Genomic DNA, 144179 nt, shown 5'->3' on the forward strand with positions numbered 1-144179 from the left:
CAAAGCGACCGTTTATTTTTGTATGATCTTCCACAGTGATTGGAGCAAAAAAATCTTGATTCATTTTGGTCTGAAAAAAATATCATTAATACTATATTTTTTAAATTAAAATAGTTTGTACATAATATTTTGTAAATAGGTAGCAATAATGTAAAATTGTAAACTAATAGCATACTGCTGTACCTATATAAGCGGCTATGCATCATACATTAATACACTTATAGACGTATTAAATAGATTGTATTTCAATTTACAATTAGCAAAACAAGATTTTATTATAGTATTCAGGACATATGGGTAGTATAAGTATAAGAGCCAGGAAACGAGTTTCAAGCCTTTAGTAATAGTTTATTTCAATTTATTTTAGTATTCTTACCTATAATTCCTTGTTTTATTTTATTCCTATTAGCGGAAATATTTCACAACATTTTTGTGTGAACTAGCCGCTGAAAAGTAAAGGTTAACTGTGACATCAGTAAGCTCGTAAACTAAGTATGTATACCTATGTTACTCTAAGCTGAATTATAATTGTTTGATAATCACAGTAACAATAATATGATTTGACAAAATACCTGTGAATACATTTCGCCCAAAATCCAGTGGCCAGAATCTAGGCCAATAACACACCACGTCCGTCAAAAATATTGAAGACAAAATGCTTCATCTTTTTTTGGTTAAATTAAAATACAAAAAATGAATAGGTACTTGTTACATAAAAAGTTTATTTAAGGTACCTTATACCTACTATAGAGTTTACAGCCTATAGACTGTACCATAGAGAGTAGACTTACCTATAATATTAAATATGAATAATTTTCATGTATCTACTCATATGGTTAGGTATATAATTTAATTATATATATATATCTATTAAATTTTTTTGTTTAAAAATATATATTTTTTATTCATCTTAAAAGGAAGTTACACAAGCATGATGCATGTGTTGTACTGTTGTCTACATCTAGATCGTTATTTGTGTTTAAAAGTCGGTTTTTTTGATATTTTACTTTTTAATCTAGATACAAGCACTTTTGATTTGTAATATTTTATACTTACCAATTCAATGTGGTAAAATATATAATGATGTTGTAAGGTACATATACGACAACATACAGAAAAATAATTGTGTAGACCTTTAACTATCTTAATGATATCGAAAAAAAAATACTTATAATGAAGGTGGGTTTGTGGGTAATAAATAATAATAATATTTGTAATCATAGTTCGTACGACTTCGCAAGCAAAGACCAATGTAGATCATAATATAAAATATAAATTATAAATGCTAAAAATTATAATTTATTCAACTGTAACAGAAGGAATACCAAGTGTTTTTCTTGAAACGTGAAATTTCCATTAAAAATACTGAATATCTACATGGTTACATACAAAACAGTCAGATGTAACATGAGTTAAAGGGTTAAGCAAGCAATATCTACAAATGTTATGATGTGTATAAGTGGATTTTAATGCAATAATAATGTAGGTATAGGTAGGTACCTATAGCTAACAATAGAAAGAAAATTTTAATTTGTAATGGAAATTAGAATTTATCCAATATTTAAATAGTAAGGTGTAAATGACTGGCAGTTACGTTAAAAAATATCAACATACATTTCCGTATTTAGTTATAGGTATTTTAGTCAATAACACTATATTTTATATCACCTACTTATAATATATATGTACTATTGTACTCTTATATGACTGAAATATGACATATCGAGAGTCGAGAATATTATTGGAATTTATTAACAAGATGTAACTAATAACTATACTATGGAGAGACGAAAAAAACACTGCCGACTGGCTACTGTCTAGGTAGGCATTTGATTATAATATTATATTGAATTGAGTAGGTATGATAATTAATGGCCATCATAATTATTGTGTTTTGCAGAAACGAGGGTTCAGATTTCTGGATAGTCGATAGTTGACGCGACGCGTATTTCTGTTAAGTAATTACTTTTTACAATTTTACCAACTTGTAGGTACGTTCACTGTCGACAACAGATCAAGATTATTGATTGAGTTCAATTTAAATTTTAAGTAGTAGGTACTTTTAAATAATAATAACGTTAAAAAATTAATTACGCCATAACTGTGTTTTCAAATTTTTTTTATTAAAAATAAAAAATATTTATAATCTCTCTTTTATACAGGTATACACTTAGGTACAGTATCAGCATATTCTGTATTGTAAATTAAAGAACAAGACACAGTAGGGCGATTGAAGTCCATAGACCATCGTCTATAACACTACTTAAGATAAGTTTGATGTATTTACCGTGATTCAAGTTTAAAAACTGTGTGATCAAAAGTTTTTTAAATTATTTAGATTTTAATAAGTTGAAGTATATGGCTATAGATATAGGTACTAAGTCAGGTAGTGGTGGTTCTTTAATACTTATCAAGGGAGTGCTAAAAATTTCACCAAGGGGGAATTAATACATTTGTAAGCTATGGAAGGGGCAGTAATTACCCCTTGCCTTTGGCACTTACCTATTTAATTTGAAAGACTTTTTTTATCGCTAAAATGATGAATGTTATAAAAGTTTTGTGTTATACATAATTAAAAAAATTATTTTACTATGATAAAGAAGTCAAAAATAAACTTGTATAATTCATTTATTAATAACCTAACTATATTGTTACTAACTACAGTATATAATTAGGAATGTGGACACATTAATACATTATTGTAATCTGCAGTCTGGACTAAAAATATTTTCACAATCTGGCTCAGGCGATATACCCTATTATTTTAGCTCGATTATCATCATTAGGATTGAATATTATAATATAATTATACAGTGATACAGTATTTTTTATTTACAAAAGAAAGGAAAAAAAAGAAAAACTCCTATTTAGACCCTTGATTTAGTATGTACCTATAGCATAGCCATTGTATGTACCACACTGAAATGTTAATACCTAAGCTTTTCATATCCATTGTAAACATCGTCTTGAATACTAATATTATACATAGGTTTTATTTTAAATTGTATTATAACAATTAACTTTATAAATAAAAAATATAATATTCTTAACAATAAATATAGAATACTATAGAATATTGATTGATATTAATTTAAGTTATAAAAAAATAAAAGATAGGTATATCTTAATAATATAAGTACCTCTACTTATATATGCACATATATTACCTATTATTAATCAGTACCATAGCTAGGGAGGGAGCTTCAAGGCTCCCCCCCCCCCCCCCGAAATATTTTACTTGCTATATACCCGGTGGTACCCTGGCCCTAGCAATAAAATATTGTAGCCTCCACCCCGAAAAAAATCCTGACTACGTTACTGTTATTAGTCATTAAATATAAAAAAAATATTATAGACTATAGACTATAGCCTGGTAAGTACAATAAAGTATAATTGTATAAATGATGCTTTACCTATAATAAAGAAGGTACATTTATACTTTCCAGCTATCAGAATGAAGTACAAGAGTACTATACATAATACATAACATATCAATGTACATCATGTACTTAAATAGCAGGCAATGACTATAATAATACATAGAATAATTTATTGCTTTAATGGTACTCAATTATTTCAACAGATGTCGTTGATAGTATCGTTTAATATAATTCAACTCGAATCTAAATTAATTAATCAATAATTTTATGAATTAGAACTAAATGTTTCTTCATTGATTCATTATATGCAAACCTTCTATGGCAAACAGGACATATAAATTTAGGTTGTACGCCACATTCAAATTTTAGATGTCTATCAATAGAGCATTTATTTTTGTATGATCTTCCGCAGTTGTTAGGGCAAAAAAATCTTAGTTCCATTGTGTCTGAAAAAAAAATGCAATTAATACTAATAACTTCTAAAAGGAAACAGATTCTTAGCGATATAGGTATTAAAAAATGCACACAGTATGCATCATAAACATAATAATGAAGAAATTACAGTATAGGATTTAGGAAAGGTATCTAGACATATCATAGACTTTCTATTATATGTGAATTTCAGAGCGAGTTATAAAATTAAAATATAATAAAAAGCATAGAGCCATAGAAGATGCGTTGGATAATAATCTCGGTTTTTATATTTTATAAGAAGTCAATTCAATATAATTTTTAAGCGAACGAAACTAAACGTGAATTTCTGAACGTATAATTTGGTATGTTACGCACTATTCAAAGACGGAAACGACAAATCAGTGTATCGTCCCCTTAGCATGAGCCAAAATATTTTGAAAATTGTATAGTGTATGGAAAATACTAATATTAACATAAAAAAAAAATTTCATGTATGTAAGGTAATGTTTTTTAGAGTTATATACCAAAAACCAAAATCGATTTTGTCGAAAACCGAATTTGCGTTAAAATTCCTGACTTTCCTTAATTGTTTATTGTTTTTCAGGAAGCTTTTGAAAACTACTGGGAATTTCAAATTTTGATCTCCCAAATGTACCAACTAGATTCACTTTTCCGTCGTAAAATATATTGAAGTTGAAAATCAAATCATTATTTCGACTATAGGTACTTATCGCGATACAAAACAAAAAAACATTCATCATTGTAAAATCTGTAAAATCAATATTTTTTACTGCTATTTCAACACGTTATGAGGAGTCTTGCATTAAATTTTCAAGTTTTTAAACCAAAATAGTATCATTTATAAAAAATTTTAGAATTAAGATTTGGTAAAAATTTCGTATCCGCGGTTATTCCTTTTGGAATTACAACAAAATAAAAAACCGTTCGGCGAGAAATCGTTAATTTACGGAAAGCCTATTTAAACTTACAGTATAGTAGACTGGTCTTGCGTGGGCCGATGATGTTATTTTATTTTATAATAAAATAGGAATAAAGTAAAATATAAACATGGTGTGAAAAATTGTTAATAATATAGATGTATGAAAATAAAATTTAAGGTTTTGATTATCCATCCCCCTCAGCCTCATCAACAATTTTTATTTATTACTACGGCGTGAATTTAATTCAAATATCATTTTTTCTAAATATTCTAAGACAGCGTTTCCCAAACTTTTTCTCTGCCGGACCCCCTTAGAGAAAATAAAAAAGATCGCGGACCCCTAAATAAAAATTTAAATTAAAGCAATAATAAATAATAATACTAAATTGTTTGCTTTATTTTTAAAATTAAATACACATATGTTTATAATGAAAAATTGAATTAATAAAAAAAAAATGGATAAATAGATATATTATTTTTATAATAAATAATTAATGCGTTTAATGTGATGGATGGTGTTGTTTCTTTAATACTAAATCTGGTATTTTAGGATCTATATTAGAAAGTTGAATACGTAAATCTGATTCTATATTTAATCAATTTCTATATTTATTTTTAGTGTACACATAAGCTGAAAATCCTTTTTCACAGAGATAAGTTGTTGAAAAAAGCATCAATGGCCTTAGTGCTGAGTCCGATATTTCTGGATAGTCTTGTCTTATACTCAACCAAAAAGAAGACAAAGAAGATTCTTTGAAAACCCTTTTTAAATTAGAATTACTGGATATTTCGATTAATTGATTATCTTGTGTTGTTGTTAAACCAGTTATATCAGGGACATCTGCATTAAAAGGGTCTACTACCCAATTTTTATTTTTGTCAGGAACTGGAAAATATTTTCGAAATGAATGTTTCAAAATTTGGAGGTGTTCAATAATTATATCTTTTGTGTCCTGAGGAAAAACTTCATCGGATGATTCTATAAATGCATAAAGAGTTGGAAAGTGGTTAAAATTGTTTTGAAGGGCACGTTTTCTCCATAGCTTCAATGTTATCCTCCGTGTGAAAAATATTGTCTTCTTTCCCTTGTAAACTAATATTTAATGAGTTCAGAGAATTAAAAATATCAGCCAAATAGGCCACTGTACAGAGCCATTCAAAATTATTGAAAAGATTTGCATATTTAGTAACTAATCTTAATTGCTTTTCAACGATAACTATTTCAACAATGTATTTATTATCAACAGTATTTCCCATGTAATACGAATATTGCATCATTATTTTCGTTTTATGGATAGGTATACTTTGTAAATTTTTAATTTACGTTCGCGGACCCCCTCCGGTATACGTGCGGACCCCTAGGGGTCCGCGGACCACAGTTTGGGAAACGCTGTTCTAAGACATTACTTTCCAAGCACAAAATTTGTATCGCAGACTTCGGAGAATTAAAAAGATCAACTTTTATTTTGAATTTGTTTTAACTTAATTTTAGTGAATTTTTGACATTTTTAAGTATTTGGTTTGGAAGCATTTTTTTTCCTTTAAAAAAATTTAAATATCTACTAATATTTATATTTGTTTTGTGCAAAATGTTTGCTCTTATGATTTCAGTTGACGTGGAACGAAGTTCCAAAAACCACACTTACCAATAAGGCAATAACCATCAAATTTTTTTACTTGTTTGCAAATATTAAAATAACATCTGATTAAATAAATAAAACACAAAACCGGTACGTATAACGAATGTAAACTTATCTAAATTTTTCATGATACTGTTTTAGGGTTATACTTTTTTACTGTTTTTTTTTTATTAAGATTCTGATTTTATCTATACAAAATAAATATTTTAAAAATAGTGTTTCCTTCATTTGCGGATCACTCGCATGTTACTTATCATTATTACAAGCGTGATTCTCTAAAACTCAAAATAAGAAGAAAACAAATTGAAAAAGCAAATGCATAAGGTATTTGTTAATACACGAGATTTCAATTTATAACTTTTCAAATATTATCTAAAGGTAGGTATTAAAACAAAAAGTATAATTCAATACTATTTTTTTTTTTAAATTCATTTTAAGTGATCTTTAAGGCACAAATGCATGCATATTTTAAGGTTTTTTAGGTATAGTTTAATTATTTTGTAAGTTCAATGTAAAGTTCCTAATTCATAAAAGTAACTATTAGATTCTGAGCGGAGCAACGTGTTGATTTTACAATGATACGTAAATGTGTTTTTTTTTTAAAATTATTTATGTTTGTATACACGATAAGTAGTCGAAATAATACTTCGATTTTGTATTTTTCCAGTGAGAATGTGAATCTATTGTTGGGGCATTTGAGAGGTCAACATTTTAAATTCCCATTAAATTTCAAAAGCGACGGGAAAAACAATCAAAAAGTTAAGAAAAACGGGAATTTTTACGCAAAATTGGTTTTCAACAAAACCGATTCTGACTTTTGTTCTAACACTGAAATAAATAACCGTAGATACATGACACTTTCACTGATTGTATTGTGTAGCAGTTTCTATACACTATTTATACTATTTTAAAAATATTTTAAATCATGTTGAGCTATTTTATTGGCTTATTGAAACTTACAATTATTAAAAGTTTTTTTTTAAAATTAATATCGATGAAAACATTTTGTAATGTAAAATATCTTTAAAATGTAATACAAGATTTAAAAAAAAAAATGTCAACCGGAAAGTGAAATTCAATTTTATATGTGTTTAAGTTCAAATTTTTAAAACATTAGATTACTAATTTACTCGATTTCTCATTAAACGATTCTTTTATTTTGTTGTAATTCAAAAACGAATAACTGTATATATTAGAAACTTACACGAAATGTTTGTTGTATCATTTACTATACATGAACAATTTGTTTAAAATGTTTTGATTTGTTTTAAGTTGTTTACTGACATTTTTAATTTTCAACTATTTTAGTTTTTTTTTTTTTTAAATGTCAATAATTTTGATCATAGGGTCAAAACACTTGACAATTTATACAAGAGTAATGATATATCGTTAGAATAGAAGTTGAAAAACATTACAAATACATAGGGACGATTTTTTTTATAAGGATTAAAACAGTCAATTTTAAAAGCCACTGTCTATTCTAATATTAGATTTGAATATTTGATTGTAGGTAGGTAATCAAATATTCAATAATTTCAATAGTTCAAATTATCTTTAAAATAACTTATTTGCAGGATAATAGTAGGTATTTAAGAAACAACAAAAGGTTTTTTTTAAATTTTATTGCCTTTAATAATAAAAAAAGAGTATAATATAATGTACTACAAAAAAATAAAAAAATCATTCATTTTATGAACTACAGCTAAATGTTGTCTTTTTGATTTATTGTAATTTGAAAATATTGTGGGAAAACTGGCAAATATAACATATACATTAAGGTTCTACTCATACTAAACTAAATATTAGATTTAAATATTTGATCAGACAATCATATATGCATAGGAATTACTTATTTTTAGGATAATTATCATTAAGAAACTAAAAGATTGAGATTATTTTTCAAAAGTTTAAAAAAAAAGAAACCAAACAATTAAGTAAAAAAAACATATTTAATTATGACATGTATTAACAGTTTTATGAACTAAACCTAAATGTTTCCTCAATTTTGAAATGTATGCAAATCTTTTGGTGCAAATATGGCATTTAAATCGTGGTTCTACCCCACATTCAAATTTAAGATGTTGGTTAACAGTGGATTTATTTTTGTATGATCTACCACAGTTGTTGGGACATACAAATCTTGAATCCGCATTATCTGAAAAAAGTAATTAATAGGTACATTTGTTGTGTTGGCACTACATGGGCACTGAACAATTTCGTGATACATGGCTTAGACAAGGCTTCGCCCCCAAACGCAATTAATATTACCAATATTCATAAAATGAAAATAGATTATTAGCAATGAAGTTTTTACAAAGTACACACGTCACACAGTATGGAATATGCATTATAAACATAGATAGCAATATATATTTATGTATACAAAATATTATAGTACAAGTATAAATTAACAATTTTCAAAACAAAGGACTTATAGAGGCTAGTATATGGACCTTACCAGCATCGGAGCAAAAAGAGGGGTTCTGGGGGGGGGGGGGGGGAATAAGTATCAAACCTAATATTTGATTTGAATATTTGATTAGATAATCAATATGCATAGGAATTAGGTACTTATTTTCAGGATATTAATCATTAAGAAACTAATACATAATATATTCAGATTTTTTTTTAAAAGTTAAAAATATAAAACAAACAATTAAGTATTAAAAAAAGTATTTAATTATGACATGTATTAACAGTCTTGTGAACTAAACTTAAATGTTTCTTCAATTTTTTAGCGTATGCTAATCTTATGTAGCAAACAAGACTTTTAATGTTGGTGGTATTCCACATCCAGACTTAAGATGTCGCCAAAGCAAACTTTATTGTTGTATGATCTTCCACAGTAGTTGGGGCATACAGATTTTGATTCCATTTTATCTGAAAAAAAAAGTTTTTCTTTTGTTGGCACTAGTGCACTATTTCATGGGCACTGAACGTTTTCATGATACATGGCTTAGACAAGGCTTGGCTCCTAAATGCAATTAATATACTACCAATATTATTAAAATGAAAATAGATTATTAGCAATGTAGTTCTTACAAAGTACACACAGTATGCATCAAAAACATAGGTACTAGGTAGTAATACGTATATGGTATATATTATTTATGTATACAAAATATTATAGTCAGGCGCGGACTGGCTTTGATGCTGGGATGCTACAGCATCCCTTGCCCTAAAATATATTTGCCACTATCGGTATAAATGTGCCCACCTAAAATTAATCTGAATTTTGAAGGAGAAGGTTAAAATTCTCTGATAAAATCGTAGGTAGATGTAGATCTATTATTTATGTAATAACTAATAAAAAAAAAAAATAAATAAATAAATAAATCATAAAAAAAAAAGAATACATTTAAAGTAGATAGCCAATAAGAAAATAGGTAAATTAGTTTGAGCAGCTTTTTATATACATTAAATATACTTTCTTAATTTATTATTAACACAATCTTATAAGAGGAACTTAGCTCTAATTTTTATGGGGCGGGGGTTGGGGGGGGGGGGCAAAAATTAATCACAATTTACTGACCCTTAAGTTTGCCGTTGCTTAACCTTGCCTTGCTGTTGTAATTTGGCACCTATTTACATTTTTAACGTATTTACAAAATTTTATTAAAACAAAAGAAAATGTTTAAATATTGTATAAATAACCTATTATTTAAAATTTGTTTTATTTGCCCTTTAAATTATGTAGCATCAGGCACCCTTTTTTACTAGTCCGCGCCTGATTATAGAATACCTAGGGATAAAATAACAAATTACAAAACAAATGACTCGTTATATTATAATATGATTTATAGAATATGTAAAGAATGCTTACCAGCATTGGTGTAAATTTTGGGGGGGGGGACTAAGTATCAAACTTAATATTCGATTTAAATATTTGGTTAGATAATCAATAAGCTTAGGAATTAGGTACTTATTTTCAGGATAATAATCATTAAGAAACTAATATATTGATTTTTTTTCAAGAGTTAAAAAAATAAAAAATTGCAATGATATGCTTGCACATCATTATAACAATTCAATAAAATGTAACAGATAAATTAATAACGTCCAGACTCTCGCACGTAGAAATCGAAAATCTCCAGACCCCAATAAATCTTTGTCACAGACAACAATTATAGTCTAGTCATACCTACTATCACGGATTAAGAAATCGGCATGTACCTATGTTTTAAACGGTAAAGCGTAGGGCGTGTGGGTTTCCTACATGCCACCAGAGAAAAGGTATGGTAAAAAAAGTCCTTGTTGCAGAAGAGAAATCTTCCTCTCGGTTGCACAAAACAACACTTTGATGAAGCTGCCTGTCACTCTCTGCCCTCTGGTCAGCACAACCGGGTCGTCCCTTCGCTAGTGCATATGTGGACCACCAGAGTAACAACCTCTCTATACCGAATCCTACGAGTGACAACTGGACTCCTTATAATGCAGTCAATAATAATATATTTTATATATTTTATATATTGTCTTACCCAGGGCCGTATTAGGGTATAGGCACTATAAGCACTGTGCGTCTGTGCCCAGGGCCTACGGACATTTTAGGGTCTACGAAAATGAAATGTATGGCTACGATTTTTCTGTAATATTTTTTATTTTAAGTTAATTAACGATCTGTAGATGTTAGCAAAACAAATAAAATATTTTCAATATTTCTCGTATATTTACACTCTATGTCCGTATCGTAATTCATAATAATTACTTATTGAAATCAGATTGGATAAACCATAAACCGATAAGATGCATACGGTATACGGGCAAACGACTGTTTATGATGGATGAAACCACGATTACTGTTTTGAGTATTTTAGGAAATAATAAAAAAATAATATCGTTAACTTTATATAAATAATTATCGACCGCAGACACACACACACACACAAATCGTACATTAATATTCAATATTATGTTGTATAATACCTAATAATAAGAATTATATGCGGCCATGCGGGACATGATCGGTCGACGAGGAAGAAAATGCAAAATGGTATAAGATAAGTTGTTTTTTATGGTTTCTGGCGATTTAATTTTAAATAATATGTTTTGAGTAAAATAAAATGTATTTTTAGATGTGTTAAAATTGTTATCAGATAAAGTTATAATTATAAAAGTTAATATTTGATTTTCATGTTGTAATAAAATATTTTCGTTTTTAAAAGCTTAAAACACTGAGAGTCAACACTACCTCTCCCAAGCATTAGGTTTCTTAATCATATACATATATACCGAACACTACAGGACCGTATTAGCACGTGGGTAATAAAGCCTGTGACTAGGGCAGGGATGGCAAACCCTTTGAACACTGCGTGCCCAAAATTAGTAATAACATTTTTTTTTTTTAGAGCGTGCCATGAAAAAAATATTAAAAATATTATATACTATAACTTGATTGTATAGGTAATTAATGTATTAGTATAAAAAGGTTAGTTTAGGTTATTATAGGTCCTATAATATTTCGCGGAAGTAATGCGAAAGTAGTCCCCACGGCGCCGTCGGTTCAAAACTGAAAAAAAAAAGGTCCTATAATATTATATAATATAAATTAGTAAAAATTTTCGCGTGCCTACAAAATCTTTTCGCGTGTCACCTCGGGAACGCGTGCCATGGATTTGCGGATTTGCCATCCCTGGCCTAGGGCCTACGATACTACGATAGTGTTAGTCCGGGCCTGGTCTTACCTGACTCGTACCTAGCTGTGTGCCTGTGTCTGGGTTCGGTGTAAAAGTTTTAGGTTATACAAATTAATTACTCAAAATACTCTAATTAAAATAATAAAACACTGATTATTGCTCATCATAAGGGGACGATTCAATTTAAATATTTGATTAGATAACGATATGCGTAGGAATTAGGTACTTATTTTCAGGATAATAAACATTAAGAAACTAGTATATTGAGATTTTCTTTCCAAAAGTTATAAAAACAAACATAAACAATTAAGTAAAAAAACGTATTTAATTATGACATGCATTAATAACATTATGGACAAAACCTAAATGTTCTTTCAATTTTGCATTATGTGCAAATTGTTTATTGCAAATAAGACATTTAAATTTTGGCTGTACTCCACATTCATATTTAAGATGCCGCCAAAGTGAGCATTTATTTTTGTATGATCTTCCACAATAGTTGGGGCATACAGATCTTGATTCAATTTTGCCTGAAAAAAAATAGTAATTAAAACTTTTTTTGTGTAGGCACTTTTATTAGAACTGAGCAGTTTTCACAATGACAGCTGGACCTCCAAATTAAATTAATGTTACCTACTTTTAAAGAAAATAGTTTATTAGCAATGTAGGTTTTACAAAGAACACACAATATTCTTTATTATATTCTTAATAAACATGAAAATGTACACAAAATATTATTGTACAGGTGTAAAATTAAAGAAACAAAAATCAAAACTTATTATTCTAGGATTTTGGGAAGATGTGAAAAGTGCTTACCAATAGGTAAATATAGCTAATAATGAAATCGATAGATAACACTTATAAATTAATTTTGGTTAGGACGATAATTTAAAAATATTTGTTACTTTAATATTATAATATATATATATTTTTTAATTTTAATTTTATTTAATAAGCGTAATAATGATTAACTTACCACGGAAGTCATTTTGATATAATTAATAATATAGTATAAATAATATAATATAATATAGTATGTTAATAATGATTTAATAATCTTTGAACCATGATCATCGAGATATACAAATTACATTAATCATGCTAAAACAAAAAATTATGCAGTGATGTACACACACAAGAGATAAGTAGGGTGTGTTCAAGGGTGAAAAATTTAGTTCTAAAAGAGGTGCTCTAAAATATGTTTAAAAAAGAAGAGAAGTTTTATATTGATAGTATAGATCTAAGATTTCGATTGGGTTCAGTATAATATAGTAACACCTATAGTAGGCACTAAGAGGGACCTCGTACAAAAATTTGTATCAATATCATACTTGTGAAATTGTTGTTTTAATTAATCTAACCTAACAATGGTAAATGATATTGCAGTTTGAATTATAACATTTATTTTTTTTTTATGGTCAAAATTTAAAAAAAAATTAACCATACAATTTTAGTGGTCCTCCGTGTACAAATCACAAGAGGGCCCCTTTGGAATTTTTTGACTAAACAACTGTTAAATCCGCCACTGAGTACATAACAATATTGTTGTACAATTAATTCTACACATCGTCCTTAATCTTAATATTTGACAAGATAATGTTGAATATGCACAGGAATTACATTTTAGGATAATAATGTATAAGAAAACCAATACATTGAGAATTTTTTTTTTAATTGTACTTGCTTTTAATAGTAAAAAATGAAATGTATAAAAATGAATTATGAAAAAACCTTATGAGTTAAACCTAAATGTTTCTTCAACTGTGTCATGTATGCAAATCTTTTGGTGCAAATATAACATATAAATTTTGGTTGTACCCCACATTCATATTTAAGATGTTGATTAACAGAGCCTTTATTCTTGTATGATCTTCCGCATTTGTTAGGACATAAAAATCTTGATTCCATTTTTTCTGAAAAAAATTAATTATTACTACCCGCTTTAGATTTTATCAAAACATCACATTTTTGTATAGGTATTTCATATTGGGTTTTTTTGTTGGTGGTTTAGTAATTTATAGGTTTATAAATTGTTTTGATTATCTCTTGATAATTGTAGGTACAAAATACAATATCACCTAAGAAATGAAAATTTTAAATAATTATATTGAACATTTTGTTTGGCCAAAAATTCCAATATATATATTTACGCTAAAATATGTTTAAAAAATATGAAATACTTAGTTCACCATCAAATTCAAGCAGAACCACTTAAACACTGATTATGATTACTGAAGCTGGTAGGTTAAGCAACAATAATTACATAACAATTGTCAATAACTAACAGAATAAGATATAATTTTATTGATACAATTGAATACATTAATTAAAATATAAAATATATAGTATTAAAGTATTTAAAATAGGTAACTATTAAGTATTTTTAAAGTGAAAGTAGAATATTATTCAATATATAAATGTCAAAAGCTGTTGTTATTTATCCCAAAATGTCTGTGAATCAGTATCACATGTCTCTTCATCGATTGTTTATCAGTAAATCTTTTGTAGCAAATAAAACATTTAAATTTTGGTTGTACTCCACATTCAAATTTAAGATGTCGACCAATCGAGCATTTATTTTTGTATGATCTTCCACAGGAGTTAGGGCAAAAAATTCTCAATTTTTTTTGTTCTGAAAAAATGTTATTAATTTTAGGTATTTATTAGATTAAAATAATTTATTAGCATAGCCGTGATATATTATGTACTAGCATATTAGTTTATTATGTATCATAAATTTGTAAACATAATAATATAAAATGAGTATTGCATTTAAAATAAATTTTTGAAACAAGAACACATTATAGTTAAGGCGGCCATTTAAGGATAGTTAAAGCCATCAATGTAATATGATGATGATTTATAACTAATAGGTATATGAGGTTAGAAAAAATAAATAGGTACTACTATATCATAGGTAGATTTATACCTATAACAATAGATATAAACCATAATCATGTATTATATTTTTATACATATTTACATAGCTATAGGTTATCTATATTAAATCCATTATGATTAGGAACTTGAGCTCGCCTAAATAGAATTCTGTAAAATTCTATTAGCATTTTCAATAATTCACAATTACATATTTAATTTAAAAATATCAATACATATAGATTATACTATTATAGACGCTGTTATATTCTGCTGCAGACCTGTTATATTTTATTCTGGAAAATGTTTATGAACCAGTATTGAATGTCTTTTCATAGATTGTTTGTTAGTGAATTGTCTGAAGCAAACCGGACATTCAAACATCGTTTCCATTTTACAATTGTATTTAAGATGTCGAACAACCGATACTTTATCTTTGTATGATTTTCCGCATAAATTGGGGCAAGCAAACCTTGGTTTCATTGATTCTGAAAAATAATAACTTTAATTTACATTTTTTGAAATATAATAATTAAAAACGATATAATTTATGGTCAAATTTTTATACAGATAAAAGCTTCCCGAGCTGCAGAAGTACATTGCTACTGTACGAAGCTAATAATAAAAACAAAACAAAATAGGTATCTTACTAATTATTTGATCATAGTTTTAAAATTGTACGTAATCTGTAAATACTATCCTGAATATTAATATTACATTCTAGTATTCTACAAAGATTTTTTGAGATTGTGAGATACAGCCGCATGGTAAACTGCAATTATATAAACGTTTCCAATAACATAGTCTTATAACTATCATTATATTGAATATCCAATTATTATATAAAAATGTAGATGCTGTTGTAGCCTATACACCAAAATGGTTCTTATTTTTTTATTGTAGAATATATTTATGAATAAGCTTCAAATATATATTTAATGACGACCGTTTAAATGCCTTTTTTATTTCGCAATTGTAATAAAAATGTCGGTGAACCAATATCTATATTTGTACAAATATCCGCAGAACTTGGGGCAGCCATTGAGCCATGTTTGTTAGGTTGATTAACGTATCTTAAACTTACATTTATTTTATATTACAAAAATTCATAATAGAATAAAAATATAGATTAATGAATATAAATAGATATTTATCAGGGCTGGAGGAAGAGCTCTCCGAGTAATTTAGTTGATAGTTTCTTTTAAATGGTCGTGGTTAATAAATGGTTTATCATTTTTAAGTATTATTTAAATGGAATATATTTTTAAACTCATAGCTCATATTACAGTGACGCACAACACCTATGAAATATATGGTTCAAATAGTTAAATCAATAGCCACCCACCTACCTGTACATCAATTAAACATTGATAACATATATTATTTAAAATTTTGAACTCTACCAAAGCCGATCGCTACGCTCGCAAATAACTTATTCAATCACAAAAATACCTTTAAAATCTGTCTTTCAAGTGTTTTAATCTAAACACACTTTTTAGTTAATTATTTAATAAGATGCATTGATGTACTAATAATCTAACTTTGGGGTACATTATTTTCAAAAATTGCAAAACAAAAATTATATAATTTTTTTATATAGTTTTAATAACACATCAATATACAATATACAAAAGTACAATAATACTTTATACAGGTTAAAAAATAATTTATGGATGTGTATTACATTAAATATTTTTTTAAAACAGTGCTAAATTCAGAAAAATATTTTATGACATGTTCGTTATTGATATTTACATCAGATTCACAAGATATGAACATCAAATCTTCCAAGCGCTCTTGGGATATTGTAGTTCTCAACCTGTTTTTAATAATTTTTAGTTTTGAAAATGTTCTTTCCGGTGTCGTACTTGATACTGGTAATGTACTCGCAATATGCAACGCATCATACAAGCACGGAAAAACCATTTTCAAGCCAGATTTATGACAAACTTAGAATAAATGAAGTAGTGTTCCCAAATTTTGTAAATGTTGCTTATTATCAACTATTGTTTCCCCTGCTTCTTCTCCAGAATTGTCTTCACCTTCATTGTCTCCACTATTTTCACTTTCATCATTTTCTACATGTAAATAAGTTTTGTGAAAACCTACCGATTCTTCAAATTCAAAAAATGAGTTTGAGTATTGGATGTATTCCTTTTTTAAATCAGAGCTATTGATAAATTTACAATAAACTTTACAAAATGTATCAAAGGCATCTTTGGGTAATGAACAATTATCTTTTTTTGTTTGACGGAGACGAAAATTTGAAAAAAGCGAAATATCTCTTAGTAAATGTTGTCCTGTTGAATGAAATCTTTCTTCAATTGCAATAATAGCAGCATCAATTATTGAAAAATATGTATTAACCTTAAAGTCTAATTTAGGATCAGTGATAACATGATCAGGATATGAGCCTCATATTATGGTTGATGATAAATTATAAATTTATAAATATGCAGAATAAATAAAGAAAAATATACAAATATTTATGGTAATTGTTTAATAATTATTATTCCGTTAAAAATAATATCATTTGATATTTATTCCTGGATATACACGGAATTAATGAAGACAAATAGATTGGTAGCCGGTAGCTAGATACATTAAAATATATATACTCTTGTATTAATTATTGTTGGTTGGAAAAAAGCTGATTTCGTTACCTTGGAAACACGTCCCATACGTCATCGTAAAGGGGTGAGATTTTCGTCTTTCAGCTACACCAAGGAACATTCAATTTTGGACCATTCGTTCTAGCCCACTCCCACTTGTCTCTTTCTCGAAGTTGCGATAAGTAGGTATTCACTACTACATCGTTTCCACGAGTTTTGAGAGTATTGAGATACTCGGCGCCATTTATTCAGACGGTTGATTGGCACAGTTGACTCGTCGATTTCTGGTATAGCGGTTAGAGAATCTCCTATAAGGAAGTTGCAAGGACCTAGAGGAATCAAATCATTTGAATCTGACGAAATAGGAATTAAAGGTTGACTATTTAAACAGGCTACGGCATATGTAAGTATAGTTAATAAGTTGGATGAGCATCACCCAGTACGTGACGCAATAAATACTTCATGGATTTTATTCCGGCTTTCCACAAACCTCCAAAATGGGGAGCGATAGTATAAATTTCCATTCAACGCCTAGAGTTGATCAATTTCAGCAGTTTTACTTTAATGATCATCTCATTGCAATAATTCGTATAGTTCTTTTAACTGAGGATTCGTGACTACAAAATTCGTTGCATTACCAGAATACATTACTAGACTTCTACAGCGTTGGTCAAAAAGTCGATTAAGCATGAGTAGAAAGGCGTCGGTACTTAACTCGCTCATTACTTCCAAATGTACTGCACGCGTAGAGAAACAAATAAATAAACAAACGCAAGCTTTTATAATTGGAGAGTTTTTTCGTGGTCCCGATTTTAATGAAAAAGGACCGGCATAGTCGATGCCACATTTCAGAAAAGCGTGACCGGTTTCAACTCCGCCTTTAGGTAGGGTGGTAGATCACCTATTATAGGCTTTAGGATTATTGAGCGTTGTTTAAAACAGATAACGCATTTGCAAATTACTCACCACGTTTCGTGTGACATTTCGTCCATTTATAGACCTATACCTTTCACGCATAGACGCTAAAACATCTTGAGGACCACCGTGCATCTGATCTTTTTGCTCTTCACGTATTAAATTTTGAGTAAAAATACTTTTAGCTGGTAACACTGCAGGATGGCGTTTAAAAGTGCAGCGTATTTCAGTATTCCATCTACAAGAATTATATCAAGATATGGTATTAATCCATAAAGTGGGCTCTTTTAAATAGTTTCTTTTCTTTTTTTGCTTACGACCTAAACAGTTTGACCTCAAAAGCATACAATATGCCACAATTCGAGACATCTTTTTTATGGACGAATATCTGTAAACAATCAAATCATTTTCGGATGTAGTTACACCACTGACACTCAATTTTTTTCTTCCGGCATATCCACGAGATCGTTTGATGTCTCTTCCTGTTGGATAACCGGCCAAAGTTCTTCATTTTAAATTAACCACTCGGGATCATGCCACCAAAGAGTATAGCGGAATAATTCGGTAAGACAGCACTCACGCGATATAATGTCCGCAGGATTTTTACTGCCTCTCACATGAAACCATTCAGTTAACGAGGTCTTTTCTTGAATCTCGCCAACCCGATGTGAATCAAAGGTTTTCCATTTTTATTGAAGTAGACTTTATCCAACATAAGGTCGAGGACCGTTTTCGGAAATAAATTTCGTCGGTAGATTTCCCGTTATCTTCTTTACCATTAAACCTTAAACTGGTATGTTTAATTCGTAACCGTTCACCCAAGATTTTATTTTAACCCCGCCGCAGATGTGATATTTTGTTTTAGCCTAAAACTGTGCTTGCCTTACTATATGACCCGTTTTCTTTTGTCGTAAACTTAAACTATTTACTAATTCAGTCGATATAAAATAATTGATTGTCCCATAATCCAATAACACAGGTGCGAACGGGGACTTACCGCACGTATTGATAACGCGTACGACAGCTGTGGCTAACTATACGCGCTCGTAATTACTATTCGCGTGAGCGGTCGTTGAACTCGTCACGTCTATGACCGGTTCGTGTCTATTTTTCATTTTCACCGTTTCTGAGTCCTTTCCACTGTACCTTCCGAATCTGAGACTTTTTACGGCTGTAGATGTTACAATGTGTTATGGGGTTTGGAACATTTGAAACAAAATCTCGAAAAACATTTTCACTCATATTTATGTAAACATATTTTACATAATTTTAGACATGCAATTTTCTCAATAAGACCGCTTATCAGCAGTGCGATGAATGTTGGACACTTACAAGTTCTGTGTTCCAAGTTGTTGTTGACACAAAATTTGATTAGTGTTTTCGACCGCCTTGTCCGCCTTTTGTGATATTATTTGTTCTCCATTGTTGTTTTCCTTTACCTGCTGCCGGCGGCAACGCCTTAATATTTATATCTCGAGAAGATTCGACCGATTCTAATATCCAAAATCGTTCCTCAATAAACCCTTGTTAATTCCCGAATCAATGGTATTTTATACTTAACCACCTGTATTTCCCAATATTTACGAGTTTCGTAGTCCAACTTCGCACACACGATATGTCGATATGCAATAGTAATGGGTGGGGGCAGTTTTCCGAAAAATGATAAGGAAGTTGATATCATGACTTATACCCACAGAATACAGATATGTAAAAATACTAGATAGACGACTCCCTATTCCTACAATGTAAAAATTATGAAGCCTACAAAATGGCCGAGATTTTCTTATCTAAGAGGTGAATGTTTACAAAATTTATATTATGATAAAATGATAAACCATACTAATGTTATGGCGGAAAAGAAAACTACTAAAAATGTATTAATAATACATCGTACACATTTAGATTAAAATTATAAATATAATTATAATCTTAAATTCTATTATTATTTTAATTAATTAATAATAGCAATAACAATATTATTTATTGTAACAAATGAGAAATACAATGTAGATAAACATGTTAAATAAAAAAGTTTTAAGCTTATCCAATACACACATGCTTGAATTCGGTTGATCTGAGTAAAATTAAATTTGGTTTTATTAAGAATGATTTTGATTAATAAATTTTTAGTTGAGTTACCCACGCTAAAATGTAATCGCTATAACCTATAAGTATAAATCAATTATGTAATACCGCCAAGACCTAAATAAATAATTATAATACCTAACTTATTAAGGATATATACTTAAAGATTGATGTATTATACAAATTTTTATTATCATACATTCATACCAATCTTTTAAAAGATGATGCACAATGATTAGCTCTCTTAAATAAGTAGGTCTATAATTAATACATTTTAGATTTTTATTGTAATGTGCCATAAGTAGTTTATTCTTTTAATAAAATGGTTTATTTTTGCTGTGCGTGGCAGTGCAACAGTAAAAGAGTTGCAAATTATGGTATCCATTTGTTTCATCATTTGTTTAAATAAAATGTCATTATCTTTTGATTTTTAGTTTTCCTTTATTAAATAAAGAAATAACAAAAAAGTGGATAGATGCAGTACAAATAAAAGGATTTGTTCTTACAAAATATAGCAGGGTATGCAGTAAACATTTCACTCACTTAGATTTTAAAAATATTAAAATATATTTACTTCATTATACCTAAACTAGGAAATAGTATTTCAAAAATTATAAAGTTATAAAAATCATGAACTTAGAAAGTCTGATATTCATATGATAAATAATAAATTGATAATATTGATATCCTATATCAGTGTTGTGAAAATGTAAACATTTGCCTCTTAGATGAGAGAATTTTGGCCATTTTGTGGGCTTCAAAATCATTTCCAAGTCGGCTATCTAGTATTTTTTATATATCTGTGCTTATACCATAATATACCAACGAGCCATCAGCGACTCCAAACTTGAAATTAATTACAGTGATGCCCACGTGGCCACTCGCTCGCTGCACTGCGTTTGGACTAAAAAAAAACGAATAATATCCCTCGACTTGATATGCAATACCACCTCAAGTTGGTCACAGAGTAACCATCACTACTTTTATCATTTTCGGACAAGTGCGTATCCATAGATACATGGATAGGACATTAGGGGGGTTGGCGTGTGCCTCAAATGAATACACGTTACCGCAATGGTTATGTCCGGTAACCTCAATGGTTTATTTTGATAAGTGATTACGCCAAAACATAGAACAATGGCCAAAATTAATAAAAACATTTTATTATCAATTGATATTTCATAAGCATAATCTATATGAAAACATATTTTTACCAGAACCACTACAATAACCACAAGTAACCACTGTGGTAACATATATTCTCTTCGGGCACAGTATACCGTGTGTCTAAGGCTTAGATCATATACACTGGATAGAGCTATGGTTTAAAATCTTGAAGCATAGCTGTTCGTGCCCGAAGTCATCACTGCGCATGAGCAAAGTATATGATCTAAGCATTCAGTACCTAATCGTCCTTATCACTATAACACATTATTGTTCCTTCCCCGTCCCGCGCGATCTATTTCATTTCTCACGCATGCGCAGTAAGTACTTCGGGCATGAACAGGTCTGCTTCAAACACGGACTGCGCGTGATATACGCTATAGCACTATCCAGTGTATATGATCTAAGGTCTAAGGTATAGGGTCATAGGGATGTCCTATCCATGTATATATTATCTATGTGCGTATCACTCTAAAAAAATTACAGATGTATAGTACAGAGACAGTGTTGGTGCCATACTTATAGAATATAGACAAATAATAAATTGCGTTGTTGCAAAGAGTAATAAGAATATAGAGATGGCAATTGTCTATCAGCCCATATGCTGTATTGATGCTACTTTCACCGCCATGTGTGTTTATTACCAAATACATATAAAGCTAGATGGTACAGCATTCTATTTATTATTTTAGATAACAATAGTACTTTTTATATCCAATGGCGATACTTAATAAGTAAAAAAATATTAAATAATATTTATTGTAATATAATAATATTACCAGACACCAGTCCGTGGCGGCTCGTGCTATGAAGCACAGGAGCACATACACTATCTACATTTTTTAAGAATATTGAATTTCTACACCAATAATTTTATTACTGTAATAATTAATTATTTTTGCTTTTAATAATTATTAACGAGTCACTAATGTGGTGCTTCGGAAATGAGTATTTCGCCTATACAAATGTTAATTTTTTTTAAGCAGGTGGTATTTTTATTTGGAGTTAAGTTTTTTTTAAGTTTTCTACAGTTCAAAATGAGATCGGACCTCGGCGGCCGAGTTGTGCGCATGGGCGTGGCTTTGTTCCGTGGCAGCGCCCGACATGCCGCTGTAGTGGGGACGGCGTCTGATCGCCGCGGAACGAAAACTGGTCGTCGCCGAGGTTTGATCTCATTTTGAACAGAGTATAGAACTATTCCATAATTATTTTTCTGTTAATAGTCACATTGCATCGTGTCTGTTTGCTACTCAAATTAATTAAACATTGTCACTTCTATATTATTCTTATTACTCTATGCGTCGCCTACACCGAACACGGATAAATAAGTTTTGAAGGGCTAAGCAGTAAGCCCCACCCCCGGGTTTCCATCAGATTGACATACGTTATTCATTATTTATAATTACTAGCCATTATTTAGCAGGAATAAATTCTTAAATAATTTATCAAATTTATAGCCCCGTAAGTTTAATACATCGTTTATTACAATTTTATAAGATAATATACACGGGTTATGAACTTATGGGTATTAAATATAGAAACATACACATAAATATAATTGATAGTTGTCTTATATTTATTATTGTTAAATTAAATATAATATCACTTTTAATGTTTGTTAAAGTACAATTTATTATTATAACTAGGTAGGTAATTGAATATAGGACATACGAGATTAACGCAAAAATAGTTTAATAAACGATTTTGTGTACAACATGTGGCGTCTTTCAAAAGCCGTCAAAAACATAATATGTCAGAGTCAGAATGTGCCACCCAGCTACGTAAGCTAGGGACAAAAAACCAAATATTTTAATTATTCAAAATTAGTTTGTATAAATTTACATTAATATTTTATTTTATTTCTACTTCAAAATATGAAAAATAGGGAAATTATAATGATGGATTTGTTTTATTTTATGAGTTTAGTAAGAATTTTTAATTTTTTTGCAAATACAGTCCTATATTATTTTAGAAGTTCTTAATGATATCATAAATTGCCATTGTAATTAAGTACTATTTAACAATGTTAGGTAACTACCATCTAACTAAAGTTAAAATAAATGAGTAATGATAAATATAATATTATTATGATAAATAATATTGGTCATGTTTTTGAATCACATGTTTTTTCATTGATTCTTTTAATGCAAATTTTTTGTAGCAAATTGTACATTCAAACATTGGTTCTACTCCACATTTGTACTTAAGGTGTCTACCGACTGATCTTTTTATTCTGTATGATTTCCCACAATTATTGGGACAAATAAATCTTAATTGTTTTGTGTCTGAATCTGAAAAAATAATAACATTTGTCTGAATTTGTATTCTCTCATACTGAAATATATCTTATTAATAACTATATTTTATAATGTTATTTTTACAAATCTTGACCAAGTTTAATCCAGGGTAAGCAGAACCTGTTATTTGTTTCATGATTTGAATTGCATTTTAAGAGTTTGTCATACATGTGTTGTATATAATTAACAAACATACCTACAACAGAACCAATGTTATGTTGTTAGCCTTAATATCAGAGTGAATAAACTTATTATAAAACTTGAAGTCTTTTACAAAAGTTTTTTACGGTACCTATTCAAATTTATAAGTGAGTCAAGAACACTACCTATCACATTTCAATTTATTCTACATCCAAAAACTAAACTTGCTTAAAAATTAAAATACCGTAAAAGTAAAAACTTCATATGCGAACATAGATAATGATCACAACTATTAAGTTGATAACAGATTAATCCACTGCAATAGAAAAAACTAACAATACAAAATTGGTTCTGCTGAACGCAAATTTGATATGTTTTATGTTGTACATGTATAACATAAAGACAACACACACGTGTGTACATTCCCTTAGTACTCACAATTTAAGTAATACTAAACGTAGATAACAATATAATTCTTTGAATCATTATAATTTTATGTATAGATCTTCATCCCAGATCATTCTTATTTTTCGGCCTCAAAAACCTGACAAAAATCATATGCATACCCTGGGCCAAATAATATAAAAAAAACTCCCTAAATAAAAATACAGTAAAAAAAGCCTGGGAAAAAAATCACTTACATCTCATTTAGTTATTACACAAAATACCATAAGTGAAAATAGTTCCAGGTGCAATTTTAGGTAAAGTATATAAATACACAATTTTTTACCTTAGATAGGCAGGTACTATATTTTTAATATAATATTGTCTATTTTCCTATTTTATATTTTTATTTTTATTTCATATGGTTTTCAAACATTTTTAATAATATTATATACAATTACATAAACATATTATATGACTAATAAAAACCAATGTTTAGTGTACTCATCTATTTTTATTAAATTATATTATATTAAGGTACAAACATGAATAGTTATATTAAAATTATTTAAAGCATGAATACATTATGTTGAAAACAGTGTTACATAAATATTAATTAATAAATAATATCAATCAATCTGATAATATTTATAGTAGTTATAAATTAGGAATTTATAGAGAATAATCATTAAATGTTTAGTGTTTGTTGGTATGTGGCTATTTACTGTATTTTTATTTTTGGGATTTTTTCCCTTTAATCAAAAATACAAATTATAATATTGATCACAAAAACAACATAAAAGTAATTAACATAATAGTTCTTGGATACTTTTAAAGTATTAAGTACACATCACATAATTTAACCAAATCACAAGCATTATTATACAATTAAACAAATATAAACCTAGATATCTTGTTGTGTGAAAAAAGTGTATAAAACAGTATACCTAATGAAAATGAACTTTTCATGATAATATTTTAGCTTAATAACTCTATACCACATTGGCATATTCTCATGAAAATGTTAACTAGAAACAACAAAATATAAAACAGATTTGTGAATAATCACAGACATCTAAATACAAAAACATATGGGAAAAAGGAAAGATTCTATAATTTTTAAATTAAAAAAAAAAATACATATAAAAGTAATAAATGTCAACAAAAATTATAATTTATTTATAAATATTATTATGTCAACAGAAGATGCTGAGAATATTATTTTAATGTTTAACATAGATGTATGTATTAAACCCGCGTATAAAGGGTGCTTAACATATTTGTTAATATACACATAAACTAATGTTATATTTTTTTTTTTATTAAATAGTGTGAATTGAATAAATGATAAATATGAAAACAATTATGTATTAAGATACAGCAAAGATTTTAATGTATACATACTTAAAACTGGAGTTACAAATAATTATTTCTGAACAAGTTTACATCGCTTAATAAATATCTATTAAATAAAAGTATTGACATTTTTAAATCAAAGCATATAGTTACTATTGCAAAAAAAAAAAAACTATTTTACCTGCTCAGAATCTAAAAATAAAGACAATTAACTTTTTAATAGTAATAAATAGCGTGCTTGGCGAGAAACGCATATAGCATATTTAAAAAATCATCCTGTATTATCTAACCAAAGGCCAAAATTATTTTTCATGTATTTGCAATTACTTTGTGAACACATATTACATGATTTTTCAAGTGATCTTTTCTTCCAAATGTTCGATAACAAATATTACATATAAATCGTTTGTAACCACATTCATGTTTCAAGTGATGTACTAATCTGGGCTTATGTGAATATCTTCGGCAACAATTTGGACATATAAACTTATATGGAATGGATACATTTGATTGACTTCTGTATTCAGATTGAAGACCTAAATGTTAAACAATTTATTAAAAATTTACATATAAGAACGCAACTATATTAAATAATAATAAAAATAATAGAGCGCTGACCGTGTTCATAAGGCATTGGAAAGATAATATTATAATTATGATATTATAAAAAAAGGAAATTTACCTACATAGGTATGTTGCATAAATATATGTCTAAATTATATTTATTCTGTGTAAATGACGTGCTGGTGATAAAAGATAAGTACCTATTGAAAAGGCAGGGGTAAAATGATTATTGATACATATCATGTGAACTACTTTAATACAAATTATAAAAATAAAGTGATAAATATGTAGGTAATAATAAGGATTATGATTGTAATTAAGATATTAATAATTTCAGAAAATAGAATCTGACACCCGATACACCCTTACCTCCTAGTAATATTGTGTATTTATTAACCAATTGTATGTTGTACATTGAAAACTGAGATTAATTTCTTTTTGATTTTATTCTGTTTAATACCTTACAGTGTAAAATTATTTCCATTATGCAGTATATTAAATACAAAACAATAATATCTAATGACATTACAACTAACTGTTTTTTTTCCGTGGGTAACTAGGTTGCAAAAGTAAATATATGATGGTATTTTAAATATTTTATTAAATTGTAAACATATTCTGCAACATTGTTAAATTAATGCCTAAAAAACACGCTAGGAAATATTAATAAAAATAAACATAACATATGCCAATTTCACAAATAAATTTGCATTTATTTACTTAAAATAATATACATTTGAAAAATTACGCTGTAAATTAATTGCGGTGGTTGATTTGTGGTTATTTAAGTGGTTATAGGTATTTAGGTCTATGTATACAATAATATGGTAGAATTTATAGGTTTAAATGGTTCAACATAACAATCAATCACACAGTACCACACAAATAACTATGAACAATACCAAGATGACTTTTTAAAGAGCCTTTTTGGCTAAACTTCTTATGGCATAACCAACATTCAAATTGCTTGCGACCACCACATTCATAATTCACATGATTGAAGTAACTACCTTTGGACTTGAAGATTTTATTACATGATTTATTTGGGCACGTGTAACTCCCAGTTGTTTTTGATTTAGACCCTGAAAAGAGATATTGAAATTAATAAAAATAAGTGTTTACATTTATTTGAATATTTTAACATTAGGTAGTTATAAATAAAAAGCTGATATTATAATATAAACTGATTTTTCATTCACAATTTTTATGTTGTGTTAAATAAAATATGCATACTTTATTTACATAGATATAAGTTTAAAAAAATATGCTTAAAAATACTAGAGTTTATTATGCAGGGATATATTATGGTCAACGATACAAATTATTTTATTATTTATTCTTACAATATTATACATTTTTATTTATATTCACGACTCGTGGGTCAGGACCCCAGTGTAGACACTCCCCAGACTACACCAATTACACGAGACTTAATGCATCCCTCCTTCCCGAAACACATGAAAAAAAAGTACTCACAACGTGAAACACACAATCAAACGAAAGAAAATAACATAGAAAAACTAATGTCCTCATTTTAACCAAAATTTAGTTACTAATTAACCCGCTAATCCAATTGCTTACCATAGTAATCAATAAATTAATTTCAAATGATGAATACTAATCTCCCCAACACTAAATCTTTAAAAATTATACTATGGAATGCAAACGGTTTAAAACAAAACGAACCAGAATTACTACACCTTTTAATCTAAAGTAAAATAGACATCGCACTAATAACGGAAACTCACTACACTTCTAATACTAATCACTTTTTCTCTGGGTTCCAAGTATACAGACCACCCTGACGGAATCCGCCATTTAGTTTCAAACCAAATCCAACACTATCCACTTCAAAGCCTCCAACTGCCGACAAAACAAGCAACACATATCCAAATCGTACTAAATCATATTAAAACTACACTATCCTCAGTTTACTGTCCTCCTCTACCGGCAATAACGCCCTCTCAAATCGAAAATTTCTTTAAGTCACTTGGGCGCTCGTTTATCGCCGGTGGTAATTTCAACGCCAAGAACACACAATGGGGTAGCAGATTGACAAACTCTAGAAGGAGATTATTTCTTGACAACATCCAAAAACTAGGCTGCTCTTCTATATCTCCAAACGGTCCAACCTACAGGCATACTCACCTAAATCGTCAGCCTTACATACTAGACTTCTTTCTCACCTCAATTTTAAAACACATGAGACATAAAATTCAAAATAGTTGCGAAATTTCATCAGATCACACTCCGGTCATTCTTGAAATAAACGGTTCAATAACCTGCAAACCTCCCCGACGCTTAATCGCAAAAGGTCCTGTCAATTGGGAAAAATTATCTACCATCTTAAAAAATAACACAAACTTAAAAATCTCTCTAAAAAACACCAGCGAAATTGAAATAGCATCCCAAGACTTTGTCAACTCAATAAAAGCAGCGATTTAAAACTCATTTTATATTCCTAATGACCTAATCCAAACAAACCACCAAATTCAAATCAATACGATTTACCTCTCAACATAAAAACCCTAATTATCGAAAAGCGCCCTGCACGCTCACGTTGGCAACACACTAGACTATCATCCGACAAAAAAAGATACAATCATCTGTCCAATACCATAAAAACAAAAATTCGGATACACAAATCCGAGTTATTCAAACACAAATACGAGTCCTAATGTTCTAAAGATGGATCCTTCTGGAGAACCACCAAAAATATTTAAAAAATAAAAGATCAACATTCCATTTAAAAAAAGCAGACGGCACCTTAGTCTTCTCGGACATTGACAAAGCCAACACTTTTGGTAAACACCTATCCGAAATATTTACTCCTCATCAGGATATAACTCCTGAACCAAGTCACTTAAACCAAATTACAAACTTCCTAACTAGCCCGCTACCAATGTCACTCAATACCAAACACACATCTCCCAACGAAATAAAAAACTTAATACAAAAGTTAAAAATCAAAACATCTCCGGGACATGACCAAATAACAAATAAAATACTTCAACATCTTCCTAAAAAGTCAATAATTCTTCTCACATACATTTTTAATTCTATGTTGAGAATGTCCTACTTTCCGTTAATCTGGAAACTATCTGTAATTATCCTTATACATAAACCCAACAAACCAAAAAATGAACCCTCCTCATACAGACCAATTAGCCTTTTACCAGTATTAGGGAAATTATTTGAAAAAGTGATGCTTAAACGAATTAGACCTATTCCCAAGTTCCACAAAATTATACCAAATACCCAATTTGATTTCAGAGAAAACCATTCCACAATACCCATCAGATACACCGAATTGTTGACGAAATAGCCTCGTCATTTGAAATCAAAAACTTCTGCCCGGGAGTATTCGTAGAAGTATCACAAGCGTTCGACCGTGTCTGGCACACCGGATTACCTTTAAGCTAAAAAGGTTCCTCCCGACTCCACTCTACTTGTTGATAAAATCATATCTACAAAACCGCTCATTTATCGTCCGCCAAGGAGACTCCCTCTCATCACAATTACAAATCTTAGCAGGAGTACCTCAAGGAAGTGATTTATCACCAGATCTCTACAACATTAACACAGCTGACATTCCCAACTCCGAAAACACACTGATAGCCACTTACGCCGACGACACGGCAATCCTTTCCCCATTCCGATTCCACAACAGCATACCAAAACCTTCAAATTCATCTTGATAACATTTCAAAATGGTCCACCAAATGGAGAATAAAAATCAATACAGATAATCCTTTCACATTCCTTTTATTTAAAGAAAAGCGGTTCTTCCTACAATCTATTTTCAAAACAATCCAATCTAAACCCAATACTTAGGTATAATTTTAGTCAAGCGTCTAACTTGGGGCCCACACCTCAAAATTAAAAGAAAGACTCTTAACACCAGACTTCACCTTTTACGGCCTATCCTCAAATCCAAACTCTCTATTGACAACAATATACAAATCAATGTTAAAACCTATCTGGGCCTACGGTGTCCAAAATTTGGGGATGTGCCAAGCCTTCCCAAATACGGACTATACAAGCTTTCCAGTCTATTTCCCTTCGCTTAATAACATCTGTGCCATGGTACGTCTTAAACCTCTCACTACATAAGGATCTTAAAATTGAAAGTCTCTAAAACAGCTAAAAACTACTACAACAATTTACACGCCAAAACAGCTAACCACACAAATTCATTGATTTCCAACTTGGCCAATGAGTTCATGCCTAATAAGTAATAACCCCCTACGTCGACTAAAAAGACACTGGTATCGCGATCTCCTGAATCCTGAACTGCACTAATTTAAAAAAAAAAATAAAACTCTCTCCCCCAAGCTAGAGAGTATCCACACTGGTGGGCCTCCCACCTCACACCATTCATGTTGTTCCTTTATTATATAATCAAATTTACTTATTGTGTGTATATAAATATTACAGATTGTAAATATTCTATTTTATCTAATAATAATAATAATAATAAAAAAAATATTCACGAATATACACAGAAAATAATTGTACCTATATTATGTGTACATACATTATACAATTGCAAACATTGACACAGTGTGTTAACAGCAGTGACATGAGTATTTAGATCAGGAAGGCATTGAAAAAATAAGTAAATAAGGCATAATGACAAAATTAATGATACTCATAGTCAGACAATATCACACCAGAAATAAATGTACAATAAACGAGTTTGAGGGGTCAATGATGTGACGTCAATAACCAAATAAATACCAATTACTTTAAAATATGAACGGCCAGGCCTACCTCATAACACAACAATAACTATCCACTCATGTTTCAATATCCCCTACACACATGCCTAGCAGAATCAGAAAAATCAACATTGATTTATATTTATTTACTGCACTTAGATGCTTACTTGAAAGGATACAGCTAGCAAATAGTCTATTATAAGAATACAATAGCAAAATAAAAAATATTTTGCAATATATTATTACATTACAATTTTTGAAAAAAAATATTTTACTTGCATAAATAAACCAAATCATCTATCAGTTTTCTAAGTGGGTACACAATGTTTAGTTGTCTCCTATAACGCTTTGTCACTAACTAAGAGTAATATAATACTTATAATTTAAAATAGATATTAAATATTATAAAATATAGGAAATATAATCATTACATAAGACAAATAAATAGATTTTTGTTTCTTGACATTAAACATACTGAATTTAATTCAATTTTATCTTATAACTTTATGGATTATAGCTAAATGATTTTTCAAAGTGACTTTTTGGGCAAAATTTTTATGACATAAATGACATTGAAATTGTCTTTGTCCTCCACATTCAAATTTTAGATGATTATTCAAGCTTGTCTTCAATTTATATACACGTTTGCATGACACATTAGGACAATTATAATTTCGGGTAGTCCCTGAAAAAAAAAATGTATTAATACTTACAGTCTGTATGTAAATACATCACTTTATAAATAAGATATTTAAAAATTTAAATTTTATATTCAAACTAAATAATTATAAAAGCATAATACAGCATAATGAAATATTAAAATAAGTAATACAATACATATCTAATTATTTTATATAGTTTACTCATTGACTATAAATAATAGGTATTTAATGATTAATTCCCTTATTATGAATCTGAAATTCATAGAAACAACATGTGAATATCCTTTGAATGTAATATTCCTGAACAGAATATAACTAAAAGTATTTCTTCCATAACTTTATACTATACAATCAATGGTATTATTTTTTGTTTAAAATCACTAAACAAGTTAACAGTATAACAATTATAAATATGCAATTTGGATACCTAATACTTCTTTTTATATTTTATTTAATAAATACAATTATAAATGGTTAAGCTAAGTATAAAAGAATAAATTATAATAAACAATAGTGTTTATAAATAGTAAACACAAAGCCCATTTGATAATATAAAAAGATATTTCATTCATAACGTATAAAGTTGCTTATAACATGTTTATATTGTTTTCTTAAATGATAACTATATAATTAAATGTAATAAAAGAAAAATAAGTTTAAAATATAATCACAATATTGGGCACATATATATTTTTGTTTGCTAGCATAATACATATCGAATCAAATTATATTTTTTGCAATTATTTTATGAATTATAGCTAAATGAGATTTCAAATTGCCTTTTTGCGAAAATTTTTTCCAACATAAATGACATTGAAATTGTCTTTTTCCTCCACATTCATATTTCAGGTGTGTATTCAAGTTCCTCTTAAATTTATATGCACGTTTACATACTATAGTAGGACAATAATAATATTGATTTGTTCCTGAAAAATAAAATGTTATTATAATGATACTTAAATAGTATTTTATTTTATCACTTTATAAATAGATATTAGTTTTAAATATACAAATTAGATTTATCTATGTATAAACCAAAGGCATTCAATCATTTTTATCACATAGGTCCTTTGGGTCTTCAAAATATTTTGACGGAATCACAAGTTTATTAATGATAAAAAAAAATAATAGTTATGAATGTATTAATATTTATTTATGTCATAAGACCTTTACAAAAAAATGTAGAAGTGAATAAGGTAGAAAAATTATATTCAGTGAGCTGGATACATTTCTAGTGATAACAATTATATGACTTAAGTCTAAGTACTTGAAATAAAACTTTAAATGACCATTTAATTAAGTGACAGCGTGTATTTTGTTATAATTTTTATAATCCTTATTATAATTATAGTTGATATTTATAATTATATTTTACATTGTTATTATATTTTTACACATTTTACCACTTTACCAGCCGCAACCCTTTGAATACCTCTGATATAAACTTTTAAATATACAAGCACAATACACCATAGTGAAAATAAGAAATAGTATACATATATTATATAATCATAGTAATAATCTAACCTTAGAATAATAGTTTATTAATTTACAAGCTATTTTTACATTTTATTTAGTAAATCAAATTATTAATTGTCATAACTAGTAGATATATATAAATTATAATTAACTTTGTGAATATGTATTAATTATAATTAAATGATATTAATATACATATTAAAATACATTGGCCCCTTAAACAATTTACACTGAGCCACTATTGGAGTATAGTATGATTTAAAAAATAGATTGAAGATACAAATTAAAAGCCAATTAACTATTATAAAAACCATGCTAATTTGAAATTGATAACTGCTTTGATTAAAATCAAATACTTATTTAAAACTTAGCAAATAGGTTTGTTCTTAACACCTATAAATAAAATAACAATAAGAAAATAATACATGATAATAGTATGGTCCTCTAGTAAAACAATAAGTTTAATCAATTAGCACTAAAATTATAATCTATTTATAATACTTAGCAAGTTACAAGGTTTTTAATAACAAATGTCATACAGCATGATTCATAATAAATAAGTTTAAAGCCAGATTAATGTATAAAATACAAGTAAACTTATCATCTTATTTTTATAATGAAAAACAAATATTTACAATCAGCCTATAGAAAACACAATATACATGTATGTATGTATTACATATGGCATGAATCAAGGTATCCAGTAACATTGTTTCAACCCTTCTTATTTAAAAAATAATGTTGAAAAATCCTACTTACAAATTTTTAAAATTATTTTTAAAGTTTTAAACAAAGCAAAAATTACAGTATTAATGCATTGTTAGATATACAAATAAGTAACTGCGTTATAAGCTGATTCGAGATCAATTAAATAGTAGATATCCTCTTAAAATATTATTGTTTTAATATTATTCAATCAATTTTATTTAAACATTGTGGTACAATGAAATTATTCTTGATTAATACTTATTGAGGCTCATAAATGTTATAGTTTAATCTGATTACAATTTTAATATACTATTCTAAAAATAGGTATATAAATAAAAAATATACTATTACAGTATTGCATGTACATGTAAAATATTTATTAATATAATAAATAATATCATATACTTATATATTTCTTTATTTAATAAGACATTTATGAATGGTAGCTGCATGTCCTTGCATAGCTGATTTTTGTCTGAAAGCCTTTGAACAGCACGGACAATGAAATTTCCGCAAATCTCCACATTCATATTTTATATGTCGGTTTAAGGTATTAGAAAATTTATAACTTTTACCACAATTATTAGGGCAAAAGTGACGAGTTTCTGTTGATTGATGATTATCATACCCTGAAATTAAAATTTGAATTAAATCCAAGTGATTTATATTAATATTTTGAAAAACATAGAATTTCAATATTTTTATCTGTTTTACTAATAAACAATATAACATTTTTATAGATTATTTATATTTATATTTGCATTGTTTGAAATCATTTAATCACAAGTGCACGACCTACTTGATTTATCCTAATAGTAATAATAAAGCGACTCATAATAAAATTTAATGAAAAAGCATAGTTTTTATCATACATTTTCCAAGTGATAATTACAAAAAATTGTGCTACAAGTTATTAATTGAACTTCAAGGTAAAAATGTACATATAATTTAAAAAAATAAACAATAGCAATATTAATAGATATAAATAGTATTATTCACTTCTGATTAAGTATGTACACTTATAATAACAATTATTAACAAATACATAATATTATTATTATAGAATATTTAAAAAAAAACACCATATTTTGAATTGTATTAAATTAACATTATATGATTGAAACATAATTACATATATTGTTTATATAATACACATATATATGAATTAATAAGATGATGCTTAGACCTATTACCTAAAACATTTTCTCATATTAAATGGCTTCTTGGATGAATAGGAATATTAATTTCAAATACAGTCCCGAGCATTTGGGTCTATTGATCAAGTGACTCAATAAGAGGAAAGGCCAAGAATAAAATATGTATGTATGTAAAAATAAAAAAGATATAATATAAGTTAAGTAGAGAAATTAGGCTACTGCCACTACAGTATGCATACATAAATATTGATTATTATTTGTTTATTATATATTTCAATATTTCATTAAATTTCATATTAAGTTATATTTTTTTATATTTATTTATGGATTACATGTAAACTGATAAATATTTAAACAACAGTTAAGATATATTAATGTTTGTTGAGTAAATTGGTAAATCGGAGACATTAATTTAATGATATTAATAGAGTTGGGATCCTGATTGAACGATTCAGTCATAAAATTGGACATACTATTATATATGATTTTACAATAGGAAGAAAATTAATAAAAATATTCAAAATTAAAAGTAATCTGTTAATTTGTGTATTATAACAAACATCATTAGCCGGTATATTGGGTTCAGTAGACAAATTATTTTCTATGTGATACTATGGTAATATAGGTGCATATTGGGATTAGTTTGTTTAAGAACAAACAATGAATGAAACAATAAACTGTGAGCCCAATAAGCACAACTACTGTATATAACAGAGACTTTCAACCCATAGTCTGTTTTTGAGATGAAAGTTTGTTTTTACATTACATAAATTATGGGCATATAATAAGTAGATATAAATATACTTATATTTAATATTGAATTTGTATTCATGGTGGGCCGCACGAAGACAAAAGGTTAGGTAATCACTGGTATAAAAAAAACAATAACTAACTAATCACTTTAGCTCTTATTTTAATTTTATCGTATCATTAATATTCATATAATATATTAAATGGTTTTCCAATGATAGAGTTTTGTATTCAACTATATTTAAAATAAAATACATATTTTAAACAATAATTAAGATATAATTTGATGTATTAATGCTAAGTGTGACTTCAGATTAGTGTTCTGTGAAAATTTTTTACTGCACAGGTTGCACGAGAATGTTTTTTTACCACCACATTCAAAAAATAAATGTCGCTTAAGGGTATATTTGTTTTTGTACGATTTACCACATTCGTTTGGGCACTTAAATCTTTGACCAGCAGCATACAAAACTGCAAAGAATAAATAAGTGTTTAAATCATTAGTCGATGAATATTAACATATAAATTATATTTAATCATAGATTAGATACAAACAAATCGAATATAATATTTTGTAATTAATACATATAAGTAGGGTTCAGATTTCAAGGCATTATGGATAATAAAAAAGCTCAAAAAATGTAAAAAACATAGCAAAAAAAGCATGTATAATGTAAAAAAACAAAAGAAAAATTTTAAATTAAATTTGTAATAGATTAAATTAGATACATTTTTAAATAAGAATTGTTTCTATAATTTTTGTTTAAATCCGAACCCTAGTAATTAAGGATAACTATATAACTAAAAGATCAATTTTTTTAACAAAATACAATTATAGTATAGGTAACTCAATAATTGATAAAGAAAACACTGATAAATGCAATAACCAATATTGGTTTGATTGTCTCATCATTTTATTTTTAAAGGATAGTCAATATTAAAATCCTATTTTAATTTTTGTTTTAGATATACCACTATGGCAATACTATTTAAGAATATATCATACCCAAATGGAATTCCTCCTACCAATTTAATTACCAACTGCATAATTTTCAAAACATTAATTCAATATTTAATTTAAATGTAAATTACATGTAATAATACATCGAAGATCGATATAAATCAAAAGGTATATAAAAAAGTATTTAAATATTAGGTTATTTTTAAAGGAACATACACATTTTTTCAACAGTCATAAAAATATAACAAATTATGGGCATTTTGAATTCCCCTGGCCGAAGATAACTTGTACATTTTGGCATCATATAGCAGACAACTTTTTATTGGTATAATTTATTAGTTAAAATATTATCTTAGTAGATAAGTAAATATTGGTATGAAATAACAACTGTTTACTGACAATATATTTAAAATAATTTATAATTTAAGCAATATATTATGTAAGAAATTTTTAAACTGTTATCATAAAACTAATTTACAATTTTACTAAATTATAATATGTTTTTAAATCTAAAACTATAATACAAATCTAAACATGAACATTATTCATTTCGAAAGTACCAAGTTATGAATAGTTTCTGGAAAATTAGTCATTGGCATAAACATATTTTTAAATTTTCAGATAATATCTGTATAATAGAATTTTAATTGTTTATAAAAAATGGTTTGTATGTATCAAATACATAAGCTTATTCATGGACCTTATGAATTAAAAGAACATGTCTTTTCATGTTAGTTTTTACGGTAAAACGTTTTGGGCAGTACATGCATTTGAATTGAGGATCAATACCACATTCATATGTTAAATGTCTCTTTAAACTTGATTTACGTTTTTTTCCCGTATAGTATCGACCACAATTGTTCTCACAGAATAGAGGATCTGGTAACAGATGTTCTGAAAGTACAATTTATAAATTAGATACAATATGCAAATCTAAGATACATTTTAAATTTTAAGCAAATAAATACAATTTCAAAGACATACATATAATACATTAATTTGTAACACAAATTATGATGACGATTATAAAAATATAATAATAATAAAATGAATATTGTTGTAAATACTGGGATATATAACTGAGTACTGATTAAAAATATTATAAAATGTAGCAAGCAAACACAAAACTAAAATACTATAATACTATAGGTTTATCAGGATTTGCTTGGTATTTTAACAAATGCTTTAAAATTTTTCGTTCTGCAATAAGATAAAATAATTTATCTCTGTTTTATTATATTATTTATGTCTTAACATTTGTATAATGCCAGTAGTATTATAGGATAAATATCAAAATTTAAGAGAGTAAAACTTAAAATGTAACATTAAAAAAACATTATCTCAATTTTAAGTACACCCCTACTACTGTAGTAATACACTTTATAATAATTCACTCCTAATATAGACATACCTTCTTATACCAATTAAAAATATTGAAAACAATAGAAATTTATAATGTTACATAATTAATTTAAGAATGATAAATATTTATCAATGAAGTAATTATGAAATAAACCAAAGATTCAAATTATATGTTCAAAATAAAATCAATATAGAATGATAAACATTCAAAAAAAATAAACATATAAAATTACATTTAAAAAAATTATATTAATTTAGTTAGTATTAATTAAGTATACAATTTTCATGTTTATTTAATGACAAACCAATTTATAAGACAAAAGTGCCTTACTTAAAATTTAAACATATTTATATTTTTGTTAAAAACTTTTGTTTTAACTAGAAAATATATTTATCTATTAATTCTTACTACTATTTACTATAATGCATGTTTACAGCATGTCTTTTCATACTGCCCTTATCGGCAAATCGTTTTTGACACTCAGGACACTGAAATTGAGGATCAACTCCGCATTCATAAATAAGATGTCTTCTGAGACTAGATTTTTGAAATTTGCCTTTGTATGACCTGCCACACAAATTTGGACATTCAATTGGATCAATGTGTTCTAAAAAAAAATATTTAGGATTCACAATAATTTTAAAATTATAAACTCAATGTAACAAATATGCTAAAAATAAAAAAATAAAATTTAGTTTTACCATTAAGAAATCAGAATAATACAATTTTAAAATGAACGTTTGTTTGTATAGATATACTAGTGTGATTCACCAAGCATGCTCATTCTCATTTTCCCCTTAATACCCATTAAATGATTATTCAAATTCTGATTTTCTATATTTTTAAGTACCGTGTACTCTTGATTATCCCTGGAATAGGGTGGCAGGACATCCACGGATAAACAAATTCCCCATTCACACCCTTATTAAAAATTTGTCTATACGGACGTCATTGTAAATGCAATACATTAAGTTGGGTAGGTACATACTTTGCTCATGAGTAAATAATCGAGAGTACTCTATATATAAGGATCATATTTTCAAATACTTGTTCAAACAAGTCCACTCTAGCTGTCAAAATTACTCATTTCAAAATTTGATTTGAAGACATACATCAACATTTTCAAAAAGTCAACTTCTTATCAATTTACAGGAGAAAGGGTTAAGTTAAAAAATAATAATCTAGTAGTGCTAAAGGGTACAAGACTTACTTAAATGGTACAAAATTCTCAGTACCTATTTGAAAATATACATCAAAATTCCAAAAATCAGAATTTGAATAAATTAATATCAAAGGTAAATTTGAAGTTGAGCATGCTTGGTTATTTACCTTGTATACTTAAATTATTTTTTGTTATATTTCATGTAAATATAATATAATATAGTATATAATATAATTGATAATTCACATAGAGTATAAAAGCAAAAGGAAGCATATTATGAATTATGATAAACAAAGGTAATATATTTATAATACACAGATCAATTGACACTACGTGCTTAGACAAAAGTATATATTGTACAACCACAATAATTAATAAATTACAGATAATCTACAACAAGACTTCCTCAATTAATATTTTAATGCTTGCATTAACTATTATACAATTAAAGTTGTATTAAGAAAAGCAAAGTTTTTAATAAATAATAAGATAAAAAGCTAAAATTAATAATTATGTTTAAAAAGTAACAAATTACTAAAAGGGGCTTTCAAGGTGACTTTCTTTTAAATAACAATTAAGTAGGTAACAATGTTCATATTAATATAATATTTGGTATTTATATACCCAACTTTTCATATTTTTTATTGGATCCAAAATACAACATCTACCTAAATATATTAGTTAAAAAAATCTAAATAATATATTACAACATACTAAAGTATTACCACCACATAATAATAACTTTTTTCAATTAAAAATAGGTACTTCAACAAAATATAAAAATTTATTTCAAATTTGATGTTTTGTTTGTTGTATTGAATATTTGGAGAGTAGGTAATATAAGTTACTTGTTACAACCATTAACCAGTTAAAATTAAATGATTAAAAGGAGGATTCTGAAGAATGTAATTAATACCTACTAAACTGTTATTTATTTTTACTCTGTAATAATTTATATTTAAATATTTTTTAATTTTATTCCTCATACCATTTCATCAGATCCTTTCATTTGTGATTATATCAATTCAAAAAGGTGTAATATTTATTCTTTTTCAGTACCTTTAATACTTGAAAAATTAAAAATATAGTCAATAATCCTTTAAGGGTACCTGTATTTAATATTTATATTTAAAACCCTCCCCCTTGTACACAGCATACACTGCACCTCTGCATTATGTATATGAGTATTAAGCAGTATTTGGCCATCATAATATACAATGTATTTGTGTTTCTCTGAAATATATAGAATTTTCAAATTATTCTCTATTTATTGTTTAAAAACAAGTCACTGAGTATTTAGCTTTTGGTGTACATTTTTCGGTCGGACACAGTTTCGAAGCAATATATTTTTAGGGTTCATAATTTTCTATTTTTACGTACACGCATAGGGCAATGAAAGTACTATCAGCATACATAATAGATGAAATAAATAAATTTCATCTATTCCGTGCTATGCACAGTGAAATACGCGTATACGGGATCGTGATAACTGATAACAGCTATCGCGAATCGCGATCGCACATTCACAACGGTTGTTTAAAATCTCTGTTATTATAAAAATATAAAATATATGATTTAAATCAATTGCTTATGTATCATAATTTAGGATTTATATTTAAAAAATCCAATTAGCAATTAGGTAGGTATTCACTATTCAATCAACAGTGGCGAGTACCCATGTTTCCGCAATATTACGGTTGGGTGGTATTTTGATTACGCACGTCATAAATGGTATATCATGACAAATTTATTTTAAGTGAATCTAACTTAAAAATGATTGCACTAAACGTATCAAATTCCAAAATCGATGAAATGCGGGAATTCGAAAAAAAATCGATATTTGTGAGCTCAAGTACTTACAATACATTCAAATACTGTTTATCATTTACAGTATTTGCTGAATACATTTGTTCCTTTCCAAATTTCCAATTATGTACTAGTATTTTACAAAAGCCAATTTTATACCTTTACGGCTAAACATTAAGGACCTGTTATGAATTATATACCTAATTATACCTGTGCAAACTGCGAAGTAACTATTACCTATCTATTACACAGCGAACGGCGTTATGAATAAAAGCGTACATTCCTAGGTCCAAATAATGTTAATTGTTATATAATATATTTCTATACTATATACATAATTATTAAAAATTGCCCGCTGTATTATAATGGCACGGTGATAGGTGACTTTTGAGCGTCTTACCTGGGAAAACAGCCAACGCGTTTCGTCAGACCAGACGAGCGAACGTACAAGACCTAACAGTCGGCCAAGACCCTTGTTTGACCGAATGTCGTCAGTATAGTTAAATAGATGGTTTCACTGCACTTTGATATTATTATATTTTATTACTAATCGTCCATTATCATACACAAACACGCAATCGGATTGACGATGCGAGTCGGGCAGTCGCTCGGCGCGTATCACAGAATAAGTTAAAATCTGAAATCATATTAATTATTAAGCGTATTCCCTGGTCATTCCGGTCGGCTGCTGCGGCAGCCACGTGTATCGGCCACTGGGTTTTAGAACTCCACAGTCCACACCAAATTCTACCGACGCAAGTGGTCGACCGGAAAGTTGCCGACGAAACCACGATATCGGGAAAACGTATGAGTATCTATCGAACGATTTGCGGTACAGTTTTTATCCAGTGATTACAATAATATACTACAGTAGTACAGTTGTAGGGTCTCGATAATCCGAACACCGGCTAATCCGAAAGACGTGGTAATCCGAACGGGCTTGAGCCTTGAGGATTATCTTATCTTATCTAATACGTACACATGTATTTATAAATAATATTTTCCGGTAATACAATTGTTCGGTTATGTTTATTATGATAGTTAATATTTTTATATATTCGTTGTCTTTTGAAGTTAAAGAGTTTTTACATGATTAATAACAGATAAAAATAAAATTTCATAATTTAAATTACAATAAAACTGATGTTTTTTTTCAAGCCATAGGTAATCAAACAAATCGCTAATCCGAACGATCCCTTTCTCCAATTTCGTTTATCGAGACTATTACCCTACTGTATAGGACATAGGTAATAGTTTAATTAAGAGGACGTAACACTAGTATTTGTTGTCTCCGTCTTACCAGTGCGTAATATAGCAAAATTACGCTCGGCAGAACACTTGTAGGCTTGTAGCTCCTTTAGTTTAAAAATTAGAGTGAATCGACCTATTATGAAACTTGATCTTGATGGTAAGAACATTATCTGTGTTTGTACTTTGGTTTTTTGCGATAATTTAATTTTTAAGTGAGTTATGATCATTTTTAATTTACCGTATATTATACTCATATAACTTACTAAAAAATTGAATTATCGTAAAAAACCAACGTACAAACACAGACGATGTTCTTAGTTCTTACCATCAATTTCATAATAGGTCGATTCACTCTAATTTTTAAACTAAAGGAGCTACAAGTGTTCTGCCGAGCGTAATTTTGCTATATTACGCACTGGTAAGACGGAGACAACAAATACTAGTGTAGTAGTGTTACGTTTTTATAGGTAGTAAGTTCATTTAGAACGAAATATTTTACTCGTAAAACAGTAAAATTGTAGATGCATAGAAATAGGATTAATAAGACAACCTAGCCGACTAACAAAAGAGAAAATCAAATTCCATTTCGTGTGGTGGTAGTTCGAAGTTCGAACTGTTCGAAAGTTAATAATAATACGGTTATTTGTTATTAATCGTTGACAATAAAATATTATGATATTTCAAATCAAAGACGACTAAACACTAAAAAAAAAAATGTTCCGATAGATGGCAACACTTAATTTGTTTTGGCATTCATATTGTAATACCTAACTATTTAATTTTTTTTACTGCCTTACTGCCAATGGGGTGACAGCTAATCTACAAAATGCCTTTTAATATAACATATTATGTTTTTGTGACTTGAGCTGTTTTGGTTCTATGCATCCAAGTTTACTAGTAACCCTATTCACACCCGTATTAAAAATTTGTCTATAGGGACGTCATTGTAAATGCAATACATTTAGTTGGGTAGGTACATACTTCGCGCATGAGTAAATGATGAAACCTAGAAAATAAATCATGAATGCTTTTAGGTGTATTTATCTTTAAAGGTATAGGAAAATTGGGCAATACATATTTGATGTTTTTGTGGCTTTTTTTATTCACTTGTTTTATCAACTATCAACTAGGTTTACAAAGCCATACAAGTAAGTCGCAACAGCGTCAATGATATCAAACCGGTTTAATTATAATTATTTGCATTTAAAAAATATAAACACAATAAATATGTTAAACTTGGACTGCTGCAGATGCTCATTGCTCATATATATAAATTGGTACTTTTATTATATTTATAATGAATAGTTATAATATGCCTTAGCATACATAATGTATATAAAACATTTGAAGTTATACTGAAATATAAATTGTAAAAAATAAGAAGTACCCACAATACAAGTTACAACAATTATATATTAATACATAATTAACAGGAAATTAACTCATTATTTTTCATATACTTTGTGAACAAAAATATAATGTGTTTTAAGATCATATTTTTGTGCAAAGCTTTTCGAACAGTAAATACATTTGAATTTTTTCGGTACACCACATTCGTAATTGATGTGTCTGTTAAGATTTCCTTTTCTTCTTACACCTTTGTAGCAGCGACCACAATTGTTTGGACAATAAACTGGATCGGGGAAGTAGGTACCTTGAAAAAAAAAATAAAACTATGTTATGATGTATGTTTGTGTAGGTATAGTGTATAAATAAAAAAAGTAATAACTGTATACAGCAAATCTAGAAAATAACATTATATCAACATTTCATGTTGTATCATAAGGAAGATTAAGCATTGCATAGAATACTTGTATATTATACATACAATATCACATATTATAAAAAAATTGAATTATTAATTGTTAGATGCTAGGTATTTGAAAACATTCATGTTCACTAAAATAAAAATAAAAACAATATTGTTATGAATAAAGACCATTTAATACACTAGTCATTATAGAAGCTGCAACAGTAAAATAAAAAAATAATAAACCTCAATAACTTTTTGACCAAATATTATTAATTATGAAAGGATGAAATCTTAATTGCTAGTATAAGTCTTAAATTTTCTCAAAATCATATTTATTAGTATAATAGTTGATTTTAAACGATAACAAAATTTATAAAACTATTGTACATTTAAATACATACCCACTTTTGTTCACCTTTCAGAACAGTAGAGGCCTACCCTGCAATAGGGAATTAGTGTTTGATGTATATAATGTAGTTTTAATAATACATGGTGTACAAATATTAATAATGAATACTAGAATATTTTTAAGAATCATAATTTATATAATGTTATTTTTTTAAAATACATTTTGATAAGAGTCTTATAGACATTGGCCATTTTTAACAGGTGGATTCCAATGGTTGTATTGATAAATTATTTAAATTTTAAAGATTGGTTGAGTGATAAGTCACGAAACAAGTACCAGGACACAGCGCTGGTTTACCAGGGCAAATAGAACAAAACACATCAGTGCGTTTCTGTCCAAGACCTCGAGATGAACACAGAACACAACGACGTCGTTTCTTTTGTCCTTTTTGGTTTTTTTCTACTATGTGCGGATAATGTAAGTTTAAATGACTTGATATATCAATCACATCTAAGATCACAGGACGTTTCACTAAAAGAAAAAAAAAAAATTAGAAAAAAATGTTTCATTATGATAAAAAAAAAAAAAAAAATTAGAAAAAAATGTTTTAGACCATCTACTGAAAGCATAATTATGTACAACCATTTCCTATTTGTTTTTACCTTAATGTAGAGGATACAAAAAGCATTAAGAGTACATATACACGACCCAACATTGCAAAAATGTGACTATGGGTAAAAGCTTTTTAGATGTTGTTGAAGCGTGTGAAAATTAAAATACCTTTGAATGGGTTGGACACAAAGTTTAATATTTTAATTAAAGTTATCATTGAATAATACAAGTAAACAGTTTACAGTTAATTAAAACAAAATAATAACAAATTTAGGAAAGGTAAGTTGATTATTTTAACTATTTTTTTTTTATCAAAGATATATAAACATTAACCAATATACACAGTGATTAAAATATGTAATCATAGTTGATCAAACAAAGTTGAAACAACTATTGCACCTGAAAAATTGAAGATCTAAAAAAAAAGTTACAGTCCTAGTAAAATGTAGTAAATGTTAATAAGTCAAAATATTAACTAACATAATTCAGGAAAATAATATATAGGTACACCAGACAACAAAAAATAATTATATAAAACATTAAATATTTGTTTATTCATTATCATTATTATTAATTAATCATACATATGAAAACCTATACATATATAATAATATAAAGGTATATGGAATGTTCAAAATAAAAGTTTCAATAAAAACAAATAGGTAATCTGTGTTTCCTGTAGAAAAAAGATTTTTTTTTACGACATAACAGAACATTTAACAAAATAAAATATTAAATAGCCATTATATATTATTAGTGCTATTAATAGGCATTTATTTTTAATAATATGCTGTGGTCTTAAAAAAAAAAAAATAATTTGAATACATGCAATCGTCATTAATTTAATATATAATACATTATTCTTTGTGATATTCCTTAAAACACGTATCAACACAGAGACCCGGTTGACCAGGACATGCTGCACAAAATACATGTGTTCGTTTTCGACCTCGTCCAGACAGTGCGCATAATTGGCATCTTCGAAGTTTTTTTCTTCCCTTTTCGTTTCTATCTACTACGCTTGGGAAATGCTCTTGTTGTTCATCAAAATATATCATTGTTCCAGAATGAATTACTATAAAAAAAAAAAAACAATAAAAAATAAGTATGATGTTTGGGTATTTTAATTAAAATATAATTGTAACATATCAAGCAGACATTTACTATTAAATTTGTAGCGTGTTATAATGTATACAATATATAAATATGTATATGAAAAAGAGATATAAGACGAATCATAAAAGCATCTTTAATTAAGGCCATTTCCAATTAATATATACATAATAATAAAAATAAGTACAGATACACTTATATATATATGTATATAAATATATATGTGTGTGTGTATATATATGTATATATACATATATAAATATGTTTTTATTATTATTTAATTGCTATAACAAAATGTATAATTTTTTTTATAATTTTAATAAAATAAAATTAAGGACATATTTTATGAATACTCAGAAGGTGTTTATTCATAGAAGATTTATGACGAAATAATTTTTGACAAAGATAACATTGAAATTTTGGTTCCACTCCACATTCGAATAATAAATGCCTCTTGAGATTTTGTTTTCTATAAGCTCCAATATAGCTATGGCCACAATCTTTTGGACAATACATCCTATAAGTTTGCACAAATTCTTGATCACCTATAAAATATATAACAGGTATTAATTTTACAAACATTTTAGAAATACTCTTTAGTTTACAATTAAACGTAGCAATAATATTATTCAATGTAATTAGTTAATATACATAAGAATTATCTATAATCAAATTGCAATAAAACTAAATCTGCATCTGTAGCTTTACACAAGGACATTTATTTATTTCCATTTCTAAGTAATATATGAATATAAATAACAGCATAGTATGTATTAATGAAGGTGTTGTTATTATTTATAAATGATTATGAAATTATCAGGTAAAAATAGCCTAAATATAATTTATTAAATTATTATCTTATGTACAAGCAAACAATGTGTTTTCATATTTGATTTTTGACTGAACCGTTTTTGACAAACTTGACACTGAAATTGTAGTTTCACACCACATTCGAATAATAAATGCCTCTTGAGATTGTATTTTCTGTGAGCTCCTATATAGCTACGACCACAAGCTTTAGGGCAATACATTCTATAAGATTGCACAATTTCTAGGTTACCTATAAAATATATAACTGGTATTAATTCTACAAATAAGTTTAGAAATACTCAATAATTTACAGTTAAATAAAGCAATAACATAATTCAATGTAATACATTAGAATTATCTATAGTCAAATTGTAATAAAATCAAATATAAATTAAACATGAACCTAAAATCTATTATAATAACTGTAGACCGTATAAGTAGCAAAATCAATCAGTGATTTACATTTAACTCCCAATTTTTCACATATAAAAATATACTACATATTATAGTCTAAACATAATTTATGTTTATTAGAAATTAGTAAACTATTTATCAAATTATCATACTATGTATAAAAAGACAATGTGTTTTCAAAGTTGATTTATGAGCGAATCGTTTTTGACAAAGATAACATTGAAATAGTGGTTCCACGCCACATTCATACTTAATATGCCTGTTGAGACTTTTTTTGCTGGACGGTCCTCTTTTAAAGCTGTGGCCGCATTGATTTGGACAATAAATCCTATTGGATTCTGCAATTTTTTGATAATCTAAAAGTATAATTTATTTTCATTAAATATATAAAATAAAGTATTAATATACTAATACATTAATGCACTAAAATGAGTTAAGTCTAATCTAGATTTTTATTATTTAAAATTTAAAAAAATGAAGACACTTTAAAAAATATATATATATATTTGCAATTATTTAATTTAAATTTTTTTAATGAGCTATAAACAATAAATGTTTTACTTACAATATAACTAACTGTTTAAAAAATATATTTTAATAATTGGGTTTTTTTTTACAACAAATAAATTGAGTTTTACAGATAAGGTATGAATATGATACATGCTAAGAATGTCATTACCAATTTATGTATACAAAAATCCAGCTAAAACATATGAATAACAAATTACAATGAAGTATATTAACAAATTTTTAAGGATTTATGAATAATACGAGGTTTGTAATTGTATCTTAATTGATAAATTAGAATAATTAAATACTCATTTTGCGTCTAAATGTTGTATAGTATTTTACTTTTTTATTGCACTTATAACGATCATGCAAACAATATATTATACTATTGATACAGTAAAATTAAAGATAGTATAAATATTATGTGAACACGGTTCCTGAAAACAATTAGAAAATTCAGATAATTGAATTTAAATAAAAAAAAAAACTCAAAGAAAACTCAACAGTATAAACAATATCAATATATTACATGTTATGATGTAAATACTGTAATATTTTGGTTTGAAAAATAATATTGTATTTTACAACTTACCAAATTTGTTCATAAGGGTATATAAAAATGAAGCAATGAAAATTGTATGAATGTAATTAAATTTTAAGTGTTTATATTGTAGCCATAATATAAGATATTTATACTATACTAGGCGATTCACTAAAATAAGATTCTCATTATTACAAAAACTATTATTGTTTTTGAAAATATTTTTGCATATTATCTTAAGATGTTAAAAAAATATAATTTTTACTGTACATTATTGAACATCATAATGTTTTAATTTTTTTTTGTTTTAATGAAAAACTGCATTCTTAATTTCTTATTCCAAAGCAGAATACTTTTTGGAGTACTTAATTTCTTATTTAAAAAAAAATGGACACGTAGTTTAAGTATTTAAAGTTACGATGAGTAGGATGGAGTGATATCCTAGTACCCTGCAAAATAGTGGTTTACTAAGCTTTAAATACTTATATGTAACTAATAAACTATTTGTCTGAAATTTGATTTTCAAAAAATAGTTGAACATTTGACTTTTTTTCCAAAAATTGTAATGTTTTCTGAAATAATCAGTGACTTCAATGTATCAGTTATTATTTCAAATGTATAAAATTTTATTTTTAAGTTTGTGTAGTTGATATTTATTTTTATTTATAAATATTTATGATTGAATTTGCATACATACAATTTAATATAAAATTATACTATTTAAATTCAGTTTACAATATAACTTTTTACTTTAACTATTGATTTCATAACACATACTGAGTTATTTATAAGTAAACATACTGAAGCAATGACTAAAATATAAATGCTTTCACAAGACAAGGTTCCTTCAAAAATCAATAACAAACTTTTGGTTGATTTTTGGGTTATTAACAGGGTTATTATTAATTAAAAAACACAGCCGGTGTATATATATGTATATAAAACAATGGGTGATTGTAAATCATAGCTGATCAGATATGTAGCTGATCAATAGAGAAATGTATTACCACTCCAAAAATACATTTAAGACAAATATTGATCACATTTTCTATAAATCTAAAGTTTGCCTACTGTTACAATACAAGTAGTTATGTTAGTTTAACAACAAATTTACAATAAAATCAAAGAAGAAGAATTTTTAACTATTCAAACTTTGTGCACAGTGCCCAAGTGAGTAGATAAATAATATTTTTGTGAAAAACGTCTAAAGCAAATGTTACACATGAATTTTCGTTCTACACCACATTCATACACTAAATGACGCCGTAAAACTTTCTTTCTGTGTATACCTTTATAACTGCGACCACAGTTTTTCGGACATTTGGCTGGATCATCTTTGGCAAAGAAATCCAAGTTTGCTAACCAGTACCCTATAATAACAATTAAATTATTTTAAAAGTTAGTAGATGCATTTTATATGTAAAATACATACAGAAGTGCAACAAAGCAAAAGATAACAATCAGAAGAAAAATGAATTCAAATTTAAGTACTACATCAAATACCCAATGTATAACCTCTTGTGTGACTTTAGAGTAGATGTGTTCTTAATTTTATAATATCTCTTTGCTGGAAAGAATCATCATTATATAAATTTGTGTAACATTGCAACATCAGCTTAATTTATAAACTATACTTATTGTTCACATTATATAAAAAACAAATTGCTGGAAAAAAGTTTGATAATACTTTACTTTAACCAATTGATCCTATTTTGATACTTACAAGTTGAATATTAAGTAATATTTAAACATTATTTTTATATTGGTATTTTCTCATTTAGAATTAGAGACATTAGGTGCATGTTTTATTTAATGAATTAACAGTTATTATGTGATTTACATGCAATGGGCATAGTGCAACTGAGTAAAAGTAGTACCACAAATACTTGTTATGGAAAAGTTTAATGAGTTATACATTATTTTTCCTTCACATCTCGCACATCTCAATGTCTTAAGAGTTAAGAGCATTATGAATGGTATTAAATTGAAAATAATTTATATTATTGTAGTTAAGTAAAACTTTGAGTGTGTTATTTGTGATTTATTGGGAACTATAACAACATTTGTTAAAAGCAATATTTAATGAACAAAATTATAATAAAACAAAATAAAATTATACATACATAAAAGAAATAATAAGATGAAGATGGAAACAATCATTATATACTTTGGGTTTTATTTAAATTATCAGTATATCAATTAATAATGTTTTAGACATAAGCAGGGGCGGACTGGGCCGGCGGGAAACCGGGAACTTTCCCGGTGGGCCGCTGTTCAAAAATAATTTGTTATTATTACATTACTTATTACTTAAAATAAAATAGCCAATAGGTATAAATTCAAATGATGAATATTTTATATTTTCATATTATCATTACGCGCGTGTATGAAAAATTGTTTACATTTGGTGTTTAAAAATAGATTTTAGGTTTTGGTTCGGCTTATACTCCATCAGGAGTTTGCGTATGATCAATAATTTGAATAATATATTATTTTAGTAATGCAAGAAAATCTTTGCAATCAACCGCAAATAAGCATTCCAAATGTAAATACCTATCTATTAGGTACCTAAAATTATTATTTTTCCCTAGTATTTTTTTTAAATAATAGGTATGCAATATATGAATATAATTTATTTACAAAGGAAAAATGAGTTAAATCTAGTTATAACTAGAGTTAGGATGTTGATGACCTAAAAAACAAACAAAAATGCCCTAAAAAAAAATGCAAAAAAACCCTAAAAAAAGTGCAAAAATGCTCTGAAAACTTCAAAAAATGACCTTAAAAATTATCTAAAATACTAATTAAGTAAGTGAAAAAACTTATTTATAAATAATAATTTTTATTAGAGATATGGGTATAATAATGGGTGTAATAGTAATTTAAAATATGAATTATAAATATATTAAGCATTTAAATAATTCAATATATAACACTCAAAGAGTAAATCTTATCGGAACGCGATAAATGTAATCACAACAAAAACCCCACAATAATAATATTAAAATTATTTTTTACTAATAGTCCAAATCCAAAGTTAGATTTTAAATAAATTAAATTTGTTTCCAAACTTGGGTGTAACATTTGCCCTAAAATCTATAATTTGTAAAAAATGCTCTAAAAGATGAAAAAATGACTTAAAAATGTTGAAAAATGACGTTAAAAAACAAAAAAATGCATTTATAGCTGAAAATGCAAAAAATGCAAAAAAATGCAAAATAAAATTAGAATATTCTGCATCAAGGGAGCATGAAACAAATTTTTAGCTAGGATAGCATTGTACAGAATAAAAGGAAAAAAAATGCAAAAGTCATCAACATCCTAACTCTAGTTATAACTAATAAAAGTTAATATACTACAATATAAGTGTCATAATATTTTATATTTTTACATAAGGTATTAAATAGTATTATGTTACGATTGAATGACTTTTACCAATATATTATTTATTTGTGAAGTACTTCATTAATATTAAACAAAATTAAAATTACATATTGAAACTATTTGGTAAGTTTAGTTTAACAAATCTTAAGTTTCACACGAGTTCCGAACCCAACAGTCCCAAAAACCCCTGGCTAATAACCTCTTAGTTGATGCCATAAACAATTAATGAAAAAAAAAAAATCTTAAGTTGTTTTCTGGGAAAATTGAAAATGTGTAAAGGCTGCATTCCTCATTGAATAAAACGTTGGTATATTTAAGTTTTTACATTTTTGTGATGACGAGAAATGGCAAGGGCCGGGTCAAAATATAGATTTCCCGGGCCAAAATGTTGCCCCAGTCCGCCCCTGGACATAAGAAATGCTTTTACATCTGTAAGTAAATCTTAAAGATTTAGATTAAACATAATTTAAATCTGGTAATAGTTTAACCAATTTTTCCAGTAAAAAAAAAAAGTAGGGATGGGTTCTCAAACACCTCAAACTTTGAGAAATTTAAACAGTTTAAAGTTCTAGAAAAATGTAAGTTTGAACAAACATCCAGAATAGTTCTTCAAGCATAATTTATTATTTTGTATGTGTAGGCACTGTTAATTTTTGAAATTTATTTTTAAAGCTACTAGTATAAAACTATGATAACTTAAAGAAATTCTTATTATAACAATATAAGTTATTACTTACAGTACTACTGTTACTTACACTAACAGTATTATTACTAATAAGGGATAATAACTAATGACTAATAAGAAATAATAATTTTAATAATTATTGTTCTTTTGTCATAAATTATAATTTATAATAGTAAACTTTTTAGTTTGTTATGGTAAAAAAATTAATATTTGATTTTTTAAAGTTTGGATGTTTGAAGGTTCAAAAATAGTTTGGAGAGGCATCAAGTTTGAGTTTGAGTATGAATTCGAATAGTTTGAGAAAAAAATTGTGCTTAAGTTAACAAAATCTTAGGTATGACTAATTCCTAAAAAAATCTTTTATAAAAGTGATGAAGAATTTTGAATTTGATGTTGCATTATAAAATAGCACAAATCTGTGCCAAGATACTCCTAATCTATTTTTTTAAGTTACTATTTGAATTTCAAACAAATCAATAAGATTAATCAACATGACAAGAAAAAGATATTTTGCTATTAATACTTTAGACTACTGCCGAGTTGCATAAAAATTGAATACTACACCAGGGACGGACTGGGCCGGCGGGAAACCGGGGACTTTCCCGGTGGGCCGCTGTTCAAAAATAATTTGTTATTATTACATTACTTATTACTTAAAATAAAATAGCCAATAGGTATAAATTCAAATGATGNACTTTCCCGGTGGGCCGCTGTTCAAAAATAATTTGTTATTATTACATTACTTATTACTTAAAATAAAATAGCCAATAGGTATAAATTCAAATGATGAATATTTTATATTTTGATATTATCATTACGCGCGTGTATGAAAAATTGTTTACATTTGGTGTTTAAAAATAGATTTTAGGTTTTGGTTCGGCTGATACTCCATCAGCAGTTTGAGTATGATCAATAATTTGAATTATATATTATTTTAGTAATGCAAGAAAATCTTTGCAATCAACCGCAAATAAGCATTAAAAATGTAAATACCTATTTATTACCTAAAATTATTATTTTTCCCTAGTATTTTTTTTAAATAATAGGTATGTAATATGAATATAATTTATTTCTAAAGGAAAAATGAGTTAAATCTAGTTATAACTAATAAAAGTTAATATACTACAATATAAGTGTCATAATATTTTATATTTTTACATAAGGTATTAAATATTATTATGTTATGATTAAATGAATTTTACCAATATATTATTTATTTGTGAAGTACTTCATTAATATTAAACAAAATTAAAATTACATATTGAAACTATTTGGTAAGTTTAGTTTAACAAATCTTAAGTTTCACACAAGTTCCGAACCCAACAGTCCCAAAAACCCCTGGCTAATAACCTCTTAGTTGATGCCATAAACAATTAATGAAAAAAAAAAATCTTAAGTTGTTTTCTGAGAAAATTGAAAATGTATAAAGACTGCATTCCTCATTGAATAAAACGTTGGTATATTTAAGTTTTTACATTTTTGTGATGACGATAAATGGCAAGGGCTGGGTCAAAATATAGATTTCACGGGCCAAAATGTTGCCCCAGTCCGCCCCTGTACTACACTAAAATGTTATGGACCAACCATGGGCCACTTAGTTATGTTTAAGGGACCAATAGCACACTATTTATTTTTTTGAATTAGTGATTGTTGATAAAACCAGGTATTAATATTATATTTATTGAAACTTAAATAATTGTTTAAAATTATTTTAAATTAAAAATTGCTACTAATGGTTATATTTACATTGTACAAGTAAAAAATTTAATTCTTAACTATAAGTGATAAAAAGTGAGTTGAATAGGTAGGTGCATTAATATTAATCTTATTATTAATTTTAAAACAGTAACAATTTAAAATTTAATTTTAATGTCTTGATTCTTATATCTTACTATGAAATCAAGAAATACACAATTATTATAATGTATATATTTATATATTTATTACAAAAATGAAGAACATAATATTTAAAATAATAAATTATAAATCAAAATATAATTTGATAACATTTAACAATTTTAATATAGTCATTCATTAAAATTTGCACCATATAATTAATTGTAAACTGTAAAATACAATTTAAAAAACACTAATATTGTATTGTTACAGCTGATTTTATTTGATTACCTTCATGTATCTTGTTATTTTTGTTTCATTATGAATGTTCAATTTTTTTCAAAAATGAACTTGACTGAATTGGATTAATTTTTGATGGTATTTAATATTTTGTATTTAGGCTACACTGGCTAAATTTCATTGTTTATAATTATTTGTACAGTTGATTGAAAACATCTTCACATCCATACTGTAGGTACTAAAAAATAATATAAATATATTGACAACAATTAGTGGATTATGAAGTATGATGAAAACTATTACAGCAGAATCCGCTTAATGGGGACAAATAGGTCACCGCCCATGTGTTCCAATAATTAAGTGAATTCTACTGCATTACTAAAAATATAAAAATTGTAGTTCTTGTAGAAATCATACAGTTTTTGAAATACAAATTGTAGTATTGCTGAAGATAATCCTCTCGAATGATCTTTATAGTTCAAAATTAACATATTTCTACAAGAAAATCACATATTATAATTGTTGAATAAATTAAACTATTTTTTTAGGTTTTCTTCATTAAATAACATCATTAACTCATAATAATATTGAACAAAATATTATAGTACTTTTGATTTTATTTAAAAATTGTACAGGTAGTGTTTAAGAAAAAAACAGTATTTACAAATTTTGGTAAAACTTCTTTTAGTAAAACATAAATATAATACAACAATAAATTATCTATGAATCGCGTACAGTTAGTTTTAATTTTTGTATGGTATGGTTCAACACTATTACTAAAACATATTAGTTAAGACTTCAACAGCAAATAATATGATGTTAACAAGTATACAATACTTATTATTAATGTAAATTTACTTAATTTTAATACAATAACAATAACAAATATGAAATAATGAGTAACTTATTAAAACACAAATTAATAGATTATAGATACTTTCTAATGACTAATACTGTTGGGTATAAACTGAGTATAGAATACACAAAGCTAATATGAAATCATCACAATTCATGAAATACTTCTGTACTTCTGTGCTCGAACTTAAAAGGTTAAATTATTTAGAACATATGGAACGACTGCTATGGATGGTCCAAAATTAATGTCACAAAAATGTTTGGTGTACCGAAAATGCATGTACTTTCATATTTGATTTTCTTGTAAAACGTTTGGAACAAATGGGACACTTGAACTTAGATGGCACACCACATTCATAGACCATATGCCTGCGTAGCAATTTTTTTCGGTTAATTCCTCTGTAGAAGTGTCCACAACCATTTGGACAAATCGCCGGATCTGGCGTCGCACACCAGTCTAATAGCACGTTAGTTATTTTACCTGTTCAGAGCACACATTAATGTAGATAAAAAAAATAATATGGATTATTCCTGTATACTTGATATATGCATAGAAAACATTTTTCACTAAAATTGTATATTTTAAATAAAACAAAACAAACACAATAAATACTTTAAAAAAATAATGATCATGAAAAAAGGAAGAAATAAAGCAAGTATAAAGAACAATTAAATATAATAGTAGTATATTCAATTTAAATTTTATAGCATTCGAGACTAATGGTTCATCACTTAAAATAATATAATATGATATAATATAATAATTATAAACACAGATAATCTTTTCATGAAAAACGGATACAAACATGCTCAACAACGATTTAATTTTTTAAATATTTTTAATCATGAAATAGCGTCAGTGAGTTTAGCACATATTGTCTTTTGTATTGTAAACTCAAGTCAATTTGTAATGAAATTAATACATTATTCTATGAATTAATATCTTATGATCTCTCAAACTTGAATTCCTGGTGAAATATTTTTTACACAATGCGCATTGAAACTGTGGATGGACACCGCATTCATACTTCAAATGTCTTCTTAAATGTTGTTTGCGATAAAAGCCTTTATACGATCGACCACAATTATGAGGGCATACAGCATAATGCAAAGTATTTCCTAAATAAAATAAAACATCATTATTTAATAATAGTTTAAAATATTTGTAATACCAACTCTTAAAATATATAATTACTAATTACTTATTAGTTAATGCGTCAAATGATTAAGTAAATTAAAAAGCCGTACTTTATTATTAAGTTTTATTTATATAAAAATGTATATTACAAATTCAGGGGAGTAAATTGTATGTACTCATAGATTCTCAAACTTAAAATTGTATGTGATTCACAGATTTCATTATACCTATATGTTACAGATGATTAGATAAAGTAGTTAACTTTCTTACTGACTTGTTGAAAATCAAAATTTAAAACCATTTTAACACAAGAAAATTTTAAAAATAAAATAATAACAATAGAGTCTGTTACACAATATATATAAAATAATATTTAGTGATTCAATGAAAAGTTTTATTTTAAACAAACATTTACACAAAACATGTTGTGGTTATAATATGAACTAAATAGCATAGCGTTATTCACAAGTAGGAGAGTATATACTAATTTATTATTGTTTAATTTAATTAAAGTCTATGTCATATTTTATACACATTTCTTAAAAACTTAAGTAACTTTGGATTATTACTTTAAATAAGAATTATTATTAAAAGTATTCTAATACAATAAAATACATCAAGAACACAAAAAGTACTAACATAAATTACCGTTTGATACCAGTTACAATATTTGTTAAAGTAGTTGTAAGTACTTATGCATATTTGATAACTGACAATGAACTGGGAACACCTTAAATAGGATACATTTATGTTAGGCAATTATTTTATGTATTCTAATTAAATGATATTTTAATTGAGGATTTCTAGCAAAACGCTTGAAACATATTCTACATTGAAATTTTGGTATAACACCACATTCGTACACTAAATGTTGTCTGAGATGACGCTTTCTATAAGGACCTTTATACAATTTACCACATTTGTTTGGACATCTGGCAGGATCAAGTTGTGTTATCCAATCAAGCTGAGTTAACCAACTGCAAGACAAGTCTAAAATAACAGAATCAAAACATAGTACATTGACATATATTTAAATGTAATATAAATTTTACTATTGTAAGACGCGTCAATTTTATAAATTATTATGCATGTCTATGCAATTGTATTCCACAATACTACCAATAATATTAGTGCTAATAAAATGCACATTCAATTATGTCACTAGGTATTTTAAAGTAATTCACCTTAGTGAAAAACTCAGTAAATTATGTGTTATTTTTGACAATGTACTTACCAGATGTAAAATGATTTTGTAATATGACACATTTAAAAAATAATAAATAGGTATTTTACCTAAACCCAGTTTAAACTGATGAATACTAGCAAGACACAGTACGTAATATATTGTAATTTCAGTTCAACACCAGATTCCTACACTAATTGTTGTCTGAGATAAATTTGATTATTTAAATTGCAAGAAGAATCAATTATAAAATTATATATTATGCGTATTACAATGGTGTACTAAGGTTTATCAATTTTTGGTGGTAAAGGACATTCAACATATTTCACTATTTTAAAATAATTAACCTTTGTGTAACAATCAGTATAATCAACAAACCAACACAAGATTATATTATGTTATTATAAATGTTTATTTTTATTCATTACATACAGATAGACATTATAGACTCCCAAATGTATTTACTATTTTTCCTTTGGTAACAAACAATAGATATTATTTAATATTTTTTACAAGAAACAAGACTTTAAATAGTTTTATAAAAACAAAAATGTTATTGTATTAATTAACTATTTTATGTATTCTCATCAAATGAAATTTTAAGTGATGATTTCTAGAAAAACGCTTTGAACATATTATGCATTGAAATTTTGGTTCAACGCCGCATTCATACACCAAATGCTGTCTGAGGTTATGCTTTCTATGAGGACCTTTATAGAATTTACCACATTCGTTTGGACATTTAGCTGGATCTATTTGTGCTATCCAATTAAGTTGAGGTAACCAACCGCAAGACACTTCTAAAAATAACAAAATAAAAATAATTTATATAGTAAAGTATGAAATACATTTGAATATTTAATTTTTAAAACGCGTCAATCATATAAATTAAAATACATTTGTATACAAATTTGACTAATGAAATACAAATTCAAATGTTTTCTCCATATTAAAATAAATATTTTTTGTGGAACATTCGTTATAATTGGTTAGGTAACAATAAAATAACAAAATAATGTATTATATTGTTATACATTATTATTTTTATTTTTTAAGCATTGGTTTAATATAAATTCACAAATTTTTTTATAATATTATTATTAGACAGTTCAATAGATATTATTTATTATTTTTGACTTTTGTCTGTTGCTACCTTATAAAAAGGCGATTATTGTTTGACAAATTAGTTGGACTACAAAAGTTTACAAAAGCTAAACAACTACAAGTACTTCATATAATTTCTATCAGGGCCAAACGTTGTACAAAAATCAAAGTTAATGTCAAAAATGTCAATATATTTTTAAGTAAAACAAATTTAATTAAAAATGTGACAACACTTAGTAAAATGTTTTGAAAACTATGAAAGAACTTGTCTCAAATTATTTTGTTACATACATTTTTGTCATAATTCAATAACAATAAGAGTGTTAATAAGAGTATTGTACATAAATATTTATCAGATATAAGTACTCTAGCCTAGGCCTTATACTAATAGACGGAGCATGCCTGGCTGGTGGGATTGAGTAGTTCAGTCATGGAAATTTGTGTTACATATATGTGCTATATATTATATACAGTAATAAACAGTTATTGTATCATCTAGTGTGCATGTGCAGTGTATGATGTACTATCTTATTCAGCATCGTCACTCGAAGATTCCAGAACTACTACCACGTTTTGTCTATTAGTATAAGGTCTATGACCCTAGCTAAGATTTTGATTATTAAATTCGCTTCATATGTTTAATATAATATTTAGAAATTTTACAATACACTATACAATGCATAATAATAAAACTAATATTCCAAAGCTAATTGCACATTAGAATTATTTTAGATTAGCGATGTAGACAGAAATCAAATTTATTTTATTTTTTATGATTTTTATATTTTAACAAAGTACAACCATTTAATTTGATTTAAATGTTCAATAATTTAATTTAATAATTTGATTATGATAAGAAATATGATTAAAAAGCATAACATTCAAATAATATTTTTTTTTTATTTACTGAAGTATGTATTTTGAGTTTTGCATCCTATGCACATAATATTAGTGGATAAAAATAGTTATTTAAGAAGCAGGATAAATTATTTTAAATTTTGGAGCTATATACATGTTCAATACAAAGTTATGAAAGGCTATGTTATCCTCTTTACCCTACAAAAAAGTTCATCCAAAAGGATTAATTCTTCATTTTTGCAGTAGGTAACACATCATTAATATTAATATTTATCATAAATACTTAAAATACTTAGTACCTACTTAACTTACATGACACTTAAATTAAAATAAAGTGTATCTCTAAAAACTTAATTTAAAAAATACAGCCTTAAATCGATACACCTTTCTTTTTTAATTCCATCCAAGAGGGGAGTATGGCCTACTTAAGTGGGTACACAATATCAATTACAACTTGTAGTGACATTTTGAGGTACATAATTCTTGTAGAACGGCCAGTGTTGACGGTAAACATTTTATTTAACAAATACAATTCACTACTAATATAAATGAAAACAATTTTATCTGATACAGTATTTATCAGTATTTGACTGATAATGAACCAGACCATTAAAGTGTTTAATATAACACATTTTGCTGTGTTAAGCAGCAATTTTATGTATTCTAATTAAATGATATTTTAACTGAGGGTTTCTAGCGAAACGCTTTAAACAAATTCTGCATTGAAATTTTGGTATAACACCACATTCATACACCAAATGTTGTCTGAGATGATGCTTTCTATAAGGTCCTTTATACAATTTACCACATTTGTTTGGACAACTGGCAGGATCTAATTGTGTTATCCAATTAAGTTGAGTTAACCAACTGCAAGACAATTCTAAAAAATTAAAATTAAAACAATTAATATTATTAATTATCAAATATTTAAATTGTAAAATGTGTCAAAAATATATAGTATTATGCTTAATAGTATGTATACAGTGTTGCCCACATGCCTTTACCCATTGTTAGTACTAATACTATGCACATTAAATTATTGTCTATTTGAAAATAATCAACTAAATATCTTAAGAGTATAAGATATCTAATAAAGATTGATTTAAAGAATAGTTTATTTATGTTTACTGAATACTGTCCACCATAGAAGATATACATTTTATTTTTTTGTTTTACAGCCTTGGAATACAAATCTTAAATGATTTAAATATGCAGTTTCAATGTTTTCAAATGTGTTGAGATTATTTCAAAATAAATTAATAGCATTTTTGAAACAAACATTAAATTTATTAATAAAACCAGGGTTTTAATGAATAGTTATTATATTATTGCAATGATTGCTTTTGTTTGAATGGGGGATTTTAACTAACCTGTAATTTAAGTCAAGATGCAACATGACATAAATGCAGTTTAGTTTTACATTTTTACAATTCCAATAGCTACCTTAATTACTTTAACTATTTTAATTTAAATATTTTTCTTATTCATATAAACAAATCTATACAACATAAATCAAAAATGAGAGTTATAAATTAATTTATGAACAGATATTGAATGGATTTTCAATGTGTGCTTGCGAGCAAATTTTTTTAAGCAAATTATACATTGGAATTGTGGATTAACACCACATGCATAAATTAAATGTTTTTTTAGATTCCGTTTGCGATCCAAACCTTTATACTCATGGCCACAACCATTTGGGCAGATTGCTGGGTCGTTTTTACTAGCTTTATTTAATAACTCGTTCATATAATTCTCTGCAAATATAAAATTGTAATTATATTTAAAAAAAAATATAATGCCAATAACCTGGCTATCAAAGCGAATATGAATAATAATTTAAAAAATGTATTTATATATAATAATTAATTGGCAAAATAAATGTACTAACAATAAATACAATACAATTTAATCTCAAAAACAATTGTAGTACATACATAGTCATACATTGTGTAAGGCCAAAGCTAAGTTCTATTCTTTCATCCCAATATAACAAGAGGAGGAAATATTTTTTTAAAGTAAGTATAAGTATGCTTGTTGTAATAAACATATAAATAACAACATTTTTCATAGAGGTACTTGAGTACAAATCAAAGTGTACTAGGAAAATATCATTGATGATCTATCTTGATATGGCATGTCAACATTTGCTTACGTCTGAAATTTTTTGAAAAATATATATATACTAAAGTTTTTGTTGATGAGTAGTGAGTAAATAGTACTGAAATGTATGGTTGTACTGAATGGATTTAGGCATATAACTCATTTAAATTTTGTGTGCATATTCTCATGAATATTTTAAATGTCTTTTCAAATTGAACTTGTGTTCTGTGCTTTTATACAAACGACCACGGCCATTTGAGGAGAATGCTGGGTCAATACTACTAGCCATAATTAAAAACTCTTTCAAATGATTCTTTGAAAAAGTAACATTTAAATTATTTTATATTATTAGCTAAATATGATTTAATTGTACATTGCTGAAATATATAATTCCTTTATGAGGGCCAAAGTTCTCAGACTACAAATTAATTTAACATTAAAATAATATACATCACAAAGTTATTAAATTATTTTTTACACAAAAAAACCGTACCTAAACATACATAATTTTAAGTTCACTTTTTAAATTCAAATTTATAGCAGTTAAGTGTATTTATGTACAACATTTTTCAGATTTTAAAAAATATAAAATGATTTTTAGCAATATTTAAAGGGATTTGGTGGTAGTGTATATATAAGAAGATTGGTATAGCAATGTTTAAAATGTTTGTGTGCATGACTTGCGACTGTGTTTGTAGTAAATTATTATTAGTGTGTATAGTATACACTGCATTCATACTAATAATTGATGCCCTTGCACTCGCACATAAAAGTCTTCACCGCAGCGTTGCACGGGTGAGCGTTTGTTTTTTTTTGGCCAAAAGTATGTAATTTTTGTCAATTCTACCAATATGCCTAATAATGCGATAAAACTTTGCAAACTTATCTGAATTTGTTAGGATGATTACTTGAGATCAATAAATCCACATTTAGAGATTTCTGATTTAAATTCTGCACAATCAACATGTGAAATGTCTTAAATTTTAATATATTTGAATCAAGTTATAAGAGCTGGTTCACAAAATTGGGGAAAGTGGACTGATTGTCAAGTACACATAATAACAAAATTTAAATTAGTCTTCTAAAGTCTTGTCGCATCACTAGGCTAGTGGGTATGATTAACTAAATATCAGTATGTTTTGGTAAAAAAAACTTACCCGCCACCAAACCCTTGGAGAAAAAAAAATTAAAATCACATAATTTTTTAATGCATTATTCAAAATTATACATTATATTTGTCATATATTTTACTTTATTAATAAAAGCAAAATATTGCAACATTTTCTTCAACTAATTACAAAAATATCTTAAATATGTTTAATGAATAGTCATCATATGATACAGCAACGATGCCTTTTTTTTGTATTTTTTATGGCATACTGTACATTGAAATTTTGGGCATGATTGTTTCAAATGTCTTTTTAGATTGGACTTGCGTTCTGTGCCCTTATATGAATGCCCACAACCATTTGGGCAGAATGCTGGGTCATTTTCACTAGCCATATTTAATAACTTGTTCATATCGTTTTCTGCAAATATAACATTTAAAAAATTTTACATTATTAACTAAATATAGTTTAGTTGTACAACACTCAAACATAACAGGCCTTTAAAATGGATTAAGTTCTCACAGTAGGAATTCATTTTAAATAATTAAAACATAAATAGAACCAAGTTACAAAATACTGTTTTTACACAAAAAAAAAAACCACGATCTTTGTATTTTTAATCATACAATATAATTTTATGTTTATTTTTTAAATTTAATTTCATAGCAGTGTAGTTATGTAGTTATGTACCTACCACGTGTTGTAAAATGCACAATAAAAAAAAAACTGTACTTTATATTCTATTATATAGAATTATATACTATATATTTTAACATTAAATACACTTGACGTAAATACACTTGCTTTGTTTTTTAAAAAGATTTTTTCATAAATTATTACATTTTTTTTTACATGTAGTCTTAAAAAATATTAAATATGAATAGTGTATTGTATACAATACATAAATATTATTAAAATATTTATGATACAAGGCTAAATGAACTGAACTCAGTTTAGTGCTAAGTAAAATAAAATATTCATGTAATATTTTAGTTTTAAAAATGTTTGTTATTTACATTAAAGCTATATAATATTAAATCAAATAAGAATTAAAATGCTGTTTGTGAATAGATAATAAATGGCATTTCAAAGTATGCTTGCGAGCAAATTTTCTCAAGCAAACTTTACATTGAAATTGTGGATTTTGGCCGCATGCATATATCAAATGTTTTTTCAGATTTTTCTTGCGTTCCGTGCCGTTATATGAATGACCACAACTATTTGGGCAATATGCTGGGTCGTTTTCACTAGCCATATTTAATAACTCGTTCATATGATTCTCTGAAAATGTAATATTTAAATTATCTTACATTATTACTAATATGGTATAGTTGTACAATATTGAAATATATCATTCCATTAAATGGTCCAAAGTTCTCATACTATAAATTTATTTTAACAAGTATAACATACATAACCAAGTTACAAGATTATGTTTTACAAAAAATTTATCTTAGTATTTAAACATACATTTTTAAAATTTAATTTCAGAGCAGTATTATGTAATTACCATGTGTTGTAAGACATACAATGAAATGCATATAAATAAATAATTGTTTGTACCAAATTTCAAAAATTGAACATTAAGTTGTATTTTATTATCTATATATACTATATTTCATCCTTTATACAAGAAGTAAGTACATAGTGTATGTTATTTAAAAAGCTTTTTTTTGTTATTTTAGATTTGTACAACTGTATTTGTAAAATAATCATCATTTTTTGTTAGTTGTTACATTTTGACATTTAGTCTCGAAAAATATTGAATATGAATAGTGTATTATATATAATACACAAATATTATTAAAATACTTATGATACAAGGCAAAATGAACTAAGCTCAGTTTAGTACTAAGTAAAATAAAATATTCATGTATTACTTTAGTTTCAATAATGTTTGATATTTACATTAAATCTATATAATATTAAGTCAAATAAGAATTAAAATTTTTTTTGTGGATAGATAATAAATGGCTTTTTAAAGTATGCTTGCGAGCAAATTTTCTTGAGCACATTACACATTGAAATTGTGGATTTTTGCCGCATGCATATATCAAATGTTTTTTGAGATTGTGTTTGCGGTGTGTACCAATATACGAATGACCACAACCATTTGGACAGAACACAGGATCATTTTCACTTACTTTATTTAATAATTCCATCATGATATTCTCTGTAAATATAATATTTTAGTTTTTTTATTTAATTGGCTAACTATAAGTATACAATAATGTAGACTTTAGTTGATGTTGAGACACATAACTCCTTTAGAAAGGTTATAGCAACTGATACTAAATGTTTTTTTCTACAGTACAACACAGCCATACAGCTATTGCAAGAAATAAGAATACATCTTAATGTAAGATTTTTATTAATTAGTAATTATACTAAAAACCAAATATGAAATTTTTGAGACTTTCATGGATTGTCAATTGGTAATATCCCTATTATTTTTGTGTAAAATATTTTGTAAATGGATAATGGATACATAAATAAAAAAAACTCAATGTTACCATAAAATATAATGAATTAGATCGAAATAGATTTTTGCTTCAGATATTCCACAATTATGTAGCAACTTGAAAAACAATCTGAATAGGTTAAGTTGATGTGTTCTTCAAATCAAAATATATTTTATTTTTAAAATTGAAAGAGGACAACATTTTTAAACACAAACAATATTCATTTTTAAATTTCTATTCGTTTTTTTGCAATACTAATTTTCAAATTGTGGGTTACTGAAGCATGTATAATGCTATAAATGTATTTCCATTTTTTTTATTTAATTAAATACGAAATTAGTAGGTAATCTCTAGTATGGTAACTGTATGGAGGATGGTTCGAAAATAATCAGAAGCCTTTTGATTTTAATAAAATATGCCAATATGGTTTACTTTTTTTCAGTTTTGTGGTAACAAACAACTTGGGAAAACATATTAATTGAGATTGTTTTAGTTTAAGGTTTCCAATATTTAAGGCTTAGGCAAATTTAAATATTTCCTAAGTAAACTAAGACTGTAAACTTGACACTATGGTCAAATAATACGTAATATTTATCTGTTTTTGAATAATATGTAGGCATATAAATAATTGTAACAGATGTACCAATTGATAATGGTACAAACACAGGATCACTGGAATGAATTATATGGACCATGAACAGATAACGGATATGACAGGTGACAGAGATGTAGCTATAATATAATAATATATACAATAATTATTATAGAATATAGATACTTCATATATAAATCTAACTTTATGATAAATTGGTAACTAATCAAGTACAAATTAAAACCTAAAAGTTATCATTAATTTTGTTTCAAATATTTACAGTTAAATAAAAATAATAAACATAAAAGCAGAAGCTGTATACCTAGGTATTTATTTTACAATAAATTCATTTTTGATTTTTAAAATATACATATTTGATGAATTTTCATCATATGACACTTCAATGATCCGTTGTTTCTGAACTTGATTCGGAAAACTGTACATTGAAATTGTGGGTGAACGCCACTATATATTTCAAATGATGTTTGTGATTATATTTGTGATTTAACAAAATTTATTCTACAAAATTGTATATATTAGGGAACAATTTGTTGATGAATGTTGGCTACGTGATACCGTAACGATTGCTTATGTTTGAATTGTTTTCTGCAAAATATACAATGAAATTGTGGATTTTTCCCGCATGCATCCACCAAATGTTTTTTGAGATTCTGTTTGCTGTTCTTCCCAATAAATGATTGGCCACAACCATTTGGACAAATCATTCGATATTTTTCCAAAGACTGGTTCTTTACTGAAAATATAATATTTAAATTATTTTATATCATTGACAGTACATAGTTAATTTAGAATGTCTTAGCCCTGTGATTAGTATTAAATTTTGTTTTTAACGAAATTTTTTCGTATTTATACAAAGATCATTAGGAGTGATCCTCTTTGAATTTAAACTTTGTACTTATAGGTTTACATTTCAGTTGCTATTATTTAATATTGAAATTAATAAATTGCATTCTTATAAGTTATAGACTATAGCCTTTTAATAAAATTCCATTCTTTCTTTTTGATAAACCTAAATAGTTGCGTAACAAGTCGTAATTTCCTAAACATAGAAATAGTTAGTATTTTAATACGAGTACAAATTAAATATTAAACTACAATTATAATTTAAAAGTTTAAAGTACAAAAATAATATTTTTTAAAGAATATTTTCTTGATGAACAGTGGTTAAGTGATACTGTAACGATTGCTTATGCCTGAATTGTCTTGGGCAATATATACAATGAAATTGTGGATTTTTCCCGCATGCATAAACCAAATGCTTTTTGAGACTGTGTTTTCGGTGAATGCCAATATATGAATGACCACAACCATTTGGACAGAATACTGGATCATTCTCAATTACTTTATTTAATAATTCCATCATGGTATTATTGGTATTCTCTGAAAACATAACATTTTAGTTTTTTTATTTTGTTGGCGAAGTATAAAATATATGCTGTATATAATATACACAGTGGTTGCTTTTGTGATACATTTAACTTCTTTAAAATGGCTAAGAAGCTGATACTAAATGTTTCTTTTCTACAATACAACACGGCGAAACAGTCATTTAAAGAAAATTTTTTTTTTTCATTCTGTATTAAAAAAAAACTTTATTTATATTATATAATAAATAATTTAATTGAAACCAATTATGAAATAATCAAACCTACGAAACAGGCTGATCTATTACCATGAATATTTTCGATAATACCTTTGTTATTTTCCTTAAAAAGACGACTTTGAACATATAATTTCAGTGTCAAACTCCAGAGTGGTCCTGTTCCTGATATCTTACGTTGGATCGTGATTTTTAACATAGCGGAAGACAAAAATCTGGGTATTGAAATACAATCAACAGAATTGTTATTAAAATGTACGGGTGAAGTTCTGTATACATAATACATTTTGAAACAAATAAAACAAATCAAAGTATTGTGTGTTTAAAATCAAAGTCTACTATATTTATAAATTTGAAATAGTTCTACATTTTTAAATATAAATAATATTAATTTTCAGGTGTTACATTTAAACAAACATAAAATTATTAAATTAAAAGTTGTTGATGATTAGTCATCATATGATAATCTAATGATCTTTTATTTCTAATCGTTTTTTTGCAATATTTACATTCTATTTTTGGGTTAACAAAGCATGAATTACTTAAATGTCTTTTTAGATTTTTTTTGCGATATCTTCCATTAAACACAGTACCACAACTGAATGGACACAATATTGGGTCATTTTCACTAGTATTATACAATATTTCCAATATGGTATTCTCTGCAAACATAACATTTAAATTGTATTATTTTATTGACTAAATATATTTATACCAGAAATCCAAAGCACAATTATGGTTAATGTTGATTCTGATTCTTATACATTCAATATTGCAAACTAAAAATAATTATATGACAATACATGAACATTAAAAGTTTGACTTTATTAAATTCCCAACAACCTTAACATATTTTAAACCCAATATTAAGTATAAATTAAGTAAATTAAACATGGAGTTAGTCACTTAAGCATAGTATTTGTGCGAAAACAAGGTCAAAATAAATCAGAAGTCTTCTAATTTCAATCAACAGATTACGATTTTTTAGTGTTACGGCCAGAGACGTATACAGAAATATGATGCTAATGTACAATCATTTGGAAATGATAAATTCAGGTCAGTATAATAAGGTGTCTTAGGAGTATGTTAAACTGATATTTGTTGTTTTCGTCTCACAAGTTCATAACATAGCACATTTTACGCTCAACAGATCACGTTGAGCTTCGTTACTTTAAAAAGTAGAGTGAATTGACCTCTTATACAATTTAAGTCACTTATTCACCCTATTATCAAAACTAGCAGCACAATATTGAAACTCGTGAACGAAAAATTGCTATACGGTACGTGTGTAAGACAGAGATAACAAATACATGGGTAGCATCCTCTTAAGCAAAAAATTCTAAAGATGAGTATAAGATTGAGGAGATATTGATTATTGGTATAGGTAGGTACGGAGACAACTCATACTTGTGCGAAATCCAGCGTTTTCTTTAACTTAAATAATGTTTAAATTAGTTATATTTGAAACAGTTAAGGCAATTTATTTAACTATTCAAGAACAGAAGACTGGCCTTGTAAAATAATACCACACTTAAAAAACTAATAGCTCGGCGGGCATCTAGCCTCTCCCTCCCCCTAAATACGTCTCTGGTTATGCAGAAATATGAGCTGGAAGAACACACTCGTCGAGATAATTATCAGGGTTAAGTTAGCAGCTATTGTCTAGAAAAATTTAAATATTCCTAAAATGAGCTATAACTAAAAACTAGACAATCGCTTTTATTGTTAAATGACTAGTTAAAAAACTAATAGTTATCAATTATTATACATTTGTTTTCAACATTTAAGTAGGTGTTTGAAAATAATAATTAAAGTCTGCCATTATTGTACAATTCTTTATTTGTATTTTTTACATTACACTTTTTTTATTTTTAAAATATGCATGTTTGATGAACTGTTATTATATGATACTTCAGTGATTGTTTTTTTCTGAATTGTTTTTGGCGAACTATACATTAAAATTGTGGGTTAATGCCACACGCATAATTCAAATGATGTTTGAGATTGTTTTTGCGGTTTGTACTTTTATACGATCGGCCGCAACCATTTGGACAAAACATTGGATCTTTTTCAAGTCTTATTCGTGTAATTAACTGAAAATAAAACATACAAATGTCTTAATATTGATGACAAAATAAATTTTGTTTATGAATAATAAAGCTCTACATTTTTTAAATTTTCTTAAAAGGTTTTTAGCGTGCTTTCTTTAAGTATTTCCGAGAGATGATTCGATTTAAATAACTATTATTAACAATACAATTCAAACACACTTCATTTTCATTAGTATTAAATAAATGCATTCTCTATTTTCAAATGTATTATATATTCTCTAAATATAGTAACCTAGTATCTAATGTAGTATCAATAATAAAATAGTATAGTATATTTTAGTATGGTTTTTACCGAGAGCATATGCATATTATAAAAAAACACATATATTTTAATTAAATTATAATAATAGAAATTAAATTAATTCTTTAATTTATTTATTCTATTATATTTACCTTAAATTTATTTAGTAAAAATTATATTATAAAAACATATATTTTAATTTATACCATAAATATAAAATTGTACTTACTATAACTAAAAAATTGGAACGAACGTAACTACTAACATTTTTTTACAGGACTTAATTTACATACCACCTTTTTTCGGGACTCAACTTACCTACTACCTTTTTTTCAATTATTGTTACAATCAATATATTCTATCCTTATGACATTTAAATAAATTCGTTCTTTGTATAATATAAATATTCTAATTTTGAAGCCAAGGCCAACGATATTTCCTAAACATAACTACATAAGTATTATACACCTGTAACGATTGCCGTCTATCGGCATCGTACATTATTCCTTAAGTAGGGCACCCGCTGCCTAATATGCTGAGTGTGAGGAATAGCGATCGCAGCTGACTGTTGACAAAGGGTTTTAGGCACGCGACAGCGGTGTATATAATAATTATGACCGAGGCAGTGTGTGAGAAAAGTGTGCGACCAACGACAACAGCAACATCGACTCCGCGACGATCCGACGGCCCCATCAACGATCCACACTCACGGCACGTCATCATCTACCCGGATCGGTAAACCCTTATATGTATACTGTATGTATCTGTCCTATATTATATTACATATTTATTTATATTATACCTATGTGCTTACTTCAATAAGGTAACCCTGATCTCTTAGTATTAATATTACACACCGAGGTCGAGTCCCCGAGACCTCGTAAAAATAAAACAGAACTTCAATCTGTAGGGTTCGAGAGACGAACGCCCGGTGAAGAGGGGACGTTACACACCCAATTAATAATTTAAATACAATTTAATTTATAAATTTAAATCATAAATACTAAGTTTAATTTACAAAAATATATTTTTTAAAGTTTATTTTCTTGATGAACAGAGGTCAAATGAAACGTTAACGAGCGCTTATGCCAGAATTGTTTTTTGCAAAATGTACAATAAAATTGTGGTTTAGTTACACCACAATCATTCTTCAAATGATATTTAAGATTGTATTTGCGGTGTCTTCCTTTGTAAGAACGACCACAACCACTTGGACAAGACAATGGATCTTATCCAAAAGCCTGATTCATGTAATTAACTGAAAACAAAATATTTAAATTATTTTAAATCTTAAACAAAATATTGTTGATTTAAACTGCTAAAATTAATTAATACTTATTTTTTTTTTTAAGGATCATTTTGATTGATAACTATTATACTTCAATTTTTATACTTGGGTTTTTGTTTCAATCATTTTTGAAACATTAAAACGAATATACCTCATCCTTATGAATACCTTTAAACATGGGATACATTCATTGTTTTTGAAAAACTAAAATATGCAACATCTGTAGCCGTCGGTATTTTACGAACATTAAGTAAGTATTTGAATACTATTGAAATAATACATTTAAATTCCAAATACAAAGTTTATTTTACAAAAATGTACTATTTAATGTTTATTTTCTTGATGGACAGTGACTAAATGATACTGTAACCACAGCTTATGCTTGAATAGTTTTCCGCAAAATGTACAATTAAATTGTGGTTTAAGGCCACACGAATACTTCAAATGACGTTTGAGATTATGTTTACGGTTTCTACCTTTGTACGATCGGCCACAACCACTTGGACAAAATAAGGAATCTTCTTCAAAAGCCTGATTCATATTGTAATTTACTGAAAAAATAATATTTAAATTATTTTAAATTATTAACAAAAATATAAAAACATATAGGTAATTAATTGGGCCGCCACAGCGCTGATGATTCTTTTGTTTCTAAGGGGCTTTTAGCATATTTTTTGATGATCGTTAGGCTATTTATAGGCATAAGTCAATTTTGATTTTTTTGCTTTTTTATAATTAATTATTGTCCATTAAAGAGAATTTTTGCTCGTCAATTTTTATAGCTAAATTTAAAATACAGATTTTTATGAAAAGACGATACTGTAATCCAAAAATAAATTGCATTTACATACAGTGCTTAAGTGTTATATAGTTATTCTAATTTCAAATTAGGTCAAAATTAGATATTCAAACGAAGAACAGGTAACGATTTTAGTTTATTTGTTGTAATTTAAAAATATTTTTCATGAGTAGGTATAGGTACTATTGAAACTTTTAAAGTGTATTATTAAATTATTTTCAAATGTTTTAGGCAAATGATTTAACCTACCTACTCTAGTACTAATGCCTAATAGCAAAATAAATTACACAATACTTAATATCATATGCTTAGTAATATAATAGGCTGACAGACCGTATTCGCTCAGAATTGTTTTTCAATAATATGATTCGTGATTATATAATACATAGGTACATATTATTGAATTTAATTTAAAAACACATACGTTACAGTGACTTTTAGGCACCTAATATAATATATCGTTACGCACTTGCCCACTACTTAAAGTTCATTTTCTTGATGAACAGTAATCAAATGATACTATAACAATATATATTTTATTTGATTTGTTTTCAGTAAAATGTACAATAAAATTGGCTTTTGTTTCAATTATTTCTTTTTGAAAAACTTAAATACGCCTTTTTTGCAGATGTCAGTATATCCTAAACATCGGTAGGTATAGTAAGTATATTTATACAATTGAAATAATAAATTACAATTACAATTACAAAGTTAATTTTACAAAAATATATTTTTTAAATTATAATTTTTTGATGAACACTGGATATATGATACTGTAACGATTGTTTAGACCTTAATTGTTTTCCGCAAATTGTACAATTAAATTGTGGTTTTATGCCACACGCATACTTCAAATGATGTTTGAGATTATGTTTCCGGTTTCTACCTTTGTACGATCGGCCACAACCACTTGGACAAAATAAGGAATCTTCTCCAAAAGCCTGATTCATGTCATTTACTGAAAATATAATATTTAAATTATTTTAAATTATTGACAAAATACAAAAACCAAATAATACTATAACAATATGTTTTATCTGATTTGTTTTCAGCAAAATGTACAATATAATTTTGCTTTTGTTTCAATAACTATAAAAACGACCGTTATATGCATTATCCTTATACCTAACCTTTTAATAAAATGCTATTATTTCTTTTTGAAAAACTTAAATACGCCTCTTTTGCATATGTCAGTATATCCAAAACATTGGTAGTTATACTTAATATATTAATTCAATTGAAATAATAAATTACAATTACAATTACAAAGTTTATTTTACAAAAATATATTTTTTAAAGTATAATTTTTTGATGAACACTGGATATGTGATACTGTAACGATTGTTTAGACCTGAATTGTTTTCCGCAAAATGAACAACAAAATTGTGGATCAATGCCACACATAAACTTCAAATGTTTTTTTAGATTGTTTGTGCAGTTTTTCCCGATATACGATCGGCCACAGCCATTATTTGGACAAAACACACGATATTTTTCAATATTCTGATTCCAGACCGTAACTGAAAATAAAATACTAAAATTATTTTATGTCATCAACAAAATATAGTTAATTATATATTGATGATACTAATTTGGTTTTAATTTGCTATTCACCTATTTATATGTGGGTTATTATAGGATTGATTAATTTTGAATTACATTTTTATAATTGGGTTTTCGTTTCAATCAGGGTTTATTTCAGAGGGTGTCTGGAGGGTAGACAGTGGAGGGGTAATACCACCACGAAATATTCCCCTTCCCTCCGGGATAGAAGTTCTGAAATCAACACTGGTTTTAATAACTAAGACAACATTAATATTATCCTCATAACCTGTAAATAAAATTACATTCTTTCTTTTAAATTAAAACTCCAAATACAACTTTTGTTTTACAAAAACATATTTCTTAAACTATATTTTCTTGATGAACAGTGGCTAAACGATACTGTAATGATCGTTTATGCCTGAATTGTTTTCCGCAAAATTTACATTGAAATTTTGGACTAACGCCACATGCATAATACTAGGGATGGGCCGATACCACTTATTACCGATATCCGATATTCCGATATATGCTGCCGATATAAAACCGATACCCGATAATATATGGAAATGTTAAAACAACATTTTTGACAAAAAAAAACATGAGCCGATACCACCATAAAACCGATACCCGATAACACAAATAATATTCCCTAGAAAAGTGAAAACATTGATTATTATAAAATAATCAATAGTATTTGATAATAGTATTTATTAATAACCTAACCTGTGCATTTGTGAATTATGATACTATCAATACTATGCTGATCGATAGGTTTTTTTTTTGGTATCGGTTGAAATATCAGTTTTGAAAAAAAACCGATACCCATAAACCGATATCACCGATATCACCGATATCGGCCGATATCTAGTATCGGTTCTAGTATCCGCCCATCCCTACATAATACATATGCCGTTTGAGATTGTTTTTACGGTTTGTACCTCTGTACAATCGGCCACAACCATTTGGACAAGACAATGAATCTTTTCCAAAAATCTGATTTGTGTAATTGTCTGAAAAAATAATATTTACATTATTTTATACCATTGACAAAACATATTGAATTTAGAATGCTACAGTGCTAATATGTACAACGTTTTATTTGTACCGTGCTTTTGCGTATTTAATACGTGAGGGCACGTCTTGTGATGACTAAACAAACAAGCCATCGAACATTTAAGTACTATTTTAAAATGATTTATACAATATATTTAAATTCAAAACAAAAATTTTACTCTCAAAAAATGTTTTTACTTAATCATTTATATTTTGTTTATGAATTCTTAATTATGTTATGGATATAGGCTAAATGAACCTTTAATATTTGATTTGACCTAAATCGTTTTTGGCAAAATGTACATTCAAATTGTGCGTGAACTCTACAAGATAACATCATATGGCGTTTAAGATTGTGTTTGCGATATTTTCCTTTATAAGAATGACCACAAATATTTGGACAAAACATTGGATCACAATCAGGGATGCTGTCCAATAACTGCGTAATGGTAGCTTGATCTGAAACATAAATTGCAATCAATTATTTTAGTAAGTAACTAACTGAGAAATAGTTTAGTAAGCTTTTAAATTATATACACGTTATTATTTGTATTTTATAATATCTTTACACTGTACTGCTGAGCTAATTTTTTTTTTTGAGAAGGAACTTACATATAACGATAAATTTAAAAAAATAAGATGACCTATAATTGTTATCAAGTAACTCATATAAAATAAATATGAGTATGATGTGATTAATTATGTATAATTGTATAATTCATATATATTGAACTATGTAAAGAATAAAGACTTCAAAGATTATAATTATTTAACAATATATATATATAAAATATATAAACAGCATTTAATATATTAAATGTTTATTATACATCTTTTGATATAATAGTCCATAAGTTGTTGTAATATTATTTATATTATACCAATTAAGTATAAGTACATTTCATAATTATTTTATTTCAATATCAGTGCACATAAAAATTACGATATTATAGGTTTATTATCACATTAACTTTTTACAAGAAATATGAAAAAGTATTACATAACGTCATAATATATTTACAAAATACAGTGGTGTAGCCAGGATTTTTTTTCGGGGGGGGGGCTGATCAATTTTTTACACAGCGGTGGTTTAGTTTTTGATCGAATACCATAGACCATTAAATAATTTTTAAATTTTATTAACATTTCGGGGGGGGGGGCTGCAGCCCCCTCCGCCTACCCCCTGGCTGCGCCACTGACAAAATACACTTCAAGTCCTCGGCATACATAGGTAATACAATACATATTAAACTTAAATTGTATTTAAAACACTTTACGAGGACATTCACGCTCACAAGTGTTGTACCGTGCGTCCGTGCAAAGCAACTTGTACGAAGCAACTTAATATGTCTAGTGAAAAATACGAGTTCACTCGACAAAAGAGCATTTGTATTGAAGTACGTCAAATTTTATCCGCCAGACTTAGTTGAAAATACGTCCATATCAGATACAATACATCCATTGATATAACATGTAGGCTGTCTATATAGTAGGGCGATCTAGAATTACCAGAATTACCAGAATAACCTAACCTAACCTAACCTAACCTCGAAAAACAGTAACGAAAAACGAATTTGTTACGTCATACGCATCCATCTTGTGCACCCACCGTTCAGTAAAACGAGTACGTATATATACGTATATATACGTGTATGTATAGCGTATGAAAATAATTTAAAAATTGATGTTGGTATATCGCATCCTTCACTCCAATTAAAAAAAACCTATGACATAAAACGACTCATATTTTGACAATATATAATATTATGTTTAAGTTTTATTATATAGCGGAGCTATTAAATCTATATTTTAATGGACATTGTGTGAATTTACTCGGTGGACTGTTAAAGTTTCTTTTCTTGTATACTTTTTTAAACAAATATCACAACTGTATTTGAATAAAGACGTCACTTCACATTCGAATGACAAGTGCCTTTTCAGATTACCCTTACGGTTTTTTCCACTATACGACCGGCCGCAAGAATATGGACAAAAAACAGGATCTTCCAAGATTAATCTTTCAAACAGTTTAGCTACAACAGTGTAAAATAAAAAACAAATTAATACTTTTTTTATAAAGAACAATAACAGAACATACATGATACGTTGCTTACCAATACTATTAATAAATTAAATCCAGTGATAGGTACCCATGCAAGTTACAAAAAAAGCAGTCACTTAATTACAATTGATTACATTGCATGTCATCATATTTTATAAAACAAACACACATGTTAAATTTTGATGTGATCATTTACTTGTTTTAGATGAGTTAGTTATTGAATTTCATTTATACATATATATATATAAGATGTATGTTATATTAATACTTAGTTGGTTTAACCAAAATCTAATTTATCCTTGAGACCTTGAATATTATAGAATTTATGTACAAAAAATGTACAAGCAATTCACATAGTGTGCATAATTTTGTCAATAGGCAACTGTGTATGGCTGTACTGTCTTCAAGCTAAACAAATTCATTGATTTACAATCAAACAGATATCACAGATTTATACATGGGCAAACATATTATATAAATGATTATGCCCCCGAAACAAAATATGCACACTATATATACTAAAGTATAGGTTTACTAATTAATAATTAGTGTTCACCAAATTAATTCTTTATCAACTAATTTACATGATATATTTGTGTGGCTAGTCTCTTGAATAAAACTTGTATTTACTAATTTCTTAAGGAATAATGCATTTGTGAGCAGCACTTGCATACAACTATTTTGTGCATGATACATCAAATTATTCAAGTCAGTTTACATTGCATACTAAAATTAATATTAATTTATAAATACACAACTTACTATAGTATTTTATTATTAAAAGTCATTTGAATATTTTTTGTCTAATAATATCTTTTTAGACAATAAAAACATTATACAAAAACAACAAATAATTACAACAAAAATTCACAACTTTATACCTCTATCTTTTGCAGAGTAAAGTATTGTGGTGCGATGAAAGATTTCAGATTTATTCAACACACACCACTTCAAGAATGGACACTGAAACATGTTCGAACTGTTAATGAATACTTGCATGGATATAACCAAAAATATTGTCAGTTTAAGAAACTAATCAGTGAAATCTTCAACAATTTAGTTTAAGAATTATCACTTCATATTTTTTATTGTTCTATGGACAATTACTAGATGTCGTTTTAAGTTTTCATTTCTAGTAAATCTCCTTGAACATATTCTGCACAAAAACATAGGTGCAACACCACACTCAAGTTTCAAATGCTTTCTTAGATTACAATTCCGCTGTGGGCCCCTATAGAGACGACCACAATAATTTGGACACAGAACTGGGTCAGATTCCCATACCTTTTGAACATTTGTCAACGCACCTATAAACATAATCAAAATGTATATTAATTTATGTGTGACAAATGTTATTGCCTTTAGTAAGTAATTTGAACAAAACATTTTGGAAGCAAAATGATTATTGATTAAGCTAGGTATACGTATATATATTGTATATAAATTAAACCTGTTAACTACCACAAAAGCGGCATCTATCGCAAAACATATTATATATAATACAATATATTAAATAAGAATAATATACCCACTGCAAAAAGAATAACAACATAAACAAAATCTTGGAACTGCAATTACATATAATCTCTCTAGACATTAAAAAGTGTTCAAACAAATTGTTGATAAAAACATTTATACATAAATTCATTTGTGAGCAAGACATTTTTATCACACCTACCATTAATATGAGTGATACCTACAATGCAATATTTCAGTATTAGTAAAATATTAAATTAGTATAATCACTGTTATTAGAAAAATTTTTCAAATCCAGTTTATAAAAAAAATAGTAATCATATTATAATTAAACAAAAACAATTAGATTTAACAAAAACTTATATTTATTAATATTATTTTTTTTTTAATAGTAAATAATAACATTAATAAGCACTAGTATAGTACTATCAGAAATGTTAAGTATTTTTGTACTCACCATATAAAAATTTACTTGAGTGTTCAATATAACAATTTTAAATTTAAAAACAATTTATATATTTTTTTACAGTATGTTCCAAAAGTACCGTTTGAGCCTTTAGCATCTCTATAGCAAATAAATATATTTAAATAGTTTTTTTTAATATAAAGGAATAAGTAAGGGAATTTTGATTCAAGGTTCAAAAACATTTTATATAATGAAACCATACAAAATTTTTTTTTTAAATCGACCTAAGTTAAAACAAATTAAGTTTTTGTTTTTCTAAGAATATTAGTCATGTTAGCAAGACACAAATCATATAGTCAGGTTTATTTTTAAAACATTTTCAAGGATGATCAAAAACCCAACTTAAAAATGTAAGAAACTTAATAATTGTAAAAAAAAATTGAATTCCATCCCATTTAAATATATTACTTTTCCGCAGAGAAACTAAGGGTAATAGGGACTGATTTTTGGGACACATTATGTTTTATTAACAACAGAAAATCAGGGTATTAAAACATATACATTATACAACATGAATATTATTGACACTAATTATATAAATGATTATACAGATGTAAAATTTGTGTCCTTAATTCAATTTGACCAAGTGAGTAAATATTATGAAATATACATAATTTGTTATTTGCTTATAATTAACAAAAAAAACAAATAATTTTTGAGCGATAGTTTTCTTTACCTAATTAATTAAGATTGTGCACTTTTCACTATGATTGTGCAGATTAGAAGGGCATACTTTGTGAACTTTTTCCATATGTATTTTAAGCTGATACCTTCGGAAAAACCGTTTTAAACATATAGTACAAGGAAATCTTGGTTGTACACCACACTCAAATGTGTGTCGACGAAGATTTATTTTCCGATGCTGACCTTTGTAAAACCTGCCACAATTCATTGGACAATGCGCGGGATCGTATGTTGCAGCTTCTTCTACGCGTAGTAGTATATTTTGATCTGAAAACATGCATTATAACAATAGGTACAGGCAACTACAGCTTAATCTTAATAGGTACCAATAAAAGATCATAATATTATAATGTAGGTTTTTTTTTTTTTTAAGCAAAGCAACTATTTATATGTTTTCTTAAACGTGATAGGTGATTCAACAAGTATGGTACTTAAAAACAAAAATGTAATGCTATATTATAAATGTTTTATATTTGTATACAAATGATATAGATTCGTGATGAAAATTGTCAGAAAATTTAATATTTTGATACAACCCCAAGATACTAAAACACAGTTTTAAGATAAATACTTATGTGCAGCAATGTCATAGAAATATCAAATACTCAATAATATGTTCAATTATCTATTCATTTTAATTACAATTTTCTCACAAAATGTCTGTTACCTACTTATGAAAGTAAAAAATATGAATAGATTTAATTAATTCACTAACTGTTGTCAGGAGTCAATGAGTGAACATCAACATTTATAAGTAGTCGTAATATGAAAAAACTTAAAAATATTATGTAAAACATTTTGTGTAAATGTAGTTTTAACTTTTATTTAATTCACAAAAAAATCCATCAATGATTCTGATTTTGATAAAAAGACATCTTATCAATAAGTATTAAAAAGTTTACATAGTTGAACATTAAGATAATTTGAACATAATATACACATAACATTTTAATTTATAATATTATATATGTTTATACGTGTAGTATATATTTATTTTTGGTAACTAATATAAACAAAAATCAAATGAGTAACTACCAAATCTCTTATCTGATGAAATAATATGGTAACTATAACAAAATCAAAAATTCTAAAATTATTCAACATCAAAATAATAATTTTATACCATAAACTGTTACTTGAATTGAGCTTAAATTCTAAACTATTATCAGTACCTATAGTTGTTAATTGGAATTCAATTTTTGTTCCAATGAAAATACTAGAATAATAATATATACCTTAAATTAACAAACAGTGTTAATTTACACTTTTTGACGTTCAATTTAAGTATATATTTGAAAAAAAAAACACTAATTTAAACAGTAAATCAATACTAATTAAAAATTAATTGGTAAACGTATGATAATATATTATATACGTATTGTATATATGGCACTAGATTATAAGTTAACATTCTTTATTGTGTGATTAAAGTCAAATATATAATGGTCAAAAAATATTATGACATAGTATTGTGATTAGAACCTAAAATTATTTTATGAACAACTAGCATATGCATTTTCAAATTTGCTTTCAATGAGAAGCTTTTTGGGCAGGCTAGGCATTTGAATTGTGGTGCTACTCCACACTCATATTTCAAGTGCTTCTGCAAGTTGTATTTACGCCACATACCCTTGTAACACCGTCCGCAGTTTTTTGGGCAATACACAGGATTTTCATTAGCGTACCCATCATTCTTTTTTAACATAAAGTCTGAAAGTAAAAGTAAGTACACCTCAATAAAATAATATGTCAAAATACATTCAACAAATATAATAACCCAAAATAATATAATTCAAGCTGGTTTAGATATTGTTAATTTTTTCAATCATACATACAAAATGGCAAAATCTCATTTTTAATCATATAATTATTTGTTGTACGGGCAACTAAAGCCACATCAACAACATTAATATTGTTTTATTTTTATTTTAGTATAAATAATACAACAGCCAACAAAGATTTCAATTCATTAAAATAATTTTAAAAAGACATTAATTAATATTTAAGCAAAAAATTATTATGATATAATCATAACCATCTAATATGTATAACTATTATGGGTATGATTATCATCATATTTATTTTAATAATCTATATCAAAACAGAAGTCTTTCATTAGTGTTTGGTTTTAAGCATATATTGAATTTGGAAATATTATTGATAAAAACAAACATTCCAGTAATACTAAGTAATCAGTATTTTCAGTAAAAGGATGATAAATAAAAAAAAACTGATATGAATAAAAAGTTTTTATCAATATTCAATATTTATATTTTTAATTATGGAGTATACATCACATTATTATACATGTTGTAAATCATATCCCAGTATAAAATTATCAAAATAAAATAATATAACAAATCTAGTTAGAATTTTAAAAATTGTGTAATTAAAAGTAATATTCCAAAATAATAACATTTTTATGTCTGGAACATTTTGTTTTTTGGCACTACCGATATTAATATACATAGTTAATATAACAACAGTAAAAACTAAACATACAATAAATCAATATTGTTAAAATTTTAAGAATTATAAATAACTTTATGAATAGTTCCCAAATGATATTTCAAACCGCGTACACAATTGAATTTTTTCATACAAATTAGGCAAGTTACAGTTTTTCCACATTCTTTCAGCAAGTGTAATTTAAGATTACCTTTTCGATTTTGTCCTCCAAATTTTCGACCACAATTTTTTGGACAAATTGAAGGGTTGTTTTTTACAATTTGATCCAATTTGGTCAGCCAAAATATAGTATCTGAATATATAGAAAAACAAATTAGTTTGGTTATTTTTATAATTCATTATATAAGGTCTATACATTAAACTTAGAACACATAATCAATTGCTTCAATAAGTTCATTATTTAATGATTTGTTCATGTATCATGTTTTCTCTATTTCTAATAAGTAAATGGTAATAATTATTAATTATTAATTGAGCCCAATAAGCAGTTTTTAAATATTTAGAAGTGTTTAGCTATAAGGTTATACTTATGTACATATTTCCGCCAAAACAGTATTCACTAAGCAGTTTTAGAAAGAAAATTGTTGATGAATGCATGTTTACAATCATATTTAGCAAACGACACACAAATCTTACTCGTATGTTTTCAAATAGAATGATTTTTAAGACGTTCAAAATTAGTTACCATTTAATAAAAATTTATTATGAATTATAAAAATAAAATACCTGGAATTCCAGTGAGCATGGCTCGATATAAAACAACAATAATATTATGATTTGAGATACCTCTGTGACCACTATAAACAAGTTCTTTGAAGACTTTAAAATATTGATCAACTTATTTAATTCTATTGTTAACTTCTGTATTAAATAGTTTACAACCAGTTAAGTTATCCACTCCCTAACTCACATTGAAAATGTATGCTTATTTCTATCATAGAACAATTTTCTTTCTCTCTTTTATGTTTCTGTCAATATTATCAAATAATGTTATAGTATTGATAACTTTTTGCTCTATCTTTTAAATATTATAATTATTTTAATTTATTGTAAAACTATTAACTATATATGATTAACCACAGTTAATTTACTCGATTTAATATATACCAACTGTATTAATTGTAATTGTCAAACTATTATAGTTGTAGGTTGAAAGTTCTAAATAAAAAAAATATTATGATTTCTGCAATTTAGAATACAAAATGAATCATATTAAATCGTATTCAAAATTAATACCTATATAATGTATTATTATTATTATACATTATTATATTATTATTATTATTATATATTATTAAATAGTATTAGTAATTAACCGATTCAAAAAAAAAAAAAATTTAAATAAACAACCAAATAAACACATTTATTTTTTCAAAGAACGGAAAGTTCCTCTTTTAAGGACTAAACGTAAACAAATTCAATTTTTTAGTTAACATTCAGAGCCATAACTATGTATTTGCTGTAAAGATTAGCAATCATATTGATAGAATTAGGGTATAATTCAGTTACACCTACAGTTAGTACAGTTGGTCTAATCATTAAATACAAACACATAATTATAAAACTAATCATAATAAAATCAATAATAATAACAAACAGGATAACACTAGTATTTGTTACACTAATTATTTTGATAAACATTTTAATTTTATATAAAAGCATAGAAAAAACCTATTTTAATCTTAGATGAATCCCAACATAAATAAAAAAACAAAAAATTATTATGTAGTACTGACAGTAATATACATTTAAAAGACATGCTGTGTTTTTAAGTATTCTTATCATAACTATTTACCTACATTATTATTATGGTAGGGAGAAATTAACACATTAATATTCACAAAACTAACTATGTTTTTGTTCCTTAAATTCAATAACATTGATCGTCGTCTACTCAAAACACTAAATATAAAAATTAAATAATGAAAATCTTTTATTTATAATTTATTAACATTACTGAAACAATATATTCTATGCTCTTTGTTTAAAGATTCTATGATTAAAATTAAAAAATAATAAATAACAATTATTTTTAATAAAAGAAAAGAAAATGTATATTCTATTCAAAAAAACAATGAAATATCTTACAAGTTGTAGGCAAAAACTAACGATTATTAAAAAGTTTTTAGTGTAAATGAAATTAGAGTTTACTAAGTGAAATAATCAGTAGATAATTTTCAAGTTATTGGTTATCATATTTTGTATAATATTTAGTCAAAAACTAAATGTGCAAGTCTTAAATGATTAGTTAGACCACGTTTATGGGCAAATTTTTTAAAACATATTGAACATTCAAAGTTGTTTGCGTCAAGACATGTCATGATATGTTCTACATACAGATTTTCAGCATTTGGACCTAAAATTATATTTTTACAATTTTTACATCGATAACAATTTTCTGTTTTAGTTTCAGTTACAGAACATTTCTTCGGTTCCTGTTTTTTTGATTCTGGTTGTTGAGAAATTGTAGATGCTGATAAAACCGGAACTGCGTCTAACTTTGGTTTAGTAGTGATTCTTAATTCTAGAATAAAAAAAATGTCCATTAGTATGAAATAAATAAATATTACAACAAACATATTTTGTTAGTAATGAACTATAGCCATAAAGCACTGTTATAATATAAATTATTACATATTATACTATACAAATTATTAAAAACATACAATATATACAATAAACATATGAAAATATACATAAACACTAAAATGTTATGAATTTTTTTATTTTTTTATTTATAGGTACTTATTAATTTACCAATTATTTCAGTTAAGTATAATAGTATAAAATATGAATGACAAATGTATTAGTTTTTTGTAGTAATACTTTTTCAACCTAAACATATATATATATATATATATATATATACTGTTCTTTATACATCATAGTAAATTATTGTTATACATTTTTAAACAACACAACACAACAAACAATAAATAAACAATATAAATTAAATATATCTATAAAATGAAATAATATAACAAAAACAGAATTATTTCTAATTAACATACACAGTAGTATTCATAAAGTTAAATATGTAATACAACAATTAGGAGTGGTTAAAATGAATATAATTGTGCACAGTAATCATATGCTTTTTAAGATTATACTTTTGGGCACAAGTCTTATTACAAAAACTACATTTGAACTGTGGTTCAACACCGCATTCATATGTTACATGTCGATTCATTGAATCTTTTCGTGTATATCGCCGACCACAGTTTTTCGGACAGCGATACATAAGTGGCATTGCAGTGGACTCATCAGCACCTAATAACAACAAAAGAAAAAACAATACAAATTTAATCAAAATGTCATTTAACTGTTTTTCTGAAAAACAAAATGTCAGCAATTAAAAATAAATAATTCAATATTGTTTAAAATATCATGATCAATCAAATAACAACCAAGCAGACAATATTAATAGATAAGTTTGTCACTACAATAAAGTATATACTCTAGATACACACATATTAGGCAGTTCATTACATCTCTAAAAAGTTTAAACGGAAAAGAAAAATCAAGTAACAAGCAACTATTAGTTATAACCTATAATATTGATTGATCTTTATACATTATTACATCATCTATTTTTTTTCCAAAATAAATTATAATTCTTGATAATTTATAAAGAGTATTGATTCATTGTTTGAATGCCAAAATACAGTTTTTTTTTAAATTTAAATAAAGAATGATTAGCATTTTATCATATATAATATTAAATTAGTATGTATAAATAAGGGTTAAAACCAAGATAATATTTTTGGTGAACAAACATCACATCTTAATACTTCATTGCACCACTTTTGAAATATGCGCAATTTGTTGAATAATAGCTTCAAGTCGAATTTCAAATGGCTTAAATTTAGATTGCAAAACAAAACTAATTCGGACAGAACAGTGCCACAGTCCCATGTAGAGTAATATATTCCTGTAAAAAGCATCAAAAAATATATGAGTAAATGGCTAAATAAAATACCTATGAACTAATTATTATATAGTAGCTAGAAATTTTTTTGTCAAAAAAACCTGATTATTTCATGTTATGATATTTCAAAACATAACTATGGAAGTAAATTAGATACCTTCTCTAATGTTAATATAATTATAATACATAAATATGCATCAATGATAACCAATTTCAAATTTTAATCACTGGTATTTAATTTTGAAATTGATCTAGAGATTTCTTGTTTTCTTGACATAAATAATTGCCTCACACAATAAGTCCAACCACTTACTGCCACTTACTAGTAGTAATTATGTACTACCAATTAACATTTCTAAAAATACAAACATAATTATAATATTGTTTATGTTAAAGAAATATGCAGAAAAATTTGTCTAAGGTATTATTTTTTATTGGTAAACAACTGTCTACATTTTCATATTAATTTTTTAGATTTACATTATTATATAAAATAGCAAAAATAATGGCGAAAAAAATATAATATTATATAATTAAAAAATTCGAGTTATCAGTCATAATCTAATAATAATTAATCAACAGTTTTTGTACACCGTGAAAACATTTCCTTGAAATATTTTGAACAGAATATATTGTGTTATTTGTACGTATCAGCTATCACTAAGTTAAATTTACAACAAAAATTCACAAGTTCCGTAATACGCAACTATCTGATGACTCCGAAACATTGAAATTTATAGGCTTAATTATAGGTTAGTAAGTTCAAAATTTTAATTCAGTATACAATGTACTCATGAATGTAGAATGTATTATAATAATATGTACTACTTTTTTGAGTCCAAAATGAATTAACAGGTACCTACTCTACATAACAAATACGACTACATTGTGGAAATTCACATTGTTATTACTTTAAATTTAATACAATTCTCAATGTATATATCGTATGTATTGTCTCTTCATAAAAAGTTTTGATTAATATGTATAAAAGTGTTCGCACAAATAATATTAATTATCAAACCGAAAAAAACGGATTAAACATTTTATCTAGCAATAAATTACGGGACTTAACATTTTAATGAAATAGGTCAATAATAAGACACATAGTTCCGGTAAAAAATAAATACACACAAATACTCACAAATATTCAACATAAAATAAGGTAATAAATTGTCTAATACAATACGATTATCTTAACCTATTGGCTATTAATACAGTACAATAATATTAGACATTTATACATATTTCAAAAAAAGTTTGAAAAATCGTTTAAAATTATGACAAGTTTTATAATAATTAACAAATTGCATAATAGGTACAATGTACATTGTATTTTAGGGTTGACTCATTATTAATTTGAATGTATTTGACACATAATTTAATTTTTAATCAAAGTGCGCTTATTGTGGTATAAGTACATAACGTCTGAAATTCATATCGAAGTATATTTAATTTTATATTTAGTATAATACCTCACACCACTGCGAATCATTAGATTTTTAAAGTGTATTTTTATAAATACAATATTGGAAAAAAAATGACCGAATAAGATCATAATTATTATTATTAAAAAAAACTTATTTCTAGTATAGTTATTTATTGGCAATGAAAGAATATCGATAGCTTTTAACGTATAATCGTGGGTAAACTACTATCGCGGTGAAAATCTGTGTGTTGAATCTAATGTCAAAGGCTTATAAATAAGCACAGATTTGCAATACACTGTTCCAACACGAATCCTATGTATGAGAAAAATTATATTTTTAGTGTTATCGTCGGCGATTTGGTCAGTGGCAGACGTGCCGCGATTGACGGGTGTACACTATGCGCGACTAGTGGACGGTGATTGGTAGGACGTGGAGTGTACAATGTCGGAATCATTGAAAAGTCCCTTATGCATTTGAGTCATGTGTTTCTTCAAACTGAAGTTGTATACAAATTTGCGCCCACACACTTGACACTCGTACTTAGGATCGATACCACACTCGTGCGCTATGTGACGCTTCATGTGTTCCAACCGCTTGTAGCTGCGGCCGCAATTATTCGGGCATATTATCCTCTCCCTGGCTCTGGCGGCGTTGGCAGTTAACCGCAACATGTGTTCTTCGTAAGTGTAGTCGTTCGGATCAAATGACGTATAGACAGCTATACGCATGGGTATGGCCGAGAACAGAAAACAGAACAAAATACAATTCGTGAATCTCGGAACGGCAATAATAGTTAAATATAATAAGTTATATAATATAACTTATAAGTTTATATAAGTTCACACACTCGCACGAGCACACAAATAAACATTACACCGATGGCATGCATTATCATTGTATACATGCAGGGGTGTTCTCGCGGAGGATAAGTCCTTCTAACTGTTTCGGCTTTTGTCATAACCAATATTGATTGAGTAATAATATAATACAATATTTTTCTATTGTACTAAAAAGTGTAGATATGCACATAATTCAAAGATATGACTGTATTATACACTGGTATCTACATACTTAAAATGTGATTTCAAAGAAAAATAGCTGCAGTAAAATCACCCAAGTACGCTCTACTCAAATATATTTTGTGGCGTGTGTAATACAGTTTGTAATTTAGTCATATTCTCCCCCCTCATAACATTGAGAATTCCTGAGAACGTCACTGAATAGGTATACCTGGATATTCATAGTGAACTATATATATGCAATGCAGTATAGTATACGGTGCGGGTGTGAGAACATACAAACTACAACGCATAATAAGCCAACAGTTATGTTTATTAAATACTTAAAAACCAATCAAGGTACAACTAAAAATACATATAGATAAAAGTATAAATCAAAGGTAAAGCACAATGCGATGGATAGGTGTAATGCAAGCAGAAATTAAGAAATGTGTCGTAAGATACAACACATCAATAAGCTAGGAGGCATATATAACTATTATAATATTACAAGGACAAAATTATATTTTTTCGACAAAACACTACTTTAGAAGCTAGTGCACACTTGTGATGACATGCGTTGGATAATAATATAATACCAACAAGTGCACATTTTTTTTCTACATAATAAAGTAAATGGGCCAATGGTACCTAAATAACTATCGAACAAATTAACAATAAACACAAATAAACGCAGGTACTATATTTTAATCGATCACCGATCAGTATATATATTATAAATTATAATAAAATGTATTAATAATATCACATTGAACAATATAAAAACAACGTCGTTAAGACGGATGACAACAAATTTAAATTGTTGTAGTTACAAAATCGAGTATAGCTTTAGCTTCAGAGGCAGGCCGCACTCGTATCGAAGATGCTGATTAACTAATTGATTGTACTTATACGACCATCCGCATTGTCTCGAGCACACAAATCGGGAAACTGTAATCATAAAAAGCATCACAAACATACGGTTAGTCAAAAGGAAAGAAATTAGTTAAGTAAACTGTAGTTGGTAAACACTCTCCGGAGTCTGGGCCGCTACAAGTATACACTGTGATCGATAGTTATATGACTTAAACAACTGCAAATAGGACTGACGAATCGCACATGAATATGATTAATGTCTGCACTATTTTGGTATTAAAAGTAAGAATACATTAAGGTGAATTACAATTACAATTTTAGTATTTACTATTTAGTAAATTAATACACATCTATAAGATATTTTCTATTTTTATTTCTTATTTTGACTGCACATTAGTCCAATATTAATAAAACCCCAAAACTTACAACATGTGTTAACTGGGTACCTCCTATTAAACGTGAAATAATAATTATTAGTGAAATTATATTAACTAATATTCCAGTGAAACTATCTACTTAATTGGGGATAATATGTGGTGGACAGTAGCAATGTGAAACATGGTTCCATGCAATTCGAATGTTTTGCCACATACCGAACACTTAAACTTCGAAGCTACGCCGCACTCGTAACGCAGGCGCTGTGTAACTGCAGCTTGCTTGTACTAACGGCCGCATCCATTCGAGCACACAAACCGAGACACTGCAATCACAAACAGTAACACGGACAAGCGATTATTGTAGATCACGACGTAATACGGTTAGTCAATAAGTATAAGTGTAGTAAATTGTCGTTGGTTAACACTTTCTAACAACTTCAAATAAACACTGTGATCGAGCTAAGTGGCTTAGACAGCTACCTACAGGTAGGACGAATCATATAATGTGATTCATGCGTGCAGTTATTGTGGTTGTATAAGTAAGAATACAATACAGCCGCATTCACAGATACGTGTGTCGTGTCGTGCGAGCGCTTGGTAACTAATGATTACAACTGGTAACCTTATTGGTTTAAAAGTTGATCTGTAGTCAATACTTGGTATAGTCGATTGCAACTTGGTTTTACATGATACCAAAAAAATAATGTCCAATCACAATTTTAATTGATAGACACGACACGGGGTAGCTGTGAATCTGGATGAATGGAATTGTTAGTACTTAGAAAACTAATAATACACAACTATTAGGTATTTTTTATTTATACATATTATTTTTACTGCAAATTAAAAAAAAAACAAACTATAATTTATATAATGCTGGAACTTGTAAAAATTGTAACTTAAGTAAAGTCATATTAAAGATAAAATAATAATAATTAATTCAATTCAATTCAATTTCAGTGAATTGGTCTATCGATGAGTAGGTGGTGAACGGCAACAATGTGGGAATTTAAGGTGCTACGCTGCTTGAACGTTTTGTCACACACCAAACACTTAAACTTAGGAGCTACGCCACACTCGTAACGCAGGTGCTGCTTAACTCCTTGCTTGTACTTGTACGATCGGCCACATCCGTTCGAGCACACAAACCGGGGCACTGCAATCATAAACGGTAACAAGGAAATGAGATTATTATTATGGATCACGACGTCATACCTAGATAGGTTTATATGGTTTATATGTATGGTACGGATATAATTTTTTACATTATTATAGCAAGTATAGTAGGTAAACACTTTCTGCGCCACTACAAGTACGCACTCTCATCGATTTATATGACTTAATAATAGTTGGAAGTATGAGCGCCGAATGTTATTTTATTTATGCGTTCATTCATTTTGATTGTATAGGTAAGAATATATTGAGGTGAAAAGAAATGTTAATATTCAGTAAATTAATACACATATGTAGGATACATTTTATTTTATATTCTTCTACTGACTGCACATTAATCAAATATTAATATACAGTCACATCTTGCAGAATTTGTAAACTAGGTATCTCTTATTAAACGTAAAATAATGATTATTAGTTCAAATATTTTCCAGTGAAACTGTCTACTTATTAGATGAATATGCTATGAACGCTTTGTGACACAGCGAACACTTGAACATTGGAGGCATGCTGCACTCGTAGCGCAAGTGTTGGGTAACTCCTTTTTGTACTTGTACGACCGGCCGCCCCCGTTCAAACACTTGAACCGTGAAACTACAACAATAAACAGTAAAGCGGACAGGTGATTAGGTGATTAGGAGCTATACTTTCGGCACAGCTATTAATTATTATACTGGTAAATGGTAATATTATATATGAACCATAAAAAAATCGTCATCGATAAACATTACCTGGGCGTTAATAGTACAAAGTTTGGTCGAGTCATCTGAAGGTAACGGCTGCATGCAGGTATAATAATGACAATAATGTTATTGATTCAAGAGTGCAGTCCATAACAATTTCAATTTTTTATAGGTAAGTATATGTAAGGTGAAACAAAATGTTAGTATTCAGTAAAAATACACATCTATATAAGGTAATTTTTTATTTTATCTGCTTTTATTTTTACTAAACATTAAAAAACAACCATAAATAGGTATATTACATTATAATGATGTCGACTATTTAGACTAGGTAATAACCTAAACACCTAATGATACCTACTAAACATATAATGTAGTTGGTATTATGTCATTATGCCACTATGTGTCGAGGCTGACGAAATAGTTTATAGGTGGTAGTTAGTCAATCATAGGTGTCGTGGATGCTCTAAATGTGCTCTTAATGCTCCAGTGCTATAGTTGAAAATTTTGTTACACACTAGACACTCGAACTGCGGCAGCATTCGGGAGCTGCGGTAGTATTTGAGCTAGAGGTCCTACAAGTAGGTATACAGTGTGAAAGAGTAACTACGAAGAGGTAACAGCAGCAAGAATTTAGTTAAGTTTATATGTGATGACATCAATTGTTAAGATTCGGTCAGATATGTAGATCTAGTAGGTTACTTTTATTTGATATTCTTTTTTCGATTTCCCATTAATACAATTAATCTATAATTAATACAATGCTGTGATTCGTAATCTAGGCAGGTATGTATAATAAGTAAACCTAATAAAACGATAATATTATAATACAACAATTATGACACAAAATATTTTGAGGCCAACAAAATGCGTGACACACCCATCTCGGCATCTCACATGCACGGAAACGGTCTGCTAAATCGAGGATAATAATGTTGTACGAGTGGAACGAGTAGAATTAAACATGTATTAACTATTATTACACAGTATTATTGCAACTCGTATATATTACGATATGTGGCCATAACACATTCACGAATGAAGATATTATAAAATGTGTTATCAATGCAAATAAACTGTAAACCATGTACAATTGTAATATATTTAAAATTAATTTGCACTAAACTTGGTAATACATAATATTTTACTCTGAGCGATAAGTAAATTTGTATTTCAATAAGTCTGCCGACACTCGGCAGGGCGGCAGTAAAGTCACAGGTGAGTATTAAAACGAGTATCTCAACAGAAAGACGGGGAACAGTTATAAACAACGAGGTGATATTAAAAATATCAGTTTTTGTAAAATGAATTAAAAGGCGGTGGGATTATAAGTATAGGGCAGAAATATTAACCACCCTAAGAAGGGTTAATGACCTAGTCAAGAGAGGGGTGGGCTTCTTCATATATTATATTTATGTACAAAATATATTACATTTAAAATAATTAACTACACTCACATACAATAGTCCGAGGAAATAATTGTCGATCCTTTTGGAATGCGTCTGTGGATAATGGAATAGTAAAGTGGTATCGAAAGTACTCCTGCAAGGTCATACTGCTAAATATGTGACGGATTAAAAAATTAAAATGTATTATTATTTCCATTTAGGTATTTCTATATAATATATATATATATACATATATTTATGTACAATATTTAATATAAAAATAATAGTATGTATTTAACCGATAGGTAAGTTATTACTATTGATTGTAATAAAATGTTTATAGCTGTAGGTACAATTAACGATAATAAAAACACACAATAATAATATAACATTAAGTAGATGGATATAAATAAATAATAACCACTGATCTCACAGAGAACTGTAAGTTCATTAAAAAAGTGAAGTTTTCATGGTGTATTGCAGATTGAAATCAGAGTCGGTGGCTTTCCTGTGGTGCACCAATACGATGTGTCTCTTCATGTTGCCTTTCAACGTGCATCTCTTCGGACAGTACGGACATTTGTACAGAGGTGGTTTACCGCATTCGTAATTCAAGTGGCCGCTGAGACTGCTTCTGAATTTGTACCTCTTACCACAGTTGTTCGGACACGGATAAGACAACGGCTGGTTAGCAGGTTCAACTAAGAAAGTAAAAACAATACAATTCTATAACACTTGATTAAAGCTCGATGCAATAAGATTAACAGTGGAATACAATATAATATACAGTTATAAGTGACAATATATATTATATGCATACAACTAAACTCACAACTTTATTAGTACGCAAACCTATATTATAAATTATATAAGATATATTCCTATACGACTTGCGAAAAAGCCAATACACCGCCCAGAAGCATATTATATAAATTGCATACACTAGACTACTAGAGTATACGTACACTGTTTCTTAAATAAAGATTAGGTACTTACCGTTTGACGTAATGCGGGTAAAAGCAATCAACAAACGCGACGGTCTTATAAAATTTAAAATCCTATACTAAACGCTTGCATTGATTTTGTAATTTGTTCAATAAAAACAGGTAAATAAAGACAGAATATAACATTTATTATATGAATCATTGATTTGTCGGACAATTTCTGTCAGTTTTATTTGATCTATCACATGCTAACAATAAAGGCTTATGGAAATCTAGAACATGCTCGTCTAAACAATTGATTTCCTTCAGCTTCGTTGGGCAAAAGGGACATAATCCGTTTAAAACCGCGCTATTGCGGCGGTATTCTGCAGGTTTGAAAAATGACTTCGCACGTTTCCGATCATCTGAAAAATACAACGAAAAAGTAAGATACAGTAAAATCAATTTTTAAGATAAGGTCAAAAAAAAAGCATATTATATACAGTTGAACACGTTGCATTTGATATTCTGTATTTTATTTTTCATCAATGTTTTGATTGTAAGCAGCATCAAATGTACTTTTACTATACCTGTGTATTATGATAACAATAGTAATTAACATAAGCAATAACTATACAAAAAAATTAAGTTATGTTATAATAATAACATTTCAGTCATTATTATCGTTCTGGTCGATCAATCTATGTATTTGCATTATTTACGTGTAAGTTATCGTGTAAAAGTGTACAACATAATAAATAAAATAATTAACGCAAGAGCTTTTGTTTTTTAATAGTTTAAGCATAAGAAAATGCATATAACGACATTGTCAAATATTTGACCTTTCTTCTGAAAGTGGTTAACAGTTGAAAGAGGGCGAAAATGATGACTGATGCACATGTTTAAGGTGTGAAGTGAAATTTGATTTCTGGTGGAACAGCTTATGACAAATCTTGCACTCATACAGTGGTTGTTTGCCGCATTCGTATTTTAGATGAAAGCCAAGGGAACGTTTGTTTTTATAACTTCGATAACAATTGTTGTTGTGCACATTTGGACAGCCGTATCGTATTGACATCGCGTCTAAACAATATATTATTCTATGTAGACGACAACAATAATTAAAAGTTAAAAGTACGGGGGAGAGGCAAAAATGTAATACCTAATAATGGATACACGTACAATTAAATATATGTTAGAACGCAATATATTAAAGCAAATAATTTTAATGCATTTTACAAAAATAATAATAAATTAATAAAATGGCGAAAGCAAATAAATTCCTTTGAAATGAACTTGAACAAATCGACAACAAATATCTATATAGTATATAATCATCTAAGTTAAACTATAAAATATTTAATACAGAAAGAAACGTTGTAAATTAAAAATTAAAATTATTTTATTAATATTAGATTAGTAGATGAAATTAAAAATATTTATTGAATGAAAAAGTAGGAACTACAACCACAAAACTCCAATTAATCAACGATGTATAAGTAAATAGTTTGATTCATTGTTATAATATATCAGTGCTTCCCAAACTTAACCTTAGGAAACGCTGATATATATTATATAGATATACTTATAACCTGTTTTAATATATTAAATTACGAAATAAGCATTGTAAACTGTAGGTCTGCAAAGCAAACAAATTATAAAACAAAATAGGAACTATATCGTAAAATACAATATTGCTAAATCAGGTACGTATGCCTAAATTAACTTATAAAATTATAGTTTTTACGACTTATTAACATTGATTATATGCCACTAGTGATAATTGATAACTGGTTACAAAGTTAGGTAATACTTTAAAATCATATAAAAATATAACTATAGATACCCAAGTTTTAATACTTTAATTAATGCATAGGTATGTGTGTATTAATACTTTATTAGTCAAAAACATAACCACACTTAAAAGATTCGAATGTTTTGATGAATATTTTGTAATTATTTAGATATTAACAATAGTTAAAGCCTAAAAGTACCGAAAAAATGAATAGTTATTTTTGGTTTTGAATACTTAGCAAATACTTATTAACTTAAAAAAATATGTATTTACAGATTGGTATGCAAACAGTTTACTAATTTTAAATATCACTAATAAGTCATTAACACAATATTGAATATAGGAATGTATTAGGTTGTTGAGATTTGCTTATTTTAATTATTTTTTAGGAGTTATTTTTTCAGATTTTTATAGCGTCTAATCGCGGTTTCGTTCAAAAGTAAATAGTAATAAAGAAGTTATATTGTATCAGTAATATTAAATAATTTAATACTATAGTGGACAGTGACCATACGCGTACATTTGGTTAGAGATCAATTAACAAACATAAACATCATTTGTTATACCTAGAGATTAAGTTAGGAATTCCTTGGGGGGTTTCAAGAGTTTTAGCACTCCCTCCGAGCCACCCAATTTGCACCTATACTGTTAGTTCGTAAAACAAAAGTGAAATAAAGTGGTATCTATATAAAACGATTTAAAATCAATTTAAATGTTCACTCGTTTTTTTTATAATATGTAATTCTTATACTTTGGTTATTGCCTTCAACAAAAACTTGTAAATAAATCTCTGGTAAATAATCGAAAAATGACTTCAAAAGAACAAAGTCAGGGGCTGATGTATTTATGTACTGTGAACATGTGTTTCTTCAGGTTTGAATTTCTCGAAAACATCCTTAGACAAAAATCACATTTGTACAAGGGTTGTTTTCCACATTCATACTTCAAGTGGTAGGTCAAATGGAATTTGTTCTTGTATCTGCGACTGCAATGTCCATTGACACAACGCCAAATTCTAGTACCTGAAATGCGTCATATTAGCCTGATCGTTTATTAATACTATTCAGAGCAAAGCATTTATACAAAAAGCCGTGTATTAATGATATTTTTTAAATCTGTGATATTCTACAAAATTAAAACATAAAAAATAAAGTAATAAACACCAACCTATATATATTCGTTTTAAATTGTATTTCTTAGAGGAATAACGATAATTGACGATCATAAAATAATAAATACATTTTGAAATAAAAATAAAATGTTTTTTTTTTGTTATTGTTCTGCACTTTTAAAATTATACGTTAGACTATAAACCTGCATTTCTAGGTTAATCAGATACTTACAAAAGATAATTACAAAATTAAATAAAACAAACATGTACTTTTATTATTTTGTTATTAAATACAATATACTTAAACGTCCTTTGATATACTGATAGATATTAAACATTTTTAACGGCCGACCTATTAGAATCATTCTAATAGTTATATAGTTTACATTTTAGTATAAATGGAAAAAGATCATAAAGAATTAAATACTTGATAAGAAATGTAATTGTTCTTATAACTAATTAAATAGTTATAATTGTATTTAACGACTTACTGCATTTCACTTTAAAACATGCGAAATATAAATAGTCAATACCTACTTAAAGTAAGCACACACAGATTATATCATTTCATTTACGAGTACCCATGATCATTTTTTTTTTTTATATAAGTGCTAAAAGTTCCCTGACAAAGATGTACCTAAATAAAATACATATAACATTCCTTATCTTGTAATTATAATACATACACTGAACACAGATAATTCAATACATTTAAATTCAACCACTTAAAATATTTCCAAGTTCCTGAAAAATTTGTAAATTCACAAAAAAATACAAGATAAACATATGAATGTGGGTAACCTCATTTTTATTGATTTCTTTTATTATTTGAATAGGAAAACATACAACTCATTCAAAATACACATAATACTTACCTACCTTATATATATTTAATAATATTATAAAAAATAAATACCAAAAGTATTTTTTATTTAAATATTACTTGAGCTTCCATAACTCACATAATATTACATAAATTAAATACATGTTAGAGTAAATTCATCAACAGATTTTTTTAAATATCGATTAAATATGAGCCATATTGACTATGTAATGTTAACAATTTAAAACTTTAATTTTTATTAAAGAACGCATTTATATATATCACTGAATAAATATGTTGTACTTAACATAAGACAATATATTATTATATCAATGTTCTATGCCGAAGGAAAACGATATTAATTACATTGTAAATGTAATATATTATCAATGAAGATTTTTTAATTTAGTTATATTTATTAAAGAACTTACTTGTAGTTTATTAGTTCATTATCATTAAAAGTACAAGCATAATATAATATATACTATTATAAAAGTATCGTAAAATATACGTACTTTTCAAACATATTTTATTTTAATTGTACAACAGAAAGTATAAGATTTACATTAAATATTGTATAATAAATTTATCTTACATTTCTATGTATATTTTTAATCAAAATCGTAAAATACTGATGTGGAAAATTAAATTAAAAATATAATTTGATATCTATGTAAATATGACAACCATTTTCATTAAAATCATAAAATATACTGCCTAGTTTTTAAATGCATTGCTGGTTTTTCATTTTACTCTCGAATTTTAGTCATTATTATTACTATTTGTTCAGAATAATAGTTTATCTATATACAATGGGAATAGGCAGTAAAAATAATTTGATGTTGAAATCAACAACTATATTATCATATTACTGAGCTTGTTATGTACTGATGACATATGAATTTTCAACACGTTTCTATACGCAAAACATTTCATACATACTGCGCAAGAGAATTTGGGTCTTACACCGCATTCATAGCGCAAATGTTGTCTGACACCATGTAACGCTTTGTAACTTCTGCCACACTGGTTGGGACATTGATACCGTTCGTCGACTATCACAAAGTCTTGTTTATTTAACTTCCAGCACACTAGAATAAAATGTATATTAATTACTGGAGATTATTTAAAATAGTATATAAGTTTAATATTTCGATACAGAAGTATGAATATAATGTTTAGAATATGGGGTTACATGCCAAATTTCGTACAAGTCATATAAAAAAAAAATAATAATAATAATCAAACACAGCCTTGTTAACATTGTATAATTATATGGACTAATTAGGTTGTCGTAGATTGGTATTTATAATAAAAAATAATTAACGAACACAAGGTTATTTTTTCAAAAAATGTCGTTCGTTTGATTATTATAACAAGTGTCCACATATTTACAGTTACAATTTACAATCTAATTAATAATACGATAATAGTATGTACTTAAAAATATACGTTAAAATTACACAAAACATTAATATTTGTATCGAAAATTATAAAATGCAAATATATGAGTAAATAAAATAAATAAATACGATTTTGTTTAGAACACAATATTTTAGTAAAGTTTTACGAGTACAGAGAATGGGCCATTCTCTGGTGTTTCTTTACGGAATCCGATCTAGAATATTTTTTACCACAGTATTGACATTCGAAGTCTACGCCGCAAAATTTGAAATGTTTAGCGAAACTCGGTCGTTTGTCATAAGTACGTCCGCATTTGGGACAAGTGAATGTTTCTGAAACCCCTAAGGACGAAAAAAATCGTGAAAATACATTTTTAATTTGTGGAAAAAAACCTTTGTGCACATTTAGATTTCATTGCGTTATATTAAATATATCATAATATGTGACATCTTAGAAAAAATGTATATTATTTTTCTAATTATAATCACGGTGTACAAGAAACGTGCATTAAATAAGAATAAGAACAAAAAAATTAGTTGGGTAGGGGAAACCGGTGCAAAATTATAATTCATTATAACTAGGGCTTAACCAAGAATAGTTGTTAGTTGTTACTAATATTCAAGAGGATGTCAGCTATTTATTGTTCTCTCTCTAGCCCACGCTCAACATATCAAATTTACGTTCAGCAGAACCAATCTTATGTCCTTACTTTTAGTATTAGAGTGAATTCACCTAATATCAAACTTTAAGTTAAGAACATAACCTATGTCGGTGCTACGTTTGCTATTGTATGATATTTTCATTTTTATGGAAGTTATGACTGTGTAAAATATTACAATTTGAAAATCTTTATAAATTGCACGAATATTAAAATTATGTAAAAAGCGAAAGTAGCGGCACAAGTAATGTTCTCAACTTAAAGTTTAATAATAAGTAATACTAAAAGTAACAACACAGGGTTGGTTCTGCTAAACGTAAATGTGCAATGCTGCGCGTGGGCTGGAGAGAGAAAACAAATGGTACATTGGCATCCTCTTAATATTATCTTTAACATAGTAGGTACCAGTGGCGTATTTACGTGGGATAATCAGGGTGATATATCACCTCCAGAGCCTTTTGTCTTTTATTTTTTGTTCAATTTCGGTGTGTTTTCATTATTAGTTCACTATTAAAAACATAGTTTATATTATAAACATAGACAGGGCACCTTACATAAATATAAATATTACAGCTAGGATTACAAAACCCAGTGGAGACTTCTGATGTTCATCTGATGAGCTTATAACCCCTCCCCCCCCCCAAAAAAAAATTGAAAAAAAAAGAAAAGAAATTGTAAATACACCACTGGTAGGCATCTATAATTAATTATTGTATTAATCTCAATTCAAATGTCAATATAGTAGTTTTTTTCTAAAGCCAAAAACACGCGGTATCAATAATTTTTTTTTGTTATTCTATAGTAATATTATTTTTATTAATAGGTTGCAATGCGCATGCATTTGTTGTCACCGTCTTACAAACGTTCGAGACCTAGTAAATTTTAGTTTACTAGTTCCGATGGTGTGTAATTAGTTTAGGTATTAGTATGAATTTCACCTACTAACAAACTTTTAGGTAAGGACCATTATTTGTGCTTGAGCGTCAGCTATCTTTTCGATATTTTAATTTTCAAGCAAGATATGGGTATGAGAAATATCACAAATTAAAAGTGTGCATATCTCCTTTAAAATTAACACAAGGAATAAAAAGCCGAAGCTTAACTACATATGAAGTTCTCACCTAAAAGTTTAATGATAGGTAAATTTACACTAATAGCGTTCTCTCGAGAAAAATGTTTAAATTCTAACAGTAAATCATTTTGTTTTAAGTAATTAACAAGTTTTAAAGTAAGTATTTTTTAGGCGTCACGGAAGTACTGCGAGAGTATTCCGCGGCGTCGTTGGTTGAAAACTGAAAAATAAAAAAGTATTGTATTAAATCTAATAATATAATATATTTAAATAGTTAAGATGATAGAAAATCGTAAATGGAATTGGTTTTGTGTGACAAGTAATAAGTATTAATAAATATTCCCGGTCATTCCTAAATAATATATAGCTTCAAGGCAAAACTAAGTATACGTAAATAAATGTTTATTTGTTTAATCAAGCGTCAAGCAACAAGCACATAATATAAGTACATAATTTTTAGGAATTTTTATTAGATACGCGCTAACAATTAAAACATCATCTCTTTTAGTGTAATACTAGAAGTCATTATATTCATTACAACAAATATATATTTTATTATATACGTCCTAGAGACCGATAAGGATCGTTGAACAAGTATGAAAAAAAAATACAAATATTAAGAACCTAAATGATACTAAATATTAACTGTTAGGTAAAACATGCTTAAAAACATATAACTACACAACATTAAAGTATTATTTTATCTTATACAATTATTTGTACAGATATATTATGTAATATCAGGAGAACCCTCTTGATGAGGAATTTAATTTAAAATAAATATTTCATAAGGTAAATAGCGTTAAGTCTAAGCACAAAAATAAAATTAATACAAATGTTAATGGAAACATTTTAATTTAGTTCCTATTATTTATTAAGTATATAAACACAATTTCTATTATTTACTATTTATATTAAGTGATTGTTATACTATTGTATTCCTAGCTCATTTTACAATATACCTACAAAGAAAGTTCCTTATAATCAATTAGAAAAGATGAACGGTAAATAAATGTTAAGTTAAACGACACAATAATATTTACTGGATATTGCTAATCACCGAAATAATCGATAATTATAGTAGAAGATAAAATGAAAAATCTATTCCAGTGACACAAAACGAACGATTACGACTTAGAATTGTGCAAAAACAAACATTTATCAAATACTCTGTTAGGTTTCAGTTCATTTGTATAAATTGTGTTTTTGAAAAGTTAAAATAATATTATAATGAAGGTGAAATAAAAATATGTTGCTGGCTGAAATAAATACAATAGTAAATTTTGTGTAAGATATTAGTTTATTAACAATACACACGTATTAATTTTGTAAATTTTTAAATTCCCCAAAGTAACAAAATGAAAAAGTATTAAATAAACACTAATTAGAATAACACATATTATATAGGTAAATAATTCGTATTCTGTGAATTCAATATATCTTCTATATCTGCAATTAAATTTGATGTAACTTTTTGTACATTTTAACATCAAGTATTTATGAAAATACTGCACGAATAATGACTAAATTTGTACCTAAAACATTTATTACAAATACGACATTGAACCATTTTTTCAACTCCACATTTAAACTTTTTATGGTTCTATAAGCGTTGCCGATGTAAATATTTGTTTACACATATGGCATTCATAAACAATAGCTTCAATTGGATACCAAAAATCTAAAACAATAAAATAATATACAGTTAGATTTAGACATTCTAAGAATGTGAGTGTATTGTGCACCATAATTTATAAGTAATATCATGGGTAACATACACAATAGTAGCCATGTTGCATATGTTAAGAATTACGATATATTATAATGACCAGCTTTTCTGCAAATTGACTCTCGACCAAAATCATTTTCTTTTTAACTACATAGTTGAAAAAAATATATTTTTGATCAACAACTCACAGCTTAAGAGTATGCTACCCACACGTTTGTTGTCTCTGTCTTACAAACTTACGACATAGAAAATGTTCGTTAACTAGTTTGAATAGTGTGCCGTTAGTTTTGATATAAGAGTGAATTTAAGTATTATCAAACTTTTAGGTAAGAATATATCATTACTTAAACATCGGTGGATTTTCGATGTTTTCATTTTTCATCAAGATACGAGTAGGTATGTGAAATAACACAAATCAAAAATGCTCATATCTCGCTTGAAAATTAAAATATCCAAAAATCCGTCGACGCTTAAGCATAGATAATGTTCTTACCGAAAACTTTGATAATAGGTCAATTCGCTCTAATATTAAAACTATTGAAACTAGTGAACGAAAATGTTCAATGTCGTACGTATGTAATACAAATGCATGCAGGGTAGCGTCCTCTTAAGGTCACCTAACCTCGTCGTTCCTTAACAACGTGCATGGTATTTTTCAACAAATCTCAATTCAGGTTATGTGTGATCATAATTATATTGTTGTTATACTGTTGGCTAATTAGCTAAAATGTTAAAAATGTAATTTCTTCAATAATTTCACACTTTGTAACAACGTTTCAGTTTTAAATAAATATTTTGTAATAAAAAGCTATATTTACACAATTGTTTATATTATATGCAAACTAGTTGCTCTTACAAAAATTATTATTAAAACATTTATTAGGTAGTTATAGACCCAGTTTCTTCAATAATATTATCTTCATAAATAAATATATTATAAGCTAAAAGAATTTTTCTATCGAAAGCAGAACTAAAATCTACCATCAAACTGAATCTTTAAATCAAACTATAGTAGATATTTAAAATGATCTATTAAAATTGAATAAAAAATAATATAATGTACTGTGGTCTATATAGTCTATACTTAGTAAATATTATTGTATACATAGTTGACAAGGTTGCGATTTGTTCTGAATATAACTACCCCCGAGCGACCATCACACCACATTGAAGTTTATAATATATATACACTTCATCGTATGTATAACATATTTACATATCATATTAATAGATTATAACATGTTCTTATTTCTTTCATGGATAGTGTACATTATAATTAAACTTGTATATTATATCAATATTAAAGTAATAAAATGTTACGCGCAACTACTCGCTATAATTACAATATAGTTTTAAATAATTACTTGTATAACGGTTGATTTACCTAGAAAATAGATAAATTTCTCTTATACTCAACATTATAGAATAAACAAGTTATAACATATTTTATAATATTAATAACTTATGAATCGCTATATTGTGCCGTTTCAGGCTCTGTTTTTGTTTGAACTGGCGACTACACGTTGCGCATTTGAACTTTGGTTCAACACCACATTCGTATTTCAAGTGAAACACAAGGTGAGAACGATGTTTGTATTGTTTATCGCATTTAGGGCAGTCAAAATACATCGAAGTATTTGCACACCAATCTAGAAAAAAAAGATCATTATTACTAAGATTATTCAAGTGTACGTATAAATTATAAATATTATGTCGTAAATTCGTTATGTATTAATATACGCAAAACTATACATGTCTTAAACTTAAAATAATACAAATATGTGTTTAAAAAAGTGAGAATAAACCATAAATAACAATGAGCAACAAAAATCATATTTCAATAGTGATCTAAATGTAGTAATATTCGATATGAGATGAGAAAAGTAAAACCGCTGTTCAAAACATTGACAAAGCTGATTACGTTGTTAACTTGTAAATTACCTTATTATAATATCGGCGTAAATAGTTACAGCATTCCAGATATATTTTATGCATAACTATTAGGTTAGTATAATCTTATATAAATATACGAGAAGTAAAGACGATTTGCAAAATTTAACACTTGTTCACAAATCCCTTAAACGTGTATACATTTCAAAATAATTGCAGCGTGGAAGTAAACTAATATAATATTATAATATTATATAGTATAGATTATAATATTATTTGAAACAAATAGTAGCTATAAAAGTATAAACACAGAAATAAATTAAAAACAGCCATTACAGAGTCATAAGCGGAACTATTGTGATGTTGTGGCCCACAGCTTGTGGGGAGGGGGGGGGGGGGGTTCTACTGCTCTGGATTAAAATGGGTTGGATAATACTAAGATTTTTTGGTATGTCGCATACATAATATAGTCGAATCGGGCATTTTACTAAATGCCTAGTCAAATAATCATGAAATTTAATTCTTATGCGATTTACTAACAGCCTAGACAATTAGTTAAATGACCAGACGTTAAACTATATGCCTATTTCAAGTCAGGCAAATAATAAAAATGAAACGTTTTTTGTACTATTTTAAAAATTAAACTATATTTCCTTGTAAATTATTTGTTGCAATTCTATTTAAATAAATATGTAAAAATGTAAAATAAGTATATGTAGGTATATATGAAATATCTTTAATTTCATATTCTTCGGTACTAACTTAAATTATAAATAAATATAGGTAATGACTAATGAAGTATGGTAGTAAGAGTGTACAAAATGAATAAAATGTTATATTATAATTACAAATAGTTGTTATTTTATGTTAAACTTTATTGTTTGGTGAAATTTCTGGAATATTTTACATATTTTTTTAGTAGTGGTGTAGACGTGTAGCAGTAAATAAAAATAACGAACATTTATAATTATAATATATAACCTTTTTACCGAGAAAAAACAAGACACCAGTCCCCAGCTTAATTAACTTTAAGGCCAAGCAGATATGTCTTACTAAGTATGTATAGTCCAACAACGATCAAAATATCATATTATAATATAATATAAATGTATACATGGTTAATTAATTTATTCATCCAAACAAACAACAATTCGAGGGGAATGCAAGTGCGATCTCAATACTTATGATCTATATGATTTACCAATAATAACTAAAATAATTTACTAAATCACGCGTTTATACTATATTCGTCCGTCACTGGGATAGAATTATCCAATAGACGTAATTTGCACAATTAAATAATTTGTTTGTAGTATTTTTGTATACGAGATCTGTTCAAAAATTACCGGGATTCGATTTTTAATTAATACAAACATTATTAAGATATCTATTTCAAAATACTCTCGTCTCTCCGCCAAACAAAATACAATCGTGCGGTCTTGCCATTTGTCAAAAGTATAATAGAACTGTTCGGAAATTGTGGCTTGAAGTTCTGTTTTATTTATTTTTATTTCTTCTATATCTTGAAATAATTAACATTTTAGCGCAAATGAATCTCAGAAAAAAAGAATGAAACCACATAATGTACCAGTTTATGAGAATAACAAAGGTGCGAGATAATCACAGGCATCACAACATTTTATCAGCCAAAAACTTACAGATCGACAATAATGCTGGTGAACAGTCGTTGTGGAAACACCAGGTTCGTAATTTTTCTGGATGTTGTAAGAAAATCTAATCTAGAAAAGTATTCATACGTCAATATAGAATAGGTACTTGATTAAAATACATTTTTCATTTAAAGCGATACCATATTATGTAAATTTGCCATAATAGATCACGTGTGTCCCGATAGTTTTCAAACAGTCTTTGTACTTTAACATTTTAAAATTTCAAACTATAAAAGTAAAATGTAAAAAAAAAAAATACACAATATTTTGTATAAAAGTAGGTAGTAGTACCGATATATATAATTCATGGACAAGGCTTTATTATTTAATGTTCAAAATCTTGTGCACGGAGACCATATGACGCTTCAGGTGTTGCTTCCAAGTGAATTGTCTGCCGCACGCGATGCATCGAAATTGTGGAGCTACGCCGCACTCGAGCTTTAGATGGCTATTCAAACTAGCCCTGTGCTTGTACATTCTGTGGCACCGAGGACACGTGAATGAGAAATAATTGTTGTTTTCTGTAAAACAAATGAGAGTGCACAATTAAGTCACAGAAAACAATACATTGGGTCAGCTAAGTTGTATATCAATAATAAGCTTAACCAGCAAACGATGAAATAAAGTGTACCTATACTATATAGTATATTACTAGTAGGTATTACAATAGCCTTATGGATATATGCATACATAATATAAAGTACATTTTTATCAATACCAGTAAAAATAAGCGCCGTGAAACGAAATCGATTATCACAGTAAATCAAAAATATAAATCAATAATATAAATATAAATTATAATAAATGTATGTACTCATATACAAGAATGTTGAAATCAATAAAACAATAAGTCATCAAGTCAATTAATAATTTATTTGATAAATGTATTTACATAAGCAGAAATCATATGGTGTTTGAGATCAATTTTCTGATCAATATGTTTAAAAACGAATGAAACACTGACATTTCAAATTAATACAATTGGAACACTGAATTATGTATAAGTATTTTGTAATTTTGATAATTTCCATGATTCATGCATTAGTATTCAGGTAAAAATTTTGGAAAAACTACAAATATACATTAATTAATATGATTAATAATATAATGTAATACAAGGCCGTACCTGGGGGGGGGGGGGTTCAACCTTTAACCTGTAAATTTACTGCACTATTGAGGCACCACCCGCTATATATGTTAAATAAATAAATAACTTGCATGTATCACAGGTTAATAATAACAGACTCAAATCTCAAGGAGAATAAAAATAAATTTGTTTATGTATTATTTTTTTTTAAATACCTTAAACACATTATAAACATTCTTCAAGGCTCAAGAAAAAAATTTAAGCTACCAAAACTCTACTGCATCTACCATCATCTTAGTAAAATATGTACAAATGCCAATTAGAAAAACTAAGATCATGTTAATATAAACAGAATTATAATACCAAGTAATCTTACAGTACTACTAAATTATTGGCGACCTACAGTTGTAGAATCACCAAATATGTTTTATAAATTTAAATTACATTTTTATGCCCAATCATCGAATTTTAATACTTTTAATAGGTAAAACAATTACATGTAAATAAGTAACTTGTAATAATTGCAAGTAAATTGAACAAAATTATTTTTTATGTATACATTAAAAGAGCAATAAAAGTTAAAAAAAAAAAATGGACGGTTCTTTTGGTTAAGTTCAAGACAGACAAGTTTGAAAATATACTTACATAACATAAATAGTATAATTTTAAACATAAATCAAAAGTTGTGACTTGAGGAGGAGCGGTCATACGCTCAATCTGCGTCAAAGCTTTGAACGTAAGTACCGGCCATCATTATGAGCGCTTGGATGGGTGACCACCCAGGGTTTTAGCAACACATTCTTGTCACACATATAAATATATGTTTCAAATCAACCGTTTCCTCCTAAAAATAGCTATATATTTTGGCTCCGCACCATACATTTTATTATTTAAATTAAATATTGAGTTGTTTAGAACACCTGTTTACTATAAAACTTGAAGAAAATAATAAATATACACTTGTGTAATATTTTACAATAGATACTATAAAACTGACTCAATATTAGGTTAAGGAACTTAATTGTAAATATGTTTAGTAATCAAATATTATTATTTCAGTGGGTCATGCCAAAATAAATAAAATTAAAACAACATTTGTATTATTTTACAACAAATTAGGTGAAACATAAACACTTCTAAAATTGTAGGCGTTTGTAACTTGCTAATATTAAATTATGAAAACAAGGTGATGGGAATAACTTGTTTAGATACACTAAAAAATCATAAATACAATTAAATATAGAATGAAAATATATTTGAACTATAATACATTTAATGATGTATTTTTATTCCATTGCAGTATCATTTCATTATTATATTATTTTATGAATTGTAATCAAATGATTTCGTAGATGTGATCTGTGGGCAAATTTTCTAAAACAAATATCACAACTAAATTTTGGTTGAACTCCACATTCATACTTCTTGTGAGCAAATAAATTACGCTTATATTTATAACTTCGACCGCAATTGTTGCACATAAAATAGCTTACAGGCACTAAAATCAATAAAAAAAAAATGTCTATATAATCTTTTTAAATAGTCAAATCTCAAAATTATCCATGCATTTGATTAATCGAAATTATATTATTAAATATGCGTATAATTAAGCATAAAAAGTATAGAGAATATAGTGCGAAATTTAAATTGTATCACCAAAATTCAAGTATTAATTATTTTAAATTCTAAAAATATTTAGCTATCAAAATTAAAAAAAATAGTAATTTGTTAAATGAATAATTAATTTAACATACAAATCAAATAGTATAATACGAAACACTAAAGGAAAATTACATCACAAACTTCAATTATTGTAGATTATCGAAATAAGCAAATCTTAAATAAAATGAAAGAATCGTCAAAAATTAATATTTTTACTTACAAGCTAAGCTAAAAGATAATACATATTAAAAATAAACGGATTTATTTTAAATGGTGTTGCCTATTGATATAGTAATATAATTAAAGTTGTTAGCAGAAAAAAAAATGTAATATATCAATAGATCATCATATAATAATAAATCGTTTTATTCAAATCAAAATACACATTTTTAATATTCTTAAGGGTGATTACATTCCAAAATGCTTAGTATTATTCAATTAATAAGTTATTATATTACAAAAGAATACAATATTAATGAATTGATAAAAAACTAACCATAAAATGCATTAATTAAGCTGGGAGAGTTAAGTATTGTTATGACTAGAGCAAGGACTTTCATGTATTTGCATGTTTTTTCTGGTTTAATTAAACGTATGCAGAGTAAGTACACAATACCTTTCACAACGTTAGTGACCAAAAGCTAAAAGTTTTTAGTGCATATTTTTGCATATTTGGACATTTTTTGGTTTAAGGGGTATAATTTTGATTGAAAGAGCATATTTTAAGCTTTTAGTGCATATTTTGATGGTTTATCGAAAATCGAGCACTTTGGTGAATATTTTCCATGAATCAAGATCAACAATTTGTTATAAACTTATAAAGACGATAGAGATAAATTTTATAGTATCAAGTAACTATCTATAGTCAGTGGGTGGATTAGATTAGTTCTAGTAGATTTACCACGTGTGTGTAAGTTCCACGAGTTTAATTTGTATATAACGTTCGTGAGTAATATGCCAAAAAAAAAATTCGACAAAAGCTTATTGTTTGTGTAATTTTGTAATCGAGTTTGGTGAATCTGTACTTTCAACGGATAATAATGAAAAAGAATGGGATCCGACATTAAAAAAAAATTCAAATCAATTTACTTATAGTGAATAATAATAAAATTAATTTTTTTAAGGGCATATTTAACCGCATATTTTTAATTTTTTGATGCATAAGTGCATGTTTTTAAATGCATATTTGATGATTTTTTAATGCATGAAAGTTCTTGCTCTAGTTATGACCTTAGTACATCTTCAAGTGTAATAGTGTTTTAATGCTACATGGTATTTCAAAGTATCAGGCTGTGTGAACATTTTATCACAGAGTTAACATTTAAACTGTGGTGACTTATTACATCCATAATATTTTTAATGTCTTTAAAAGTAGAAATAACATTTGTAGGTTTTGCATCAATATTCAGTGCATCAATCAATGTTGTATATAACATGCTTAGATCTGTAAGAAAAATACAAATATTAAATATCAGTTTCCTTTTAAAGATAGTTTACAAATAATTAAGTCATTTGATCATTATATGTGGATAAAATAATATATACTTCAAAATATGTAATAATGTATGATAACATAAGAGATTGAAGGCACATAATTTAAGATGTTATTTTGTTGTAATATAATTTTGTGAATTCTGAACAAGTGACTCAGTAGACGCGATCTGTGGACAAATAATCTACAACAAATATCACAACTATACTTTAGTTGAACTCTACATTCAAATATCTGGTGAGGAATTAAAGTATACTTATGTTTATAAATTATAACATCAACCACAACTGTTACATATAACATACTTAACACACTAAAACAAATACTATCATTTTTTACATAATCTTTTTAAATATAAGTATACTCCAAATCTGAAAATGACTGTATACTCTAATACCATTTAGCAAACAAAATTGAAAAATAAGTAGGTATAAACCCCTATATTGGAGTGAGCATGCTTTTAAAAATCTGCCTATACATATTAAAACCTTGCTAAAATGATTAAATATTGATTTTAATCATAAGACAGTTTAAAATAATTTGATCGTTATATTATGTAGGTATTATATATAATTTATGGTTTAAAATATGTTATAAATGTATGATAACATTATAGATGGTAGAAAAAGACATGTAGTTCTTAAAGTTTAAGATGTTATATATTATTATATAATAATTTTATGAAGGAAGAGCAAATGTTTCCGTAGACTTCCTTTGTGAGCAAATTGCTTAAAACAAAGATAACAGGAAAATTTTGGTTGGACTCCACATTCATATTTCTGATGATGATATAAACCACGCTTATATTTATAACTTCGTCCACAATTGTTGCAAAAAAAACTGTTTACTGGCACTAAAACAAATAATGTTATTTTGTATGTAATATTTTTAAAATAAAAGTACCCTAAATTTAAAAACAAGTAAAACAAATTATTTTATTAAATATGTATAAATATTATAACCATAAAAAGTTTAGAAAATGTGGCGGCAAAATATAATTGTGTTCCATCGATCAAATACCGAAATTCAAATGTCAATTATTTTATAGACTAATTAACACATTAAAATAATTAGTAGGTATATTACGTACATATTCAGAATTATTAAATGAAAAGGTTATATTTAATTCAAGCAAAAAAACAATGAAATAAAATAATTAAATATTGAAGTACCTTGAAGGATGATTAACAAATAAATAAACTACACAAGCATAATTTTGGTGGCACAGAATATATACTTTAAATTCATTATAGTTACATAAAGGACCTAAAAGGGTTAAAGTTTGGTTTAATCATTAACCAGTAGTACAGGTTATTAAATAAATGTACTGTATTTTAATTGTTATAATAATTATAGAGTTTTATGAATCAAGATCAAATGTTTCCGTAGACTTCCTCTGAGAGCAAATTGTTTAAAACAAAGATTACAGCTAAATTTTGGTTGAACTCCACATTCATATTTCTGGTGAGCAAACAAATTACGCTTATATTTATAACTTCGGCCGCAATTGTAACACATAAAACAATTAAGAGGCGCTAAAACAAAAAAATACTGCTTTCTATATAACCATTTAAAAATAAGTGTACTCCAAATCAAAGAATAATAGTTATACAAAATTCAATAATTTGTAAAATACAAATTATATTATTAAATGTGCATACAATAAAGCATAGAAGGGCGTTATTAAGACAATACCGTGTACAATTTCTATTAATTACTGTATATCAAACAAAAAAGTTCAAGTGCTACTTATTGTAAACTTATAAAATATTTAGCAAAAATATTATCAAATCACAATGTCATATTTAATAAGCATTAAAAAAGGAAAAGATGACAATTTTGAACATTATGCTTTTATTTTAAGAACAGCTTACAAATAAATAAACTCCTCTAGTATTATGTTGATGGAACTTAATGTGTGTTTAAAAATTCAATCAAGTAACATAAAAGATACAAAAGTTAAAGTTTGGTTTAATCAGTAACCAGTTATACAAGTTATTGTACAAATATACAGAATTTTAATCGTTGTAATAGTTATAATATTTTATGAATCAAGATCAAATGTTTCCTTAGAGTTCCTCTGTGAGCAAATTGTTTAAAACAAAAATTACAGCTAAATTTTGGTTGGACTCCACACTCATATTTCTGGTGATTATATAAACTACGCTTATATTTATATTTTCGACCGCAACTGTTGCACATAAAACCGTCAACACGCACTAAAACAAATAAAATTATTTTCTATGTAATCTCTTTAAAATAAGTTTATCCCAAGAATAATAATTATAAAATAATTCAAGCATTTGATTAATACAAATTATATTATTAAATATGCATACAATAAAGCAGAAGAGGGAGTTGACAAAATTATTTGTACAATTTCTATAATGTGTTTTATTCATCCAATACAGAAATTCAAGAGATAATTATTGTATACTCATATTATAATATTTAGTAAACAAATGTGAACAAAATAGGAAGATTGAAAAAAATCTGAGATTTAGATATAGAAATTATTGAACACTGTAATATCTTTATTGGCAAGACTGTTTACACATAAATAAGCTCTTCAAGCATTATGTCTGTAGCACAAAATACGTGTTTAAAAATTCACTGTAGTAACATACAAGGTAAACGAGTAAAAGTTTGGTTTAACCACTAACCAGTTATACCTACAGATTATTGTTTAAACACACAGTATTTTAATTGTTGTAATTGTTGTAATTGTTGTAATAGTTAAAATAAGGCCTAGCGTGGTGTAGTGATTGGCCTCAGTCACTAATGTATGCTGCAGATGAACATTACCCAGCATTATTGACTTCCAGATGGGTAACTACCCAGATTCAATGCGATGAATCCTTGCCCCACATTAAAACCACTTTTTTCTAGTGTACTAACAGTATACAAACTTAATAGCTCATGTAGCTAAAAGCAAAAAAAAAATAGTTATAATATTTTATGAATCAAAATCAAATGTTTCTGTAAAGTTCCTCTGAGGGCAAATTGTTTAAAACAAAGATTACAGCTAAATTTTGGTTGTACTCCACATTCATATTTTTGGTGATTAAATAAACTACACTTATATTTATAACTTCGACCGCAATTGTTGCACATAAAACGGTTAACAGGCACTAAAACAGAAAATAATTTCTATGTAATCTTTTTAAAATAAGTGTACCCCAAATAGGAGATAGTTGTTCTGAAATAATTCAAGCATTTCATTATACAAATTATGTTATTAAATATGCATATAATAAAGCATTGTGGTAAGTTAAGAAAATGGTGTGAAAAATGTCTATCGAGTTCCATCCATCAAATACTAAAGTTCATATGTTAATTTTGATATACTTTTATAATATTTAGGTAACAAAATATAAAAATAATAATGGGTGCATTTGACTGATTAAGTTTAATTCAACAGGTACAAGAAAAAATATCATTGACGTTTCAAATAATATAGAAAATAGAAATAATTATAACACAAAAAAAAAATAGAATGATTTGTTTTAAAGGTTAAGCAGTGTACATTTTATTATTGAGAGAAACATATTAACACAATTTTTAATTATATTTACAAATAAACTTTGTTAATACTGACATATAGTACCCAATATGGTTTAAGGTAGACAGCAGTTGACAGCAGGAAACAAAAATTAATATTTCAATAATTCATGATAAATGAATTGTATTGATAACATCAGAATACAGTTTAAATATTCATTAGGAAACTAAAATAGTTCCAAAATTATTAGAATGTAACTGCTGTATTTGTTATACCTGTCTTACAAATGTACAACATACATAATTTTAGTTCAGCTGAATGCATTTTGTGTTGTTAGTCATAATTAGGGCTAGGGACTTCATGCCTTTAAAAACCTTAAAATATGCAAGCATTTATGCCCTAAAGAATCAATAAATATGCTATTAAAAATATGCATTTAAAAAAAATGATATTCTTTTACAAAATCGTTAAGCCGATCATAAGGTTTTGGTTTAGGCATTTTTAATTATTTTATTATGGGCTCACTCGAAAGAAAAAACACTTCACGAAACCAAAATGCGAAGAACGCACGACACCAACTGTCAACTCTTGCTATTCAGGGGATCGTTTGGCCTCTATCTACAACTAGTCATAGTTTTTTTGGTATCATTATCGGCTTATCGCCTATCGGGAATCACGAGTGTGTTATACCGATAAATAACAATACAGTTATAATGATAGGCAAGAAAAACGCAAACATTAATTTTTGAATATTTATATCCGGTCCAGGAAATCTATTTAAAATACAATTTTTTTATAAAACTAAAAACTCACTTCTCGTATAAATAATGTTGTCAAACATGCACTAATAAAATGAAAAATGGTCAAATATGCACTTATAAATGAAATATGGTCAAATATGCAAAATATGCAACTATAAATTTTAAATATTAACTTGTAATGCTATGAAACAAATTTCTATTTTACTTAGCTATGTTTTTAATGATTATTTAAAAACATGCAAACTCCTAGAAGTCCCGAGCCTTAGTCATAATATTACAATAAATTGGCCTGTTATCAAATTTAATTTTTTTAATTTTATTAATTCAAAAACCAAAACACCATCTATAATATAATATTTAAAACGCCAACACATGTAAAAAGAAAAGATAAAATTCTGTTATAGCTTTATTTAAGATATGGTTTTATAAACTATTCAGGCATTATGTTAGTAACACAAAAGATTTGCTTCAATGTCCATTATATACCTACAGAAAAGGTTGAGATTTAGTGTAATTTATACATTTATACAGTTTTAAGATACAATGTCTTAATTGTTTTATTATTTCAGCCTTCTAGTATTTTATGAATCAACATCATATGTTTCCGTAGACTTCCTCTTTGGGCAAATTTTTTAAAACAAAGGTTACAACCAAATTTTGGTTGAACTCCACATTCAAACTTCTGGTGATTATATAAACTACGCTTATATTTATAACTTCGACCGCAATTGTTGTTGCATATAAAATTGTTTACAGGCGCTAAAACAAATAACAAAATTGAGTTATGTTTTTAAATATAAATGTATTCTAAATCGGAAAAAAAATGGTAACTAAAAAATTCAAGCATTTATTGAATACAAATTATAATATTTAATATGCGTATAATAAAGCATAAGGAATTAGGAAAATGTTGTCACAATTTTCAAGAGTATTCCATAAATCAAATACTTAAGTTTTTATTTTATTTTTTATTTTAAGTCGAAATATACAATCTATATAAATACTTAAGTTCAATGTTAATTTTTAAGTACTCAGTTTCCAATAAATAGCTAAAAAAAAAATAATACTTTTGATTGAATAATTAATTTAGTAATCAAATCAAATCAAATAGTATATCAAAAACTAATGGGAAAAACATTACTGTACTTTCAAATAGTTATGGAAATAAAACTAAGAAATCGATGACAACTTATTGTTAATAATCATAAAAAAGGCTTACAAGATCAACAGACATAAATTACATTAAAACATTTGATGTGTTTTAAATGGTTTGACATGTCTATTTAATTATTAAGAGAAGTATATAAATACATGTTTTAATAGTATTTATTGTTTACAAATAAATGTTACCAACTAATATAAACATATATTAGCCCCTAATATGGTGAAGGTTGCAAACAACAATAAATATATCAATGATATCAATCTAAATAATGCATCATTTTAGTGAAATACAAAATTTTAAAATTGATTAGAGGATGTACTTGTTCTAAGATTAGTAGTCTTAAGAAAATACTAGACTTGCATTTATTGTCTCCATCTTACAAGTGAGTTAACAAATTTACATTTTATTTATCTTCATTAATTGAATAATAATTAGGGTGAATTAACCCATTATGAAACTTAGTGGTAAGAACTTTATCCAGGCTCATGAATACTGTAATGGCTTTATATAGGTATGTAAGATAATTAAAAACTCTTTAAGTATTATGTAGGTAGTACAATATATATTCTTTTACTTTAAAATTATAATAATAATTACATAAAAGATAGGAAAGTTTAGACTTGGTTCAGTTAATTCAGTAATTAAGTTTGAATATTAAGTCTTTTTATTCTTACACTAGTCCTACTAGTTTATGAATCATAACCAAATGACTCCGTACAGTTCCTTTTTGGGCAAGTTTTTTCAAACAATAACTATAGCTAAATTTTGGTTGAACTCCACACATGGGCGTCATTTCAGTTTTTTTCTGGATGTGCAAACTTTTAGGCAGGAAATTTTGACATTTCACAAGGCCATTAAGAAAATATATATTTATAAATATAAATGCAAACCTATGCAAACCTATGTCAATATTCTTTCCTTCCCTTTTATAATTCTAATCGAAACTCATAACAACTAATGCAACTTTTAAATAGCTAGAAATTCAAAGAATTAAAAGCTTATAAGCAATTAAAGCAACCAGCTAAATCCATTTCATTATTATTTGAAAAAAAGGCAAATAAGGTAAAATCAATAAACCTGATAAACCAAAAATATACAAAAACTAGAAAAAAAAAAAATTTTATTTATATTACCTATGTATGAAATTATAATGTATAAGTTAATTATGATGGCGCATTGGAGTAATAATGGAAGGCCAATTTTTAACATTTTTTAAGTTAGTGGTGCCGTTGCACACCCTGCTCCCCCTCCCACAATGACGACCCCGGACTCCACATTCATACTTCGGGTGACTATATAAACTACTCTTACATCTATAACTTCGGATGCAATTGTTGCAACAAATACAGTTTACAGGCACTAAAACAATAACATTATTTTCTATGTAATATTTTAAATAAGAAGTGTATTCCCAAGTCTACAAATAATCTAATCATTTGTTGAATACAAATACAATAGGGTATAGAGACAATTTAAGGCAAAGATAATTTTGTTCCAACTAACAAATATAAAATTTGAGTTTGTGTACATTCTATATAGTAATAATTTTTAATATTAAACAAAAAAAAAACAGTTAATTTGATTGATTCTTCATTGAGTTAGTTTAATAGACCAATTCAAAGGTGCATCAATCACAAAAGAATAACACTACTAAAATTTCAAATAATGTAGAAAATAGAATGAAGTAAAAATAATTAAAAAATCAAGTATTTAATTTGCTTAAACAATAAGTAAAAAAAGTTATTAAATTTTGTGATGGTTTCAAGATAGTTAAGAAATAATTACATTTACGGTCATTATATTGGTATTATATAAGATTCAAAATGCAATAAACATTCTTAAAACAAACAAACATTGAAGACACTTCATTTATAAAGTTTATTATGTTTTTTCAATTGCCGTGTAGACCAAATAATGTTAGCTCTCAATCCTCATGAATAAATTATGATACTAACTTGTATACCTAAAACTATAATATATAATTGTTATTTATTCATTTATCTTATTCTTATCTATTTACAATTATTAATTCATTCATTTGTATAAACCCCAATTGCTCATGTTTCCGAGAATCACAAAATATTATTTCAATGTAATATTATTTTATTTCTAGATCAGTTATAAAAATTAAAAAATACATGATATATTGTTTGTGTTATTTGACCTATACTTGTATTTTATATACAATTAGCAAATTTATTTTTAAAGTATCACGCAACTTGATAATTCTATAACAGAATATCTACACTTCAATGCATTCGTTTTTAAATGTTTACAGAATTATATATAAATATATTAAACAGCTTTAAAGTATTTGAAAATTACATGGTATTATTTAATACACAACTATCTATATAAAAAAATATTTAATATTGTAAAGATTTTATTTTGAAGATAGCTTACAAATAAATACTCTCCAAGAATTATGTTGGTAGCACAAAATGTATGGTATGATGTCCATAACAGTTACATCAAATGCTAAGACATGGTTTAGTTTAATGAGTTATATAATTCAAATTATAGTATTTTAATTGATAAAGTGCATCAATATATTATGAATAAACATCATATGTTTCCGCACGCTTCCTTTGTGTGCAATTTATTTTACACAAACATTGCAACTAAATGTTGGTTGTACTCCGCATTCAAATTTCTGTAGATTAAGCAAACTACCCTTATATTTATAGCTTCGACCGCAATTGTTATCTCAAATAAAATTGTTTACTGGCACTAAAACAAACAACATTATAATCTATGTAATCTCTTTAAATGTAAGTATTCTACAATTCTAAAAATAATCAAAGAATTTGAAATGACAAATTATTTTACAAAATATTCTATTTATGCCACAGATTATATAATAATAATAATCTGTGATTAAACCTAAAGCTTAGGTAAAGACTTAGTAAAGAAAATTTTGTGTGAAATTTCAATTGTGTTCCATCAATCAAAATCAATTACCAAGGTTTAAGTTAGTTCAACAAACATTAAAAAGATACCTTAAACAAAATGAGAAAATATCACTGAACTTTCAAATAATAAGAATATTGTTAATAGTTAAAAATTATGTGTAAAATGTTTGAAACAAAAATGAATTAATATGGTGATGGTATCAAGATAGATTAAAATTAATTCAACTATCCAGTCATTAGTAAAATTTAAGATTCATATAATGTGATATACAATTTTAATAACAAATACAAAATATTAATTATACATTGTTCTAACAGTTTTTTTTTTTGGTTCTTTTTAATCAAAACTTATGAAAATGCAACCAATCACATTCAGCTCATAAACTTCATCCCAATTCAATTAAAACAATAATCAATTGCATCATCACCTCAAAATTCCTAAATAAAATATGATAGATGTATACCTAAAACTATAACATGGTAAACTATTGTTCACACAGAGCCTCTTCTCCTGTCAGTTATAAAAGAAAAAAAACTAAGATGATAGTGGGGGTTTAATAGTTTGCTAACGGTTATAAAGTATTCGCTTTAAAAATGTATGTATAAGATACGGTAGTGGCCAGTGGTGATGATGCCTATATCAAAGTATGGCGAGTGCCTTAGCGAATTATCTATACACTAATTGGTAGGTGGGTAGGGGGTACTATTAAAATTTGATGTTGGCCATGGTGATTTTTCTGTACTTCAGCGCCACTGGTAATGGATTTATTTTAAGGATAGCTTACAAATAAATAAACTCTTCGGGTATTATGATGGTAGTACAAAGTATATGCTTCAAAATGAATTATAGTTATATAAAAAACAATAAGGTTAATATTTGGTTCAGTTTATTCAGTAATGAAGTTTACATATACTCTTTTAACTGTTATTCTAGTTATACTATTTTATGAATCATGACCAAATGACTTCGTAGATTTCCTCTTTGAGAAAATTTTTTAAAACACAGATCACAACTAAATTTTGGTTGAACTCCACATTCAAACTTCTGGTGATTATATAAACCACGCTTATATTTATAACTTCGACAGCAATTGTTACACACAAAACAGTTAGCAGCAACTAAAACAAATAATATTATACAATCTTTTTACTCCTACTCCAAAACTACTCCAAAAATATTCCCAAACCATTAATAAACAAAAATTATATTTCTATATATATGTAGAATGAATAATAATTAATAAATTATAAGTAATTATGATATTTTGGTATTGTCATAAAGGTTATAAAAACTCTTAATAATATTTAACTAAAAAAAAAACATAATATTACAAAAGACTATTTGTTAATTCAACAAACAAATAAAAAAGTTCATCAAACACTCGAGAAGAAGAACATAAATTAACTTTGAAACAATGTAGGAAATAAAAATAAATACACCAATAACTATAAAAATTGTACATACGAGTATTATAGGCGTTTACAATATATTTGAAAAAAATGATTAATATTGTGATGGTTTCAAGGTTAAAACAATATTAATATTAAAATAATTGAATTATTAAGTCATTCAATTGATATAATATGTAATTCAGATTGATATAGGACTTTACTATTAGGTTAATAAAGTATTGTTTATATTCCTTGACATGCATTAGTATTTTGTGTATTTTTATAGGCAAATGTCCCAGTGTACTGCTTGACAATTTGATCACAGAATAAATACTTCAATTGAGGTGAATTATGGCATTCATATTTTAAATGTTTGATAAGACTCTTGGAACAGAACATTTGGAAAATTAGAAATTTATTAAATATGGAATATCTATGTTTATACATTGATGAGCTTTAGTGTGAGAGAACAAACACAAAGAATCACTTTAAAGTTCTGAAATATTTCAAATAATTCTTAAAATTGCTTAAAACAAAACCTTATAATTCACTAGTGGACAATGCTAGCTAAATGTAAACTATTTTTTCAAATTCTACCTGAAGTCTGATTTACATTTTGTCAAAAGATTTGTATTCATTAACACTTTTTCTGAATTCCAGATAATGAAGGAAAAATATTTGATATTTTGAAACACTTTTAAAACAACATTTTATAAGACACATATATGACAAAAATGTAATTGGAATATTATTTTCATAAATAAAATTATTACTATCATTATTATTATTACCTATATAAAAATATTTTGATTTTAATTTCTAACGTTTTCATCCTAGTTGGAGCATGTGAATTGCCTTGTGTTTTTGGAATATTTCATGGTTTAAGACTTAACATATACTGACAATCACCTAGACTTTATTGTTGGTTGCACAAATAAATTATACATTGCCCTTTAAAAAACATGTATTGTTATTAAGCATACTTCTTATTCATTATAATATTTAAATAAACTCTTCGGGCATTTTGGAAAAAACATATGCTTCAAAATATATTATAGTCACATAGAATATTTGATATTTCTAGGTTAAAGTATGCTTTGAGTAATAAAAATGCATTTGACTGATAGTTTATCAAGTTAATTCATCATAAAGATTTTTAAAGGAATATATAACATTAAAGAATAACATCATTAAACTTTCAAATAATATAGAATGTATAAACAAGTATAAAATGAATATTAAAAAATCATTTATTTAATATGTGTATACAATATGTAAAAGAACAAAAAATATTGTGATGGTTTCAAGATAGTTTACAAATAATATAATTATTCAGGATTCAAAATTCAATGCACATGGTTGATAACAATAATTAATATTGAAGGACACATAATTTATATAGTTTATATTATTCGTCAATTACTTGAATTATTGAGGTTTATTGAGTTATACAGTTTAATATAAATATAAATAAAAGGGTTAAGGTTTAATTTAATTAGTAACCAGTTAGACAGGTTAAATTTCAAATAAATACTCTTTCAATTGTTATACTGTTTATACAATTTTATGAATCACAACCAAATGATTCCGTAGAGTTCCTCTATGGGCAAATTTTTTAAAACAAATATCACAACTAAATTTTGGTTGAACTCCACATTCAAATTTCTTGTGAGCAAATAAATTACGCTTATATTTATAACTTCGGCCGCAATTGTAGCACATAAAACTGTTAGCAGGCACTAAAACAAATAACATTATTTTCTATGTAATCATTTAAATGTTTATACACCCCAAATCTAAAAATAATCCAAGCACTTGTTAAATATAAATTATTGTATTCAATTTGAGTACATAATAAAGCATCATAACTTTAGAATATTGTGTGTGCTTTTACTATCTTTAAGTGAAACTATTAAAATGTTTTCAATTTATAAAGTATATAAACATTAAGAAAACCGAAAACGTTTGAAACTTATAATTTTTATAGGATTATCAAACATTTAACATAAATAATTCAATGAACTTTCAAATATGTAATGTAGGAATAAATGTAATATGTAAATAATAAATTTGTCATGTGTCATAACAGGAAATTAAGAATAAACTATAAACATATACTTTTACCAGCTAATCTAAGATAAACATTTTTAATGGTCAGCTGTGTTCCAAGATTATTTTCAAGAGAAATATATAAATTTTTGAGAAGTAAGAACCTAATAATATTTACAATTATATATTTTATTATTAGACAGTAATATTATTGAAGTTAAAAGTTATAAGTACACACAAAAATAAATATAACTTTATTTCATAATAAAATAATTAATTGTTTTAATACAGACAGAATAATTACACACTTAAATATTCATTCAGTGTTAAAACCGCACGCCATAATGTATACTATTTATTAATTACTTAATTAATAATTATTATTAATTGTAATAAAAAAGCTTAAATTGATATAACCTAACTATTACTTAGTAATCATTCAATTTTTTTTTATTTTCATACTTAAAAATCTTTAAAAATATTACTCATCTGAAGATTCATCAACTAACTTAAGTATATTAAGTATTATTTTTACTCCTTGGAATATATTTGTGTACTATCAGCATATGATTTTTTAAATTATCAGGCCGCTTAACCATTTTATCACAAAATAGACACTTCAACTGCGGTGTTTTATTGCATTCGTATTTTAAATGTTTGTAAAGGCTGGAATAGTATTTGTAGGCTTTACCACAATTTTGAGGGCATATGTAATTATCTTCAGAGTTATTTAACAATGTTGTTGTATCATAATCGTATAAACCTGAAAAAAAAATGTATTATTATAATTATTTTATTTGCAAGATAGTTTACAAATAAATAAACTCTTCAGGCATTATGTTGGTAGCACAAATTATATGCTACAAAAAGTATGATAGTTACATAAAAAAAAAAGGGTTCAGGTTTGGTTTGGTTCGGTTTATTCAGTTATATAGTTTTAAAGTACAGCATTGTAATTGTTATTTTTGTTAAACTATTTTATGAACCATAATTAAATGACTCCTTAGATTTCCTCTGTGGGCAAATTTTTTAAAACAAATATCACAATAAAATTTTGGTTGAACTCCACACTCAAATTTCTGGTGTGCATATAAATTACGCTTATATTTATAACTTCGACCGCAATTGTTGCACATAAAACAGTTTACACGCACTAAAACAAATAAGATTTTTCTATGTAATCTTCTAAAAAATAAATGTCATCCAAAACATAAATAAATAGTTAAAAAATAACCAATACATTATTTAAATATACCTATCATTAACTAAGCACCATTATTTTAGTAAATTGCAGGCAGAATTTCAAATGTGTTCTATTGATTTAAGACTATGTGTTAATTTGTCTATACAATTTGATAACAGAAAAAAAATACCTATTTCAAATCTAATATACCTAGTTCATTTATATTGTTTCTTTCAAGCTAAGCTAAGAAATTGGAGTATAAAAAGAAGATTTGGTTAAGTAGTTATGCATGTCAATTTTATTTTCAAGTGTAAAATATGAATACAATTTCTAAATATAAAAAATAAATAGAATGATGTAAGGTGAACCTTTAGGGCAAACTCTTTATATTTTTTCCTTATATGCCTTCAATCAAAAGTACCAAAACAATGAGCATGATATAGTATCATAAATTGAATATAATAACAAATGGGACCACAAAAAAAAAAAATTATTAACATAAATAATCAAACAAAAACAAGACGTAAGTACATCAATGCCTGTGTACAAAATATCTATACAAAATATGCTGACACTAGAGAGAGCACATTCCCAACACGTCCCAGCTCATTTGATTCACTGACTTGCTGAAAATAATGCTTATATTACTTATCTTATAATCTCCTATGCAGAAGATCAAATCATAGGCGTTTGCAGGCTTTAGGTTCCCAGGTGTGCACAAAATAAATTAGGAAACAAGAATTTTAAAAATCATTTAGTACAGCCAATTTTTTTAAATTGTAACAGTTTTTACTAAAATTGAGTCAAAACTCTATATAGATAAAAATAAGTGTATGTATAGTTAAACAAAGTTATGTGAAAATGAATAAAAAATTAACTCAATACATAAGTGATAACATACTATGTTTTTGAGACATTTTTCATATTGTCCATGAATGACAACATAGCAAGACCTTTTTCAATAGAAAAACAAAATTTTTGTTACTTTGGATAGTTAGACATTTTTAATATTGCTAATTTAACATAAGCTTTTGGATATTCGGTTTTTATATTTGTAGAACTAGTTCTAAGTAAAACTTCAAAAACTAAAAACCTAATGTAATAAAACTATTCACGTTTAGAACACCCTCGCAACGAAAAAATATCAAAAACTAACCAATTCATTGAAGTTTTTATTTAAGAAATAGGGCCTTAGACAACCCCATGTGCGCACGCCTATGATTAAAATTAGACAATATTTTAAACTGATAAAAACTAATCATTACGTACATTTTAGATTTCATACATCAGGATCTTCAGAGCTACAATCATATAGTGTTATTTTTTTAAAATAATGATGCACTAATTGCATATGCGTTCTTAAATTATCGGGCCGCTTAGACCTTTTATTGCAGAAAATGCACTTAAATTTTGGTGCTTTATTGCATTCATATTTTAAATGTTTGTTTAGACAAGATATATTTTTATAGCTTCTGCCGCAATTTTGAGGGCATATAATTACTTCTTCAATAGTGTTGACCAATGATACACTACTTAATATGCGAATTTCTGTGAAAAAAAGATTAAAATTAAATATTGTTAAACAAATAATTAAACTATTCAGCCATTACGTTAGAAGCACGGAATATTTACATTAAACTGCATTATAACTTACAGTTATTTACAAGATAGTTAGAAAGTGAAGATTATAAGGTAAATTTATTTACAAAAATATTTCATAACATTTAATTTTAATAAAATATTAACTCAGCATAATAATAGGATAAAGTTTATTTTATGGCAAAACAATAATTTAAATATTTTTAAATATATAATAAATATTCAATGGTTAATAATTATAAATAAACAATGTGTATTATATACTGTTACTACATAACACAGTTATGTATTCTAATCATATGTATCTTGTGATTGATACGTTGCTTGAAAGGCTTACGACAAATAACGCATTGGAATTTAGGATTCACTCCGCATTCATACTTCAAGTGTCTAGCCACACTACCTTTGTGCTTATACTTACGGCCACATTTGTTAGGGCAATGAATATCTTCCTCGCCATCAACCGAAAGAGTACCTATAATAATATAACAAACAAAAAAACATGTCTATCAACTATAATTTTATACTGATAGCAACAAGCAACAATAAAGCTCCCATAAATGCAAACAAATAAAAATAAAGCTCTGTTATAAAGTAATTTAGGTATACTATTTTTTTGAAACTAAGCATTAGTTATTTATTTACACATATTAAATATAATTTAAATGTTCTTCAAATTCAAATTACAACTGTCTCTTAATATTGAAATGTGTTTAGAAAAATAAAGTAGATTAATTTTTTTTTTAATTATATACTGATGATAATTAGGTAATATATTATGTATTCATACAAAATATATATTTATTATTTATCACACTAACATATGAAATTACTAAAATTGTTAGAATAACATAATTTATAAACTTGTGTAAAATTTTAATCCTGGTTGAGTTACATACCATTTGAAAAATGTCATATCAAATACAACAAACTTTTTCAATGATCACTGCCATTTTCCACGATAAATGCATATTCATTCATATTAACATCATCAAATGTTTTTATTTAACATTAAAAATTGAATTATGTTTAACTGCAATTACTGTTCATTTTTGTGCTAAGTAAACTGGTTTATCTAGAAGTAAAATAAATATAATAATTAATATAATTAAAAGTATAAGTACCTTATAACTTAATACTATATATATAAAACTTATATATAGATATATTCTTTAAGTTATTAGATAGGTACTTAAAACTGTTTTTATTTGTACTTTCATGACTGTTTCTTCAATCTAATATGTTGAACAATTAAACAACTAATTTTACAGTACTTTTATTATACAGAATCAAGTTATATTGATAGTATTTTTCATTAATAAATAATATTGATTATATAATTTTTACTTAATGATATGTGATAATCTTTTATAATTATGATATGGTAATGTTCAATAAATAATATTTAATTTTTAATTTTTAATTTTTTGTTATTTTAATTAATATAGGTAATTATTATATTGTATTTTTAAAGGGTCAGAAACATTTTACAATTCAAATAGTACATTTAATTTTATATTATCGACGATTCAAAGTTTTTTTTAAATGGTGAAATTAACATTAAAAACTATAAATAAATATATTATATTAATTTATAGCAAAATATACACATTTCTATTTTATACATTTATTATTAATAGTAAAATATATATAATTCATTAATAAGATTTTCTTATAAGCCCATTGTGATATATGACATAAACATTTAAGTTTGAACTTCCATAGAATGTATACTTAATACATAATTCATTTATACATATAAAAAAGGTATAGTATTATATATTTTTTATTACTAGCATATTATAAATCACAAGTTATTTTATACATTTTAATATTTTTGTTTTTATTTTGTTATATTATAATACAAATTTTCAGGATATGTTATTAATATTAATATTAATATAATATTACAATAAACACAAAGTTTAATGAGTAATCTGAGCACTAATAATATCAAATATAAAAATTGTATATTTATATATTTTTTTACACACAATAAAAAAATTAACATATCAAATATATAAAAACTGTTTTTTAAGCAATTTTAAGACTAATTTAATGATTGTAAGATACTCAAACTTTTAGTCATTGATATTTTACAATAATACAAACTGCAACAATCATATAGTTATGATTACAATATGACTAAAATAATTGTTTTTAACTATAACATTGACAATGAATCATGTTAACGCTGAACTTTTGTTTAAATGACTGCATTAATTAGGTTTACTGCACTAAAAAATAATATAATAATAATAAGTAAAATAATACAAACATTATTACATGATACCTTATACTATAGAAACAAATTAATAATTTGAAACACAATCCAGTAAAAACAATATTTTTAATAAGTATACAAAATATATAAATACAATAAAAAAGTTAATAAGTGATTTTTTTTATTAAATCATACATACTTATAGTTTAAAATTATAATTATAATAAAATTTAAAATATAAATATTGTTATAAAAAAATGATAAAAATAATTTTTTTATTTTTCTTCTATTATTTAAGTGATATATATTTTATCTAAATATAAATTTTAATGCTTTTTTGAGCACATTATATTCTGAAAATACAATAACAAGTATTTCTTAAGATAGACATTATTTATTAATTAATTTGATTTTTTTATATGATGATTAGAAAGTAAAATAATTTTTTTGATACCTAATATAGTAATATATGCCAATAGTATTTTTACTATCATGGTCTATAAAGATAATATTTCGTAGTGTATGCTGTTTAATGCAATACAATTGTGCATATACATAAGTTGTTCAATAAATAAGGTAATTCTATAGACTAATTATTTGACATACTAAAATATGCATGGGATGGGGTTTATCAATTTATTAACCAGTGACAAATGAGAAACAATTTATTTAATTATTAGTCATAATTCTAGACTATAAGGAATCAGCCTTTGAGTTATGACCTAAAATTTAAGTTGTATGTCATATACAACTATTACAATGTGTAAAATAATAAAATAGTAATTGACATAAATAATTGTACAAACTATTTAACCAAAATTTTGTTTACTATAAAAATAATTAAATACTTTACATAACTATTAATTTTCGAGTGGCAAATATTTTTTCACATTTTATAGAAAATTAAACAAATATAAGAAAATGAGATCTTTTTGAACTTGAACTATATAATAACACAGAAAAACCTAGATTTGTCCATAACCAATTTTAAAAATGTAATAATATTTATAACAAATAATACATACAATTTGTTCAAGAATGTTATACTTCTTTAGCTACAATGTAATTTTTAAAGTGTCAATTCACCAATTTATTTATACTACTTACTTAAGTCGTTTAAAACTCTTATCAATGCCATGTATGGACATTAAATGCATCTTAAATGTTTCTGGTTGTTTATAGGTTTTACCACATATGAGGCATTTGAATTGTGGCTCAATACCACATTCATACTTTAGATGTCGTACTAAACCTTTTTTGTATTTGTATTTCCGAGAACATTGTCTTGGACAGTAGAACATTCCGTCACTATATCGTTGTACTGAAATTCCTGAAACATGTGAATTGCCCACAAGCATAAAATAAAATTGCTGTTAGAATGTTTATAAAGTTCATGCAAACGTTTTGAAAACTATAAGCTGAGACTAATGAAGTAGTGGGAAAGCAAATTGACTATAGAACATAATTATTAATTACACTAGAAAATATTCATAATTTTTAGTTATTTATTTATTTTTGTCAATTAATAAAAAATTGAATAGGGATTAAAAATATAAACATACATAATATTCCTATAATATTTGAGCTTTATTTGCATAATGTAAAATTATATATAATTAGTTATTTAATTGAAAGTTCTTGATGGTTGACATCAATATAAATCAAAATAAATTTATTTTGCACTTATAATAGGTTTTATTATAATCATAATAATTATAACATTTACAAAAATAAATTTCACTCTGATACACTTCCAATATTTCTTAAGTACATAATTTAAAAGTTATAAAACCATAATGTATTATACAATATAAGATATTTCATATAAATAATTTTAAAAATTAAACAAAAAAAAAAACCGTTCAATTTAGTTTCATTTTCAGAACCATTATTATATATAAAGTGAACCACGGAAATAAAACTATTTCAATTACCTAATGTAGAAAAATAAATAAATCGTGAACCGTGAAGTATGAATTTTGAATGATTTTAAAACAAATCCATGTTAGTAACATAATTATTACCAATCAATCAAACTAAATCAAAAATATAATATCATTAATCACTAAATAATGTTCAACTTTATGTTCTTTAATGTTCTTATGGTTGGTATATCCACAAAAACACATTTCAATAGTCTCCTATATAGCTATAATGCTATATAAAAATAACTAAATTCAATAATAGCTGCATTTAATTATAATTTACAATTTATAAGCTAAAAAATATAAATTAACTTACCTATATTTTCTTTTCTTCAACATAATAAATATATAATCTTTTGTTCACATATAATGTATTGGGTTTTTACTTATGATTTTTAAAAAAATATAATAAGTACGGCATAAAGATTATAGATGTAAAAAATAAAAAAGTAAAAACACTGATAATAGTAAAAAAGTCTGTATAATAAAGAGTGTACAATATAAGTTTAATCTGTGTAAGCTAAAACACATAATATCAAATATTCGACTTAATTATAAATATGGTAGGTTAGATTTATAACTATATCATTATAATACGTATATAATGAACTCTTCAAATATCGTAGAAACAACTAATTGCTGTAAAATTTCTTTAATACACTTCCTAGTTAACTCACCTTAGTATATAAAGACTTGTTTCATAACTTAAAATAATTATTAAAAGCACAAAATTTCAAAATAAGTATTGCATGAGTAATGAACAATAAATACTATATTAATGGTCTAGTACAGTGGTTCTCAAACTGTGGTATGCTACTCAACTTTTTTACTCAAATTTAACTAGAGTTAAAAACTCCAAAATCTAAAGTAGGTATACGAATCGCACATTTCAGGTTTACTTACAACGTTACAGTACACTATACTAAATAAAAATCTGTAAGATTTTTTTATATATTTTAGTTAACTAACTGAGAAAAGGTACAGTGTCTATACAAGTTTCAGAACCCCTGGTCTAGTATATAATTCGAAAAAAATATTTCCTTGTCTCTCACCTTACCTTTAAATCCAAACTTGAATATGTTGACAATTGAAGATCTGAAATAATGAATTAATCTACTGTACTAGTATGAGTATGTATGCAAAATTTGAATTACATATTATTGTGCCTTTATTGGTATAAAAAATATGAATCTCTAAGTACCCACTCACTCTACCAGTAAAATCTGAGTTTGGGTATAACCAACTCTTAATTATAGGTATTTTTGGTTTTTTTTACATATCAAAATACTAAAAAGAGAGTTTAAATAATAAATGTTCTGGATATTAATTTTTTTAAGGGATATAAGTTGACACCCCTCACCTCCTTGGTATGCTTCTATATGATGGTGAAATAAAATTATACCAATATATATATATATTAATATAAATAATTCTAAGATCGCCAGAATTATCCAAATATTATACCTAGATAACCCAATGTGTAATTGATAATTGTTTTTTTTTTCAAGTGATTTTGATTTATCAACTTATATTCTAAACCCAAAATTGGCAAAATTAGAGCTAGGTAAGGAAAAAACTACATACAGGGGCAGCCTTCCTAGACATAGCCTAAGCCTTTGATCGGGTCTGGCACGACGGACTTTTATATAAATTAAAAACATTAAACACTCCAACTGAAATATATAATCTAATTAAATCCTACCTCTCCGATCGCTGCTTTAAAGTTCGAATCAACGATACCACATCGAGAACAAAACAAATTAACGCAGGAGTACCACAAGGTTCAAAAATTTCACCTTTACTTTTTAACTTATACGTTTTGGACTTCCCTACAACAAATAATACTGAAGTAGCACTATACGCTGATGACAGTGCTATATACTCAAGCGCCAAAGACACCGAAACAATAACCCAAAATATTCAAGCCCACCTGAATGAAATTCAAAAATAGGGAGATAAATGGAAAATTATATTAAACCCTCATAAGAGTACTGCGGTACTCTTCTCCAACCGACGCCCGAAAACTCCTGGTAACTTAAATTTGTACGGTAATAATATTCCTTGGTCTCCTAATATAAAATACCTAGGTGTAGTTCTGGACAGAAAATTAACTTGGAATCCACATATCACCTCCAAACTACAACAAGGATACCAGAGGCTAAAAATACTATACTCATTGATCAACCGACAAACTGCATTAAGCTAGAGATGTTCTCTTTTATTATATACACAAATTCTACGACCATTACTTCTATACGCAGTCCCTGTGTGGGGAAATTGTGCAAAAACCCACATCCACAAAATATAAGTTTTCTAATCAAAAGTTCTGAGAACCGTTTCTAATGCTCCATGGTTTGTACGAAATGATGCACTTCACAAAGATTTTCAGCTACCCACAATAACAGAGTACATAAAAAAATTAACAATCAACTTCTTCGATCACATCAATTCTGCTCACAGTGCGAAATTTTATAAACTAAGTGACCCACCTTCTGTACGCCAACTCAAGCGTGGACGCCCACACGACCTGTTGTTATAACTATTATTTATTATTATATTATTTTTTTTTTTTTCTTCCGATTTGTAAATACTTTGAAACGTAGTAGATAGTTTCTATTTTTACTAATAATTTTTCTAATTATTACTAATTGTTATATTTTTTTCCAAATGTTAAAAAAAAAATATATCTGATCAACATTAAGTTAAGGTGACATTTGTCAGTAAAACTTTATTTTAATAAAAAAATTTAAAAAAAAAAAAAGAGCTAGGGATAATTTTGAACAAATAATAATTAATATTAAATTGGATTTTTTTTTTTAATTGTATGCAATCTTTTCTTTTAAACACAATCAAATTTGTTAAAATTAAAGTTACCAATTAATTACATTTTATGAATTAGTATTTTATTATATTATTAAACATTATGAAATTATATAATTTATTATGAAAACACGTAAACCATTAATATGGATACCTAGTTGGTAAGTTGAAAAAAAATATATATATTATCAGTGGTGCTAGATAAACATCATGTTTACTGATGTAAAATTGGGCTATTTTGAAACCGAAGTACAACAAAATTACAAAAGTTGTTATTCTTTGTGTTAATAGATGATTTTGTCAAAATTCAAACTTAAAATGTCTGTAAAAATAACTGTATTTATATATTTATTAGTTACAGAAATAACTGCTGAGAGGACCCTTATTTTAAATTTTCAATCATTAACTGTAACACTTGAGAATTTTATAAATTTTTAACTACAAAATCATCATTAAAATCAATTTACAATTTGATAAATGTTATCAAAAATTGAAATTTTAATGCTTATAAAAAAAAAATGTGCATATGTATTTATTATATTTTTCAACGGCTATTGAAACAATATATCAAAAGTATTATATTAAATTTACATGCTTTTTGAGCCGAAAAAAATGTTTTTATTGACATTTATAGAAACAAAAATGAAAATTGAAAATGTCCGTCAACAGCTTGAAGCAAATCAAAATTATTTGAAAATGTTATCAAGTATTTGAACTAATGAAAAACATATGGTGTAAATTTCACGTATCTACAGCAATTCGTTTTTGAATTACAACAAAATAAGAAAATCTCTACATGAGAAATCGAGTGAATATGCAATGTTGTGAAAAAGTCAACTTCAAACGCCTATAAAAATTGTATTTGACTTTCCGATAGAAATTTTTTTTTGTTAAGGTAGATAGATAACCTTTTAAGGGATCTTATATTACATTTTTAAATCTTAGATATAAAAAAAAATTTTTTTATGAATTTCTAACTCAAAATAATTTGCTAATTTTAGGGATTATTAAGAATATAGTCGAAATTCTAAATTCAAAAACTCTTAAAAAATGACTGTACATTTACGCCCATCTTTTATTTTATTTTCCACTAACAACAACTTACAAGGAGCCTCATATTAAATTTCCAAGTTTTTCGGCTGAGTTAAACATTTTTAGACATTAGTTTAAAAACAACTTAAAATAATCGAAAATTTCAAATGCCTATAAATAGTTCAACATGAGTTAGAATATTTTGAAAATCGTACAGTGTATAGAAAATGCGGACATAAACATTCAGTGAACATTTCATGTACCTACAGTATTTTTTTTAGAGGTACATCAATGGCCAAAATCAATTTTGTCAAAAACCAAGTTTCTGTAAAAATACACTTAACGCTCCTGCTCAGAATCTAAAATCAATTTTAGTAAATCTATTATTATTTTTTTCAAATTAAACCTAGCTCTAATTTTGGGTTTAAGATACAAAATGAATAGATAATATTACTTGAAAAAAAAAACAATCAAACCAAAAATGAAATTCAAAATAGCAGTTACCATTAAAAAAAATTAAGCTGCATTGTGCATGTGCAAAATACATGAGTTAAAAAAATTGTAAGTTGGAGAGATTTGAGATCCATTAGTCTAGTTGAATGTCCCACAAACAAAATTGAAAATTATTTATAAAGTGATAAGCAGGGCTGGATGTTTATGAAATTGCAAATTTTTTTCTATTTATCCAATTTATTGTTAACCTAGATACAAATTTGATTCATGTTCTACTGAATAAAATAATGCTATTTTTATTTTGCATATTTAGTGGTTTTGTATTTTAAATGCATAATTTTGGATTTTAAGAATATAAATGCATATTTCAAGACAATTTAACGTAAAATATTAATAATGTTCCTTCTTAGGTTTTTTATATCGTGATTGTCTGGAATATTTATTAGATAACAATTTAATAATAGAATTTTGTATAGACTTCATGCCATGAGTATGTGGCGACGACCGGGCCATGTATTAGTACGATTTTAATCGGTGTGTTTCCCGGTCGGTCGTTAAGAGTACCTATTATTATTTATATTTTTCCGCGGTCAGTTGTACTTTTATTTAAAAATGCCGAAATGTAAGTCGTCTTGTTCAAATTTTTTTTTAGCATATTTTGGTGCTTTTATTGACTAAAAATGCATATTTTGTTTGCATATTTCATAATTTTTTAGTGCATAAATGCATGCATATTACAGTACTTTTAAGTGCATAAACATCCGAGAACTAGTGATAAGTGATAAAGTGTGTCCGGGATCTGCGGATACATGGAATAATATAATAAATAGGGCATGGGTTTAAATTACCTAAAAAATGCAATTTCAAAAAAAAGGAATTTATGACCTTAAAACTCAAAAGGATGTCCTGAAAAAATTCCCTGAAGTGCCCAACAATTTTCTTCAGAAAACTAGATAAATTTATGAACAGTTTTATATAAACACCAGATAACCTTAATAATGTTACTTAAGTACAAAATGTGTACTTCAATAAATATATATATACATATATAAATATTTTAATATTAGTAGAAAGAAAGTAAAAATGACCTAACACTTGACTTCTGAATACTTTGAATACCTGTTATCCAGAGGAGGCTAGGTAAATTAGGTCCGTGTAAATGTAGGGTACATTTTTAAAGTGGTAAGTTGAGTCCTATGTAAAAAAAGTAGTAAGTAAGTTGGGTTCTTGCTATAAACCCACTTACCTGTTCAGCCTAGACTTTTAAGACTTTTAATTTATACCATTTATACCATAAGATTTTTTTATTTATACAATTTATACCAAGAACATAATATTTTATACCATTTAATTATAAAATTTGACTTCTAATAAAGATGATTAAAAAATGGGATGAACATAATAGCATTTTATTTTCGGGACTCAATTTACCAAGTACCTACCTTTTTTTCAGGGACTCAACTTACCTATAACCTTTTTCCCAGGACCCAATATACCAATCAAAAAAAAAAATCAGATAGGTTTATCAATGATTTAACAATCCATACAAGTTCAAGTTCATAGTAAAAAATGATAATATTTAGAGAATAATAGATAACATAAAACCAATTTTTATTTTTGGAAGAACGTAACTACATAAAATAAAACCTATGAATAAGTTAACTTAACTAATAAAAAAAAATGATTTACCTTGTTGATTTTGAATAACTTCTGAGAGACAAGAAAATATTTATTTTTTTAGTTACATAAAATTACCTAGTTAAGGTTGTACATGTTTTTGATTAAAAGTACCAAGTACTTTAATAATTTACATATGTACATCAGTACAGATTCAATTTTTTTTTAATGTGACTAAATAATGTATCTAAATTTATACTAGCTACAAAACAATGTTTTAATACATTCCAATGTTTTCATAATTTATATCTTATTTGTATTTGTTTTTGAACATGATAGATATGCACATATATGCTACAATAATTAAGAAAAAATAAGCAATTAATAAGATTTAAGTAATTAAATCAAATTAATAATTTTTTCACAGGTTAGGTATGTAGTTTTTTGTCATTTTGAAACACAATACAAAAGAGAGAAAATTCAAGTTTATTTTTTTAAATTGGCACATTAAATATTTAGTCACAAAAATGCTTGTGTATGAAAATAAAACTTATTCTGATAGTAAAGTATATAATATTAAAATTTAAAATTATCAAATTTGCATAGTTTTGATAGTTCTAAGATAATTCTTAAGACTCTCGATATTAATAATGTTTAGTAAATATTAAAAAACTTCATAAATGTTTTTTATGAATTTAGATTAAATATTGTAAATAATGTAGAAGTCAAATAATAATTGCCTGAATAATTTATTTAAAATAATAATGTACAATTACTTATTATGCATATCTATGGATTAATTTTAAAAAAAAAAGATGTTCTTGAAAAGTAAATTTGTTTTGTACCTAGGTGTAGAATTGAGCTTTAAAAATTAATTTCTTAACCCAGTTTCCAGTGGTGTAACTATATTCAATAGTGCAATCTCATATTACCAAAAGTAGATGGGCTTAATAAGGTAATTTTATATCATATGAGATGATGAACCCTATAATATAGAAATTAACTAAAAACATTGAAAATATTAACAACATTTTTTTTCTCTGTATACAGAGACTAACATATCTATCAAGAACAAAATAATATCAGTATACACCACTGGCTTACTTAAAATGTTCTTTAATATTTTTAACCACTTACCTCACTTGTAACTGTGAAATTGAACATAGAAAATAGCCTGTAAAAAAACAAATAAATACATTATAGGCAGGTATGACTATGCAAGTATTTAGATTTTAAACATAAGTGAAATACAAGTATTCAAAATAACTTGAGTACCTAATACATATTTCAATAACTCTATGATTGGCTTTAATGCTGTGCCATAACATCTATTGTATTCTATAGGTCAAGGATGGCAAACATTTTGAACACTGTGTGCCCAAAATTTTGTTATAGTATAATTTGATTGTATAATTAATGTATTAGTATAAAAAGGTTAGTTTAGGTTATTATAGGTCCTATAATATTTCTCGGAAGTAATGCGAAAGCAGTTCCCACGTCATCGATTTAAAACTGGAAAAAAAGATAAGGGCCTATAGTATTATATATTAAATAATACATAATAGTAAAAATGTTTACGTGCCATGGATTTGCCGTCCCTGCTATAGGTAATATGCTATAATTTATATCATTAACCTTGCAATATAGTTTTATACATTTTTATTAATACCTATATAGTTACCTATGTAATTTTTATCTATTAAATAAAATAAATGACAGTATTATTAGAAACATATTTTATTATTTCTGTTTGTGAAATAGAGTAAAAAAAAATTGAGGCTTGTATAAAACCTTTTTTATACAATTTAAATGCCATTGTTATTTTTTTTCCATAAATGGATACGTATAAACATTTTTTAAAATTTCTGAATACAGCAATGCGATGAATTTTTAGTGGATTTTATTGAATCATGTCCAAATTAAAGCTTATATTCATGTTCAATAAATAATTTAAAAACAAACAATGTATAGCTGGTCAGATAGATAATATTACCTATTTAAATACTCAATAGTTATAATTAATAACTTATGTAATAAGTAAGGCAAAGGACTTGTAGCTCTATAAAATCACCAAATATGCACTTAAATGTACAATATATGCATTAAAAAATAAGATTATTTGTATGAATATATTTTATTTAAATTTTGATATCTGCGACTGATGTCCCCCAGGCCCGTACTGATAATATCATGTGCAGTGAACAATATCCATAAATAAATAAAATTAATAACTGGAATATGAATCTAATCGGCAATCCTCAAGAGTGGGAACAGTCACAACCATATTAATATGATCAAAATTTTAAATAATTTTAAATTCAACATTATTTTGGTTATATATATTAAATATTTAAATTAAACAATAACGTTGATGGTAAAAATATTGATAAAATGATAAATTATTGAAAATATGCATCTTAACTTATAGAATCGAAGAAATATGCACTAAAACCAAAAAAAACTCGAAACATGCATTTATATGCAAAATAAAATGTCAAAACTAGCTTTGTTTCATCATGAAAGGTATTTGTTTTTTACTCTGCTATTTTTGTAATCATATATCACAAATATTCAAATGCTACAAGTCCTCTGCCCTAGTAATAAGTAATATTAGTAGTAATAATAATATCTTAAATATACACAGTGAAAAATGAGGGGAAAATGTATTACACAGGTAGGTACCTACCAAATTAAATTATTTAAAACGTTTTTATATGATAGCTAAGACAAGTATAATGTACAACATCTAGAACTTTGTAACTCTACATTATGTACATAACCTCCTAACCATGAAATTTATATGTAGTCTTAACATTAAAAGAAAAATGTATAACAATAATAATAAGGCTGTCAACTAGTATGTGGTCTACGGGTGAATTTACAAGTATAGTATTAAATTAAAATGTATTAAAAATAAATAAATATCATAAGTAGTAAAATAAATTACTCATTGATTATAACTTGTAAATTTGTATGTATATCAATTGTCTCAAAATTGTTGTCAAGAATGTGGAATATTGTTAAATGAAAATCTTTTGCCAACATATTGAGTGTATGCTAGCATATAAATTGTAGTGTCACACAATAAGTGACCACCTATGTGACCAATAAGCGTCTGAGTCAATACTTTTAAGAAATTATGAAGTATTATTATCGAAAGTCATAAAGTTTGAGGCCATAAAGATATGATGTAGTGTCAGTCAGACGGGCCATGAATTCAGCCGTGGCCACTCCATATTTTAAGGGGTGCAAATTTTTTGCTCACTTGGCGTGTTCCTTTAGGTCTATACAGAGAGTAGAAATCCCGTAAAGTATATATTAAAATATTAAGCGGTGCGTAAATTGTAGGTGCAATTTTTCTTTACAGGGCGCAGGGCCGTCCTGAGGTCCATATGTTAATGAAAAATTGTTTCAACAATATCTCATGTGAATTTCTTTGAGGCCTGTGTATTTCATTATGGGGCCCCTTAAAAAAACTGATCCATGGGCCTGAGATATGCTAGGCCGACACTGGTAAAGTGTTAACCAAGCAAAAGAGATCCAACAGAATCTATTAAAGATAATCTTAAGCCAAAGTATAAACCGGCCTGCCGCAGGTAGACCACATACAATGTGGCAAGTAGAACGGATTTGCCAGTAGATTTCATACTATATGACACCCAATAATAATAGAGGCAAATATACAACCTACCTCAACATCATATGTATTATACATATATAGGTATTAATTAGCATACTATTCAATCATTGTACTTATTTTATATATTTTTATAGGTATTGAGAAATAATTTATATCTTACCAGTAGTTACAATAGTAGCTAGCCATATCCCGACTATTAACAGCAGACAACAGGCACTTCATTTTCATAAAATTAACACTTATAAAAACACTTGATTTTCTAAATTATTAATGACATTATGAGTACATAAATATCCAACTAGAACAATGATTGATATTAATTCAAAAACTAATTTTTGTTGAAACTGATTAAGATATCTTTTAAATCATTTAATAGCAAAAATTTGAATAGTTAAGTCAATTTAAAAATACAGACAAATTACTTAACTTGGAATATAGGTAATGTAGGTACTATAAGATTAACTTTATACTTGGTAAGTACACATCAAAGTATATTATTTTTAAAATAAAATTGGAAATATATGTAAACACCAATAATAGTTAAAGCCAAAAACTTAAATAAAAAATTATATAAATGGGTATATTACAATAGGTATTACTGTGCTTACGAGACATAATATATTCTATAAGTACTTAATTGTAAATATAACGACTAGCTGTTATTACAGCAGCCATTTATCATGGGATACCGGTAAAATGCCGGTTTGGAAACCAAAAGTTAAGGAAAATGTTATCTTGGACATAGTATTACTCACGGGTAAGGCGACAATGAATATATTAACGTCTCAAAAATTAACTTAAGTAAAATAAATTTTAATAATTCAATTTTTTTGTTGGATATTCATAATAGTTAGTCTATAATAAAGTAATCACTCATAAATAATTAACATACAGAAATGGTAAAATAAAGTCAGGGATAAACTAAAGTAATGGCTATGTCTTGTTGGAATTTCTGATGTTGTATTTTATGAAATTGAATATGGTCACCTCATATACCCTAGACTACATTACCTATCTATTATGATGAAAAACAAAACTGATAAAAATAAAAACCTAAATACATCAAAAAAAATTAAAAATTAATTTAACTTTTGAACTTGCCCATAAAATTAATCACAGAATATAAAAAAACATTTTAAAGTTGGTAAGTGAAATTTATGAGTATATAATTATACCAATTTTAATGTAACAACACATTTCGGCTATCCGAATATACAATTGTTGATAATAACAATGAATTTTGTGATTTGTCTAAGATTAACCATTAATAAGCCTTCAGATCAATCTATTATAACCTTTAGTTCTTAAACATTTTAAGGGCATATTGAATTTTAATTGAATCAAAGTAACAAGTACCTATTATCAATTATCATATAACTTATTATTACATTAACGGGAAGAGTTGCTAACGACACTTAACTTTTATAAATGGATACAAACCAAAATTAATTTAAAAGCATTGTTTTAATTAAGTATTCATGTTCTAATTTGCGCTATACTATACATAATTTAATCATATATAATATAAGAGTTAATAACCACAAAACACTACAAAATTAAAAAAAAAACAGTATGTAAACAACCACTTCACTCGATTATTTAAACAGTCGATGTTCAATAATCCTGCATACACAAAACGAACTTTTAATATTTAAAAATACAAAATTGAAAATACGCGTTCGCACACCTAGCAGCAAATACAAAATTGCATTAAGAACCGATAAAAACCGAAATTTAACAAGACAAAATCGAAAAAATAGTACTGAAACTCAAACATAATGATAACAACGGATCACCATTCGCCATACAATATTGTTGATAATTCAAACGTGAGGTTATGTTATTATCTCCAACCTCTTAGAAATGGCGCCGAAATAAAAACATACGCATCACAGACCTATTAACAAATTGTCCATGATACGTATAATAATTTTGTAGTTCAAAATATGTATTGAGTTTTATATTTTTTAATTTTAATTATTAATAGGTACAATAATATTATGACATTAACCTAGATAGTTGCTAAGTTGTTATAATATAAGCATTTGGTAAAAGTGTCAATTACTTCAGCTACGGCTGGTATTAATAGTTAATTGAAGGATGAACAATGTCCAGTGTCGAAAAAATTTGAATAATTTTGGGAGGATAATATTCACACTGATACGTCTATGTTAGCATACCTAATAAGTAATTACTCATGGATTGACAAATATTACTGTCGCCAAATCAGGCGCGGATCCAAGTGGCCATGTCCCCCCCCCCCCCCCCCGTAAATACGTTCTAGATCCGCACCTGCGCTAAATGTAGGCTATTTTATAATTTACCAAAACCGACTAACTTCAAATTGCTTCGACAACGAAACTATAACTAGCGGGCCAACTTTCGTTTGCACCATCGTTTTCAGTCTTGAAAATTAGGTACATATTATATTGTACACCTACATGAGATTGAAAAAAAAATTCCAGAATTTAGGGTGCCATCGGTAAATCAGAAATTACGTAACTCCTAAAAACTGGACTAGTCAATAACTTGTCTTTTCGGTTTCCCATTTCAGATTTATAAATTAAGCGGTACTCGAACGTCGGACTCGAACAACTCGACTAAAGGTACACACGCACCGCTGCGATGGCGGTAAATTGTGTCCGGACTCATTAATTGAACGCAACTACTTCCGCCACCGTTGTAGCGTGCGTGGAGACCTTAAAACGACGAATAGCGAGACCGAGAGTCGATAAACACCATAGATATATAATACAACCACAGACATGTACAAACAACACTACAACAGTTGATATATTATGTCTACAATGAATACAACTCGATAACCATCTCAATCTTAACATTGAAGCAAGGCCGCCATCATGCGAAGCTGCCGTTGTTTACATAACACACCTTATCACAGAAAATATTCATAATTCATATCATAATATTCATAATAACCACAAACATTTCGAAATTTCATATTAGGCTTTTACTAATTATTACCTGCAAAACTGTCATTTCCAGACTTCCAGTACTTGTAGGCATAAACTGTTTAAACAAATTAAATTTTCTCAACTTAAATATTCAAACACTACGTCAAATCATTAATACATTCTCTATAGATTACAACAATTTTCAAGACTTAGATTGTGAAAATATATCCACATTAGATAGACCACACAAAATTGTACCTACTTATTACTTTAATTATTAACAGATTTTTTTAATTATCCGCCTCAAATCTTATGGCGAAATGTTTTCTCCTAATATCTTAAATCCACATAGCAAGCGTCATGCACTAACTAACAAATATTATTTTCACATCAATAATGTACACGAATTATTTATTTATAAAAGTGTTTTTATTAAATGACTTATTGTTCTATGTCTTATGGACAAATGTTGTATGTCATTTTTTAAATTATATTTATATATTGTATCTTTGTTAAATCAGTAGTTAATGATCAGTCATGTTATACATTAATGACTATAAATAATGATGTTTTCCATGATATAATTCCAAAAAATACCCATGTATTATAAAGTTAAGTAGTACAAATTTATATATAATATACAGGGCCGTACTTAGGGGGGTGGGAATGTGGATATTTGCCCCGGGCGGCCTGCAAATATTGATCTATTTAGGGGACGGCCGGGCACCGCAGTAACCCGGTGTAGTATTGTATCAATAAATATTTTTTTTTGGAAAGAATTTGTACTATGACACTGTCCTTGTGAACTTAGCAGTGCAACGTAACAAATAAGTGCTAGTATAGAATATAATTAATATTATTTTAACATAACCACGGTTGTAGATAGACAACCATGACTTAACCATAAAGAATTAAGAACTAAAAATGTGTTAAGAAAAATCAAAAAGTGGATCTATTTTTTGATGGGGGGGAGGGCGTAAAATTATGGTTAACCAATGTCGCAAAAATTATAAATACGGCCCTGATTATATGCGTCTACTGTAGAAGTTATAATATAATTTGGTACTGGTCTAGTAGATCCCCGCCAAGCAAATAATCCCCCCGCAACTCAGGTTTAGTTGACGCCCGACACTTAAATATTTCGTGCGATATTCTATTCAATAATCAATAATTTAATATTTAATTATTAAAAATATTCATATTAATATAAATTGATAAAAAAAGTAAGAAAATAATTTAAATAATTTATCATACATTCATTCGGTATTTATAAATAAATCGCAAAAAAATTATCCACATCAGCTAAGACATCAGGGGCGTATTTATGGGGGTGGCTGAGGGGGCTTCAGCCCCCCCCCCCGAAATCTAGGAATTGTTTATTAAGTCTACTTATTATGTTCTACTAGATGTAAAATCGTAAAAGTTCAATATAATTTTATAAAGAATTATTATTAACAACGAACAAGTTATTCATATTAATATAATGTGTCAATGACGATTTTGATCGTAACGATTATATCTTTGAGTTCGGTATATAATGTTTAATTTTGAAGTGGGGTACTGCTGCATTATCGTAATTTTGATTTCTTTTATCTAGAATTGATTTACTGATATTATACACGCGTTGTCGCGTTTCAATCACTGTACAATAATTATACGAGCATTACGAGTTGTGACGACGGCCGGCTGTTATATTATAGTCGCTATTATAGATAAATATTTTGTTGACTGATATATACGACGTTTAGTATTGCACGTAGTACGTAGGTACCTACTAACTACTAAGACAGTGGATTGTGATGAGTGTTTTTATTTGTTGGTTAAATAAAATAATAATAATACACCTAAGCATAATGAAAAGAACTCAAAAATCATTATTGCAAACAGTGACAAAGAAAGAAATTTAAATTTAATTTGATTTGTTATATTAATATCGTATTATTATTATTATTTCATTATTAATTTTTTGAAAACATTAAAAATCATGACAAAAATTAAAATTGTGTACTAATTTTCTAACTCTTATTTTTAATAGGCTGAATTAGGGAATTTTAGTTGGAGAAAATACCACAGCCCCCCCCCCCCAAAAAAATATCTTAATACGCCCCTGTAATACATATAATAATGCAGAAAATAATAAAAATTAAGCACTCAACAGTAAACCACTAGTATAACTTTGTAGATCCTATGAGTGGAGCTCACACGCAGAATGTTGAGAGGATGTGGAGAAGTGCTAAATGGTTCAACAAGAAACGAAGAGGGACCAAGAGAAACTTTCTAGATTCTTATTTGTCAGCATTTTTGTGGCGAAGTAAATTAAGCGGCGTCGATCCATTTAATGAAATTTTGAAGGACATAGCAGAATTTTGGCCACCTGCATAATGTTTTATTATTTTCTGCATTATTATATGTATTAGCTGATGTTGTGTATCATTTTTTTTGCGATTTATTCATAAATACCGAATGAATGTATGATAAATTATTTAAATTATTTTCTTACGTTTTTATGAATTTATATTAATTGAATATTTTTTATAATTAAATATTTAATTATTAATTATTGAATAAAATATCGAAAACACGAAATATTTAAGTGGCGGGCGTCAACTAAACCTGAGTGGCAGGGGGATTATGTTCTTGGCGGGGGTCTACTAGACTAGTATCTATAATTTTTATAGAATTAAATAAAAACATGGTATTTGACATTCGTTTTTGTTACTTTTCTTACATTTCTAGTAACTCATCTCAAGTATTAGAAAAAAAATTAAAAACATTTGTTAAACTGTCACACCTAAAGTGTTATTTACTGGGATATTTATAATGCTTATGATATTTGAAAGTCAATGTCTTAAATATTTAAATTAATTGATCTCAGTTACTGATAGGTTCTAAAAAGCTACTTACTTTTTTATACAAATGTTGTATTTTTTTTAGGC

General features: G+C 26.8%; 9 protein-coding genes, 3 long non-coding RNA genes and 1 pseudogene across 25 annotated transcripts; all 13 read right to left on the reverse strand.

Moving 5' to 3' along the window:
• Positions 1-14114: 14114 nt before the first annotated feature.
• LOC111042492 lies at positions 14115-20273 on the reverse strand. Its single transcript, XR_002605442.1, has 3 exons — positions 17548-20273; positions 15166-15372; positions 14115-14639 (listed from the first exon to the last, which is right to left on the reverse strand). It is a non-coding gene; the product is annotated as an uncharacterized LOC111042492 (long non-coding RNA).
• Positions 20274-26147: 5874 nt separating this feature from the next.
• On the reverse strand, positions 26148-30095 carry LOC111042366 (putative uncharacterized zinc finger protein 814). The gene is made up of 3 exons (XM_022326959.1): positions 30029-30095; positions 27305-27484; positions 26148-26374 (listed from the first exon to the last, which is right to left on the reverse strand). Exons 1-3 carry the CDS (start codon positions 30093-30095, stop codon positions 26148-26150), a joined length of 474 nt encoding a protein of 157 aa, XP_022182651.1.
• A 3746-nt stretch (positions 30096-33841) lies between these two features.
• LOC111042376 (zinc finger protein 425-like) lies at positions 33842-45065 on the reverse strand (the record flags this gene model as incomplete). Its single annotated transcript, XM_022326969.1, has 6 exons — positions 33842-36350; positions 37669-37734; positions 38622-38810; positions 43404-43428; positions 43874-44076; positions 44861-45065. Coding segments are annotated over 6 exons (888 nt in total), but the record flags the coding sequence as incomplete, so codon positions are not given.
• A 1474-nt stretch (positions 45066-46539) lies between these two features.
• LOC111042491 lies at positions 46540-51127 on the reverse strand. The gene is made up of 4 exons (XM_022327116.1): positions 49814-51127; positions 47724-47829; positions 47116-47309; positions 46540-46794 (listed from the first exon to the last, which is right to left on the reverse strand). The coding sequence occupies exons 1-4, from the start codon at positions 49856-49858 to the stop codon at positions 46618-46620; spliced, it is 522 nt and encodes a 173-aa protein (XP_022182808.1). The 5' UTR covers positions 49859-51127; the 3' UTR covers positions 46540-46617.
• A 12011-nt stretch (positions 51128-63138) lies between these two features.
• Positions 63139-64055, reverse strand: LOC111042501. The gene has a single exon (XM_022327131.1). The coding sequence runs from the start codon at positions 63429-63431 to the stop codon at positions 63228-63230; it is 204 nt and encodes a 67-aa protein (XP_022182823.1). The 5' UTR covers positions 63432-64055; the 3' UTR covers positions 63139-63227.
• A 6203-nt stretch (positions 64056-70258) lies between these two features.
• LOC111042499 (zinc finger protein draculin-like) lies at positions 70259-75325 on the reverse strand. 9 transcript variants are annotated; one of them, XR_002605448.1, is made up of 4 exons: positions 74991-75325; positions 74617-74688; positions 73020-73653; positions 71622-71885 (listed from the first exon to the last, which is right to left on the reverse strand). XR_002605448.1 is itself a non-coding variant. In XM_022327127.1 (3 exons), exons 1-3 carry the CDS (start codon positions 73081-73083, stop codon positions 71276-71278), a joined length of 168 nt encoding a protein of 55 aa, XP_022182819.1. In that variant the 5' UTR covers positions 73084-75325; the 3' UTR covers positions 70259-71275. The 9 variants fall into 9 exon arrangements, 5 of the variants coding, with proteins under 5 accessions (XP_022182819.1, XP_022182817.1, XP_022182816.1 ...); XR_002605449.1 differs by lacking the exon at positions 71622-71885 and having other exon boundaries at positions 72648-73091; positions 73485-73653; XM_022327127.1 differs by adding an exon at positions 70259-71304 and having other exon boundaries at positions 71811-71885; positions 73020-75325.
• A 5519-nt stretch (positions 75326-80844) lies between these two features.
• Positions 80845-83036, reverse strand: LOC111042496 (zinc finger protein 771-like). The gene is made up of 3 exons (XM_022327120.1): positions 82615-83036; positions 82079-82180; positions 80845-81129 (listed from the first exon to the last, which is right to left on the reverse strand). The coding sequence occupies exons 1-3, from the start codon at positions 82631-82633 to the stop codon at positions 80876-80878; spliced, it is 375 nt and encodes a 124-aa protein (XP_022182812.1). The 5' UTR covers positions 82634-83036; the 3' UTR covers positions 80845-80875.
• Positions 83037-84811: 1775 nt separating this feature from the next.
• Positions 84812-93144, reverse strand: LOC111042387 (zinc finger protein 202-like). Its single transcript, XM_022326980.1, has 3 exons — positions 90456-93144; positions 85665-85819; positions 84812-85240 (listed from the first exon to the last, which is right to left on the reverse strand). Exons 1-3 carry the CDS (start codon positions 90658-90660, stop codon positions 84938-84940), a joined length of 663 nt encoding a protein of 220 aa, XP_022182672.1. The 5' UTR covers positions 90661-93144; the 3' UTR covers positions 84812-84937.
• LOC111042503 lies at positions 88555-90386 on the reverse strand. The gene is made up of 2 exons (XR_002605455.1): positions 89711-90386; positions 88555-89192 (listed from the first exon to the last, which is right to left on the reverse strand). It is a non-coding gene; the product is annotated as an uncharacterized LOC111042503 (long non-coding RNA).
• A 705-nt stretch (positions 93145-93849) lies between the features above and the next one.
• Positions 93850-94641, reverse strand: LOC111042497. The gene is made up of 2 exons (XM_022327121.1): positions 94504-94641; positions 93850-94086 (listed from the first exon to the last, which is right to left on the reverse strand). The coding sequence occupies exons 1-2, from the start codon at positions 94622-94624 to the stop codon at positions 93881-93883; spliced, it is 327 nt and encodes a 108-aa protein (XP_022182813.1). The 5' UTR covers positions 94625-94641; the 3' UTR covers positions 93850-93880.
• Positions 94642-101861: 7220 nt separating this feature from the next.
• Positions 101862-106359, reverse strand: LOC111042502 (annotated as a pseudogene).
• Positions 106360-108912: 2553 nt separating this feature from the next.
• LOC111042504 lies at positions 108913-110876 on the reverse strand. Its single transcript, XR_002605456.1, has 2 exons — positions 110108-110876; positions 108913-110006 (listed from the first exon to the last, which is right to left on the reverse strand). It is a non-coding gene; the product is annotated as an uncharacterized LOC111042504 (long non-coding RNA).
• A 10513-nt stretch (positions 110877-121389) lies between these two features.
• Positions 121390-140146, reverse strand: LOC111042500 (zinc finger and BTB domain-containing protein 8A.1-B-like). Of its 6 annotated transcripts, XR_002605452.1 has the most exons (6): positions 127949-128694; positions 125517-125692; positions 124288-125092; positions 122718-122988; positions 122345-122598; positions 121390-121525 (listed from the first exon to the last, which is right to left on the reverse strand). XR_002605452.1 is itself a non-coding variant. In XM_022327130.1 (3 exons), the coding sequence occupies exons 1-3, from the start codon at positions 138554-138556 to the stop codon at positions 128088-128090; spliced, it is 189 nt and encodes a 62-aa protein (XP_022182822.1). In that variant the 5' UTR covers positions 138557-140146; the 3' UTR covers positions 127949-128087. The 6 variants fall into 6 exon arrangements, 3 of the variants coding, with proteins under 3 accessions (XP_022182820.1, XP_022182821.1, XP_022182822.1); XR_002605453.1 differs by lacking the exons at positions 121390-121525; positions 122345-122598; positions 122718-122988 and adding an exon at positions 122995-123644 and having other exon boundaries at positions 124288-124566; positions 125039-125092; positions 127949-128690; XR_002605454.1 differs by lacking the exons at positions 121390-121525; positions 122345-122598; positions 122718-122988; positions 125517-125692; positions 127949-128694 and adding exons at positions 122995-123644; positions 135826-135862; positions 138489-140144 and having other exon boundaries at positions 124288-124566.
• Positions 140147-144179: the final 4033 nt, after the last annotated feature.

The sequence above is a fragment of the Myzus persicae genome, unplaced genomic scaffold (genome assembly GCF_001856785.1).
Source record: "Myzus persicae strain clone G006 unplaced genomic scaffold, MPER_G0061.0, whole genome shotgun sequence".
Taxonomy (NCBI): Eukaryota; Metazoa; Arthropoda; class Insecta; order Hemiptera; family Aphididae; genus Myzus; species Myzus persicae.

What these genes read in the sequence shown, in the direction of transcription:
- LOC111042366 (XM_022326959.1), bottom strand. Translation starts at nt 30,095, where the DNA reads ATGAATTTGAAGGTTTTGGTATGCTGTTGTGGAATCGGAATGGGGAAA. An exon ending in AGGATTGCCGTGTCGTCGGC is followed by an intron (nt 27,485 to 30,028) that starts GTAAGTGGCTAT and finishes ATCTCTTTTCAG; the next exon opens with GGTCTAAATCAAAAACAACT. An exon ending in CTCTTTAAAAAGTCATCTTG is followed by an intron (nt 26,375 to 27,304) that starts GTATTGTTCATA and finishes TTTAACATTTAG; the next exon opens with GTCTTCAATCTGAATACAGA.
- LOC111042491 (XM_022327116.1), bottom strand. Translation starts at nt 49,858, where the DNA reads ATGATCCAGCCAAATGTCCGAAAAACTGTGGTCGCAGTTATAAAG. An exon ending in AGTCTCAACAGGCATATTAA is followed by an intron (nt 47,310 to 47,723) that starts GTATGAATGTGG and finishes TATATTTTATAG; the next exon opens with GTAACCTAGAAATTGTGCAA. An exon ending in TGAAAACACATTGTTTGCTT is followed by an intron (nt 46,795 to 47,115) that starts GTACATAAGATA and finishes TATATTTTATAG; the next exon opens with GTGATCAAGAATTTGTGCAA.
- LOC111042501 (XM_022327131.1), bottom strand. Translation starts at nt 63,431, where the DNA reads ATGAACAAGTTATTAAATATGGCTAGTGAAAATGACCCAGCATTCTGC.
- LOC111042499 (XM_022327122.1), bottom strand. Translation starts at nt 75,140, where the DNA reads ATGTTTTGTCCAAATATTTGTGGTCATTCTTATAAAGGAAAATATCGC. An exon ending in GGTCAAATCAAATATTAAAG is followed by an intron (nt 74,689 to 74,990) that starts GTTCATTTAGCC and finishes TTATTTTTTCAG; the next exon opens with ACAATTACACAAATCAGATT. An exon ending in TTGTGGCCGATTGTACAGAG is followed by an intron (nt 73,654 to 74,616) that starts GTACAAACCGTA and finishes TTTTATTTTCAG; the next exon opens with TTACGGTCTGGAATCAGAAT.
- LOC111042496 (XM_022327120.1), bottom strand. An exon ending in TGGAGGACAAAATCGAAAAG is followed by an intron (nt 81,130 to 82,078) that starts GTAATCTTAAAT and finishes TTTTACTTTCAG; the next exon opens with ACTTTATGTTAAAAAAGAAT.
- LOC111042387 (XM_022326980.1), bottom strand. Translation starts at nt 90,660, where the DNA reads ATGATTGCAGTGCCCCGGTTTGTGTGCTCGAACGGATGTGGCCGATCG. An exon ending in ACTCATCGATAGACCAATTC is followed by an intron (nt 85,820 to 90,455) that starts ACTGAAATTGAA and finishes TGCTTTTTACAG; the next exon opens with GAATATATTACTCTACATGG. An exon ending in ATGAAGTATTAAGATGTGAT is followed by an intron (nt 85,241 to 85,664) that starts GTTTGTTCACCA and finishes ATTTATTTTTAA; the next exon opens with TTGCTGACATTTTGTTTTTC.
- LOC111042497 (XM_022327121.1), bottom strand. Translation starts at nt 94,624, where the DNA reads ATGAGTGCAAGATTTGTCATAAGCTGTTCCACCAGAAATCAAATTTCA. An exon ending in TAACCACTTTCAGAAGAAAG is followed by an intron (nt 94,087 to 94,503) that starts GTCAAATATTTG and finishes TGTATTTTTCAG; the next exon opens with ATGATCGGAAACGTGCGAAG.
- LOC111042500 (XM_022327128.1), bottom strand. Translation starts at nt 128,199, where the DNA reads ATGCTTGTGGGCAATTCACATGTTTCAGGAATTTCAGTACAACGATAT. An exon ending in AAGAGTTTTAAACGACTTAA is followed by an intron (nt 126,855 to 127,948) that starts GTAAGTAGTATA and finishes ATTATTTTTTAG; the next exon opens with TGCAGTAAACCTAATTAATG.